Below are 132,390 nucleotides of genomic sequence, written 5' to 3' on the forward strand. Positions count from 1 at the left end.
TCCTATTATGTTAGAATTCCAAAAGGCTTGTTCATGTTCTTTGAAGCGATAACAAGCCAGGGGATACATGCATTACATGTCTACCCAAATTCAACTTCATTGTTCTAACAACTGGTTGGTTTGGATGGTGGCAGGTAAGTGGACCTGGAGATTGGAGCCTGGACTGCCTGATGGATTCGACACATTTGTACTATTTCTTTGATTAAATTTGCAACCTTAATATAAATAAAAATTATATTGCCAATCCTGTTACTCAAGTCAAAGTTTTGTCAATTTTATTTTCTTAAAATTTTCAATCCATTTATTATATGCAACTTTTTATTATTATCCAAATGATTGGATTAATTGTATGGTTCATTTATTGATGGGATTATTAAATCTACACACACACACACACACTTTTTATTTCCTTCAATTACCTTATCCCTGAACTTCCACTCCCACGTCTTTTACCCCTCTTTTCCTTTGTCTTCCCCATTTATCCGCCTCCCTCCTCCCCCCCCCTCCTCTCTCTCTCTCTCTCTCTCTCTCTCTCTCTCTCTCTCTCTCTGTTTTGACGCCCTCATCCTCTTTCATCTTCTTCCCCCTCTCTCTTCAGTCCTCTCTCTAACCTCACCCGAATTTCTCTTATTCTCCCTTAATATTTCATAATTTCTCTCAATTCTCCCCTTTCCCTCCTTTTCCCTATTTACTCTCTAGTTTCTTCATTTTTCCTAATTATTGACTTAGTTCTCCTCTCCCTAATCTAACCACATTCTAAACTACAACCCCTACTAACCTAAATATTCTGCCTAACTACCCCCTCCTCCCCCTTGACTACTCGTTTCTCTAGGTTTAGCTTCTTCAACCGTCTCCTCGACTATTGAGCTCCCGACTATCGATTAGCCCAAGACTTCCTAACTATTTAAACCCCCTACCTTGCCGTATCTCCAACTTGACTACTTACTCGATGGCTACTATACTATTGCTACCCACAAAACATAGCTGCGCGACTATTACCCATTGCACTACCTTCCACTCTTCGTAAACCAATTGTTGCTACCTACGGCTCCCTATTACCCGTTTGCAGTATCGCGTTCAATTATCACCTCGCCCTTTGATTGTTCTCGTCGCTTTGTGGCACCACCTCTCTTAACTTGCCTGCCTACTGGCTTCCATTCCATCCCCTTGACCTCCTTCCTTGTGCTATCTTTGTCACCACCACCTTTTCACAATGGTGACCATGGTTTCTCAATTGCACATACCTTAATTCTAGCCTTTGTTCATTTCCTTCATTTGCCATGTCAACATATAGGTTATTTTTCATTCACTCCCCCCCCCCCTCCGCCCCCCACCGCCCCCCCACCACCACCACACACACACACACATTTTTCATTTCACTCCCCCCCCCCCCCTCCCCTCCCCTCTGAGACTTAAATTCATTAAATTTCATCTCTCCTTTTTTTAGTTTCCTTTCTTTGTTCTAACTTTTTTACCCCTTTATTTTTAAGCCTGAATTTTTCTAATATTAATGCTTTTCTCCCTCTTGACTTGTATTTCTCTCCCCCTCGAATTTTATATCTACCTCCCTTATAATCCTTAACTCTATTTTTTCTTTTCTATAAAATTATACCTATTAATCTAGTATACGGCTCTCACTACGTGAACCCCATCCGTTGCTCTAAGAAGTCTACTAACCTACTACTCCATTACACTACTACATATACTATGATCACCCTTTATTACTTCTTATTATGATCACCCTTTATTACATACTGTGATCACCTTTTATTTCTTCTTACTATTTCTTTATAAACACTCCTAACCTCCCTAACCCTTCATTTAAAAACTCTAAATTAGTCCTTATTTGGCTATTTATTAATATCGCTTTTTTGACTATCTTCCCTCCCCTCATTGATGCTTCATTCTCCTAACCTTTCTAACCCTTCTAATTTGTAAGGGATGGGTCCCCAATGTACACCTAGGCACAGCTCCGAAACCCACAATACGTTTTTTTGCAACGTATTTTTTATGATACCCCTTGATAAATATATTTCTGATAAAAACGTGATTTTAAAATGCCCTCATGTTGAATGCACCTGATTGTCACATTTTACCTCGAAGATTCTATGTAGCACTTTATTGCCACCACTAACACTCTAGCGGTAGGCCTCGCTTTATAAGCACCTTGGGGGAGTTTGAAAAAACTCTAGGGATAGGCATCAGTTTATAAACAAAACATAGCACCTTGGGGGAGTTTGAAAAAACTCGTCTACTCTAATTATTTTCTAGAATATAAAGAGGACAAAACTATAGGAAAAACATGCAAATTCATGCTGAGCAAGGCAAACCACTATGTTTGTGTACAAGTAGAGTTCATGGCCTGATAATCATAGTATTGAATGTTGAAGATTTTGACACAATGGAAACTATGACTTGATTGAAGAGGTCAACATCAACCTTTGCAAGTAGTTTGAGATGTATGTTCTTGCAAAGAGTGGTTTGACGTTGCATTACATCTTGAGCATTGAGAGCAATAGACTAACATGGCAATTTCATGGTTTAGAAGAGGTACATCAACTATGCTTGAGTGACCTAAAAATTTGGATGCAAGCCATTCCCACCCTGACCAAAGACAATACCACACCTTAGAGAGCCATTTCATTTGAAGATCCTAGTATGAAGACTCACAATTGGCAAGCCAATTTATTTGATGATGAAAGTTATGCAATCAAACTTAATAGCCAGTTCAACAATTAGATGCCCACCATCGAAATCGAGCCAGGACATTTTGATATTCAATGCTCCGAGAAAACAAAGTGCACGTGCATGCATGCATGCTCTACTTTTTTACCTCCTTACGTAGTACATATGACCTCAGCAATAGCATATTCCAAGGTCATGCTAAGTATTGACACACAAGTTATTACATCCACGCTAGAAATGCCATGTTTCTCTTAATCTTTCGTATTTTCGAACAAACTTACCTAATCTTACTTGGAAAAAAGGAAACTATAATGTTCCCATGGATAGTCTTAAACTCTTTTTGAAAGATCCAAGTTCTGATGATTATGGCATACAACCCCTCTGACCACATAGCTTTTTTATAGCTCTGGTTCTATTAGCAAACCATTTCGTACCCCTTGGAATAGGCTCAGCATTTGCATAGAGAAACACTTGATTGATAACGGAGGAGGACACCCTAAGGTGATGCCTAAGATTCTTTCGTGTCCCAACCACAAACCCCTTTCACCTAATATCCTCATTGTAAATGAGGGCCAAAGTATTCAGAAGATGCAGTTGTGATGCTTGCATGTTGTTTGTGCCTCATAGAAATCCAGATGCTTCAATAACCTTTGTTTTATGTTCCCTGATCGTTTTCTACCTCTCAGATGTATTAGCCTTGCATTTCATTAAAGACCCCATCCAGATTCTGAACGAACTCAGATTCATTTTCTTCCAAAAACACTTGTACAAGAATGGCATTATTCTTGCAAAGCCATAAGACTATGGGTTATTTTATATCCAGAACTGAGTTGCGAAGTGAAAAAGGAGGCCAGAAAAACAATCATTGAACAGATAAGTCGCAGTTTGTTTTCAATGCTCTGAATGCAGCACCTAAAAAAGAAATTCACAATTGTCTTCTTATTATATTACACCAGAAGTTCTGAGCATTGCTATCAATCTGTTGCATTGTCCAAAGTCGTCCCTCAAGTCATTGACCATGCCTTCCGTTGTCAACAGAAGAGACACCCTTCTGATCACAAGAAACTACAGATCATTCCTGCTGTTGTAAGCTGGGATGAATACACTCTCAGCTTCCTGACCATTATCCCAAATGATCCAAAGCACTATCCAAAATTTCGATTAGCCTGCAATGCGTCCAAAGTCCCAACTTACCTCAAACAAATGTGAAACGAAGAAATTACAAAACAAATTAGTGTCAGAGAATCTATCACACTTCAATTGCAGCATATCGTTCTGCCATGCTGTCCCCTTTTTGTTTCTGAAACTGAACATAGCGCAATGTACTGGCAAAAAAAGCATCCACTACAGGATCTTGGGCAGCATTTTCACTTTGGATTTCTGTGACTATCAGCTCTATAAGACCCTGAATTACATTGCTTGTTATATGTTGGTTGCCATGTTCAAAATAGTACAAGTACCTGTACGAATAAACACCAAAAAAAAAATCCCGTGCTTTATAAAATATTCTTCGAGGACAACTACTTAAGGTGACTAAGCAGGGAGATTAAAAGTAGGACTCCTAGCAGCACTTACTTGTTCAAGATCTCCACAAACAGTGTTATCGGCCCACTACTTCCTTTTGTCACACTAGCCATTTGCTGTGCAGCATTAGCAATCCGTAAAGCTCGTTTCAGGCACAATAAAACCCTGCAAAAATAAAAAAGAGTCTTCAAGAACAAAAAACTAGACGGAAGGAATCAAGAGACTCTTCCTTGCAAATTTATACAAAACTTCTCTTTTGGTTTGTATTCAGAAAAATGTAAATAGGGATCTTGTATACCTAGGTGCTGGTCTCTCTCCCTCTGACACTAAGAACCATTCGAAATGAAATACTTACAGATTCAGAGAATGTGCACATGGTTGTAGGAGTCTTTAGGTAGCAACTAGTATCTCTATCATCCGGGAGATAGAGTAGATAACCATCTGCTATGGTATACTTTTCCTACTTCTGTTCTTGCTCAGTACCAACTATAGGTACTTCACCAACGATAGGTGCAAATACTTCATCTTAGAAAGTATACTACTTTCACCACCTTCTAGTACTCGTTTGTCAAAGTCAATCATCTGTATTCAAACTATAGGGTGATTATCATCAACAGAAATAACCTCCATAGGGTCCCTTTCATCAACTACTTTCCAAATTTCTGAGGAAAGGTGATACTGTTCACAATAAACCTTCAAGGATTGATGAACTCATTATGGAACTGAGTAAAACCCAGCTCATTCACCATAGACGTCTCATTCAATGCATCAGCTACCATATTATATTTTCCTTTAGATGAGTCAACTAGATATCAACTCCTGTCAGCCCACCTGGCCTTTCGACCTTCTAACTAATGTTGATTCCACAACCACTCGAAAGTTTCTTGGTCAAAGAAAATCTCAAACTTAGCATTGCGCAAGTTTTGCATCCATACTTGCAATGCAAGGACAACAGCATAGGTTTCTTTCTCATATGCTGAACAATTTTTCTAAGTTGAGTCTACTTTGGTTGTCCATCTTGGGTCGACAAGGATCCCATAGCTATTACTTGCATCAACTTCAAGTACAAATGACCTTCATGACTTTGAACAGCAACTCACGATAAGGTGCAAGCTTTGAATCAACAATGGGGTCAAGGGGATGAGAGGGAGCTGAGAGAATGACAGAAGGCTAAGAGAGGGGAAGCGGTGAGAAAAGGCTCAGTACGGTCCAAGAGAGGGTTAGGTGTTGAGAGAGGGCAAGGGGGCTGAGAGCTCAAAGAGGTGTGAGAGATAGCTGACAGGTGTGAAAGATGGATGACAGGTTTTGAGGCGCACAGAACACAGGCGGAAGGAGTCCTGCTGCCATTAGGAGAGCCTCAGTAAGGTCCTAGAGAGGGTTAGGTGTTGAGAGAGGGCAACGGGGCTGAGAGCTCAAAGATATGTGAGACAGGTGACAGGCGTGAAAGATGGATGACAGGTTCAAGGTGCACAGAACGCAGGCGGAAGGAGTCGTGGTGCCATGAGTGGGAATATTCTTTGCAGGGTACTTCAAATGATACCCTTCCACTCATTGTGCAGCTATTCAATCATCCGAGAGTTGCATAATTCTCTTCTTGCTGACTCTCGATCCCCTTGATTCTCTTGCTTAAGTATTCTATTACTGCTTTCCCTTGCCCCTTTTACGCACTCCTATCCTGCTATCTTCACCCCCTTCTCAAAACCTACCCCATCCCTTCATTCCATATTCCTAGAAACTTTCCCCCCAAGGAAAATATGCATGCAAATCATAACCTCCATTGTGCTTCCCTGCTTTAATAAAACTGTTTGGGCTATGTGAGAAGCTCAAACTAAATAATCATAATGAAATAAAATAGAAGAATACCGTTCCCCATCACAAATCCCCCCATCATCTTCCACCCAGAACAGATGGGAGCATGCATAAACAGCTCTGCACTGGTCGGGTTTCTTTAGAAGCTTTGCTGAGTACTGCATAGGCAAAAAACAAGAAAACCTGGTAAGTACCATTTCCAATTTGCATACACTAGTAACTACCAGCTACTAAGGATGCAACAGCGACTTACTCCTGTAGCTTTGTGTGTAAGTGTATCTCTGTTCTCAACTCCGAACACATGCATCCTTTGAAGGGTGCCGATAATCAGATGGATGGCTGTAACCTGAGCCTTGGAGTCCTGTGGGAGAATAGTACATCTTCCATAAATCTCTCTTCTCACTCTCACAAAAGATTAAGAATCAACAAGCATGAAAGTAGGTATCTCATATCTAATCAAAAGGTCCGATAAATCCCTAAAACAACTTCACGATGATGAATTCAATCTTCCTTTTGTCCAAAACTAGAAATAAATGAGGACTTCAACATCCATTAAAATCAAATTCAGGGTGTTGTCATCCTCAAGGAAGAAAAGGGAGACAGTCTTTCTCTAGATAAAGCATTGAGCAGCCCACACATTCCAACAAAATTAGCTGCTGCAAAATAGGAGCATTTGTGCCAAAAGCATACTCATACAAATACAGATTTTTCCACATCGTGTACATTTATTATGCTCCAATTACATGAAAACACCAGGAATTTTGATCTGCATGTTCAAACACTTCTTTTGTGGTACTTAGAACTGTGTTGAACCCCTTACAAATAGACCCAAAGTTCACAGTATACAATATGTACCCCGGTTCCTCCATTTCGTTTGGTTTCCAACTTCTTCACTTTTCGACAGCTCTGTTATCGTAAAACAGTCTCTCAGACCCATGAGCAAATTTTATCAAAATCGACTCTTGCTTAATTTCTAAATCGTGCAATAATTTTTACATTCTAGATCATCGATAGATGACTTAACGAGTTGTCCACGTTTTAAACTTGTGGTCTTGGAGACTTTAGTCTCAAACTTATATAGAAAATAATTTCTCCTTGCAGATGACCAGTTGTGGATTTATAATCCTCCTGTCTGCATAGCACTAATTAGGAGTTTCTGTAGAATCTACCAGACAAGTTTTCAGAGCTTTGCTCTCGTCAAGCTGCAAGATTTCTACTGATAGCTGACTTTACATGACTAGGATAACTCAGCACATCAACGCTGCAAAGAACCATGGAGTATTACGGTAGTAGCGAACATAACAAGTTATGTATATCCTCAACTCGAAGACACAAACTAGATGTTAGCAGTCAGCCTTAATATGGCCTTGGAGGCCAGTTATGATGAGTCAATCCTCACTTTGACTTCATAGTCGACACTTGTGATTACTTTGTGGCCTATATTGGCCACCACTTGTACTTTCTTATTATGCATTTGCAAGTACTCTCGTTTCCTCAGCTTGTTGTTTGCTCCCTTGCATTCCATCTCCATATCCAGAGCAGGATTGCTTGCTCCAACCTGCTTCCCCCTTTGCTCAGGTCCCCAGCCAACAGCTCGTCTTTGCATTTCAACAGCTCGTTTTTTTTGTGGTAGCAGCTTGTTTTTGTACTGCACTTGCAGATTCAGCTCCCGGGACAGCTTTGCACAGTCCCAGGATTGTTTCCAGGCCATTTTTGGTCAATTTTGCTGTGATTGCTGCTTCTATTTGCTGGAAAATGGCCTGGAAACAATCCTGGGACTGTGCAAAGCTTGCAAGGATTTCAATTTCACACCCACAGCTTGCAAGGATTTGGGGCATTGCTCCCATTATCTTGCATCGGACCTCGTGCTCTTGCAAGGATTTGGGGTGTTGCTCCCATTATCTTGCATTGGACCTCGTGCTTTGGGACATCAATTTTAGGTTGACTGGAGCAGATCTGCTGTGCATACATTGGTGCAGATTTGTGTAGCACTTAAGCAGGATGGCACTTTGCAGGGAGGTGTTTTCTTCAAGTTTTTGCAGGACATCTTATTGGCAGAACACCTTGTTTTTAGGATAGCATTTGGGGAGCCATTTTTAACTTAGTGTTTGAGCAGCCCTTTGTCGCATTTACAATTGCAGAGCATTGCTGTTATTTTGTTGAGTTGACATTTGCAGAGTTGCAGTCCACTCTTTTGAGCAACTAGCTCATGGCATTGTAGCCTTGAGGCTTTGATATTTGCAGGGCACTTTACTTTTCATTTGCAATGAAAAACTAGGAGTCATTTGGAATGCTTGCTGCTAAGACAAACATGATGGTACCAACTATCCCAGTTGGCTATACTTGGTGCGCCACTAGTTGGTGTCCAGGAACTTTTGGGGAATTGTATCTGGATCAGAGACTAGACCTGACTCTCCAGCAACGGCACCTACCACTACCACAGCCACTACAAGTGGTGCTACAACTACCATTGCCACTTCTGGTTCATCTAGCACTGCTCCTATAGTACCTGCCACATGCTTGCCACACCTAAACAGATTCGTTGGGATCAGAGAGATGCACATGCGCATGCATTGATTGCTATGAATAGAAAAAGGGGCGTTATACCTCACATTCGGTCTTGCACGACAGCCAAGGATGCGTGGGACATTTTGGTCAACCTCTATCAAATACGGAATGAGGCTAGGATTGCCTATTTGCCACACAGCTCACTGGTGTTAAGATGAATGAAGGGGACAGCATGGATGCCTACCTCACATAGATGACGATTATAGAGAGCAGGTCATCAGCGTTGATGAGATTGTCCCAAACACGTAGTAACTATGACACTTGATGGGCACCCTAACTCATAGCAAGGATTTGCTATGACATTGAGGCTAGTCGCCATGGGTAACCTCAACCACTATTCTTTCGATTAGCTTGTTTCCCTACTCTTGCAATAGGAGCAGAGTTGTGAAAGAAGAAACACGACTGCCTCTACTCATGTAGATCAGGCCTTTGCATAGGGGCACAGGAAAAAAAGGGGGGGGGGGGGGATTACAGTATGCCCCAACTTTCATCGGGTACCTAATCATCCTCTTCTCCTGCTGACTGGAAGAAGAAGCACTGTAATTATTGCAAGAAGCCCGTGACGCGTAAGCGCATTGCTTCGGAGAAGGAAAAACAGGTCTTTAAGTCACACACATGCTCTTGCTGTCCATGATCATCCTCATGAGGCAGCAAACTAGGCTCGGGATGAATGGGCATTTGTTGTGACCTACCCCGCAACAAAAGACTTGTCGAGCAGAAAAATCAAACAGAAATGCAAATGGGTAGGTGCATGCTTAAGGGGAAGTCATTGGCCAATAAATTCTAGATGGATGTTGTTATGTGTGCCAACTATGCGTTCAATTGAGCACCCACTTGAGCATTGAAGACCATGACCCCATATCAAGCATGGACAAGCCGCAAGCCTGTAATTTCTCACATGTGGATGTCTGGATCTCTTGCATATGCACATGTACCCTCTTAGCTGAGGCATAGCCTTGAAGATAAGGCCATCAAATGCATTTTCATTGGCTGCAGCTCACAGACCAAAGGATACAGGTTCAAAAACAACCATTAATGGAAGCCTCTAATGTATTTGATTCTATAACACCCTTCACACATTCAGGTGACACTTTGCTCGATATTACTCCAAATGCTTCTAGCTGTTCATACATAGCATCCTCATGTTGCCCATGTTCATCCTGATTTGCAGACACTTCATGATCATGCCATTGATCGAGCAGTTGATGAGGAGCAGGCTGTCATTAGACAGAAGAAAAGAGTTTCAATATGGCTCTTCGATACTCTACAAATAGTAGTCAAGCTAAGCCCTCGGCTGCCCATGCCAGAGGTGCGCAAAAACAAGTGCACGGCAATTTGCTTCACGTTGCTTTGATTGCTACTCTTGTAAGAGGAAGTTCTCTTCATAAGGATGCATTTGATAGCAGAGAATGGATGGATGGCATGAAAGATGAACTTGATTCCATTCATGTAAATGGCACATGGGAGTTGTGTGACTTGCCACCAAGCAAGTGTGCCATAGGCAATAAGTGGGGCTACAAATTGAAGCGGAAAGCTGATGGCAGTGTTGACTCCTACAAAGCTAGCCTTGTTCCAAAAGGTTCTGCCCAACAACATGGCATTGACTTCAAGGAGACATTCGCTCCCACTTCACGCATTACGACCATTTGTTGTGTTATTGCTCTTGCATATCACCAGCATTGGAAGGTCCATCAATTGGACATTACGACCGCTTTCCTTCACGGGATTTAAAGTCTGTTTCACTCAGCCTCCAGAAGTTGAAATTGCAGGTTCTAAAGCTAAGGTATGCCGGCTGACAAAGGCCCTCTATGGTTTGAAGCAGGCACCGCGGAAATGGTATGCCAAGATACATTCTTTTTTGCTATGCCCATAAAGGCCACTCTTTATGGGAGTGAATCAAAATTTCTGATTTTAATTCTTTATGTGGATGACATGCTTATCACTGCCTGGGCCAGACCCTCAGAAAACTGCAGATTTCAAGGCAGATTTGCAGAAATCATTTGCAATGTCTGGTATGGCCAATTACACTACTATTTGGGCATCCAATTTGCTAATGTTGAGGGTGGCGTAATGATGCGTCCATCCAAATATATTGGACAGCCCTTGGCATCCAATTTGCTAATGTTGAGTGGGCCATAATGATGAGTCAATCCAAATATATTGGACAGCTTTTGCAGCGCTTCCAATTCGAGGATTGTAAGATGGTTTGTACTCTATTGGAACCTGGCTTCCGTTTCTCCTAGGAAGATGGGTGTGCCCCATTTGATGCCACTCTTTACCAGCAGGCCATGGGATGCCTTATTTACCTATGTCGTACCCGGCCTGATTTGCGGTATGCCATTTCCCAGTTAAGCAGGTATATGCACAAGGCTGGCACACAGCATTGGCAGGCAATGAAGCGACTCTTCCATTACTTAAGGCCACACACCGTTTGAGGCTGTTCTATAATGATCAATATTCACTAGATTTGCATGCATTCACAGGCAATGAATGGGCAAGTTGTTATGACACCCATGCGTCACACAATGGCAATTGTTTCATGCTTGGCTCTTCATGCAACTGTTGGTTCAGCAAGAAGCATATATCTAGATCAGTCCAGGAACATGCCCAAACTCATTCTCTAAAAACACAACATAGTGCAGTTTCAATCTCATGATAGTCACTCATAAGGTTGAAAACCATGAGGAGGGACTAGCTACTATGACATCCCCACTGACGTCATCAGCGCTCAAGAGTGGGTTTAGACCATAGTATAAACATATGCTCTCACACATACACATTCACAAACCCACACATACTTGAGCATCCAAGCAACCTACAATTGCCACTTCTAGTTGTGAAACTACATACATGGAAACCTTCACAGCTACAGTAGAGTGCGTTTGGCTCCGTAAGTTACTCTCAAATCTTCACGTCAGCCATGACACTTTCTACATCATCGACACTAACAGCAAGAGTGCTTTATCCATTGCAAGTAATCCAATGTTTCACAAGGTACTTTTCCCAATCTCATTTTTGGTCACCACATAGCATTTCAAAAGATCTAACACTGTTGAATTTGCTACTCCACTTTGACCATCTATCTGGCAGTAGAAAGAAGAAAAAAAATTCAAGTTCGCCCCACGTTATCAACTAAAGCTCTTCAGAATAAGTTGGGTCATTTTGGGATCTCGACCATCGACAATAAACTTAGGCATACCATGCTGCTTAAAGATCTGGGCCATAAAAACTTTGGCCATATGATCAGCCTTTATAGTCTTTCGCAACGGAATAAAATGGGCATGTTTTTTAAATTTGTCTATGATTGTCCATATCCCATCATTCCATGTCTTTGAACGTGACAAATCAAAGATAAAGTCCATTGCGATACTTTCCCATGGTGCCTGAGGCACAGGAAGAGGCATTAGTAATACCTAGCCAATAAAAATACCTCTCTAAAGCCTGAGTGGAAGCTGCAATTCCTCTATGCCCAGCAAATGGAGGTGCATGACATTCCTCCAGAATCTTTTGCCTCATATCTCAGGTGATGCATTGACAATCATCCTTCATTAAATACCCCTCTTTCAAGGAATACTGACTTCAAGACTTCCTCTCCTACATTTGCTGCAATATTTCACCAAAATCTGCATCATTGACATATTGCTCCCTCATGTCTTCAAGATCCTCATGATAGGCAATAGTCACATTATTTACCTGGGGTCTTCGAGACAAAGCATCAGCAACTCTGTTATGTGCTTCCGGAGTATGGACAATCTGAAAATGATACATTGACAACATATTTGCCTATTTCATATGTTTCTCTGAGAGCTTAGTCTTTCTCAAGAAGTATTTCAGACTTTGGTGGTTAGTCTTTACAATAAAATCTGCACCCAAGAGATGGTGCTTCCATCTATCAATGGCATGAATCACAGCTAGCAATTTTTTTTCATAGATTCCAAGTGTCTTTCAGCATCCCGTTGTCTCTGGCATTCATAAGCCACTACATGACCATTCTGATGCAATATAGCCCCAATACACTCCCCACAAGCATCACAATCTACATCAAAATGCTGATACAGATCGTGGACTACCAGAATTGGCTCTGTAGCCAGCTTCTCTTTGACAGTGTTGAATGTTGTCTTTTGAGGAAAATCCCCCATCTGAAAGCTGCATTTTTCTTGGTTAAATCATGAAGTGGAACAGCAATATCAGCAAAGTGCCTAATAGATATTCTCTAATAAGAACAGAGATCCACGGACTTCATGCACAGTTTTCAGCTCTGACCATTCTTGGATGGCTTGGATCTTCGGAGGATCCATCTATATTGCATTCTTGGAAATTATGTGCCCCAAGTAGTGGATCTCTTCCAAGAAAAATTCACTTTTCTTGCTATCGCATAGAGCTAATGATTACGCATCTCTTGAGAAACAACAGCAAGGTATTCCCTCTGCTCTTCTTCAGACTTCGAAAAGACTATGATATCATCAAAGAAGGTACCTGTGAAGTGTCTATCTGGACGGACGATGCGATCCATCATCCTGTTAAAGGTAGCCGGGGCATTTGTTAACCCAAAAGGCATTACCAGATACTCATACAGCCCGAATGTAGTGCGAAACGCACAGTATTCTGACTTGATGATAACCACTTTTCAAATCTATTCTGCTGAAAACTGAAGCTCATTGAGCTGATCCAGCACATCATCTATGCGCCGAATCAAGAATCTATTCTTGATGGTCATCTTGTTTAGTGTGCAACAATCAACGCACATACGAAATGAACCATCTTTCTTCTATACAAAGAGTACAGGGAAACAAAACGAAGAGGAGCTGGGCTGAATTAAGCCTTTGAACAGCAAGTCCTATAATCTCCTCTTTGCGTAGCACTAACCCTGTAAGGTGATCTCTTGGGATGCCAAGCATCAGTTCTATACAATGGTCTTTTGGTCTCTCAGGGGGTAACTCCCCTAGCAATGCATCTGAGAAGCAATCTTTAAAATTTTCAAGAAACCGAAAGCTTTCTCTATTAGTATCATTCAAATCAGAATGCACTTCTAAATCTCTTTCGTGAATGAAAATCATGTACGCTGAAACTACAAACTTTATTGCATTGCCAACAGAAACATCAGATACAATTGGCGATGGTCTCCCCTCTACTCTTGGCAACGATATGTTGCGCTTTACTCCTATGTACAAACTCAAGCACTCTTTCAAGAAGAGACAACTTCACTGCTTTATGATGAAACCAAGGCATTCCCAAAACTACATCATGATGTTAAGAGGGGAAATGAAGAAATCCTCTTGATCTACGTAACTCTGTACATGGACACGGAGCTTCCCAATCAAGGAAGTAATAGGTACGTGGTCCCCATGGAACATCTGATCGGCATCTAGGGCATGCCCAACTCTTCGGTCTTTATTCACAACCATAGGGCTTCTTATAGGAAGTTATCAGTAGCCCCTGGATCAAATAGAATAAGTGATTGCTGGTCTCTTATCTTGCCCCATGAAAGCAACACCTCTTTTTCCTCTACATTTGACACTCTTTCCAAGACATCAGGATTTCCACCCACCACCTAGGCGGTACTTGCTTCGAGCCCAAAGCCTCTCAGGACACTTGGCAACCACATCCCCTCTTTGCCACACTTGAAGCATCTTCCCTCTTTTCGCATGACGGCAATCTGTTTAGAGGTAAGCTGCGGTTTCCCTTTATAGGCATTTTGCGCTTGGTTTCCCCTCCACTTTTGAGGCTGGAATTCCCTCCTTTGAGCCTTGGGAAACTCTTTTTGCTCAAACTGGGGCGTGGCTAATTTCTTGTTCTCTATTGTCTTGGCGTAGAGAGAAGCCACAGTAGTGGGATCCTGCATGTGCATCAAACTTGCCACACAGACTACACGAACTATGGCATGTATGCCTTTATGACGCTGGGTATTTGCCCCAGCCTGTATCTTTCGATTAAGACCAGCCCTATACTTCCTTATCTGGGTCTTCTTTAATGGGTGCAATCTGCAGACATGCATCCCAAAACTTTTGGTTATAGATTTCCAATGTGTCCCTATCATCCATACGTAAACTTTCCCAACTTTCCATTTTTTTGGAGCAGAACCCTCTGTGATATCTACACTCCACCATGCAATGACTGTCCCTATCAGCAGATGCAAGCTGACCACGCATAGTTTGAAAGACTCAAAAAAATTTTATGTACCAAATGCTGCATCAAATTGCCTTATAAACTGCATGGCCTTCTCTATATGACCATATTGACCCTTAAAAGTAATAAATCCAATATGCGAAAGAAAAATTTTAAAAAGGGAAAAGAAACTGTTAAAAAAGTATAAATTACGCATTTCTATACACACATTTCAAAATTTCCTTCTTCTATGCAGTAAACGATGATACTTCTCTACACTATCTACTTGAACTCGTGTAATTCGCATATCATTATGAACAATCTCCCTTGATTCAACTCCGGAAACGTTACATAGGTTTCGATGACCCAGAAGAAGAAGATGAAGATGAAGAGGTGGAACTGGAAGAAGAGGAGGAAGAACTTGGAGATCTGTGAGATGTCTGGCCTTCTTCTTCCTAGAATGTAACCTCTCTTTAGAGTCATATACCTAGATGAATCCATGAACATTCCCAAACTCATCCTTTAAAAACACAACATAGTGCAGTTTCAATCTCATGATAGTGACTCATAAGATTGAAAACCATAAATTCCATCACGCATAGCAGGGACTAGCTACTAAGACATCCCCACTAATGTCATTAGCGCCCAACAGTGGGTGTAGACCATGGTATAAAAATATGCTCTCACACATACAAATCCACACACCCACACATACTTGAGCATCCATTTATACAAAGTCTTCATACTAAGTTTCTATCGGCACTTCGGAGGTGAAGGACAAACTTAGGCACAACAAAGGCTAGCACTAAAGGAGGAGGCTAATCAAAAACTAGTCCAAAATTCTGCAACCCTTCAGTGTCCCCACCAAATGAAATGGCGTGTTTTGAAGAAGCCATCAATGCAAGCTTACCGTCTTTCTACTCAAGCTAAAAATCCCTCAAGAAGAGGTATACTGCAAAGTGGTAAATTTGCCCTAACTTGTGCCAAATGCTTGTTTTCTTTTCAAAGCATGTGATCACCCTGGCCTTGGATTGTCTCAAAGCTAATCATTGTGCTCTGCCTTTTTTCATTGTTCGACAAGATGCATATTTTGTGAGCTCCCCATTCAACAAGGATATGCACACTTCATCTTTTTAAAGAGATGTTGCTTATGTTCTATTTGTTTTTTGATAGCTCAAAACTGACAAATAAGGATTGTCTATGCATGCCAGGTCAGCACACCACATCAGCACTGCACATCAGTGTTGCCATGTCAGTAGTGTCACATTTCTGCCGGGTGTCTGCCATGTCAGTGTCTTGTAAATCAGTTGACTAGAGTGTCATAAGGTGGTCCAATTAAGCAAACCGGTTGTTAGATGTTATGTCAAAATAATGGCGTACGCGACTCTCGTCGAGCAATCGCAAGATCTTGCTTGGCCTTCCGTCAATTGGTAGTCATCTGATCAAGCGGTGCGTGCACGCGCGCGCGTGTAAAAAGTTGTAGGCTTATGCAATCACTGATGTCGAAAAGACTCACGCTCGAAAATTCATGTACGGACTTGGCCATCAAAATGGTTTGCTATACGCAATTTTCAATCACGAGACCCTAGTGGGTCTTACCGTCAACTCCTAGTTACTTGGCCAGGCTAGCATAGAAAAGCAGAGCCTATGCTCTCATGTGCTTTGTTCACATAGCCTAGCATTGAACATTCGCCAAGATGGCGTTATGCGACAAAACTTTATGCCTCCTTCACCCTTCATTTGTATTGCATGCAATTCTATCTAATTACAGGTGGCATCGAATATGTTGCAACGTGGCTCAAGATTTCTTTGCACTACATTTCTTTTCAATCTTCCTCTTTAAATCGTCACCACCACAAAAGGTGTTGAAGCTGGCTCTGATACCAATGAAACCTATAGGTACTTTATTATACCAGTGCAATCGTCAGGTACTTCAGCAATGAAATCCACATACAATCTCTCTCCCCCCCTCTCTCTCTGTTCTCTCTGCACAGCACTAGGGCACAGGACAATAGTCAGGCAGGACCCCTCCGAAAGGCTCTTCTTTCACAGAGGAAATCCAAGTACAAAGACTTCTACAGTTTGTGGTTGCTTACAAAACGCAAACAAAGGAGATCAGGTCTCCTATCATGGCAGGTGCCATGTGTCATAATTCTATTTACATGCCAAAGTAGTTGGTAGCTGTCGAGGCTTCTATAACTTGGGGTGACATGCTGATATAGAGTCCCCTTGTAGGGGGGCCTTGGCCTTCCTTCAAAAGAGGGCATTTTACCCCACTTGGTACATGCAGCAAATTAATAAAGAATACCACCATGGCACCCATTCAATGTTAGTGCTTGCATGTAAAATACTAATCCTAGTCACTAAGGGCGTCCACACTAAAGAAAAGTGCACACATTGGTTGGCCAAGGTCAACCCTCTTTATCATAATGAAGGGACTTTGACCGACAATCGAGGTTGGACTGTCTTGGTTGATTGAAGTCAACCGTCTTGGCCTAAGCCAAATCTCCCTGACCAAGGTCAAGCCTTCTTGACCGAGTCGAGTGTCTTTGACCGAAGTCAATACTTTGACCAATTAGAAAGACTCTTTATAACGAACGCTTTAAGTATGATCAAATTAAAGGTCAACTTTATACTTTGCTTGGAATATTTATAGCTTGGTGACAATATCCATCTTAGACGAATAAATGCAACCATGATATAGTTTCCAAGTATAGCTTAAATATATCCAAGATACTTCAGCCATACCATGGAGGGGGGTTTGTTAGCACTTAGGCTTGGTATAGCATTGTAGGCCAGTTAGGACCCATCAAGCCTTAGGTAAGACATCATTGGTCAACACTTGTGGTTGACTTTGGGACCTATATTGGCCACCACTTGTACTTTTCATTATCCATTTGCAAGTACTCTTGTTTCCTCAACTTGTTGTTTCTCCCTTGCGTTCCATCTCCATTCCATTGCTCCCCTCATCTAACAGACTGTACAATGTGTTGGGCTTCGTATGGTACTTGCAGATCCTCATGTCAGCCAAGACACTTCTACTATCATCTACAGACTACACTAACAACTAGAATGCTTCAGTAGTTGCGCATAATCTAATGTCTCATGCGCGTACGACGTACATTGAGATACACTATCATTATGTTTGAGAACGACTGTCCACTGGAGACAGTCAGTTGTCCTACATTCCCACGAAGGATCAATTAGCAAATCTCTTCACAAAGGCTCTACCACAACCCAAGTTCAAAGCTTTTCGTTATGCCTTACACTTGGCACTATTTATTACTTGATGTTGATCTCTGTACTATCATAGGTTGCTATATCCATCTTGGACGAATATGTGCAACCATGATATAGCTTCCAGGTATACAATACTTCAACCATACCATGGGGGGTTTGTCAGCACTTAGTCCTAGTATGTCCTTGGAGGCAGTTAGGATTTTGCAAGTACTCGTGTTCCTTCAGCTTGTTGTCAGCCTCCTTGCATTCCATTCCACTCCACCGCTCCCCACACCCAACACTAGAGATCTTCTTGAGGACTAGATTTTTTTTTTTTCCAAAAAAGAGACTTCTATTAAGTAAGAAAGAAACCCGCTAGAGCAAGCTCTGTGCGGAAATACACCATGCTAAGCATGCAATAAAAAACACCTAAGAGGAATGAGGTAGAAACAAACCAAGGCTGAGGCTCAAAATGCCATCTCAACCCTGTAGAAGTCTCAGCAAAGAAGGGAGAGTCTCTCCAATCTCTGAGAAAAGTAACTCTCCTGGAGGAGGCTGCTCGAGATGATCCCTGCATGGTCACCCAAATGGCCATCATAGTGTGTATCGTATCTGTCCAAGTACTGGCCAAGATCTGAGAAGGGTGAACCTGAGAACCCTCCAAAGCCTCAGTGCATTTGGCTCTCCAAATGTGCGATGCTGCAATGCTAGCTAGGATCTCCCATGGAGAGTCGACCGAGGAGTGAGCAGCCCTGAAAAGAGTGGCCGGAACATCCTCTAGAGAGCACGACTCCACAAGGTGTCGTCGGATGTGAAGAGCCCAAGAGGAATCAAGTCTCTCAAAAAATACTTGGGGCCCTGAAAGAGTAAGCCAAGCCACTAATCCCCAGGTCATATAGAAAGGTAGGCGAACAAAAGTGCTGAAAAGTCTTGCAATCCCCTTCCATATGATTCTCGCATGTCTGCAATCCCAAAGGCAGTGCTGTATTGTCTCCAAAGCAGAAAGGCAGAGAGGGCAAGAAGGATCAGCTCCGAACTTGGACCTCCAATGGTTTACTACTATCCCACCATGAATAGAAAGCCAAAAGAAGAGAGTGATTTTTCTATTCTAGTGGGATTTCCAGAGTCTCTGCCAAAAAAATTTCTGCAAGTCAGCAAGAATCTGAAAGTTCTCCCAATGATGAGCTCTGGTGGGCCTCCAACCCCTACAGCTGAGCTGGAATTTCCTGGCATTACTGACCGTGTAACGAAAGAAGGGGATGCCCTTCTCTTGGAGCCCTTCATCTATCCATTCCCATTCCCCAGGGTCCCACTGAAAAAACTTAATTGAGGACCAGATTTGATGGAACATATACCTAGAATCCAAGAACATTCCCAAGCTCAATCTCTAAAAACACAACACAGTGCAGTTTCAATCTCATGAATCATGATAGTCACTCATAAGGTTGAAAAGAAAACCATAAACTCCATCACGCATACCAGGGACGACATAGTCCATGGAGAGCAAGAATTTTTGACTTCCTCATAGAGGGGCCCAAATAATAAGCAGAGGCATGTCTATGTGAAGGCAGAATTTATGACCTGGCCAGTCAACTTTGCATGAGAGATTAGAAGTCCCTATAGGATATCTCAATGTCAATAAATGAGATTCGGTCTCTACCAGAAAGCTCACTGCAGTTGACTGCGGAGCCCTCACTAGATCATCCATTTTCATAGCTGTCACTTGGCCAGGTGCCCCAGCTGCTAAAATAGGAAACAGTTATTTTAATTATCAATGCTAACAATTATAGCATGTAATTGTCCTTTATTAAATCAAAGTCCAGTTACAAATCAATACTTGGATAGGAGAATTTTCAAATACTGTGGATGTATGGCATTTAAACATATGATTGCCAAGAGCACAACGCCAAAACATGAAAGACACAGATAAGGATGCAATGCAGTGTTGCAAGCTTTGAACTTACTGAAATCTCTTCCTCATACAGTACAAAGGCTTGCGTAAAGAACTCATATGCAACTGGCTCCAGATCACAATCATTAGCAGCCTGCATCATATTGGACACGTAAAATACTGCAATTTAAGACAATGAATATAAAAAATTCCCATCTCGTTTCACCTCAGCTTTTCCCACTTCTAATTGATAAATGTATAGATACTGTGGACAAGCAAGAGAAAAGCCAAACACTGATTATATGCTATTTTTACAATCCAAGGTGAAACATCCACGATCCAAACCACACATTGAAAATACTTTGCCAACATTGGTTACCTCCGCACACTGCAAATATAGACGTAAAGCCAGTTCTGGCGCTGGCACAGAGGACAGTGCTTCCACAGTCTGCAATAACGTTTTGAACACACAAATGTCCATACTCAGAAGACAGGTTGGAAAAAGGTTATAATATAGTTAAAACAGGAAAAAAGGTATTAATACCAAGCCTGGATTTAGTCTCGAAAGTATAAGAATACATTTTAGTAGCATGATCCTACTATTCCTTGCTAGAGTAACATGAAAGCATTAAGAAGGCCTCCATCCTCAACTGAACAGCAATGTCTGTTGCAGTAGAGGCCAAATTCTTAAGCCATTAAATGGAACCTTCAATGTGTTCCCTCACTCAGCAACCTTCAAAACTCAGACAGCGTATTGTACCATTGGCTAGCTTGATTGAGGAAAATGTTATGCAAAATCATACACAATAAAGCAAACACTCCAACCATCCATGAATGGAGACTATCCACCTGACTTATTTGAGATTGCAGGATAGACATGTGTCAAAAACTCAACAAATGGAAACTAACCAACTGACGTATTTGAGATTGCAGGACAGACGTGTGTCTAGAAAAAGAGGCATGATCACCTGGCAGAGATCGGGAAACATAAGTACAAACAGTACACTAGTGAACCAAACAGAAGGCCACTGGAAAATGAGCCATTTGTGGAGGCACAGATTGCGAGCATGCCATCTGCCATCGAGGAGACGTCCAGATAGGAGACGTCCAGATGGGTCGACGTAGCCAAACGGGAACTTGCAAGGGTAACCATTTCGGCTACCCTCCTGGAGCAGCAGCAAAGAGCCAGCAAGGCTCTCTACCGATGGCAAATGCGCAGACCTTTGTGACCACTACCCTAGGGGCGACTGAGCATAGGATTGAGAGAGCATGGTAGGTTGGGAGGGACCCCAATCGAGAGCAGCACCTTATCATATGGTTCCATGACGCCCAGGCACGACTTTCGGCTTTACGTCGTAGGTCAGCCTTACGAGACCAGCCAGCGATCTCCATGGACGAGGACCTCACTCCACTACAGGTTGAGGAGAGGCGTTTTCTGTTGCAGCAGCGGGATCAAGCCCACAAGGAGGGAAAGTGGGCAGTAGTACAAGATGGATGACTCCTTACAGGTCCCCGTCGGGGCGTAATGTTTTAATTTGTCAAACAATCATGAAACAATAGTTGATGCGCCACATGCTCAAAGAGCTTAAATCCAAGAGGTGCCACAAAGCAAGATAGAATTTTCAAGACCAACTGACCTTAGAATCCATGTAAAGGCGATGGTCCCATTTAAGCCTACATATGTTGGACATCTCAAAGAATTCCACTTAAGCCTACATATGTTGGACATCTCAAAGAATTCCACTTGAATGGACCAAATAATCTGCCAACCCAAACTCTAAAAATGCACATAGAAATCACAAGTGAGATAATATATATTGCATTGTAGAGCTTTTGTGGGACCAGGTGGCACTAGGGTGGATAAAGAACGTCGTGCAGGGCTATTGGAAAGTAAGGTGCAGCTCGCCTAATGTTTTACTTCTTATTTGATAAAAAGTCAAATTAATTACTATAAACTTGACCTGCAAAGTAGGATTTTCCTTGCAGGAATTAGACTAACATATAATTTAGATAAGGCATGGTCTAGTGATCACTTATGTCCTCTTGCAGATCACATTAGCTTCCCAATTGGAAAAATAATACACGTAGATCCATAGTAGCATGCAAACCCAACACTAATGGTATTGTTAATGCAACACTAACACTGCTATTGACAAGAAAATCAACATATCAAGTAAAGGACAGCAGGGTGATAGTCATAGTGATGCATCTACCCCATCAAGAGCTCCAATTGGAATACCTTGCACATGACTAGGATACTTTTACTTACTATACCCATCCTTGAAGGGACCCCATAGATCGTGGTGAGCGTATTGAGATGATTCCCATGTAGTGGGAGACTATGTTTTGAGCGAGTAGCTTCTCAAAAAGTCAACTTCCCAAGATCAAAAGATATGACTCCATTGCCAAACTAGAGTATATTAATTCCACCCAAAGATAGCGTCTTCTCATTGCCCAAGGTAGATCTATCAAAAGTTACGTTTCCTTGCTAGATTAGAGTGATACTAATAGTAGCATGAATTAATTGGCTCCTTTTTTACTCCCCATTCAAGTTTAGAGCTTATAAGGCACAAAGTGTCAGTGACAACTACGACTAAGCAAGGTGGAGTGAATGCATGATGCCTCTCGTTGCTTGCATCATTCTATTAAACATTTAGTTTTGGGACAATGCAAATAAAGCTCACATGCTTTTAGAACGCAAGGTGTTTGTTTGTATGTGGCATAGTACCGCTCACTTATTAGAATATTTCTTGTCTATTCTACAAAATAAGAAGCCACTCTTACCTTTAGATTCTTACGGCTAGAAACTATTGGCAACAATGTACACATACATAAGCATAAAGGGACTGACACCTATGGTTACATGCTTATTGTGATACATGCAAATCAATAATCCATTGTGTACAAATATACTTGCCATCACACCATATAGCATTGAACATAGTACACTACACCAAGAAAAAATCAATTGAATAGGCAATCTAAATTGTTGAAAGCTCCCAACTTATGCATAACATTCTATATAGCGACCTTTTGCATGCATCCTCTAGCATACTCCCATTCTTCCATTGTGATATGCATCCCCTCGTCTCTCTCTGCTCTCTGTGCCTAAAAGCATATCTTCCATAATCTCATAGGTTCGTACCATCCAATTCAAGAGGATCTGGCGAGCTCATTGTCACAATAGTCTCAACACAGATTGCCAAATGATGTGCGATGAATTTAGTATCACAATCTCTAAGCACGATATGTATAGCTACATGTATGTATAGCCACGTGAAGGGAAATTTGTATATGTATACATACTTGTATCTATTTAGAGGCGCCCTCTCACAGCTTTCATACACTATCAAAATAAATGAAATCACACAGATATTTCAATTTTCATGAAACTATTCATATTCATCGTTTCTTCACTCATAAATAGGCAGACCAAGTGCTCTACAGTTGTCACATTTTTGTAAAGAAGAAACACTTCAGCCTTCATCATCTAAAAATGTTATCTATTATTCAAATACTACAACCAACGGCTCTACCACAAGTACTCTATCAAGCTTCCGCCCAGGGCTCTAGAGTACAAACCTGATGTAAAAACTGGAAAACCTTCTGCGAAGAGACTGCACCTTCCTCTGCTTCACTCTCTCCTTGTAGTAATCTGACAAGCTGCACACCATGAATTCAACTATTCAAATGCATTCTATCTCAGAGACAGGAGAAGCACCTAGGTGAGCAAATAATTCATCAACATAACTCTAGCAAGATTTTGAAATACCTTCAGAGCAGAAAAAATGAGAGGAGGCAAGGTGTAGCCAAGCCTCTTTGGTCCACCTTCCAAGAAGTGCTTCCTTGCGGAGGTAAGGATCTGAAAAACAGAATTGATTTTTGAATTCAAAATGCAATAATACAGGACAGAAAGAAACTTGGACGAGAGACTATGTAACCCTTGGTGCAACCGTAAGTATCCCTTTCCCTATCTTCAGCACAATTGTTTGACATATTGATTTTGAGGTTTGCCCTTTCGAATTTTGACATCTGAGCAATATCAACCACCTTTGAGCTTGTTGTCGTCTGTGTTGCGGCTGCATGCAAGCTCCTTAGGCCTTGCTTCTTCCCATAATGCTTCCACATCTCACATTCTACACTTCCTATTTTCACCAATCCTTGTTTTTCATAGGACTCCTTTACCCTAACGAATCATCCCTCCAAGGAAATATAAACCATGTAAAATATACCACACCCATTCGCCTGTATATCTTTTGTCTACAGTTACATCAAATAATCTCAATTGATCCAGGAACATACTCTCCTTTTTTTTTTTTAAAGCATGATTCCTCATGATAGTCAACCACAACATTGAAAACTATTAAAACTCCATGGATGTACAAATTAGCTGGCCATGCATTATACCTCAAAGGATCCCTGCTTTGTTAAGCTTTTGTAATAGGATGTGCTAATGTTAATGCTGTATAACGGGTATCTGGCCATATCTATTGGTGACCTCATCAGCTGCTCCCTTTAGCTGAGGATCTATAGGTAAAAATTATGTCCATTCCAAATACATTCTTTACTCATCAATATATAAAGAGTTCTTCTTCAGCTTTCTCATAACGAAGAAAAATGTATACAGATCTCAATGCAAGGCCTTGACAAAGTTTTGCCTGTGAACAGCTTTCGAAATCTTTCAGCTTAAGTTAGCACAACATTATGGGATTCAGCGCTACAAGTTTCTTCACAAGATACAATGTCCAGATGGTTTAAAGATAAACTGTAGATACACCATGTAACCCCAAACGCTTATGCTTCTATAATTTACTCATATTAGTCAATCTTTCAAAAATCTTTGAAATTTTCCATCTCAACAACATTCATTAGCGTTGCCAACTTTACCTTAAACATCTCATCGTTGTCATTGTTCACTAACATATGTACAAGCCGAGCTACCAAATTTTGTTCCTCCTTAAAGTCTTCCTCATCAAGCTGTCACAATAGCAACAATAAGTGAGACTAGACCCTTCTTCCTCAAAAGCATTTTTTGAAGGGCACAGCCAATCTGTCCTAATCACATGGATATGACGACAAACACAGGAATGCAGGAACCCGAATGGGAGCATGATACCTTGGAAACACACAAAAAACCAAGTTTTAGTTTTAAAAAAGAAAGGGGGGAACCATTGTAGACTCTCAAGTAATGACTGAGGACGGTAGTGCGTAAAGTAGGACTCTATCGTTTTTTATTTTATTCCATTTTATGTTCTTTGAAGAAAAGAACAGGCAAAGTGGGGGAGGGGAGAGGAGGGGAGATCCTAGGTCACCTCTTTGGACTCACTTGTTCTAGACTGTAGTATTGACTATATATACAAGTCCACCTTGATCTATTCGCATGGTTTGCGAGAGAGAGAGAGAGAGAGAGATCTCTGAATATACAAAGCCCAAACAGGCTGAAAACTGAAGCTCCTCCACACCAATATCTGGAAACCACCCTCTCCCTCCACTGGATTCCAGTAGCCTTCCTTGCACAACTTCTGAGACCGGAGGTGAACAAAAAAATGTGCCACACTGCACACTGCTTGATCAATCTGGCACTCTTCAACTGCCACGTGGATGCACTTCTGCACGTGGCTGCTGCCACATCATTTGTCACCTTGTATTGGACAGCAAACGTCTGTCCCGACATGCAGCCCCATCCAATTATCAAAATGGGAGGCTGCTAACATGCTCCTCACTTCTCTATGGGGGCCTTACAGATGTGCAACTGAGCTATGGTAAAAGATTACAGTGGGTCAAGCGTTCATCTTCAACAATTACAGCTGGCCTATGGCCACTTGTGTAAGGAGATACATGCAAAACTGCTCTTATCATGCATAGAGCTGTGTGCAAGGAAAACCTGGATGAAAAGAGCAGAAACCAATAGACACGAGTGGACATGAGAACAAACAAAAGTTAAGTGCTAAAGACAAGTACTTCTAATTACTCTGTCATGCAAATAGAGCTGACAGCTCCTCTCTCTCTCTCTCTCTCTCTCTCTCTCTCTCCCCCCTAAATTGGAGGGTAATGCAAAATAGGGTATTGTGTTGCCTCAGTAAGAGGTCTTGCTGGCAAAAGAAAACGTTCAACTGAAAACTAAACTTCAAGAACTTGAAGAGAGGCTCCAGGAGGTCTACACAAACACACTAACCCAGAAGCAGTTGCTAACCCACAACTGATTTCCACAGTTGATAAGCTGATTAGTACACAGATGGCGGACATGTAAAAAACAAGTAGCAGGAGAAGTTAAAAGCACATTGGGTTCATGTGTGCAAAAAGAAATCAAAGACCCAAGAGACAAGGGAATGCATTAACAATCAGGATAGGGGGCTTACTGAGGGGTGGTATAAGAATGAGGAGACATTTGATGAGACCTACACACGGATTCACATAGCAACACCGGGCGTCAACTAATATGAAGATCAAACTAAATGGCACTCACGTCCATATACTCAGACAATCCAATATCCTGAAGGGTACAAAAGTGTGGATAGCAAAGAAGCTCACTCGAGCCCAATAGAGCAACAAGTTAGCAAAGGTGAAGGCAGCCTGCATGGACGGCAAATGGGCAGTTTATCATAAAGGCAACGTCATCTTTGAAAGACTGGAATATAGCAAGTTGTGGGCAGGTAGCTAGGCTGATGCAATTGGGAGAGTCACCACCGTTTGCATGTTGTGAAATGAGATCTCCAGACACAAGCATGAAAACAGAACTTCCGACCTCAACAACTAACTATACAAGAAGAGAACAGGTTATGCCTAAGACTTTCTGTCAAGTAATGGGAGAAAATATAGCGTTAAATAAAGCATGTGAACCCCTTCACCTCTTTAATTATCGAAAAGCCTTACCTCATCCAGTGGAGGAGCACCTTCACTATCCTTGATAATCTCTTTGAGAAGCTCAAAGAGTGCTTCCACCTGTAAAGGTTTAGACCTTTCAGTGATATGAGAAATTCCTAATCAAAGGTCCTACCGCACACAAACAACCAAAATGCCAATCCCACCTTGTCTGCTGTTGTAATCAAAGTACTGTTTTTCATTATACTTTGGATAATGACTACTGCCATGACTTTATTTGTTCCATAGTCAAGATGCTCCATAACCTTGGGATAGTTTGTAATTGTCAATACAGTCACTACGTTACTATATTTCTCCAGAGGAGCGCTTAAGAGAGCGACAATCTGTTTGGTTGCTTTACTGTCCTTCACCTTACCAATTCCCTCAAGCTTCTTAACACATGCACCCTGCAACAGGACACAACCAGAATTATGTGAATAAGAAAATGCAACCTTCCAGACCACAATTGATGTTTAAAACAAAGTGTCAGATTACATGTTTTCCAGTACAATCCCTTACCAGCACTTGATCCACATAATCTAGTCTATCCACATGAACTCGTAATGTAAAAGTAAGCAAAGACACATGCAGACCAACAGCACCAACCAATGGCATATCAGGCTGAGCCTCTATCACCTGCCACACAATTGAAACCGATATTAACAAGAGAAGCATAAGTTTCACAAGGTCTAAATAATCCATTATATGAAACAAATTGGCTACTAGAACCTAAATACAAGCAGATTAACATTTTGTCTCTATTGTATATATGGAGGAACAAATACAAGCCCAAACTTTGTACATCATTGCTGGAAAGCTTGCCAGAGAATTGCATTCAAAACAAGATGATATTAATTTTGTCTCATTTAGATTGCTATACTAAATTACAATACCCTCTGCTGCTGGAGTCTATCTTCGCACTCTGAGTTGGCGATTATCATGCAGGTTAGAGCATTTCAGATTTTTATACCGATATAAATCCACAATTTGCAGATTTCCATCTTGATTCTTAATGTTGTGCATATCCATGGCTTCATAGGAAAATGTGCATGTGTGATGCTCTAGTCTAGATAGTATCACCTCATAAGGGTGAGTCCGCATTATGCTTTAGAGGACCGACATTTATTTGTGTTGCATTTTATGTTATATGATCAAAAGGTTTTAATGCCAAGGTCATCGGTGAGGGTGAATGGCACGGAATAGATAGATCTGAGGCCAAAGGCCTTGGTGCACATAATTGTGAAATGTGCCTAGGGGCAAATCGATTAAATGTATCCCAAGAAGGGGTAAAATGGTGCATCAAAGATAGGCCTTGTAAATGCAACATGTGGCTCCTAGATCTTTCTAGTTAGTGGAGTTCGCTGCAAGTGATGAATTTTTCCAAACACTGTGTGCTTGATTGAAATTTGGGACAGACTATCACCAAAGGTCGTGAATATGGGGATTTCTTTGTGTTTCATTTATATTGTAGCATTCGAGCTATCAGGCAGCAGTTAGTAAACAAATGAAGGATTTGAAGCAATTGATTATCCTAGTGGTGAGTCTAGCGATGTGGTGACGAGTTTTGCATGTTGTGGTTTGTATACCTTTTCACACCATTTCACCCTTGCTTGGCAAGGTCCTATGACCTGTTTTCAATTAGCAAATGTAAACGAAAGAGAGTAGTGACGTAGCAATCTAATCAACGATGAAATTTGCAGTAGATTGGCAGGCTTGATTGTGGTGGCATAGTGTGTTGCATTCAAAACAGAATTTCAAGCAATTTCATCCTTTCCCGGTAAAGTCCTATGAGCTGTTCTGAATCAGAACGTGTAAACAATGGAGAGTAGTTACATAACGATCTGATCAACAATGAAATTTGCAGCGAATTGGCAGGTTTGATTGCAGTGGCACAGAGAAAACGATTGCTTGGAATAGCAAAAAATTCAAGATTTGGGGTTTCCATCAGTCATGGCGGAATCCTGTTTTTCCATTAGTGAATAGACGTTCTAGGACAAAAAACCAGTTTTGAGGTGATTTTGGGAGGTTTTCACCATTTTGGGATGCCATGACGTGCAAATAAAGCAATATGGAAGCTGCGCACAAGAGGAATCAGACCAAGTAGCTATCTATTCCCTCTTGAATTCACTGTTTGAGTTTTGGAATTTTTTTAGTTCTCAACTCACAATCGTTGGGTGTTTGCAGTCATTTTGGGTTGCAGATATTTTCCTTGTATAGGGAAAGTTTTTGTATGAATTTACAGCTTTCTAGTTTGGCATTTTGGATAGTGTGCATTTGTAGTTCCCAAGTTGTAGTCTTTGGGTGTTTGCGATTATTTTGGGTTGCAGGTATTGTTGGGATAGAATAGGAGACCTCCCCAATTCTGAGCCCCCATATGAGGAGTGCATCGGGGGGTGGATCATAGAGTAATAATAGGCATGGGGCTGCCACATAAGCAGTACATGAGCTGTCATGTGGGCAGCAGAGAGAATGTGGAAGTACCTGGCAGAGGAGATCCACCATGGAGGCCACATCTAGATCCAGATGCTGTCCACACACGGACAGGACAGAAATGCACAGGAAAAAAGCAGTTCGGCGAAGATTTTTGGACCCTATGGGCAGGTTTGACGCAAAGGATACTGCCTAGGCCAATGGATTGAAGCCATGTGGCCAGGCAGGGCCCCATAGTAAGCTTCATATTAAGCCTTGGTCTTGGTTCTGTTGAGGATGTGAACAACAGTGTTCACGGCTTCACCGTAGTAGACTTTCCAAAGACTTCTCCATCGCAACATGGTCAAACCTGTCTCTGTGATGGTCTGTGCTTTTGTTCAGCAACGCCATTCTGCTAAGATGTGCAAGCTGTAGTAAGTTGCCGCTTCGTGCAAAATCCATTGAACTCGATAGAAGTTGGCCAGGCAATATACGCAGGTCATTCGACTGAAATCACCCACAAATAAAAGAGAATAATATGAACCTGCGAATGAATTTGTTGACATTGGGCCGTAGATGTCGGAGTGAACCAACTCTAGCCGCTTCTTGGCCTGTGATGAGGCCTGTAGTGGAAACTTGTCCATGTGTTGCTTGCCCTCCATGCAAGCCTACAAACACGATCATTGCCCTCCAAAAAAGCCCTACAAACAAGATCATTGCATGCAACCGGTGGAAGTCCATCCACCATCTTGGACCTCTACATCTCGACCACAATGCCATAATTGATGTGACCGACCCGCTCATGCCATAATTTCGATCTACCGTGGTCCCGATGCACCAACAAAGCGTTAAGCCCATATAGCCCATGCTCCTCCACTTGGATGTGACATTGACTTTACCGTTGTCGAATAGGACCGATGTCCATTTGGCTGATAGACAAAAGATTCTTGCACAAAGTCGGTACATAGAGTAGACCGAAAATCAGCTCCTCCTCTCCTACAGTCGTGATGAATGTGATACTACCAACACCCTTCATAGGGCATGTCCGGTTATACCTCACAATTACCTTGGAGTCAGGATGTGTACCCTCCATGATCTTGAACCAATCTTTCCTCTTAGACATGTGCTTCCAAGCTTTATTGTCCACATACCAACCTTCCTTGCCTTCGCTCATTATGTAGGCTAAGCAGTACTCAATAATGATAAAGAGTGCGCCAGTAGTGCCGATTCAATCTTTGACTCCTCCTTGGCCTTGGACTCCTTCCGCTAGAGGTCTGCCTTCTTCTTGCGGCATTTTTTAGTTGAGTGACCAAGCTTCTCGCACTAGAAGCATTTCATCTTCTACTTTTTCTCTGCATCCTCAGTCTTGTTGTTCTCTTGTCATGACAGGACTTGCCGTTTCTCGGGTTGTCCCTCGCCACAAGTGCTTTCTCGTCCGATTGAGTAGTTTCTCCCGAGCCTCCTCTCACAGCAATAAAGGGCCAAGCTCTTCGAACATGAGAGGCTTGGTCCTCTGTCCCACATTGACTGTCGTCACGAAGCTCTTGAAACTCGTGAAATGTCAACAATACCAGACGACTTGAGTCTACCTTCTGACAAACTGCGGCGAGCTAGTCCCTCACCACCTTGACTTTTGTCAGATGGTCATGAACATTGACTCCCTCACTCATATCTAGATTGTACAACTGATGCTGGAGAGTGATGATCTGAGACGTGTATATGTTTCATACAGATCCTTCGATATGACGCACGCCTCTACAAACGTCTCCGCCATCTGAATATGGAAAATTACTATGCATGCCATCGTCCCTATCAACATGGCTAGGTCCTAGGCATCCTTCTCTTTCCACGCCGCGAGATCTTTTGCATCTACTCAAAATTCTTTTCTTCTTGTCCAGTACATCCTCCGGCCTTTCGTCAATACCCATCACGAGCTTTCAAGTTTCCGAGCCACAAGATGGCTCCGGATCTTCACCTTCCATGTGGGATAGTTTGCCCCACTAGCTTCCCAGACTCGCCAAAGTTGGGGATAAATGAGGAAGAAAGATGAGAAGAGGAGGACTCACAAGGAAGGACGAGCAATGATTGAAGAGGCGATAAATGGTTTTCTCTCTTCCATCTGTAGGCTATCCCATGGGCTATCCATAGATGCCACTTATACCTTGGTATGAGCCTTGTAGGCCTAGTTATAGTCAGTTAGGACTATTGGTACTGTTAGTTTATGTACCATCTAGGTCAGTTCAGACACTTAGTCCAGTTGGGCAATTAGCCCTAGGGTTTTGTTATGTTGGCTCTCCCTTGAGCCTCCACACTTCAGTTTTGCAGCAATCTATTATAGCATCTCGTTTTAATCCATTGTGCTTTCATTTTTGAGCTTGCATTGCTTCCAACACCCAACAGTGGTATCAGAGCAGGTTAGAAATCCATTCCCTCAACCATTAATAGCTTTCCCAAGCTGTTTGGCAGCCTCTGGAGCCCTCATTCTTGCTTGTCTTGCTGGTTTTCACACTCCCACGAGTGTTTGAGGCCTTTCCAAGCACTTCTATCATGAAAAACCTCATTTTGTCGAGAGAACACTGTTACTGGTGCTACACCTACAGCCTCTGCTTCTTCAGCTGATTGGTCTTCAGATGATGGTTCTAATGCTACTGCTAGGACACATGCACCTCTTGCTCCAGGTGCTTTGCCTCCTTCATAGGAGCAAATTCAGTGGGATGGTCGTGATGGCAAAGCACATGCCTTGATTGCTCTTTCAGTGAAACGAGTTATTATCCCTCATATTCGGTCTTGCAAGACAGCTAAGCAAGCATGGGATCAGCTTGCATCTTTGTACCAGGTGCGGAATGAGGCGAGGGTTGCCTATCTCCATGGGCAGTTGAAAGATTTAAAGCTTGATGAGGGTGATAACATGGATGCTTATCTCACTAATGTAAAGGATTTGAAAGAGCAGTTGGCCAACATTGATGAGATTATGCCTACTTCTCAGCTGGTTTCTAATACCCTTGATGGGCTGCCTGATTCATATCCAGGCTTTGCTACTACATTGAGGTTGGTTGCAGGGGGTGATGCCAATCATTTCTCCTTTGACCAACTTGTTGCTCTTCTTCTTCAACAGAAGCGAAGTCGTGTGAATCGCAATGCTACTTTGACTAGTGATCAAGCATTTGCTGCCCATCACAAACAAAAAGGTAAAGGCGAGGTTTCAGCTGGAAAGCCCTCTCATTCCCATGCTGATCATTCACATGGTGCCTCTTCTTCAGGGGATAACAAAAAGAAGAAGAGATGTAATTATTGCAGGAAACCTAGGCATGATATTTCTGAATGCAAGAAGCACATAGCATCTGAAAATAAAAAGAAAGAGTCTGGTCTTGCAGTATCTGGTTCTTCTAGTGTAGAAGATCGACATGAGTCCGCTAATTTCGCACAAGACCACCATTGGGCTTTCTTGGTTACATGTCAGTATAATCCTGATGTTCATGATGCTTGTATGGCAGATTCAGATGTTCGTGATGCCTGGTTCTTTGATAGTGGTGCTAGCAAGCACATCACTTCCTGCAGGAAGTTATTCAGCTCATTGGAGTTTACAACTAAGGAGGGCAGTGTCACATGTGCCAATAATGCATCATATACCGTGAAAGGTATTGGGCGAGTTGCTCTTACTTCTGTCTCTGGTGGTATTGTCACTCTAGAGCATGTGCTTATGTTCCACGTATTCGTAAGAACCTCATTTCTATTTCAACCATTGCTACATGTGGCTTTCAGGTTATTTTTTATGGTGTGAGGTGTGCAGTGTATGATGTTACACATGCCTTTACCCTGGTTTTGACTGGCACATTGTCTAGCGGTCTTTACAGACTTGATGCTTATGACAGATGTTCAAATGATGGTGCTGCACTTGCCGATGCACATGCCTTTGCTATTGATTCTACCATGGCAGATACTCATTTGTGGCATGAGAGGTTTGGACACCTCAATTTTCGAGCCATGGTTAAGTTATAGAAGGAAGATATAGTTGTGAATCTTCACAAAATGCATATGCCTACCAAACATGTTTGTGAACCATGCTTGCTTGGAAAGATGCACTGTGTTGCGTTTCCCAAGGATGGGAGAGTTGGTGCTTCATGCAAGCTTTATTTGGTTCATAGTGATGTTTGTGGACCCATGCGGGTTGCAGCTCTTGGGGGGTTCTACTATTTTGTTACTTTTATTGATGATTTCACCAGGTACACTTGGATTTTCGCATTGAAATCCAAATCTGATGTTTCTTCATGCTTCAAACACGTTATTGCCTTGGCTGAGAATGAGAGTAGGCTGCACATTGCTCACATTAATATAGACAAGGGGGTGAATACATGTCGAAGAAGTTTGCTGTTTTTTTGGCTTCCCGTGGCATCAATCATCGATGCACGGTGCCTTATACTCCTCAACACAATCTCGTAGCTGAGCAGAAGAATAGATCGGTGATGGAAATGGCCAGATGCATGTTGAAAGACAAACATTTGCCTAATAAGTTGTGGTTGGATGCCGTCATGTGTACAAATTACATCTTGAATAGATGTCATACAAAATGAAGAAGGATTACACTGGAGTTCAACGACATGGACAGTGACCTGACTGTTCACTGGCAGTTTGATATAGTAGTATATTGCCGAACGATGCTTCTATCTATAGCTTAGTCTTACATAGGTCTCTATACAGATTGGTTTACACAGTGTGCAAAAGGATTGCAACAGTCTGCTACTCCTTGGAAATTGAGCTATTCTTAATTAGGGCTTAAGACAGTGCATTTACTCTTGATTCGAGTCATTAAAGATGCCTGTAAAGAGGTCTACGGGTCAAGCTAGTAAGCAGACTATGGGTATCCTTGATTCCATCTCAGAGAAGAAAGCAATTGATGATCAGACTGTAGTTTCTGAACCCAATGATCCTCATGTTGGCAATGTTCAAGGGGATTTGGCAGCAACTCCTCAAGTACAAACATCCCTTAACCAAGAGCAGATCATAAAGAGTTGTATGGACCCAATGCTACAGATATTCAAGGAGCTAACTAATGAGATTAAGACCAATAATCAGAGGATTGACCAAAGGATGCAGAACATGTCTGCCACTTTTAATAAAAGGTTGGACCAGTTCAAGAGAAGCCAAATTTATGATGGGAAGAGACCTGTGGATCCCCAATTTGATGGAGACTCAGGTTCACATGATGATGATGATCATCCTATACATGTAACTGAGCCGGTTGGTTTTATGGCTTCCGCCCGAAGGACCTATCACTCTAGTGGAGTTACAGCTCATATGGATAAGGATTCAGCACATGGTAAGACTCCTAATAATAACAATTCAGCAGCTGAAGAGTTGTGTCAAAATTTCCATGAATATAAGTTGCTACCAGCAGACCTTAGGGCAGCAATGACATTCCAGCAATATATACAAACAGTTAAATCTATTGAACCAAAAGGACCTGTTCATCAAGACAAAGATATGAAAGACAAGATTATACTTCCTAAGTTCAAAGGTGATTCTACCTCTCCTGAGGAATTGGAGAAATGGCTCAGCAAGATGGATGACTACTTCCTTCTATATCCAAAGGGTGATCAAGGTAAAATCAGATTTGTTGTTCTTCATCTGGAAGATTATGCCCACTCTTGGTGGAGGCATCTACAGCAAGAAGGGTTAACTTTTAATGCTTGGGATGAATTCAAGGCTGAAATGCTTAAAACTTTTATATCTCCTTTTACTAGGGATCAATATATTTGTAAATGGTATGATCTTACTCAGCAAGGATCAGTGAAAATTTATATCAAACAGTTTTGGAAATTGGCTCTGTTTGTTCATGGTATTGATGAAAGAGTTAGAATGCTCAAGTTCATACATGGTCTGCACCCTAGTATTGCTTCAGATGTTGCAGCTCAAAAGCCCAATTCTCTTAAAGAGGCCATGCAGTTGGCAGAGCTTTATGAACCCAAATACAATGGGAAGGAGAAGACTTTGGGTATTGGTCACTTTGGAACTAAACTTATGGTCAAAGAGGTTTCCAATGATGAAAGCAAACTTCCTGCACCTGCTACAACTTCTTCTATTTCTAGGTTCCCCACAGTGTATGGCAGTGGCATGGGATAACCTAAGGCTTACAAGGCTACAGATGTAAAGTCATCCTTTAAACCCACTCCAAAGGATGATCTGAGTGATAAAAGAAACAAGTTGGTTAAGTAGTTATCTCAAGCAATTATTGATGACAGGAAGAAGAAGAATTTGTGCTACCTTTGTGGTGAGAAGTGGACCCCTGAACATAGGAATGTGTGCAAAGCAAAAACAAGAGCAAAGTTGAGCTTCATTCTAGAGATTGATGAGGATTTATCTCCTAATACTTCTGCAGCAGAATCTGAATTTCATGAATATCAGGACTGTGTGAATGAAGGCCTTGATGATGATGAGGATCATAGCTCCAAAAAGGGGACCACCTTTCCCTTTGATCCAGGTGGGTTATCCATGTTTGACACCATGCTTATGGATGATAGTTTACCAAGGTGCTCAAATAGATCTAGACAATGGAACATTGAAGTTGTTGAAGGTTATGAGGATGAGATCAGAAATTATGATGGAAATGATGATGTCGATGATGATGCAGTGTATTGGGATACACAATCAGTTGTGTACAACATATCTCCTCATGTTTTTATGGGCTGCAAGGGCTCTCAAACCCTTAGGTTAAAAGGAACAATCAATAACAGACTAGTCTACATTTTGGTTGACAGTGGGAGCACTCATAACTTCATTATGCAAAGACACTTCAAACAGTGAGGTTATGCCCATCCACTTTGGATCATGGGATCAAAGTTGAGGTGGCTAATGGTCAGCATTCCCACAGTAAGCAATATTGTCAGGCTTCTCAAGTGTAACTTTCTCAAGACTATACTTTTCATGGAGCTCTATTTGTCTTGAAAATGGGACCTATTGACATTGTCCTTGGTTGTGAATGGTTGAGAACCTTGGGAGAATTCTCTATGGACCTTAACAGACTGTATATGAAGTTTATGCATGAAGGTAAGCACATCACTTTGATGGGTCTCCAATCTCCTAAATTGTCCTTAATTTTTGCAAGAAGAATGGCCAGAGACCTCAAAAGTGTTTGTGGAGTCTATGCTACTCAATTGACCAAGTCTCAAGAGGGTAATGGGTTATTGGTGGAGGATAAAGACATGCAGTCCCTATTACAGCAATACTCTGATGTATTTGCTGATCTTCCCAACCATCTCCCTCCCATGAGAGATGTGGATCATGCAATTGTGTTGGAGCCAAGATCTAAGCCAATCAACAAAGCTCCATATAGACTTTCTAGAGCTGAAAGGGAAGAGCTAGCTAGGCAAATAAAGGAACTCCTTGACGAGGAATTTATTACACACAGTCAGTCACCCTTTGCCTCTCCTGTGTTATTGGTTAAGAAGAAGGATGGCTCATTTAGAATGTGTATTGATTACAGGGATTTGAACAAAATGACAGTTAAGAATAGGTTTCCTATCCCTAGAATTGATGATCTACCGGATGAGCTTAGAGGGGCAAATTACTTCACAAAGATTGACTTAAGGTCAGACTATCATCAAATAAGGATGAAGGAGGGAGATGAACATAAAACTGCCTTCAAGACACAACGTGGGCTTTATCAATTCAAAGTGATGGCATTTGGTCTAACCAATGCACCTGCAACTTTCCAGGCCCGAATGAACAAGGTATTGCAGCCTTTCCTCTATAAATTTGTGTCGGTATTCTTTGATGATATATTGATCTACAGCAAAACAAAAGAAGAGCATTTATTGCATGTCCAGCAAGTATTGGAAGTATTGAGGACACACCAGTTGTATACCAGATCAAGTAAATGCACTTTCATGGCTGAAGAAGTGGAATATTTGGGCCATATTGTCAGCAGTAGTGGCATTAAGGTGGATCCCAGCAAGGTAAAGTGTGTAAAGGATTGGCCTATACCTCAGAATATCACCCAGTTGAGAGGGTTCCTTGGTCTAGCATCATTTTATAGAAGGTTTGTAAGGCATTTTGCCAAATTGGCAGCTCCTCTCACTGATCTTCTAAAAAAGAATGCTTTCCAATGGTCTGATAGTGCCAATAAGAGCTTTGAAGCATTAAAGGAGGCATTAACTTCAGCGCCTATCTTGGTATGTCCTGATTTCTCTCAACCTTTTATAATTGAGGCTGATGCTAGTGGAAGGGGCATTGGAGCTGTCCTAAAGCAGAGTCATGGAGTTATTGCCTTTGAAAGTCAGAAATTGGATGACAAGGAGTCAAGTTTCCACATTTATGACCAAGAGATGTTGGCAATACTTCATGCAATCAAAAAGTGGCACCACTACATTTATGGCAGCCATTTCAAGGTTAAGACTAATCATAAGACTCTCAAATATTTTCTATCTCAGTCTTCTCTATCACCCAAGCAAAGGAGATGGCTATCCATTGTGCAAAACTATGACTTTGACATAGATTACAAGATGGGCAAAGAAAATATTGTGGCAGATTCTTTTTCCAAGATATGGGCTTGTACTTTATCATCTATTACTGAGGTTTATAAAGATTGGATCCATGGCATTCAAGAAGAGTATCTCAATGATCCTCAAGCAGCTGCTATGTTCCAAAACTTGCAAGATCCTAACTGTCAGCAATATCCCAATTTCAAGTTGCACAATGGGCTCTTGTGCTATGATAGGATACTTCTTACTGAAAATTCCTCCTATAAGCTGCTAATCTTGCAGGAATTTCACTCATCTCCTATGGCTGGGCATATAGGCCTCAACAAGACGTATGATAGGGAAAAACAGAGTTTTTTCTGGAAGGGGCTTTGAAAGGATGTTCTTGCTTATGTTCAAAGCTGTAAGCCCTGTCAACAAAACAGGGAGTTGAATTTGAGGCCAGCTGGTCTACTACAACCTCTACCTATACCTCAAGGTAAATGGACACATATCAGCATTGACTTTATTACAGGTCTACCAATGACCTCTATGGGTTGGAACAGCATCTTTGTGGTTGTTGATAGACTTATTAAAGCTGCCCACTTCATTCCTACTAAGACCCAATTTACAGCTTCCAAGGTGGCTAAGCAATTCATGGAGAATGTGTTTAAATTACATGGACTTCCTCAAGAGATTGTGAGTGATCGTGATGCTACGTTCATGGGGCATTTCTGGCAAGAGTTAAGTTCTATGGGAACACTTCTTACCCCAAGTACAGCAGATCACCCTCAAACTGATGGGCAAACAGAGAGGGTTAACCGCTGGTTGGAAGAGTATCTAAGGCATTTTTGCTTTGAGACCCAAGCATCGTGCGATCAATGGTTGCATCTAGCTGAATTTTGTTATAATACCACCAAGCATACTTCAATTGGTATGAGCCCTTTTGAAGCCATGTTTGGCTGTAAAGCTCATGTCCCATCAACCATTATTGATCAAGCATTGACAAGCCAGCAAGCCAAGGATGATTTGGCTCACATGACTGCTCTATTACAGCAATGTAAAGATAATATGGTGAGGGCCCAAGCAAGGATGAAGGATTATGCTGATGAGCATAGGAGAGATCTTCATTTTGAAGAAGGGAATTATGTATTTCTCAGATTACATAAGTTTAGGCATGCTTCTTTGAAAGGTAATACCAATGTTAAACTTGCTCATAGGTATTATGGACCTTACAAGGTTTTGAGGAAAGTTGGGGAAGTGGCTTATGAGTGAGTTCCCACAATCCTCTAGAATACACAAAGTATTCCATGTATCACTGCTCAAGAAGTATTTAAGACCTAAGGAGCAAGTTATGGAAGAGCTACCTCCTATGGATGAAGAGGGCCAAATTGAGTATATACCTGAGAAGATCCTTGGATTTAGAGATCATGTGAGGAACAAGTCCTACAGGGAATATCTTATCAAATGGAGAGGTCTACCTGATGAGGAGTCTTCTTGGCAGCCATCTACGATTGTGGAGCAGTACCCTCAATTGCTTAGCTGAATTCTATGACCAAAATTGAGTCTTTATGAGAAGATTTGATTTTCTCTTGCTATATAGCATATATGGACATGCTGCAGCCAGCATTCACTATCCTTTCTCAGATCAGCATGTCTCTCACTGGATTATATGATCAGATCTGTTATATTGGACAGCATTGCTCTTCCACCCAATTGCTTGATTTCTTGGGAGTATTATATGATCCATTTACAGATCAGCATGCCTACAGGGAGGTATTTGACTGAGAAACTTCATTGTTCAGCTAATATGACCAGAATTGAGCTGTTCAGGTTTACAAGGAGCATTGTATGTCCAAGTTACAGCCTTTTCAAATTTGAGGACAAATTTCTATTTGAGGAGGGAGGATTGTAACAAAGGGTCACTTTTTACTTAGGCTAAAAGTTAGTAGAAAGGCCTTTATTGGCTTGTAAGTGTTTTCTTCTTTTTTTTAGGGGATACCATAAGTTGCCACGTGGCATCCTAGGAGGTAATCCCATAAGCAATACTGCTTTGTACTACCCTGGGCCATACCTATATAAGGGCTCTAGTTGTACTGGGCAATACATTCATGACTTGTACTTCATTACTGAAATAGAATATACAGCAAGAGTTCAATACTCAGCTGAATTCTAAAAAGGATTGACTTCCTCCTGTCCTTGTGCAGCCCCTCACAAGTCTCTGCTGAAGATCCAGCCCATGATCTTCCTCTCCTACCCTTTTTCCTAAACATAAGGTACTACACTACTTAACTCTCCTGCAAATTCTACTAAACTTAGTAGTGAAAGAGCATGCTAGTTTTGTTACTTATGCTTTGGTTGCTACCACATGCAATGAAGAGCCCTTATGTCATCAAGATGCCTTTCAGAATGATTGTTGGATGAAGGCCATGCAAGCTGAATTGGATTCTATCCATCAGAATGACACTTGGGAGTTGTGTGATTTGCCTCATGGCAAGAATAACATTGGAACTATGTGGGTTTACAAGATCAAACGGAAAGTTGATGGTTCAGTGGACCGTTACAAAGCCCGTCTTGTTGCTTAAGGAATATACTCAGCAGCATGGCATTGACTTTGAGGAGACTTTTGCTCCCACTTCCAGGATCACTACCATTCGCATTGTTATTGCGTTTGCTGCCCATTTTCATTGGCAGATACATCAGCTTGATATTAAGACAGCTTTCCTTCATGGGCATTTGCAGGAAGAGGTCTATGTTTCCCAACCTCCTGGCTTTGAGGTTGAAGGTTCTAAAAGTAAGGTATGCCGCTTGAAAAAGGCCCTCTATGGATTGAAGCAAGCACCTTGGGCTTGGTATTCGAGAATTCATTCTCATTTGCTGACACTTGGCTTTCACAACAGCCCTACAGAGGCTACCCTTTACATCCGCAAGCGTGGGACAGACTTGCTGATTTTAGTCCTTTATGTGGATGACATGCTTGTGACTGGGACACATGCTCAGCAAATTGCAGATTTTAAAATTGATTTGCAGCAGACATTTGCTATGTCTGATCTTAGTGAGGGGGGCATTTTGATATCACAATCCAAGTACATTGGACAGCTTTTGCAGCGTTTTCAGTTTGAGGATTACAAACCAGTATCCACACCATTAGAGACTGGTTTTCATTTCTCTTTTGAGGATGGCAACGGTACATATGATGTCACTCTCTATCAACAGGCAGTTGGTTGTTTGATTTACCTAGGCCATACGAGACCTGATCTACAACATGCTGTCTCACAGTTGAGCAGATATATGCACAGCCCATCTATGCACCATTGGCATGCCATGAAGCGTGTTTTCAGATATCTTAAAGGCACTAAGCATTTAGGCCTTCTTTATGGGGCTGATCCTTCACTTGTCATGCATGGATTCACTGATAGTGATTGGGCTGGTGGTTATGACACTCGTGTGTCACATAGTGGCAACTGTTTTATGCTTGGTAATTCATGTGTTTCTTGGTTTAGCAAGAAGCAGAGTACAGATGCTACTTCTAGCTATGAAGCTGAGTACAGAGCGGCTCAGTGGAGTGTGTTTGGCTTCGGAAACTACTTGCAGTGCATGTCAGACTGCTCCTACCGTCATCTTCATTGATAGTCAGAGTGCTTTGGCTGTTGCACGAAATCCAGTTTTCCATGCTCGCACAAAGCACATTGAGGTTCACTATCATTATGTCAGAGAGCAATTATCAGCAAGTGATATTGAGTTGTCTAATGTTCCCACTGAAGACAACTTAGCAAATCTTTATACGAAGGCTCTACCTCGCCCTAAGTTTGAGGCTTTTCGGCAAGCTTTAAACTTAGTACCTTTTGTAACTTGATCTGTTGTACTCTCTACAGTCATAGGTTGCTATATCCCTACGGGACGAACATGTGCAACCATGACACTAGATATTTAGGTGTCCTGAGCCATGTCCAGGATACTTCAGCCCATACCATGGAGGGGGGTTTGTAGGCTATCCATAGATGCCACTTATACCTTGGTATGAGCCTTGTAGGCCTAGTTATAGTCAATTAGAACTATTGGTATAGTTAGTTTATGTACCATCTAGGTCAGTTTGGACACTTAGTCCAATTAGGGCAATTAGCCCTAGGGTTTTGTTATGTTGGCTCTCCCTTGAGCCTCCACACTTCAGTTCTGCAGCAATCCATAACAGCATCTCGTTTTTCTCCATTTTGCTTCCATTTTTGAGCTTTCATTGCTTCCAACACCCAACACCATCTTTGCTCTAATAGCACACAGCAAACTGTTAAATGGACTTGCAATAGAAAACTTGACCACACAACAAACCTGAGTGTCAGTCGGAGTCACCTTCTCACTAAGGAACTCCCTTCTAGAGCTGGAAATCTTGCTATGATACCATGTTGGAAATAAGACGATAGAATCTCTCACATCGGAGTCGCCTTCTCACTGAGGAACTCCCTTCTAGAGCTGGAAATCTTGCTATGATACCATGTTGGAAATAAGACGATAGAATCTCTCACACCTCTCTTCAACCTTCAGCTCAAAGTACACTTACAAATACCTCTAGAGACACTCGCAGATAGAGATCTATGTAGACAGCGACAGAGAGAGAAACTGAGAGTATATTCATCCACTAACTGTGGGAAAACCTGGGCTCAAGGTGAGCACAAAACACCTTACAAACTGAGGTACAACTCTCCGGGCAAAACTCTCCTCACAACTCCTTGGATGCGTTGTCCTTTGTAGACTTCAGTGGGTTGGAGTAAGTGAGAAATGGGGGGAGATATTAGCTCCTTTTATAGCCCAAGAGCTGGGGCATATGAACCGACCAGAAGGGGCCAACTCAGCCCCTTCAACCAACCTGGGCAGCATATCCATAGGGCGCCCTGCAGTCGGCTAGCCAGGGCTAGATCTGGGCCTATATAAGGCCCTGATGTAGGGCCCTTGCTGCCCTACAGCCAGCCTTCTTCCAGGCCCACTTGGAGGCCCTATGTGCAGGCCCCCTTTGCTGCTGTGGTGCCTACCCTGCCCCCCTATTATCTACTGCCCCTTTGTTCCCTCCAGTTGGGTGGGGCCATTGATTTCTAACACTGCCCACCTGGGCTGAGTTTCCAGACAGCAAGGTGGAAGAGAGCCTTTGGACGAAGAGTCTACATAAGCTCAGAGGAGCACGCAGGCTAAGAGATCTAGAGGTGCCACACATATAGTAGGAGAACCTTTCTAGTATTGTATCTTGCCCAGTTTGTGGACGAACAGAAATATATAATAGTTGCTTCTATATTGTCTTTGAGCACAATCTATTTGCTAGTCTGCACACACGTGAATGGTTGTGAGGCTTACACATGGTTATGAAGCTTGATTCCATAGTGAAAACACTTCCGTGTGTAATTCTTGAGCTAATCTAAGAGTCGTCCACTACAAGATACCCTCTAGTGGGATTTTAAATTTCTAACAGGTATTTCCCGAACGCCTAGTATAGGGAAAGTTGTTGTGAATTTACAGCTTTATAGTTTGGCACTTTGGATAGTGTGTATTAAAGGGGTGAATATACCATAGTAAACTCTTTTAATCCAAAACTCGGGACTCTATGCACAGAGGAAAAGCAATAGCAAGGGAGATTAAAAGAGAAGCCTCAAGGGTGATCTCGTAGAATCGGAAGTTTGACCAACCGACCTCCTATGGCACATACATTGTGATTGGTAGGATTGCGATTGTAGATGATGCCTTACAACAAATTATCAACCAACAACAACATGCTAATCTAGGACAGCTAGAGTTACGAAGGATGGTTCGATCGCCATATACGAGACCATCCAGAGAGAAAAAAGGAAAAGCTCCGATGGAGCCAGAGTCAAAGTGTGCATACGGTCGAGCGTGTAAAGGTTAAAGTCTCTAACATTGCAAATTATAGACCTAAGAAGTACTCTGGTCAAATGGTAGACCATAGCTCTGATATCATTGAGGGCTGGCTACAAATGAGCAATGACATCAAGAAAATCCCTAAGACCACCAACATGTTTACTGAGGCAACAGATGCGTGGTGGATAAAGCAACAGAGGGATGAAATACCATCCACTACTTGGAAAGGCTTTAGAAAGCATTTCCTGCAGGCTGCCACCTCACGAAGCGTCGCGCGCTTGGGATAAGTACAAGCATCTTCATCAGAAGGTTTATCAATGACTGAATACATTGGGAAGTTAAGGAAATAGTCATGAAGCTACCTAATAGCATCCATTACCTGGAAAGGCTTTAGAAAGCATTTCTTGCCACCTCACGCAGCGTCGTGCGCTTGGGATAAGTACAAGTATCTTCGTCAGAAGGTTTATCAATGACTGAATACATTGGGAAGTTGAAGGAAATAGTCCATGAAGCTACATAAACCTCTTTCTCAATCGGTGCAAGTAAAAAGATTCTCTTTGGAACACCGTTGGAGTGAAGAGGAAAGTAACTCCCATGGTAGCTAAAACTGGAACTACCCCTAAAAAGTCCACTTTGGGAACAATATTTCAGCAATTATGGATGCTTTGGACTGGCTGGACAGCAAAAGGGCAGCAAAGGATCACCTTCCCAATCAAATCGCTTTAGTCTCTGGGAACTCTGGGAATATTTCTTGAGCACCTCCAGGCATAGCACACAGCCAAAAGCACAAATTGCAGAAAACAAGGTCACCTGGCATGAAATCGGAGCACTAGGGCACCTCCTGGAAGCCAGCAATTGAATCGCAATCACAACAAGAATACTTTGGGACAAATCACAATCATCTGGGGAAGAAGCCTGGCATTGGGATCGCTTTGAATTACAGGAAGAAGCTATGAAAACACAGTCGCCTTCAAGAAAGACAGCTGGGAGAATAGGGGTAGAAGCATCACACTGCACTAGGACCCCAAAAAAGGGGTGGACCCCCCGAAGGTCTTTATTGCAATAGAAATAGACTTTTGTACAACTGGCTCTCACAAGAGCTTGGCTGAGTACAACTCTTAATGATTCTAGAGCTCAGGGGCTCTTCTTTTATAGTCTCATCAAATGCATAGCCCTTCTCTCCTCACCTTTTCTTTTTGTTTCGGGGTTAAAGACGATTTTGACCAAGCCTGGGCTACCGTCACCATTTGGGACTTCTCCTAAGAAAATAAAGGAATAATTCTTAAACAAGAATTGATTTTGGCCAAAGAAAGTTAAAGTGGTTAACCAAGAATAAGTATTAATGTTTTACTTTTGCGTTGCACTAGTAAAAGAGAACTATGGGGACACCCACAAGGAACTAGAAATAGTCCAAGAACTAGAATGCATGCATTAGACTAACCTTTAATGGGTTAAAGTGTTGGATTTTGGATGTGTAGGTCCAAGAAGGGTGCAAAAAGGGCTCAAAAGCCAAGGGAAACCGCCAAAAAGCAGGATCTAAGAGACAAAAAGCACCAGGAGGAGATGCGGCCACATATGGAGGGCCCCACAGGGCTAAAAGCCAACAAAATAGCCAAAAATCCAACATTCTGGCCCAAAAAGCATGCAAATCAGCTTTTAGAAGCTCTAGAAAGCTAAAAGTGTAAAAGCCCAGCTTTTTGGGAAAGGAAGTCTAAAATTACGCAAAATAAAGCCAGCCCCAGCTTTTTACAAAGGTCTTCTTTCAGGTTGGGGCCATGCCTTCAACCTCATCAATGAAAGGATTGTCCATGTAATAAGGAACGTCAGATGGCTAGGAGATTCCTAGAGCCAATCTGGATGCAAATCCAGGTAGCAAGATCTTCTCAGTGGTAAGTACCTCTGTTATTGTGTGTATTTGTTGCTAAGCTAGGGAATAGTAAGCCCGCAGTAACAAGGTATACAATCTTGAATGATACAAAGGTAGTGAAGATGAAAGGACAAGTTGCTCCAGTCGAGAGCATGACGTCATGGGAGGTCAATTGGCATTATCCTTTAGAGGATTGACATTTAATTGTGTTGCGCTTTATGTTATATGGTCAAAAGGTTGTAATGCCAAGGTTGATAATGATGATGAATGGCACCCAAGACCTTGGGGCAAGTAGATTAAATGTATCCCAAAAGGGGCAAAATGATGCACCAAAGATAGTGGGACGCGTCACGCCAGGCTGGGTTGGATCTGGTTGGGAGATGTGCCAACAGGTTTTCAGGAGCCTTGGGGTCATGTCAATGTACACCACCCACATTGGCAGATGCCTGAAATTAGCTGCCTCCCGTAAATCCCTCACAAGAGACACCGACTGGAGCAAGAGCTGCCGCACAAGGTACTCACTGAATTAGCTTTGTCCAGCCTATAGCCATGAAGGATATCCTACATCTTCTAGCTGGTTGTACATGGTTTTTATTCAGCAACTAAACAATCCCCAATTTATGGGGCAATCTAACAGCTCACAGGCCAGCCAAAAGGCCAGCCATCTCAGCCAAACAAGTGGCCAGAAAGACCAGCTGGTCTGGCCGACCAGTTGGCCGACCAGCTGGCAGGCCCACCGACCAGCTGGCCGACCAGCTAGGTCTGGCCTATAAAAGACATCTGCCCCCACACTCCTTCTGACAGGACAGGACCTGCAGCTGCTCTTCATCTCCGCCATCTTTTGCTGCAGGCCCGCCTGCTCCATCTACCTCTCCTCTTCAGATCTGCCTTCTCTGCTGCCTTCTCTCTGCCTCTCCTTCCTGCCTCCTGACTGCTCCATCTTCTCCTCCAGATCTGCCCTAACTTCTGCTCCTCTGCTCCAGATCTGCTCCTCTGCTTCAGCTCTGTCCCATCCTGCTCCAAATCTGCTCCTGTGCTTCAGCTCTGTCCCATCCTGCTCCAGATCTGCTCCTCTCCTTCTGCTCCAGATCTGCCCCATCCTGCTCTAGATCTGCCCCTCTGCTCCTTCTGCTCCAGATCTGCCCCTCCTGCTGCAGATCTGCTCCTTTTCTTCATCATGTTGCTATTCCAAATAGCCTGAAGGTTCCTTCCTCAGAGCATGCTGGTTTTCAGCCATTTCCTAGGGCAGCTCTAGCCCTTCATCTTCTTCGTCATCATCGAGCTACACGGAGGACTGCGCTTCGCTCCCTCTGCTGCTATCTTTTCTACTGTTTCTCTACATAGAATCATCTTTCTGATTCACCTCAGCCACGGTCCTTGAGACACGACAGCTTTGAGGTTCTTGTATTCAATTTTTTCATATTACCGACAGGCACTATGTTTTCTGAGTTCTGTTCTTCAGTTGTGTCTGAGTATTGTCTACTTTTTGATCGCTCCACTGCAAACCCTATCGTTTCTCTATATGGTATCAGAGCCATGGTGATCTAAAGACCCCAGATTTCTGGTGATCTAAAGATCCTGCTTCTTCAAGGAGGCCATAGGTACAAGGAGCATCACTCCTATGAACATATCAGTTTCCTCTTCATTCCGCTGCGCACTACGGGAGAGAACTCCATCTTCTACTCCCATCCCTCCCTCCTTTTTCGGTTTCAGGCTTGACACTCCCCATTCCTTCGAACGAGGAGGTCATGATCCTTCACCTCTACCAGATCTCCATCGGCATCGACTTCCAGGATCTACAAGTTCTCCCTACGCGGGACCCTTTCTGTTCAGATGTGTCTTGATGACTGTTCTTCTACATTCATGGAGGCGGGGACAGACTCCTCTCTCCCAAGGTTCAAGATCGGGTACACACTGGATCACTGTTCAGCTACGACCTCTTCCTTTGGTGAAATCCTACCATCTCTGGATTATCAGTGCTGCTTCGCCAAATTTGTTCTTTACCTTTGCTCTTTCCTCCACCTTTCGGCGGTGAGAGGGGGTGGCTTATTCTCTCAGGCTTCACAACGTTTTTATTTCTATATGGTATCCTACTTGTAACTCCAACACTTGAGGAAGTGAACAATTCCCTTGCAAGGGCACTCCTCTTGTGATCTTCTCTTGGGCATTTCACAGGGATAGCCAGCACCACCATCGACATCCTTACACGAAGCTCCAAGCACACAATGTTTGCCCCTCCAAATTGGCAATTGAGAGGGGGTATTCAGCAACTAAACAATCCCCAATTTATGGGGCAATCTAACAGCTCACAGGCCAGCCAAAAGGCCAGCCATCTCAGCCAAACAAGTGGCCAGAAAGACCAGTTGGTCTGGCCGACCAGTTGGCCGACCAGCTACCAGCTGGCCGACCAGCTAGGTCTGGCCTATAAAAGGCATCTGCCCCCACACTCCTTCTAACAGGACAGGACCTGCAGCTGCTCTTCATCTCCGCCATCTTTTGCTGCAGGCCCGCCTGCTCCATCTACCTCTCCTCTTCAGATCTGCCTTCTCTGCTGCCTTCTCTATGCCTCTCCTTCCTGCCTCCTGACTGCTCCATCTTCTCCTCCAAATCTGCCCTAACTTCTGCTCCTCTGCTTCAGCTCTGTCCCATCCTGCTCCAAATCTGCTCCTCTGCTTCAGCTCTGTCCCATCCTGCTCCAGATCTGCTCCTCTGCTCCTTCTGCTCCAGATCTGCCCCTCTGCTCCAGATCTGCCCCTCCTGCTGCAGATCTGCTCCTTTTCTTCATCATGTTGCTATTCCAGATAGCCTGAAGGTTCCTTCCTCAGAGCATGCTGGTTTTCAGCCATTTCCTAGGGCAGCTCTAGCCCTTCATCTTCTTCGTCATCATCGAGCTACACGGAGGACTGCGCTTCGCTCCCTCTGCTGCTATCTTTTCTACTGTTTCTCTACACAGAATCATCTTTCTGATTCACCTCAGCCACGGTCCTTGAGACACGACAGCTTGAGGTTCTTGTATTCAGTTTTTTCATATTACCGACAGGCACTATGTTTTCTGAGTTCTGTTCTTCAGTTGTGTCTCAGTATTGTCTACTTTTTGATCGCTCCACTGCAAACCCTATCGTTTCTCTATAGTTTTTTCTACATTGGACCCTGAAAGCATATGACGACGGATCACTATTGCACAACATGTGATAAGGAGACAATTACCGAGTATTTATGGAGCTATCCTTCCACCAGAGGAGTTGACAATGCCTGCTAAACATTGTTGTACGAGTATGGCACTTCCAATAAGTGTTTGCATGGGGGATGGTAGCCTGGCCAGCAAACATCTTCTCCACAAAGATGATATCCCCCACCAAGCTGCTAGACAAGGAGACCGTTATGTTCTTGTCAGCCCTAAGACTGCCCTCTACAAGGGCCACCCAGCCCATATTGCTGGGCCATCCATGCAGCCCCATCCAGCCCAGATGGCTGGGCTTGCCTGCATGCTGCCCACACAGTCATAGATCTGCCCACTCTTCTGTCACATCTGCTCATGTGGCACCTATGCATTGTGCACATGCCAGCTCTCATAAGCCCACATCTGTACAAGGTGTCCTGCCTCTCTGCTATGAATGCACTTCATTCATCAAATAAAAGCAAACATCTAGGCAAGGGCAACAAGAAATACCTTGACTACAGCATCACTTAACTTTGAGAAGGCTTCCACCTGTAAGAATTCAGCAAGAACCTGCCCCAGAAAATATCGAAGAGTCAAAAACTGTACCGTCAAAGCATGTTTAATGTTTTAGTTAGACGTCCATAAGTCCCACAATTACCTGAGGCGTAGATGCAGCATAGTTTGAAAGCCTCTCCATCAGTTGTGACATGACTGTTTTCACATCTACTGTTGGCTGCACATAAACAAATAATGTGTATCAGTTACTGAACACAAGTAGGCATTATAAATCTATAAAAGAGATGTGCAAGTGATACTACGATTGCACTACACCTGCAGCTGAGAGCAAGCACCAAGAAGGGTTTCCAACGTCTGTAAATGATAATCGTCAGGAAAGACTTGAATGATGCAATCCATGAGATAGTACTGTGCAAGTTCATCCTTGCAGTTGACTACCTGATATTGAAAGTATCATGTAAGTCTTTATACATGCCATTTTTTGTGAGCTGTCACTCTCTTTTGTTAAAACTTGCCAAAACTAGCACTTTCTACAAGTAAAGCAAAAAATATTCCATCTCAACTGCCATGAAACTCCCACAAAAGTAAAGAACATTCAGCAGCCATTGAAATGGAAAGAATTGGCAAACCAAGCACATTGTCAGTCAATAGGGTTTTACCTGTTCCAGAATACGAGGAAGGACAACATCTCTGTACATCTCAAGGTCGACACCTTCTAGCTGGCTTAAAACATGTAAGTTTTTGCCAACCTGAAATCAAATCCCACACTTTAAAATTGTAGTCCCGTACAGCTATAATTCTAGCTAGATACGTAGTAGAACTGCATGGGATACGAATTTGCAAAAGTACATGGTTGCTTTGATCTGAAATAATGTACCCCATCTAAAGTTCCAGTAACAACAAGCCTCACCAGATCCATGTCCTAGAAGAGAAAAAAATTTAATCTTCTCACCAAATCACGAAGCTCGCTCCTCTCCTTCTCCCGCTTTTCTTTCTCCCGAGCAGGCCCCTGCAGACCAGAAAACTTGCAAAATGGGAGCTTGCCACTGACAGGGTCACCACATTTACAACACTGCCTGCATGAGCACAACTAATGTTTAGAAGAGCTCCCCACGGTATTCTCTCCCCTTCCTAGAGCACAAGCAGGCAGATTGAGACCCATGCTAAGGACCCTGCCACTAGTGTCCCTCGCTTCATCAAACAGCATAATAAACTGGCCTCAAGGACAAAAATACACCGCTTGACATTTCACAGCTGACCTGGTGTTGCATCCGCACCCACAGTTTGTTCATTTCAGTGAAATTTTGAAGCACAAACTCCACGGCATCCATAACAGTACCACCTTCCCTGTTGACATTACATGTTAACCTAAGACAAGAGGTCCAGCAGAAAATCTAATGTGTGTTCTTCAGAGCACCAGCATTGCAATAATCAATGGCCAAAGCATTGAGTAAACAGAGAAGCCTGCCTGACACTGAAGTCAACAATTCCAGCATTAAAGAGAACAAGTACACATAAAGAGCCAAATAAAGCTCACTCAGAATTCACCTCAAGGAAGCAGAATAGGAACAGATCAACCATATGCATGCCATGGGCAGAGCAAAGTAACAACGCCATCAAATTTTGGTACTTCTGTGAGAATACTCTCCACATAATCGCAGCCTTTTCAATACAGAACGAAAGAGGGGTGCAGAAATATAGATATTGAAAAAAAAATTGAAATCGGAGAGATGGAACAAGGTGAGGCATTCAGCAACAAAATGTTACCCTTTGTACCGTGTTTGAGTAAACCACTACATATACATATATACATACATATGTATTTATGTATGTATGCACATATACATGTATATCTGTGGGTGTGTGTTAAAAATCAGTATTATAGACGTGGAAGCATATGCTGAAGAATCTTCTCTAAACACATATACGTTCACAAGCTTACACAAGGGCTTGCACACAATATACAAGCAAAACTCTATATTGACTGCCAAAAGCAGGCTTGAAACCATTTGTACAGGAGGCTGATTGGCTGCTCCTAGGCACTCTCCAAGTCCTGGTCAGTGATGGAGAAGCGAGGGACAACGCCCTGAAATAGCCTTCAGAGTGGGGAGAGGGAGGGGATGATGGATCTAGTGGCAGCCTGCTCACCCACTCCATCAGCCTGCCTTCCAAGTCCAGCCGATTTAGCCTGAGCTGGCTGGTTGGTCAGGCCACTCAGCTTGAGCCCCAACGTTGGCCAAAGTCACACCTGTAGCGGGAGATAGACTATCCTCACTCTCTCCCGCTCAATACTAACTGCAACTGCAAGATAATGCACTCAATACACAAAGTGATGCTGTGGATGTGAGTGAGAGAATCAGAGGGAGAGAATGTAGTAGACCTCCGAAGAGGAAAATAGATACAACTGAATAATGAATGCCCAAAGGGCTGAATACAATTGTATGAAGGAGCTGAAACCGTCACTGCAAAATTAGAAGACTAAACTACCTAGAGGAGGTGAATCCTCACTAGATCCCTAAAGAGGCTGAGGCTACCCTGCTGGTCTGGTGCAGGGAGGCCTTGTTGCTGCTATTTTGAGGCTATGATGCCCAACTATGGGATGAAGAATGAGGGCCAAAGGCTGGCCTTTTATAGCTGTTAGGTCAGCCTGGCCGACTTGGCCAACGCTGACCGTTGACCTTGGTCGACTAGTCAACGTCGACTGTTGACTAGGTCGATCAAAAAAGTCACCGTTGACCAAAAAGTCAACGTCTTGCCTTTTGACCAAAAGTCAGCTCTGTGGTTTTTGACTTGCGATGATGTGGCATTGACTTTCTATTGATTGTGTCTGATTGTTGATTGCGCATGACTGCCTGCATAGCTGCACAGATGCCTGCGTGGCTGTTGACCTAGCTACTTGCACCGGCACTAGCTAGCATGGCCACGGGCTTGTGGATGCCCGTGACATCCCCTTCTGTTGAAACTCGAACTAGGGTATGAAAGGGGCTTCTATCATGCTAACGGGGGTGACTGTCCGTGGTATACCTGGATGATAAATCCTAATCTGAATGCTTGGTTCATGAATCCGGAAATGGTTGTTAAACTCATTAATCTACATGTACTGAATGCCTAGATCTGGTGCTAGCTTCTGGTAAGGATATGTGTTGTGGGTTGATGCTCCAGGATGATGATCCATGTTGGTTTCCTCGATACATATAGGTGATAGGGACGGAGGAAGACTGGGTTTGAGAGAGGCATCCTGGCCTCCTGTAATAGTGTATCCTGCTGTACGACTGTGTCTTGATGGCGCCAGTCTCAAACCCCTTGAATGACTGACATCAAAGGTCGAGTTGAAACACCCTTACTCCAATAGATGAACTTGGACCCATGGCCTAGGATTTTGACATCCAAGCCTTGGTGCTGATAATCTGGTCGAACTTCGAAGTGGTGCCACCATCGTGCTCCCAAAATGACACCCGCTCCCTGAGTAGGTGCGACCCTGAGTGGCCGACTGTGTACCCACCCTGAGATCTTCAGAGTGGCTAAAGCTACCTGCATGTTGCTCTCTATGGAAATGCACCATTCAAGGTCATTGGTTTCATTGGTGTAAGAGGCAACTGAGCCTTCTAAGCTGCTTTGGTGAAGATGATGTCCTCAAGAACTGACTGAGTCTGCCAGGATAAGGACCCTTTGACCACCGACCTGTTCATAAAATTGAAACATATTGGGAAACTGATGAGGCTCCCCCTTCTGCTGAGCTTCAAGCTCCTGGATGACTACTGAGGTTATCCTTGTACTCTGATGTTCATCAAGCTCCTCAATGAGTGTCATGCACATCCGTTAAAAAAAAACGCACTACTGAGGTTGTTGAAGCTATTGCTGAACCACTTGATGTGGCTCCTGCTGTTAGAAGCTTCTGGTAATGCGGGCAATCTTTCTTATTATGACCCAACACATGACAATGGAAGCATTAGTTCTCCTTGTGTGGCTGTATCCAAGTAAACGCCATAGCGATTGCTATCCTTTGCCATCCAACTCTTCTTCTGCTGCCCATTCCCACCATCACCTGGAGTGGAATCCTGGAACTTCTTACTATTGACCTACTTGGATCCTTGACCCTTGTGCATGAGCTCAAAATCTGAGCAAGCTCGTATGCACGCTTATAATCCCGTGGCCTGAAACTTCTGACATACCACTGGATGTCTATACGCAGCCCAATGGAGAAATTTGCTCAGCTTCTGACTGTCCTCCAACTGCAACTCTATAAACACCTGAGTGAACTTATTGGTATTCACCGTCTTGGTGTCTCCCTGGCGTAGCTCATAGAACTGACTCTGGAGCCTGTTCAAAGGCAACAAACAATAGACTGAAGCAAGAACGAAGTATTGCTCAAAAGAATAAGAGTAAAATAAAAAGGACAGCCTATATGGCCCCAAGCCAACCATATGGTTGACCAAAGAAGTCAGCTCATAGAGTTGACCTGACCCACAAGGCTCATACCAGGGCCAAGTGCTAACAAACCCCCCTCCATGGTATCGCTGAAGTATCTTGGAAATATCTCAAGAAAACCTAGAAACTACATAATGGTTGCACATATTCGTCCCAAAGGGAAACAGCAACCTATGATATGTACGAAGTGATCCCTCACGTAACAAAAGGAGCCAAGTGTAAAGCATCTCGAAATGCCTCAAATTGGTGAAAAGATCTGCCAAGTTGTCCTCGGTGGGAACAAACAGTTGCTCTCAAACATAGTGATAGCAGACCTCAATATGCTTTGTGCGCGCATGAAACACTAGGTTTCTAGCAACCGCCAAAGCACTCTAGCTGTCGTTGTAGATCATAGTAGAGTCGGGCTGAATGATATCAAGATCTGCAAGTAACTTGCGAAGCCAAACGCACTCTTGTGTAGTTGTGAAAGCTGCTCTGTACTCAGCCTCACAACTGGATGTGGCAACTGTAGCTGCTTCTTTCTGAACCAAGAGATGCATGAAGCTCCAAGCATAATACCGTTGCCGTTGTGTGACACCCTAGTGTCGTAACATCCTACACAGACGCTGTCCGTGAATGCATGTGAAACCATAGGGTAAACCCAAATGCTGTGTGGCCTTCAAGTATCAAAAGACCCACTTCACTAGTTGCCAATGCTGCGTACTAGGCTTGTGCATGTACTTCCTGAGCTGGTAAATGGCATACTGAAGATCAGGCCGGGTATGACAAAGGTATAGGAGGCAACCAACAGCTTGCTGATAAAGGGATGCATCAAATGGCGGACTTCCATCCTCGGAGGACCCCCCTCAACATATGCAAACTGTATTCCCAAATAATAGTGCAACCAGCCGATATCTGTCATTGCAAAAGACTGCTGTAAATCAGCCTAGAAATCTGCAATTTGTTCCATATCTGACCCAGTGATAAGCATGTCATCCAAATATAAGATCAGAATAAAAAATTCTGATGCACTCTTTCGGACATAAAGAGTGGCCTCGGTTGGGCTGTACAGGCTGTCAAAAATGCATGTATCTTCGCATACCATGCCCGGGGTGCCTGCTTCAAGCCATAGAGGGCTTTTCTGAGCCGGCAGACCATATTTTCAGAACCTAATTGTTCAAAACCAGGTGGCTGAGTGACATAGACCTCTTCGTGAACATCACCATGAAGGATGGCAGTCTTGATGTCCAGCGGATGAACATCCCAATGCCGATGAGATGCCATGGCAATAACACACCTGATAGTAGTAATGCGTGACATGGGAGCAAAGGTCTCCTCAAAGTCAATGACGTGCTCCTATGCACCTCCCTTTGCAAACAAGCCGGCTTCGAGGCAGTCAACACTGCCATCAACTTTCCTTTTCACCTTGTAGACCCACTTTGTGCCTATGGCACGCTTGCCTGCTGGCAAGTCACACAACTCCCAAGTGTTGTTTGCATGAATGGATTCAAGCTCAGCCTTCATGGCATCCATCCATTCCTTGTTGTCAAAGGCATCCTTGTGACATAAAGGTTCCTCATTGCAAGCAGTAGCAACCAAAGCTACAGCCAAATAGTTGCCATGCATCTATTTATGTCCACCTCTAGTGCGGGCTGGCAAAGACTCAACTTGTTTGCTCTCCCTAACTGTGTCCAAAAGCCATCTCGGGTCTGATTTTTTATGTTTAATGACAGCACTCTCATGTGCAACTGCTTGCTCAATAGTATGATCATCAACTAAAGGCATATCAGGCTGAGTAGGAGCTATTGGTGGAGGATGTGCATTGGTAGAAGTGTCACGGGGGCGTGAAATTCTAAGTACTTTAATGTACTACGAGACCGTGACAACTTTGGTTTTAAAAGTCTAAGCATGGGCTTAATAATGTGTAATTAAACGCGGCATGGTGCTTAGCACATAAGCGTAATTAATCCCTAGGCCCAAAGGCATTCCAAGGAATTAAAAGAGTGGTTGTTGGGAAATGATGATGTGGCATTTTTAATGGGCCCCCTAGAGGGCCATGTACCTTCAGTGGCCCCCCTAGAGTTCTAGGTGGCTCTAGTGCCTTCTACATGCTCCTTTGCCATTCCAGGACCTTCCTGGGCCTTTTAAACTTCACATGTGTGGTTTTCTCTCTCATCTTCTCCCTTTGTTGAGCTTTTGGACTGGTTTTTCAGCCTCCTTCAGCTGAATTCCGTTTTTCTTCATAACTCCTCACCTGTTTGGATTCCTCGACTTCCGTTTGGCCCGATGGCTTCCCCTCTGCCTCCCCTTCGTAGTGATATGCTTTTCCCTCCGTGCGTTTGGCAGAACGGCCAGAGCTGAGCACTTCTTTTGCTGGTCGAATTTGCAAAAGTGGCTTTTTCTGGACCTTTTTGCTTCTACAACCTCTTGGGCCTCTCCTCTTGCAAAGCTACAGCTTTCTGTTGAATTTCGAATGGTCCCACGCGCTGGTTGACTGGTTTTTCTCAGTTTTGGAGGACTTTCCGACGATGAAACTTCTCCAAAACTTTCTCAATGCATTCCTCTCTGAAGCACGCTTCTTTTGAGCCCAAGAACTCCCATTTCTTCGCGACAGAAGTGCTTCTTTTCGCATTTTTCAGTGAAATTCTTGCTGGTTGGCTCTTGTAAATGCTCTTTCTTTATGCCTTTGCACTCCTCTTTGGCTGAGAATGCAATTGGGCATTGGCTACTATGTCCTCTTGGCGATTGAGGACTTGGTTCGAGTTTTCAAGGCTTGGTAAGTTGTGATTTTGCTGCTGCAATTTCTTTTTGCCATAAGCTATTGGTTGGCCTCCTGTGCCGCCTCTTTCTTGGCTCACAGGTGCCCAAGCAGTGCTATATGAGTCATTCTTTGGTTGGGTACTTTGCTGATTTTATTTTGGAGCTTTGAAAAGCTTTGTGAATGCCATCTGGAAACCACTCAAAGAGAGTTCAGCTGGGGTGCAGTGTGATTGCATCTGGACAGCCAATGGAATTGCACTCGGAAAAGAGAATGCCTTTGGGTTGAGTCTATGGGTTAAGTGCACTTATGTGATGGTGTTCTATGCTTGAAAGCCTTGCGAAGGCTTAGTGAATTGGGGCTGCGTGCTCAGAGTTGCAGGGAAGGTCTCCCAGATGCAACTTGTAATCATTTCACTGTGAAATATAAAGAAATACCGAAAGGGGCGCCACGGTGTTTGGGGCCAATCGGGTGCACTTGTCTATGTTTGTTGAGTAGAGGCATTCTAGCCTCCATCCCTTTTTCAGTGGTTTTGTTTGTGAACAAATGGGTAAATGCCAAATGGTGATCATGCAATGGTTAATGGTTGTGATATATGCTTTGTGAGCTGTAAATAAGTGCTGAAGTGATTAAAGTTTTAGTTCCACTGCCCTCTGAGTGATTAGAGGTCGGTTTCATTGGTTCCATTGCCGGGATACCCCACACTCTTTCTCAAGAGGTGGACCTCGGTAGTTTGGTGGAAGGATATCTTTGCTGCACTTTTTGACAGCTGAATATTACAACCATAACATGGTGAGTACCCATGAGCAAGAGAGCTCCACAACTCCTCAAAGGAGAAGGCAGGAAAGCCTTAATGATCCAGCTAGTGTACAGCTGCAAGGAGCACAACAAATGCCTTTTGAGCAGGCCACACATGAAGCTACAACTGAGCTCAACGGTGATACTAGTTCTAGCAGTGAGTCAGATGATGCTACTATGTTGAATGCACAGCTTGCAAGTGTAGTGACTGCTTTGACTCAGCTAGCTCAAAATTTGGCTCAGATTGTGCAAACAAATGCCAAGAAGAAGAAGAAATCAACAAAGCACAAGCACGGAAAGAGTGAGTACACACATGCATCAGCTTCTCATGGCGGACCGCACACTCATGCATCAGTTTCCCATGAGGGACAGCCATCAAAAATGACTCAGAAAGTGACTTCCAAGAGAGAGGGATCACCCAAAAGAGCACTTGAGAAAGAGGTACAAAAAGTACAGCCAGTGCAACAGTATGAGCAGCCAGCACAAGGCCTTGGTTTGGGTACTTCTACTCCTCAAAATAATAATGTGCAGTCCATAAATGTGGCTCAACCACCTCAGCCATATTTGAGGCAGCAACCTAAATATTTTGGTACAGATTCTATCTTTGATGCTATGTTGATTCCACCGCCAATTGGGCATAGAAAGCAAGCCACGTATGACAATGTGGGAATGCAGCCAGGCATGCAAGCCACAGCATATGCTCCCATGCCTAATGTTCAGTCAAGCATGGCTCTCCCTAGTGAAGGGAATGCTGCAAATATACAGCCATCTTTGGGACAGCCAATATCAAATGTATATAAAGAATTTAAGGATGGTGATTCTAATGTCAAGTTTGATACATATAATGGAGTACAGGACAGGTACAAAGCCCTCACATTCCTTCAACAGTTTGATGCTGCATTTCTTGGGGGCTTGGATGAGGAAGGTCGCCACATTTTTGAAAGGCAATGCACTTAAGTGGTACACCAACCTTATGCTTCATGGAGATGCACCTGCTACTTGGCTAGAATTTAAGCAAGTGTTCTCTTCTACTTGGCTTACTCCAACTTTTGAAGTTGAAGTGCTTTCACACTGGCATGACTTGTCATACAAACTTTGCAAGAATCTTGATGATTACACCAAGAGGTTTTGGGATGTTTTGCTACCATTGAGCTCTTACAGGCATGTTTCTTTGAAAGAGCAAATAGAGAGGTACTGTTGTGGATTGCCTGGTGAGCTATGTGATTATTGCATCAAAACCAGGGTGGGTTCTATGACTCAATTAATTGAGAATGCAAGGACAGCATATGCATGGATGCAAGAGAAGAATTTGGGCTTTATGGACAGCAAGAAAGAAGACAACAAACGGGCTGCCAAACACCAGGATAAGGACATCAAATCTGAATTATGGCAAACGACCGTTTCAAAAGGGAGGAAAAGCCCAATTCAAAGCTGGTCAAAGGTGTGGACAGCCTAATAAACAGCCCCGTACCAAGTTGTCTGATGAAGAGAAAAAGTCACTCATGGAGCAAAACAAATGTTTTATATGCAAAGGAGAGGGACACCGCTCTTATGATTGCCCATTCAAGAAAAGAGACAGGTCAGATGATGATAAGAATGGTGATAAACAGGCTGATCGGAAGGGCAAAAGGCCTAAACCTTCCGCAGGACTTCTTCCAGATGTGATTGGGAGTTTGCCACATGCACATGATGATGAAGAAACGAAAAAGAATGAGATGTACAAAGCATGGGGAAAAATCAGAAATCAGAATTGTTTGTTTTTCTTTGATTCTGGGGCAAAGGCGAATTTCATAACTCTTGATATGGTAGGAAGGCTTGGCATCAAGCCTGAGGAAATGGGGCCATCCGGCATGTTGTGATATGGCCAACCCTGAACTCAACACACCTGTCACTCCTATCATTGGCAAGTTGAGGATGCATATCCAAGGATATCAGGATGCAGAGGACTTCTACATTATGCCTTTGCCAGAGTGTGATGCTTTGCTTGGGATGCCTTGGATGTACAGGGTGGGGGCTGATGTGCAGATGAGAAACAAGAAGATTTCTTTAACTCATAGAGGCAAAAATCATCTACTTGATGTAAAGTTGAAAGGGGAGTCCATCCCTATAGTTTCAACTTCTTGTATTTCCAATGTAATAAAGCGTCATATTTCAGCGTACTTGATTTTTGTCAAAGAGGACAGCCAACCAGTTCACGAAGGCTCTACTCTTTCTGCTTTAGATAGAGAAAGGGCTGCTTTTATTTTAGATTTTTAGGATTGTTTCTCAGATCCACTTCCTCTAGAATTACCTCCCAAGAGGCCCGAGGATCATCAAATTGATATAATTCCACGAAGCTCACCGCCTAATATACCTCCCTATCGTCTCAGTAAGGCACAACAGGAAGAGATAATGTCACAAGTGAAGGAACTCTTGGAAAATGAATTAATACAGCCAAGTAATTCTCCTTACTGTTCCCTATGTTGCTTGTGCAAAAGAAGGATGGCAGTTGGAGAATGTGTATTGATTATAGGGCTTTGAATAAAGTCACAATTAAGAACCGTTTTCCAATTCCACGCATTGATGATATATTGGATCGGTTGGAAGGTTCCTCAATGTTCAGTCGTATTGACCTTAAAAGTGGATACCATCAGATAAGGATACGGCCTGAAGATGTCTACAAGACTGCCTTCCGCACTTCATTTGGCTTATATGAGTTCCTTGTGATGCCTTTTGGTTTGACTAATGCACCTGCCACTTTCAATAGAATGATGGATAGAATTTTTAGAGCACACAGAAAGTTTGTGGGCACTTTCTTCGATGACATCATTGTGTTCTCTAAAAATGAGCAGGAGCACAGGAAACACCTCACTATTGTGTTTCAAGAGTTGAAAAGACACAAGCTATTAATTAACACCAAGAAAAGTGAGTTCTTTATGCATGAGATTCATTTTCTCGGTCATATAGTGTCAAAGGATGGATCCTGCAAAAGTTGAGGCCATAAGGAGTCGGCCAATTTTGAAAAATCTGCATGAAGTCATAAGCCTTCTTGGGTTGTGTTCATACTATCGGAGGTTTATAAAGTACTTTGTAGAAATTGCTTCTCCCTTGCATGCTTTACAAAAGAAAGCTGTATCGTTTCAGTGGGGACCAAAGGAAAATGCAGCGTTTGAAGAGCTGAAGCAAAAGTTGTGTTCTGAACCCGTTATTATCTTGCCAGATCTTGCAAAACCCTTTGCTGTAACTTGTGATGCATGTGGGAACAGCATAGGAGGCACTTTGATGCAGGATGGCAGAGTGGTTGCATATGAGAGTAGAGTTCTCAAAGATGCTGAATTGTACTTGCAGACATACGAGAAGGAAATGTTAGCAGTAATACATGCTTTGAACACATGGAAACATTACCTTCTTGGAGCTGATTTTTATGTGCAGACAAATCATCAGTCACTTAGATATTTTCTCACGCAGAGAAAATTATCTGAAAAGCACATGAGATGGGCTAACTTTCTCTCAATGTTTCATTTTCAAATTGTACATGTGCCGGGTAACAAAAATGTCGTGGCTGATGCACTTTCCAGGAAACCACAGCCTGAAGCAGTCTCCAAGAAACCCAGTGTTTCAGCAGTGAGCATTGCTTACAACAATGTGTTAGATGTGATGAAATATCAATATGTTAATGATGCTGATTTTTCAACTATTTATGATCAGCTTTCTGATGGTCAAAGGCATGATCACTATATGTTGAAAGAGGGTTTCATTTTGATGCATGGACAACTCTGTGTCACAGATCAGATGCGACAGAAAGTTATAATGGAAAGTCATGCTCCTCCATATGCAGGGCATAGGGGAATCACAGCAACAATTACAGCAGTGGAGCAATACTTTTATTGGCCATCTTTGAGGAAAGATGTGGAAGAATATGTGAGAACATGCATGGTTTGTCAGAAAGTAAAGTTTGACAGGCAGAAGGCACCTGGGTTGTTACACCCTTTGCCAATTCCGGATAGACCATGGCAAAGCATAGCTATGGATTTTGTGTTTGATCTTCCACGTACTCCTACTGGACATGATGGATTGTGGACAATAATTTGCAGGTTTAGCAAACAAGCCCACTTTGTGCCAGTAAGAAAGAAAATTACAGCAGATCAAATGGCCAAATTGTTTCTGCAGCATGTCTTCAAGTATCATGGGATGCCTGAATCCATAATCAGTGATAGAGATCCGAGGATGACCAGCCTCTTTTGGAGAAGGCTGTTTGAAAATATGGACACTATGCTGAATTTTTTGTCATCTTTTCACCCTCAGTCTGATGGACAATCGGAGCAAGAAAACTCTACCATCTTGGATAGGTTTAAATGCTATGTCTCAGACCACAAAAGCAAATGGGAGCATTATTTGCCTTTAATGGAATATGCTTACAATAATACGGTACACACATCCACAGGTAAAGCACCTTTTCAAATAGTGGAAGGTGCTAGGAAGATACCTCCCATTTTGCATACAAAAGAGAAACTCTTCGAAGCTGATCGTTTTGTGGAAAGCCTTGAAGAGGCTTACAAGAAGATCAAATATGCCTTGCAAAGAAGTCAAGACAAGCTGGAAAAGAGCAGCAGGTAAGCAACGCAAGGAATTGGTATTCACAGAAGGTGATTGGGTTTTGCTGCATTTTCAGAAGGCAAGGCTGAAAAATAAGAAAGGCAAGGAAAGGTTGTACACAAAGCTGAACATGCGTTACTATGGTCCTTTCCACGTTTCTGGAAAGATAAATGAGGTAGCTTACAGGCTGAAGCTGCCTCCGCATTGGAAGATACATAATGCCTTTCATGTGAGCTTATTAAAGCAATATCATGGAGATATTCCCGAGGATTTACCTGATGAAGTGCAGCCTGAAGTGGAAGAACAGGATGAACTTCCGGTCCCTGAGCAGATTCTGGCACACAGAGATAGAAAGCTCAAGGGTAAAGTTATCCGTCGCTGCTTGGTAAAATTTCAAAATTACCCATCACTTGATGCGAAATAGATGGAGGAAGGTGAACTGGCAAATTCACCTAGGATATTGCAGCTTTACCTTGATGCTTTCCAATTAGAGCCGACTGCGGTCCAGGGTCCTACAGGTAGTTCAGCAGAGCGAGCGTCTGGAGCATTACCTGGTGTTCGAGAGAGGGGTAGCACCTCCACTCCCTCAGTACAGACGGGCTCACCGTGATTTCATGACGTCACTTGATGACACTGTATGTTTCATCTGAGATACTGAGCTGACAGTGTTTCTGCTATGAAACTTCATGATATTGATGCATCTTGACTATTGATCGCCGAGGATCGCATAGATTTTAAACAGTATATATGGATGGATGCATGCCTCTCCTAGCCATATTTTCACTGTCTCTATATACTATAGCTGCGGCTTTCTTGTATGCTCTTTTATGCTATATTTCATGCTCGCTCTTGTGTTTTGGGGCAGCAAACTCTGGTTTGTTGTTTCAAGAGAGGGATATGTCACGGGGGCGTGAAATTCTAAGTACTTTAATGTACTACAAGACCGTGACAACTTTGGTTTTAAAAGTCTAAGCATGGGCTTAATAATGTGTAATTAAACGCGGCATGGTGCCTAGCACATAGGCGTAATTAATCCCTAGGCCCAAAGGCATTCCAAGGAATTAAAAGAGTGGTTGTTGCGAAATGATGATGTGGTATTTTTCATGGGCCCCCCTAGAGGTGCATGTACCTTCAATGGCCCCCCTAGAGTTCCAGGTGGCTCTAGTGCCTTCTACATGCTCCTTTGCCATTCCTGGACCTTCCTGGCCCTTTTAAACTTCACATGTGTGGTTTTCTCTCTCATCTTCTCCCTTTGTTGAGATTTTGGACTAATTTTTCAGCCTCCTTTAGCTGAATTCCGTTTTTCTTCATAACTCCTCACCCGTTTGGATTCCTCGACTTCCGTTTGGCCCGATGGCTTCCCCTCTGCCTCCCCTTCGTAGTGATATGCTTTTCCCTCCGTGCGTTTGGTAGAACGGGCAGAGCTGAGCACTTCTTTTGCTGGTCGAATTTGCAAAAGTGGCTTTTTCTGGACCTTTTTGCTTCTACAGCCTCTTGGGCCTCTCCTCTTGCAAAGCTATAGCTTTCTGTTGAATTTCGAGTGGTCCCATGCACTGGTTGACTGGTTTTTCTCAGTTTTGGAGGACTTTCCGGCGATGAAACTTCTCCAAAACTTTCTCAATGCATTCCTTTCTGAAGCAGGCTTCTTTTGAGCCCAAGAACTCCCATTTCTTCGCGACAGAAGTGCTTCTTTTCGCATTTTCAGTGAAATTCTTGCTGATCGGCTCTTGTAAATGCTCTTTCTTCATGCCTTTGCACTCCTCTTTGGCTGAGAATGCAATTGGGCATTGGCTACTATGTCCTCTTGGCGATTGAGGACTTGGTTCGAGTTTTCAGGGCTTGTTGGCCTCGTGCGCCACCTCTTTCTTGGCTCATAGGTGCCCAGGGAATGCTACATGAGTCATTCTTTGGTTGGGTACTTTGCTGATTTTATTTTGAAGCTTTGAAAAGCTTTGTGAATGCCATCTGGAAACCACTCAAAGAGAGTGCAGCTGGGGTGCAGTGTGATTGCATCTGGACAGCCAATGGAATTGCACTCGGAAAAGAGAATGCCTTTGGGTTGAGTCTATGGGTTAAGTGCACTTACGTGATGGTGTTCTATGCTTGAAAGCCTTGCGAAGGCTTAGTGAATTGGGGCTGCACGCTCAGAGTTGCAGGGAAGGTCTCCCAGATGCAACTTGTAATCATTTCACTGTGAAATATAAAGAAATATCGAAAGGGGCGCCACGGTGTAAAACAATATGTGTCCGATCAAAGGATCCCCCTACCAAAGATGGCTGTCCTGCAAAAATATCAGCCCAAAACAAGGGGCAAATGTCTGCAAATGTATCTAATGATCAATCGAGGTGTAAATGTCCCAGATGGATTCACTGCAATGGACAACAAATCTGGCAAAAGCCCCAAGTTGACCTACAACTTACAAACGTGACTCAATGTGCTGCAATTCCAGTGTTCCTGCGTGCAATGTGTTAATGACCCAAACAAACTCAGGAAACTTCTTCCCGTCGATTCAAGCTCACAATCACAAGCGATGGCATCATAATTTTCCTCCCAGCCTATCTCATGGATTCCATGCACACAAGATACGTAATTTCTTATTCTTCATGCCTATCAACAAGCCCACAATTCCCTAGATGGTTCCCCCCTGCCACATGTCATCATTTTAGACCTTTAGCTTGGTACATGGGGCACAATTATTTGCCCCCTGGCATTCTTACATATTTAGGTGCACCTAGGCCTGAGCACTCAGAACCACCTAGTCGATGCGAATACACCCTCACCTAGGACCTTGGCAGTTACTTCCCTTAACCATTTAATTTACGCACATGAAATATTACAGAAGTCGGTCCTCTAAGGGAAAATGCCCACCGATCTTTCCGAGGTCATGCTATCTCGGCTAGAGCATAACATTCCTTCCCTCTTCAAGCATCAGCGTCCTCGATGATGAAATCTGGAAACACTCTCCGTAACTGGTATATGGATTCCCAGGTAGCTTCTGATAGAGGTAGACCATGCCATGCAACCAACACCGTGGGTATCTTCCGATTGCGCACTTGCATTGTTCCTCGCTCCAGGATTCCGATTGGTTTGCGTCTTGCATTATCCTCTATCTCCTGAAACAAAACAACACCTTCGATTAGTGAGTCACCTGTATGTAAAAATTTCTTTAAACGAGAAACATGAAACACTGGGTGCACCTTACAACCCTGTGGCAATTCTAATTCATAGGCTACCTTGCCTATTCTTTTTAGAATTAACCATGGCCCACAATATCGAGGTGATAACTTAGCACACTCTCTGCAGTCAAAGACTTAGAGTGCGAAGGAACTCTAAGAAAAACTTTTTCTCCTTCCTTAAATTCTGTAGCGGATCGGTTTTCATCCGCATACGCCTTAGCTCTATCCATAGCTTGGCGAATGTTAGCTCTCGCAAGTGCTAGCATCTCCCGCATCTGAACCACAAAGTTCGCGGCATAGGCACTTTCTGAGGTATTCCAACTATAGTTCGATTCGCTGGCCTATAACCATAGTTCAGCTCAAACGGACTGAATCCCGTAGAGGAATGTTTTCTATCATTGTAGGCAAACTCTAACAATGGCAACCACTTGTCCCATGTATGTTGCCTCAATGACACATATGCTCTCAGCATATCCTCTAAAATTTGGTTGATTCTTTCTGTCTGACCATCCGTTTCTGGATGATCCCCACTACTCATTCCCAACTCAGTCCTTAGTGTCTCAAATACCGCAGTCCAAAAATGACCGGTAAATTTGACATCTCTCTCTGATACTATGGATTTGGGTAATCCATGCAGATGAAATATATGTCTAATAAACAAATCCGCCACTTGCGGGGCACTAACAGATTCTCTAGTTGGAATGAAGTGAGCCATCTTAGTAAGACGATCAACCACCACAAGGATAGAATCATATCCACCTTGTGTCGTAGGCAAACCTACAATAAAGTCCATGCAAATGCTCTCCCACTTACTTAGTGGTATCTCCAAGGGTTGTAAAAGTCCGGGTGGCTTCACCCGCTCTGCCTTACTCACCTGACACGAAAAACAACGTGTCACATATTCATGAATATGCTTTTTCATCTTTGGCCAAAAGAAATCTCGCTTCACGAGATCATATGTCTTCTCGACTCCTGGATGTCTCGCACATGGGCTATTATGGCATTGTTGAATGACTCTCTGCCTGAGATCATTCTGATTAGGTACTACTACCTTGCCATTTCTTTTTAGCATACCATCCCTTATGGCATATCTTGCATAAGTTTGGCCTTTTCTGGATGCCAGGTCATCCTTTTCCCCGGGTTTTAACATATGAGCCTTAGGCCATAGGCTCTGGACAAACTCGTCCACGTTTTGAGTTTCTCTAATCTCGGCCATTAAAGCACTCTCTAACACCGTGAAACTCATGTTATGCATAATGCATGACAACGCATCACCAACTTTATTATCCTTTCCTCTTCGATACCGAATCGTCAATTTAAACTCCTGCATGAGTTCTGCCCACCTAGCTTGGCGGCCTCTCAAGTCAGGTTGTTTACAGAAATGTTTCAGAGTATCATGATCAACATCCATATAAAACTCTGATCCATACAAATAATGTCTCCATGTTTTCAAAGCATGGACAACAGCATACAACTCTAATTCATGAGTTGGCCAATTTCGTTGAGAGGGGAAAAGCTTCTTGCTTTCAAAGGCTACTGGCCTTCCCTCTTGGAGAAGAACTGCTCCTACCGCAATGCCACTTGCATCGGTTTCAAGGAAAAACGGTTTCTAGGGATCAACTATTTTTAACACCGGTCCTATGACCACAGCTTGTTTTATGGTGTTAACTTTCATGTTGATTCTGTCCCCATATAAAAGGTACTTTATATGAGGTCAGATCAGTCAATGGCGATACTATTTCGGAATATCCTTTGATATGTCTTCGATAAAATTGGACAAATCCCAAGAATGATCGCAAAGCGGTCAAACTCTGAGGGATTGGCCAAGTCAGTATCGCAGCCACTTTCTTTGGATCCATCTCCACCCCCTCAGGAGTAATTATGAATCCTAAATATTCAAGTCTTACCATACACAGTATAGTTTTCTTTTTATTTACATAAAGACTGGCTTTCCTCAAAGTACTGAACACTATTCTTAAGTGTTCGTGATGCTCAGTAATACTTTTACTGAATACCAGAATATCGTCAATAAAATGTACTACAAACTTTCCGATATACAGACGTAGTAAATCGTTCATAAGCATGACAAATGTAGCTGGAGCATTGGTAAGTCCAAAGGGCATTACCAAAAACTCATAATGTCCAAACCTGCTTCTAAAAGCGGTTTTATGCACATCCTCGGCTCTAATACGGATTTGATGGTAGCCACACTTAAGATCTATCTTACTGAAAATTACGGCCCCATGTAATGCATCTAGCAAATCATCGATCCGAGCCATCAGATACCTGTGCTTAATAGTGATATTATTCAATGCTCTGTAGTCTATACAGAGACGAAAAGTATCATCTTTCTTCTTCTTTAATATCACTGGCGAAGCAAAAGGTGAAAAACTGGGTTGAATCTGCCCCAGCTTGAGGTATTCTTCCAGTTGTCTTCGCATCTCAGCTTCTTCTGTAAAGCTTAATCTATAGGGAGGTCTGTTTACAGGTTCTACCCCCGGGATAAGCTCAATTTTATGCTGAACATTCCGCTCTGGAGGTTACCCATAAGGTAACTCATCCCTAAAACAATCAGAGTACTTCTCCGATATCTCTTTTGCCAACTCGGCCATTTTCCCATCTTGGGTAGCCTCAGTGCTAGCCGATGCATCATCAATCGACTCTACCGATGCTATACACAGACACGGAAACTCTTTCGGAGTCTTCCGAATTTCCATGGCTAAAATCAATGGTCCTCGAGGTAAATCCTTTTCACCTTGCAAAACATATTCTACCCCGTTCATCTTGAGCTGGTAAATATGCTTTTTCCAATCAATGGCTGGATTTTTTCAAAAATGCCAAGCCATGCCTAGGGCTATATCTCCGTGAGCAAGCCTGGTCAACTGAAAGTCCAGCTTCTCAACATAGTCCTGAATTCGAAGTTCCAACTGGATAAGCCTCTGGTCCCATACTTCAGTTGAACTTCCGTCCGCCATCCTGACCGTATAAGCATAGTTAGACAGACTAGTTTTCAACTTGAGCCTCTTAATAAGCTTCGAGTTAATTACATTGTGCCTTGACACTGAGTCAAACAATACAATCACATCATGATTGGCTACTTGTCCTTTCATTTTAATCAACTCGGGCTCATCGAAAACCGTATACACCGTTGCTGCAGGCTTTGAAATGATGTTATCGGGTGCACCGCTTACTAACTTCGTAACAGACACACTTAACAACACAAGTACTAACCTCTGAGAAGGTCCCGCCAATTGCATCTGCATATGTTCCGCATTGGGACTCTCCTGCATTTCCGCGTCGCATTCAGATATCATCATATTGGCCGTGCAACGGTCTTCGTTTAGTGGACAATCTTTCCACTGATGTTGCTGAAGGCAGCCGAAGCACAATTCTTCTTTTCTAGCTTTTTCTTTTTGCTCAGGGGTCAACGAGGACTTTGACCAAGCCCAAGCTGCCATTGGAGTTACTTTTCTTTTCACCCCAACGGTGGTACTTGTCTTTGCTTGTCCCTCAACCAGCTTCACCTGCTTGGTTTGGCCACTTGGCTACGAGACACTTGTCTTTGAAGTCCATTTCCTTTGAAATTCCCCTTTTCTCGGGTACTCATGCTGAGTCCCTGCCTGCACAAACCCACTAGGTCTGCCTCTGGCGTCCTCATAGTTCAGGGCTACTGCAATAGATTCATCTAATGTAGTCACATATTTAGCCCGAACTTCCATTTTATTTTTGTCGTTCAGTCCATAAACATAGTCTTTCAACTGAACCGACATAGGGAGAGGGTCTGTTATTTTCATAACACATTCCCTGAACTTGTCAGTGTACTCTGCCACCGACAAATTCCTCTAGCGAAGGCCTCTGTAAGCATCCCAAGCTCGAGACTCTTCGTCAGGTGGAAGAAAGTGTTTCTTTTTTGTTGTTTTATCCACCACCTATCCGCTGCCTCAATAAACAGGTGAGTGGTCTCGCGGATCTTCTTTAGATCAGATCTGATTTCACAAACGGCAAAGGCTTCTTCCCACTTGTGTAACCAAACCTCGATCACATCAGAACTGCGCTCGGTCATCCGACCAACGTACTTTTCCGGTCTATAATTGGCAATATTAGGTACCTTGACCTTCGCACGTTCCGACGAGTGTATACTGGGCTCTGGCTCTGCTGGAGCTTTGCCCTTTTCATTTCTAGATGTTCTAGCCGACAAGGCTTGCACCATCTCTCTAATTTCATTTTGACCAACGTTCACTTGAAGCTGCTGGTTCATGATCTGTTGTAAGGCATCTTCTAGTACAGAAGATCAGATCTGATTTCACAAATGGCAAAGGCTTCTTCCCACTTGTGTAACCAAACCTCGATCATATCAGAACTGCGCTCGGTCATCCGACCAACGTACTTTTTCGGTCTATTATTAGGTACCTTGACCTTCGCACGTTCCGACGAGTGTATATTGGGCTCTGGCTCTGCTGGAGCTTTGCCCTTTTCATTTCTAGATGGTCTAGCCGACAAGGCTTGCACCATCTCTCTAATTTCATTTTGACCAGCGTTCACTTGAAGCTGTTAGTTCATGATCTGTGGTAAGGCATCTTCTAGTACAAAAATCCTACCCACCAGAGTAGGTGTTGTGTGGTGGGACACTTGTTGCGTAGATCGTGCTCTAGATTCACCAAGATTTACCCTGGAATCTTGTCCCTCTACCTCCATTCTTTCAAAAAGGAAAATAGAATTTATTTTTTTTTTTTTCTTCTTTCCGCACGCCAAAACTCCAAAAGTATATCACACTTCAAATTCCCCTTTGCTGTACAGGAATAATTAGACTGCAACTGAAAACTGAAAATTTGTATAGAAGGGCCAAAAAAAAAAAAAGCCCCCTGGAAGCTCCGCGAAGTCTTGAGAGGATACTCCTATCCCTGGTATTCAGATCTTCAATAAAATAGTCGAACCACTGCCAAACTGCGTGATTTGCACGATGTATTAGTCTTGGCCAGACAAAGTTCAAAAGCTAGGCGACCTGGTCTTGACGTGACTGCGCACGTAACCGTACCCATGCTCAGACGATCACCTCGCTCACGGGCTATTTGCGTGACCACATCCCAGATGCGCAACTCTCCCACGCATCTTCGGCACTGCTCATCAATCTACCTAACTATTACACAGCTTGCACACCCACAACACCAAGGAGTTCTGAAAACACCACGTGGTACATCTGTAACGACGTCCGCTTATCGGTCGGACTTCCCATCATGTGCCTCCCGATTACAGCCTTGTAAAAAGCTCCCTTGATTCTGCGAATTAAGCCAAGGATGGTAGCACAATCCCGACCAACTTCGTTGAGCCCACAAACAGTATATGGATTCTACCCAGAAGCCAGGTCCTCCCGCCAAGAAATCCCACGCCTGCGATGACGTCCGTGACTATCAAGCTGCGCCATCACCTCCGTACTGTCCGTCGTCACACATCCCAAACATTCTGCGCTCTTATACCAATTGTTAACGACCCAAACAAACTCAGGAAACTTCTTCCCGTCGATTCAAGCTCACAATCACAGGCGATGGCATCATAATTTTCCTCCCAGCCTATCTCATGGATTCCATGCACACAAGATGCCTATCCACAAGCCCACAATTCCCTAGATGGTTCCCCCCTGCCACTGATCCTCATTTTAGACCTTTAGCTTACCCCTCTCTTGGGGCACAATTAAAACATTTGCCCCTTGGCATTCTTACACATTTAGGTGCACCTAGGCCTGAGCACTCAGAACCACCTAGTCGATGCCAATACACCCTCACCTAGGACCTTGGCAATTACTTCCCTTAACCATTTAATTTATGCACATGAAATATTACAGAAGTCGGTCCTCTTAAGGGAAAATGCCCACCGATCTTTCCGAGGTCATGCTATCTCGGCTAGAGCATAACACAATGTCTACCAAATGCCCAAAATTGGCTGTACCAAGACAATGTCACTGCAAATTTCAACAAAATTGACAAAACTCCCAATTTCTGGAAGAGCAAAACTGTCAAATTTGGGGCAAATCACCAAAAGCCCCAAATTTTGCTGAAATAAAGCAAATGTGACAAAATAACCTGCAAATCTAAGAATATCCCACAATCTGCCAACAATAGATCCAAAATCCCCATGTCAGAGTGGAAATGAAGTCAAAATAGGGCAAATACTGCAAAAGCCCCAAAATGTGACCAAAAGGAGCAAATGTCAGTGCAAAATCTGCAAATGTGACACAAAAGCCCCAATTTCTAGAGCAAAATCACCTCAATGTCACTGTAATGTGTGCAAATGTGACATAAAAGAGGGTGAAAAGCTTGAAACCCAACTGTACCAAGAAAATCTGAGTCAAGAAGAAGAGAATCCCAGCTAAATGGTGCTAGAGCAGGTTGGAGCACTTGGAGGAAGGCCAGAATGACTGAAAAGAGTCCAGATCTGAGCAAAAAAACTCCAAGAATGTAGTAGACCTCCGAAGAGGGAAATAGATACAACCTAATTATTAAAGGGCTGAATCCTCACTAGATGCCTAAAGAGACTGATGCTACCCTGTTGGTCTGCTGCGAGGAGGCTTTGCTGCTGCTAGTCTGAGGCTATGATGCCTAACTGTGGGATGAAGAATGAGTGCCAAAGGCGGCCCTTTTATAGCTGTTAGGTCAGCCTGGCCAACTTGGCCAACGCTGACCGTTGACCTTGGCCGGCTGATCAACGCTGACCGTTGACTAGATCGGTCAAAAAAGTCATCGTTGCCTTTTAACCAAAAAGTCAGCTCTGTGTTCGTTTTCAAACAACCAAAGAGCATACCCCAAACATATTCCCTTGCATACCCTGCATACCAGGCTGAAAACCCACTGGATAGCTTCGAGACATTCCAAGATAATCCACGGCTTGCCCAGCCATTGCCTCGAACACTGAACCACCACCAAAATATCATGGATGCATTAAGGGTTGGGGGCAAGCTTGCTGTCCCTGATTTGCATTCTGAGAATTATTCCCTTCAGCGTGCAAATCAACTCCAGGACCATAAATAGATTGCTGCAATGGAGCACCCTGTACATTTGGCATTATTGAAGGCTGTCCATTGAAGGGACCATAGGGCTGATTATGAGCCCACGTTTCCCCTGGATGTGAATGCCCTTTTTCTTTTTAGACTTAGAAGGGGTTTGCATAAACTCAGTAAACCTTGGGTCCTGCGTAAGATGAGGTGGGTCCTGCGTAAGATGAGGAAGTGCTCCCACTGCCATCTCTGCTGTGCTTTGAACAATGCATCAATGATCAGACTCCTCTACACCTTCAGCATCTTTAGACCCTCCAGGGTGTGTTTCACTCACATCAAGAGCATTGACAGCTCATTCATAGGCTGTCCCCCTTGGTCATCCTAAGAGGACTCCTCTTCCATATCCCAATCTTCATCTGTGAAAAGCATACTCACTGAGTGTTGATCCTTGCTGTAAATCAACTACAGCTGGCAATACTAACACCAGAGACAACCATAGGCTCACCTCCTTAAAGAAGATGGCGAGGTCCCGGCAACGAAACCATGAAAAGGCCTCAAGGCCAACGAGAGGGCAGTAAAAGACAATTAACCAGCCAATGCTATCACATTAATAATTCAGCAATTAATCAACCAGTGGAATCGGAGCTAGAATGCTCCTGCTCAAGACCTAATAGTATGCCTTGGCAAGACCAAGGTTATGATCTTTAACACCTCATGGGCAGAACTCCAATTCTATCATGATCATTTCTTGAGAGTATCAAAGAATGGAGTGATTACTAGGCCCCAATCTCTAGAGGACAAACGGGTCCCAAACATTGCCATTGGACAGATGTGGGTCTCATCCCATCAGGTGAGGATCAAGACAGGGACAGCCAACGGCACACCTAGAGCTCTAGTAGTAGGCTATGCACATTGGCAAAGGTGGAGGCACAAGAGCACTTCCTCTATACTTGCCCTGCCTACTATTAGATTCGAGGACGGTGCCACTGCCTCTTTCAGGAGGGACAAGGGTTTGGGCCACTTTTCCAATTGATGAACACGTCTGTGTTGGCCATATTTGATGGAGATGCGGAAGATCAGACGGCAGAAAAGTACCACAGGAGACAAATCGAGCACAACAACATGTCACAGCCTTCTATGCCTTTGAGTCAGCCCCAAGACACATTGGGGTAGAGGAGGAGGAGATAAGGAGGAGATAGCCGACATGAGGGCAGCACAGATCAACGGAAAGAGGCAGCGCAGAACGGTGGAGCCAGCGACACAAAGACCACTGACCAAAGCACGCACAATAGAGGTCCAGCCCATCACTACTCTACTCAGAGGAGACCGTCCAAGTCGAGGTGTCATCCTTGATATGGCCCATCGGATACGGAGACCACGCCCCTCGCCACAACGAGAGACAGCCCACCAGACGCATACAAGACATTTTCATGTCTCATCGAACAGCCACCATTGTCAGAAATCCTGGAGTTGAAGTAATGCTACGCCAGACACTCAAGTAATACAGATATTTCTTGATCTCTGCTATTTCAGTCTCTTTTCTGTTCCTTAGCACTTTTCTAAATATAGTAAATCTAAGATTTCTTACAACCATGGCACTCGGGTATGTATTTGGATCACTAGTTTTGCATGTCTGAGTTTTGAGAACCTTATACGCCCCAAGTCAGTAAGAGCTTCGATGTAGGTCTTGAGAGTACCTGCCCCATCCATGGCACCATCATTGTTGCATCTCTACATCAGGCCACGTCACGCCGCCCAAAAGGTACTACCCTTAGCAAGGAGTCTAAGACACAAAGCAGCAAATCTCAGATATGTTCCAGAGACAACATGACTCCGAGTGATACTCCCATCTCATGTCAACGAGGAGCTCTGGCTACTCATGACTGACACCTCACACATGAAGATTTCTCATGACGTTCTCAGTTTTTGGTCTCATAGGCACTTTGGCATTCTAGAGATGTGAAGAAACCCTTCTTTCTTACTGTCTTTCATTGTGTGTACATACATACCATACTCTCATAAGCCATTTTGGTATTTTGAAGACATTATTGAACCTTACGTTCTTCCCCCTCCCCACGTCCCCAGGGGCAAGTTTTCACTAAGCCTAAGTCAATGGTAAAGATGGCTGCCATTGATAAACACATGAGTATAAACTTTGTGAAATACCATCAACAATAGATGATTCAAAGAGCAAAAACATGTGATAAACTCACCCTTCAAAATCTGAACCTGCATCTGGAAGTTTATCTCTGCTAATCTGAGACAAATAACTTCTTAAGAAAAGCCCACGAATGGGATGCTGTATACCACGACACATTTCTACCAGATCCTTCAGCACATCCTTTGCAGGCGCCTCCTTGGACTTTATGTAAACAGAGCCCACCGTACAAAGTAAATACCTGCACAAAAAGGGCCTACAGTTACGTAAGGACAACAGTGAAACTTTCTAAGCACACTTTGTTTAAAAAAGGGGGAGGCAGGCAGGCAGGGAGGGAGGAGGGGTGGGGGGTTGGTTGCGCACAGAGCAGACTGCATTCTGGGCTGGCCAAGCCAGATAACATAACAAATTCATTGATGGAACAGCATGGGTATTGTTTGGAAGTCCTGGTCTATCCGTATATTTGCAGAGTCCAAGCATGCCAACAATATGACCAAAAGAAATTCAAATTACTATTATTCTCTTTTTCTTTTTCTTGGGGGGATATATTGATAAGCAATGTTGCATAAGACACTCTTATAGTCTTGGGGCTTTAAAACTCTCAAATGGAAGTCTAATGTAAATATGAACAAATATCATAATCATGGAACGTTTATACCGGAACAAAAGTTTACACTTTCAGCTTCAATATGCCTCTTCTCTTCATCACATGGAACTAGCAAATCTTTAAGGCCAGAAACTCACAGTCTAGGCAATATGTTGCCTGCATGTTGGACAAGTTCATACATATATGCATTGGTGCATCCTCTCTTGGTTTCTTCCCTGAAGAAGACCTCCAGCATACGTAATTCATCAAAAGTTTTCATATCTTTCCATCGTCAAGGAACTGGCAAATATACAACCTAACGTTATGCACAAAATCATGGCTTTGCGAGTAACAAATGGAAAGGATACAAAGCTCATAATATTTCTGGGGAGAAAGCTTTGACGTCCTTAGTTCCGAAAGCATCTGAGCTGAAAACTTGAGGGCATCTCGCAAATTGTTATTGTCCTGCATTGCAACTCAAAAACCACAATAATTGGAACCTGCATTTGATTGAAAGGCTAGAAAAGTAAGACAAGAAAACACGAAGCTGGTAAATTCTTGTATATAACATAGGCTAAGTGTCAGTATCCTCTTCACATTCTTCCTACGATGATATCAAAAGCAGGTGATACTAAATGTTTCCCCCTCAGCACTACAAAAAAATCTCTCCAACTCAAATGCAAAAGGGGTCCTAAAAGCTCCAACATATAAATACATTGTAATCTTCTTTGCTCCTTCTCTCTTGAGAGACCTGTCACGATCTGTGACGTATTCCTTTCTCTATTTCTAGACTTATGGATGGTTTGATGAATGGACACTTGTGGAAGGGTATGCCCTTTCGACGGGACACTTCCTAAGAGGCACAACCCTTGCCCTTTCGACGGGACACTTCCTATGAGGCACAACCCTTCACAAGAGACATTCTATTGAAGAGACATTTCTATTGTAATGTACCCTCTCATCAAGGGTCACACCCTTCACAAGGGGTACACACCTCTTCATGCACATACTGTTTGGAGTACACACCTTTTCACGTGTGACTCTTCACTCTCTATATAAGAGAAGCCCAATTGTATGGATGACACCACATCTACACTACAGACATTCAAGCAATACAATTATTCCTTGTTCTCTGCTATCTCAGTCTCCTTATTGTTCCTTAGCACATTTCTAAATATAGTAAATCTAGGATTTCTTACAGTGGTATCAGAGCAAAATTCGCTCCTGCCTGTAGGAAATGCCCCCCCACCTTCTAGCGCCGATCTGATACATCTTTTCCGCTAGAAGGATATCCGTGCACATTGTGCATGGAAGAGATGGAGAGGATCAGCATAAAAATTTTAAGCGCCAACCCTGCCTAAAGTCATCTATGGCCTCTCCATCTCCCACACATCACAAGTTGATGTGAATGGACACGACAAAAATCGTGTCTTTTCAGGTGCTTGGGCTGTCCCAAAACCAAGGGACGCACCTTTTCCACCATCGGACACACCTTTTGATGAAGAGTCTCGACTCCTCACCCAAGGGACACACCCCATCGTGTACAAAAGGACACACCTATTCATGTAGGGACACCCCTTTTAAAAACAGGGACACACCCCTTCATGAAAAGGTGCACCTATTCCAAGGGTCGCACCCCTTCGAATAGGCACACCTTTTAGGCACCAAGCACTTATAAAGGGGACCTAAAGGGGTTTTTTTTTCCAGCCCCAAACTTTAGGTCTACCCTAGATTACCCAAGGGTCACCCACCCTTTAATTTTTGGGCAACCACCCCATGTAGGCAGCCCAAACGAACCAAAAAACAAAAGGGATGTACCTTTTCAACGCCTACAGATTTTTTGTCAATCAGGTTACGCTGCCAGCCCCTGCATGCGCAATCACACTGCCAGCCCCTGCTCGCTGCCAGCCCCTGCATGCGCGATCACGCTGCCAGCCCTGCTCGCTGCCAGCCCCTGCCTCGCCATTCATGCTGCCAGCCCTGCTCGCTGCCAGCCCCTGCCTCGCCATTTTCGCTGCCAGCCCTGCATCGCTATTTCGCTGTCAGCCCCCTCGCTATATGCAGCCCTAGCCTTGCCCATTTGCGGCCCTGGTTACCTGTCATTCCCTGCCAGCCTGCAGCGTTAAATCAGCGACAGTTTTCGCCATTGACAGCCTGCAGCCCCCCCCTTGTTTCGCCATCTTTTCCTGCCAAATCAGCAACAGTTGCAGCCTCCTTTTGCGATGAAGACAACCTGTTAACAGCCTGGACCAGACAAGCCTCGATCCGCTCCTCGCAAACCACTGCAACATGGATCTCCGGACAGCGATTTGCAGGCCTCTTCTACGCAACACTTTGGCAGATTAAATCATTGCCAGGTGGAGTCTTTCCAATCTGCTTTTAAGGATTCTCTTGCCATTAACAAATTACAGCAAATGAAAGAATCTCCCTTAAAGCATGGAAACCCCTGGTAATTCACCCGGCATTTCAAGGACACCTCAGGCATCATCTACCACACAATATCGTGTTCAGATTGCACAACCAGCCCATTTCGGAGCCTTTGCATCTTGGGTCTTCTGTGTCACGTGCCCTCCTAGTGATTTGGACCACATCCTATATCTTCTGCGTGAGGCACCTCAGTTACATTACTTCCTCAGCACAGTATAGGTTGTGTTCCACGAGACACGAAGATACCCAGAACCCGATATTCCTCAAGAGTTTGCTGTCCATCTTTGGCGAGAATTTTACCCCTCACCTTTGGCATCTCCAAGGTACTCTCCACCTCCTTCAGCTCCCAGATATCCTCCTCTACAGGTTGTACTTTCTCCAAGTTAGTATTTACACTCTGAAGGCACTCCTTCTCCTGGATATTCTCCATTTCCGACAACAACTCCCTATCCCTTCTCAGATCCGTGGACTCTGCAACCTACTCCTGTCCTCTCCCGAGCAGTAACACCACTTTCGGCATCACCAGTGTTACCTCAGACAGGACCTCCTTTACCAGACTTCCACGGGTGGTTCCATCCTGCCTCGCCTGCCCCCTCCAACATGAGCAACCTCAGGGAGCAGCCCGAATCTTCTTCTAGGAATGGTACAAACTAGAGCGCAAGTTCGCGCTTTTCTCACAGGGATCTCCGATATGTCGCAACGCTCGCGTGAAGCCTCTCCAGAGATCAAAGACTCAAGTCCAAAAAAGACCCCTGAAGTCAACGTACAAGGCGATTCACTACTGCAACTTCAAATATCCCAGCTTCAGGACAGCATCTCCGACTTGGTCCAGAAAGTTCAACAACTTCAGGATTCTCGAAGTACCACACATACAGAGGATGACGTGACGCAACCAGACGACTATGCGGATTCATTCCCACCAGAGGTAGAAAGCACTGAACTACGTGCCCTCTACCGTTTACTTCAAGCTTCCAAAACTAAAAGACTTGACATCAAACTTCCGGAATCCTACACTGGTCAACGCAATCGCCGAACAGTTGACCAATAGCTCGCAAAAATGCGCATGTATTTTGATACTGTTGACCTCACTGAAGGCAAAAAGATCGCCTTGGCAGCCTCCCTCCTCAAGGATACAGCTTTTCTATGGTGGCAAAGACGCTTAAAGGACGGCAAAAGTGTGTTAACATGGGAACGTTTTGAACACGTGCTCCGTAAGCAATTCATACCTGCCAATGCGGACTTCCAAGCACGTTCAAAACTCCGACAGTTGGAGCAAACGGGTTCCCTGTCTTCCTACATCTCTCAGTTCACCACATTGGTGCTGGAGATTAATGGTTTAACTGAGGATGATCGCCTTCATGCTTTCATCTCAGGCCTAAATCCCTCGTTACGCATTGATGTCCTTAAAGCAAACAGCACCACCACAGATGGCGCTATTGCTTACGCAAAGCGCATTACAGATTTCCAAAACACAGGGAAGCAGAGTGCTATTTGCACACAGAACTCTCCTATGGCCAAAGGTGCTCGCCCTCAAGATAACACCAGGTTTCGAAAAAACTTCGGTAATCAAGGTGCTCGCCCTCAAGATCCCCAGAAGCCTCAGAAATCATTTGCTGGATTCCAACAGAAGCACTCCTCCAAGGATCGCGCTTCTTCTTCTTCACAAAGTCATTACCGACATCCCCAACATAAAGGTGCGGCCACTGACAAGAAGAACAACTCCAGCACAAAAGGACTTTGTACCATCTGTACAGGCAACCATAGATGGTTTGATTGTCCCAAGCGATCAAAGCAAAATTCCAATATGGAACCTAGCACTTCCCAAAAAGAAGATGCTACCCCAGCACAAGACAAGAAAGGCAAAGCTGTTCGAATGGCGAATACCATCCACCTGAGCCTTGCCAGCAACCCCGAACCTTCCCTGGCCACTCAAGTACTTTGTGTTCAAGGATCGATTCGTAGAACAACCGTCACTATCCTCATCGACAGTGGCTGTTCTCATAATTTCCTAGCTAGTTCTATGGTCGACAAACTTCGGTTGACCACCAGTCCTAGTCTCATGGACTATCAGATTGAACTCGCAAATGGAACTCCTTTCTTGTGCAACAGCAGGATCAAAAACTTGTCTTTTCGCATCCAACATTATACGGACAAGTTGAACTTCGACATCATGCCTCTTTCTCGGTACGATGTCATACTTGGACAACAATGGCTCTACGACTATGATTCATCAATCAATTTTCGCAGCCATACTATCCAGTTTGTCCACCAGGGAAAACTTATTGAGCTAACTGGTTCTAGGGACTCAGCTTCAACCCCAGTTGCCTCTGCCCTACAAGTAAAGAAGTGGGTTCGTAAACGTCAAGTAAAGACTTCACTTCTGTTGGTTACGGCAGTCGAGGAGACACCAACAAAGGATCCTCCTGAATACCTCAACCAACCTTTTTTCCAGCCCTACCTGGACCTTTTTCCACAGGAATTGCCAAAGCAGTTACCACCTCGACGACCAGTGGATCACCCAATCGAACTTATTCCCGACAGTAATCCACCGTCGAAACCTCCTTATCGAGTTTCTTACACTCAAAATGAAGAAATCCAAAGACAGGTCACCGAACTACTCGACAAAGGTCACATTCGGCCCAGTCGCAGCCCTTTCGGATCTCCTGTACTACTTGTGGAAAAAAAGAATAAGTCAATGCGCCTCTGCATCGACTACCGAGCCCTCAACAAGCTCACTATAAAAAACAAGTATCCATTGCCTCGCATCGATGACCTCTTCGATCAACTTCTACATGCAACACAATTCTCAAAGATTGATCTTCGTTCAGGTTATCATCAAATAGGTATACGAGAAGGCGATGAATACAAGACAGCTTTTCGAACAAAGTATGGACACTATGAATGTTTGGTCATGCCCTTTGGGTTAAACAATGCCCCAGCCACATTCATGACACTAATGAACGACATCTTCAGGCCTTTCCTCGATAAGTTCGTCATCATTTACCTCGATGACATCCTCGTTTTCAGCAGATCCCTACATGAGCACAAACAACATCTTCACCAAGTTTTTGAAGTTCTCCGCGCAAATTCTCTCTACATCAACATTGAGAAGAGAGGTAACACTCAGATTATGGTAATTGTTGATCGTTTGTCCAAAATGGCACACTTTGTTGCTTGCAAAAGCAGTGCACAGGCTCCGGACATAGCCAAACTTTTCATACAACATATCTTCCGACACCATGGATTGCCCAAGAATATCATATCCGACAGAGATCCTAAGTTTACCAGTCACTTTTGGATTTCACTGTTCGAATCTTTGGGTACAACTCTCCTGTTCAGTTCAGCCTACCACCCAGAATCAGATGGCCAGACTGAAAGAGTCAACCAAGTTCTGGAAGAAATGCTTCGACATTATATTCAGTCACGCCTCGCAGCCTGGGAAGAGTATCTACCACTCCTTGAGTTTGCTTATAATAACATTTTCCATAGTGCCATCAGCGTGACTCCATTCCAAGCAGCTTATGGACACACTCCGATTGTACCAACGAATTTTATACTTCAACATCGAGTGGCCCTAGCTGATCAACTGGTTCAAGAAATGCAAGACATTCTACTTTAAGTCAAGGATCATATCAGGTGTTGGCAAAACGAGGGATGTAGAGCTATGAGGAGGCGGGATAAACCTGAGCAAGAAGTGTTAGTAATAATCGCTAACCCACCTGTGAGCCTCTATATGAGAATGACATCACGGTAGTGAATTTGTAGGTAGGGAAAGGTAGGCTGATCTGCATCAGAACAGTTTTCGATAGATCAACTTACAACCTTAAAAAAGGATCACCTTAGATAAAGCAGTAGCATATGCAAAAGATAAAAATAAGTGTAGCAACCGAAATGGGATATGTTGAAACCGAAATGGGATATGTTGAAACAGGATGTTACAAAAGACAATCCTTACCAGTGAGGTTCTCCATCTTGACCCTATATCCTATGCATTGTGCGATTGTTGCTCTAAAACTTCCACTATTGTCCCAAAAGCAATATTTGAAGTCAAATAATTTCACTTTTTTGTTTGGAAATTGATTGCAAATTTTGCCAAGCTGACAGAGAAAAATTACACAGGTATCAAAGCCTAAGTTATTCCATGTTTATGTTTGTCTGCTTGACAGCTATAAATGAGTTCCTAGGAGTGACTAAAGCTCGACATAGAATCGGTATGTAGGCCAATTAGAGAGCCCATGCCGACGGGTATCAGCCTCCATCCCAATAGCCAAGGGCAATCAAGAACACACCCCACAGTCAAATCCCTCAAAACTTGGACAAAAAACCCTTAGCTTAACTAGCAACATGTCAAGCCACATCCCAAAAGCCCAATTGGACGAGACGTAAGCCTTGTCATAAAGCGCAGCACTTGCATGCAGATCACGAAAAGAATGCATCAAGTAAGAAGAAGAAAGAGAACTCTTCATCGTCCACAAGATGAAAAGTCCAACACAATCTTCCAAGAAAGAGTCGCCCATCTCCGTCACCAAAGAGAAATTCTTCATAATGTAATCCACTCCAAGAAGAATAAAATATTGCCATCTAGCTCATCCCCTTTTCTACTCTAAATCTTCCATCTTTGAGGCCTTCTTCAAAAGATCAAAGAAGCTTTGCAAAAAGTGACATCTAGATCATCTCTATTTTCTTCTTCTAAATCTTGTCTTTTATGCCTTCCTCACAAGATCAGTGAAGCTATGGCAAAACAAAAGAGAGCTCTTCTGTGGAGTTGAATTCGTACAAGAGACAAGATGGACACCAGGTATTACTGATAAGGTTGAGAGACTTAACTTTGTATTTAAGGATGATGCTTATGCTGACGATGATGCTTATGCTGACAAAGGCTAGACTACCATTTGCAGCCCTTCATCTAAAAGATCAAGCTCCTCAATGCTGAAATTTACAAAACTGATTAAGCCAGCCTCATTAAAGCCCTCTAGGTAGGGACGACAAGGCATTGGCACCAAAAGAATTACGGGAACTAATAAAGAAACCTTTCATCAAATAGTTTGAGCTCTGATTCTACTCCTTCGAAAAGGAGAGACTTAATTGAGTAAATCTACTCATAGAAATAACTACTGTTCAGACTGATTGCAGGTTTCCAAATGATGGGGGGAAATATAGTGATAGATATAGGTTACCCCTGCTGATGGGCCCTTTGGCAACCATTTTTGCACATCACAAAACCTCTAGACTTTGCAGCTGAAGCAGGTCCAAAGTTGTGACTCTCAAAAATTGTTCCAGTGAAACTAAAACTCAGCTTACACAAGTTTTTATCTAGACCCCAATCTGGCAACCTGCTTCTCTGATTTTCCTGAAATCTTTCCTCCTTTATGCAACATTACAAAAGCTATTCTCAATAGGAATGGAAACTGCTTCATGTCACCCAAAGCTGGCACCTTTCAGTTTATTCCTTGAAAGACACGTGATGGCAGAGATGCTCCTTATGGGATGCTGCCCCAAATGAGGAAATCAGTTCTAGTATACGTGGTTTGTGAGCGGAAAACACTGGACCGCCTTCTCATTACCTGCAAGATGGTGAAGGCACTGGAAAAAGTAGTGACCTGACAGGACCGTAAATTAGATGATCTCCAGGGCTCTAAACCCTGCACACTCCCCAATCCCTCCCATGGAAGGCTCTCTGCAAATCCAGCATTACGCTTCCCCAAACTGCACACCAGTGATACGTCGACGTCCGCTTGTTATTGTTTTGTTCTCAAGCTGCTAATAGCATAAAAGTGAAGAACCTCCCCTGAGACCTACGTTTGTCCGAACAAAATAATAGCTCAGGTCACCAAAGACATCCGAAACAACTTGACTGTCTGCCAATCTCCCACGACAAACACCGTCACTGCATCCCAAAAAACATTATTCCTCCGGAGTGCTAACATCTTTGGAGAGCTGATAGTTTAACGTCAGAGGCAACACCCGCAGCAAACAGCTACTATCACATATAATGGCTTCGCTCAGTTTGAATCTCATGTTTGCCAACTGTTCACGTTCCAAATAGCTGCGTTTCTATGTTCTTCATAAACCAAAAGCCATCCTGGAATAGAATGCCTATTCTAGGCTTTTCTCCCCTGCTTTCTATGCTGTCTTTTGCAGCAAATGCCCTGATGCAACCCTAAATCAGCATCCTATAGACACGACATCCTAAAAGGCTGACTTTTATGCAGTTAGATTCCGAACGAGAAGCCATTACTTCTATATCTACTGCAGTTTGCTGCTGCTTAAATGACCAAAAGGCACTTTGCGGATAGAAGTGATGAGCCGCTTTCACTTACGGCAAACCGTTGGAATCCGGGACGAGATTCAGTTTCTTTGTAAAGTCCTTCAATAGCCATACAAGGTTTAGTGATATGGAAGGCGGAGAAAGTTTTCAATTGAGCTTTAAAATCGCTAAGGACAGCGAGAATTATGGAGCAGAACAGTAATATAGATCGACTGTTGAGAATCCCTAACACTTGTAGTTCATGCAGAAACGTTCACCACCCTCTTAAAATTCGCAAGGCGGACATATGCATAAGGTGCGCATACCAGAGCGCGGTGCATGAAAAAAGCATGATGCTGCACGAGAGCCAAAGCATCGGCAAGCCACTTCTCCTGCTCCTCGGCAGTTGTGACTCCGTCGACGACGGGGCTTTGCATGATGAAGAGAGAACTTGAGAGAAGAGGTGGGAGAAGATCAACTGGTCTGGTAGTGTGTTGAAAGAGCGATCGATGGAGATCCAGATCCAAAGCGAAAAAGCGCTCTGCTCTTATATGTCAGCCGGCATTAGATGTGCCATTAGGTGCTACTGCTATGCCTGCCCATGTGAACGCTTGCATTTGACTTTGGTCTATGTTCAATGCCACGCTGTTAAAAACTGTGGACGCTATTGGCACTTTCAATTTCAATATAATGCAAAAAAAAAAAGAAAAAATAAAGACTTTCCAACTGCACTCTTCCATTTAGGTGCACATTCTCAAGCTTGTGTGCACTCAATCGACTAGGTACATATCCACTACACATTCTAAGAGACTATCCAAATCATAAAGCAACGTGGTGCACTTGTGTGATGAGGTGTCAATTTAAAGCCCTTGGCAAAGAGGGGGGAGAAAAAGATAGGAGAAGTCCTTAGGCTAGGGTAGGCGGTGCAATGGAATAAGGAGAGGGGTGAGTGCACAAGAGTGTGGGAGAGGCTACGTACTACTAAAACTAGATTGAAAATTTGCGAGCATTTAGGGTTAGATTCTAACTTCTTTTAGAGTCCTCTAGAAACTTATATGTTATCGAATCATGGTCGACGACGACTAATTCATTCATTTGTCTATAAATGCTATTGCAATTCACATTCATTCCAAGTATGGGGACAAATTGTCATTTCTAGAAGCCCAAGTGAAGTGTGAGTCGGATGGAATGAGTGTGTCCCGCATTGCAAAGAATGGGCAAAGTGTTGAATGAAGATGAATGGGATATAGAAAGACAACGTAATGTACTCAGGAGGTGAATGATAGATATATTTGTTTGTATTACAATAGCCTTCAATAATGGCAGTACAACCAACTCTTCAATCGAATTCTACGCACCAACTACTTGCATTAGCAATAAGAACAACCCTATCTACCTCTCATCCACTCCCTTGTATACAATCCCCTCTAGCAGAAGCTAGCGAGGACAATCGCCCACATTAACATTCATCTGCACCTACCTGTATAAGAAGGGTAGGTGCCATAAAGGTGAGTGCCGATATAGATGACCCTCCGCCACTTAGCTTAGCGCTCTCCAATGATATGTGAAGCAATGTTGACTTTGGTGAACGGAACATCCCTCGCTTTGTCCAACCCACCATGTATCTTTGCTTCGTGTTCGCATTACATCTTGGCACCAGGGTTTCTCCACACTCACAGAGCATGTCGTACATCTATGATGGTTTGAACTCCAAGTCTAGTGCATCTTTGATATTGTCCTTGTGATCTTCAAATAGACAATGGCATCGTGCTCGCTCTATGGCCTTCGTATCTTTTCAATTTTGTCCACCAAGATTAGTGATACCAACTCCCTCATCTACACTCCGTGATGTCTGAACTGGTGGGCTACTTGTTGTCAGGTCTCATTTGCCTTTGCAATGTTCAAAGTGGTGGGTTCCTTGTTGTCACATCCTCAAGGCAATGGGCATAGGTAGTTGGCCAAATCCTTCAGGTTAGACTTAGCGAGATTGACGACCGAGATCCATTCATGCTATGTCAGCTCCTTGATTCCTCATTGCTCCAAAAGTAGCTCTTGTACTTGCTCTGTCACCTTCATTGGCTATGCCCCATGCTAGTGGATGTGTTTTGGATGGGGGTGGCCTTAACCATAGAAGTCATTGGGGTCATTGCGAATGGATGCCCCTGCCATGCCTGATTCAATGTCATCTCTCTTCAAGGCTTTAATACGATGGGCTCCTTTGGCTTCGTTAGGAGTTGGAGCAATTCTTAAAACTCTACTTGTAGTTTGTCTCTTTTTCAATGAATCCCCTCAAAGATTGACCATGCCTTTGATGAGAACTTTGCCTTAACTTTTATGAACTTTGCTTTTGACACAAGAATCTTGTTCGAGGTTGGGTCCACCTAGCTTTTGAAGTCTAGGCACAGGCTTTCATGTTGACATTTTCTTTTTTGACTCATCCAAGTGCATCCTTGCTAAATCTGCCCTATCTTTCTTGCTCATTGGTGTGCTTAATCCTCTAAAGTTCTTCTTTTTGCGCTTTTTACTTTGCACTTTGCTTCTTTGGCCTAGCAAACTATTTGGGCTCTTTCCCTGATAGACCTTGCCCCTTCTGACTACCATTTGCCCTATTTGATTTGAAGGGCTATGCATGTTGCTCTGAACCATTTGTTCTCCTCTTTTGCTTGGACCATCTGGAACTTTGCCATGCTAGGAAGGTTGAGTTTCTTCTTCATGTAGCGATGAATGTTGGATGACATGCCCATATTCATAATTGTATCTTTGGACGTTGTCTTTGGTTAAATACGCGACATCAATTCAAGGTAGGTTGGCCTAAGGGTTAGCATATGGTCTCCATTAGCCAACTTGGAAGTATTTGGATGGGGAGCCGCCTGCTTCGACATGCTCTTCTCAATCACTGAGTCCTTTCCTTTATCACCATTTGATCTTTTGACTGTGTATTAAGAGGTTGCCACAATGGTTGTGACTACAGTTGTTTACATTTGGCTTCCATCTATTGGGGTGGGCTGCATCCTCCAAAGCCTTGTTGATTTGTCAAAAAGCTTGTCCAACAAGTTCAACTTTTTGGTTGTTGGTGGCTGGATGAGTAGCTCTTCATACTTTCATGGCAAAAGGCACAGGTGTGCCCCCACCTTGCATGCCTATAGATTTATGGTAGTCAACTTTTCCACCTGATCTTAAATCTATTAAGCTAGGAGATTCACCCAATTGACCTGTGCTCCTATCATTGCGTTTAGAGCTATTTGGACCAATATTTTGGGCAAAACACTGTCCAAAGTTTTTGAAAGGAATAGAAGTAATTATTTGCTTTAGATTCCTTAAATTGCTCATGAGTAGCTCTGGCCCTATAGCTAGGCATCCTCTTGGAAAAGGTCATCACATCCTGATTCAAGGTCAAGGTGACTTTGGAATCATTTGATCGTGACTTACTTTTCCCTTTGTCTTTATTTGTAGGTGTCGATCACGTGTAGGTCGACTGCTTTGTTAAAGATGAGGCTCCATGGGAGCTCATGGAAGTCTTGTAGGATGGTGACATGCAACCAATTCATCATTGCCAATGTCTAATTTTTATTTTGTAGGAGGCCGATTTGGCTTGTCTAGATTTGGTTTTTTCATGGTGTTTGGTGCATCTATCTTCTTTGCACCCTTTTCCTTCTATGTGTTGCTCACCATTCATATGTTATCTTTAGATTTTTGGGAGATTTTTGTGGCAAAGGGTTTGGGCACAATGGAGGCTATAGCTTCTAAGCTCCAAGTGTGCATGAATGAGAAAAATGAGCCTAAATTTTGCACCAAGGCTTATGTACCGAGGACGCTCGTTAACTACTAGCTCATTACCTCCTTTACTCCCATGTTTTTCACCATGATATTCCTCCTCATCGTGGAATCATTGCCAATCCAAATCCTACACAACTTTGGGAATTTGTGATTTGGGACTTCCTTGAATCATGATTTTGCTTAATTGCCAGTTAATTGTGATGTTACTCCTACTTCGATACATAATAGTCCCTTGGAATTTGCACCCATCTCCTAGTGGCTCATCATGGCTACCCTAGAAATTTCTATCCCATCGAATTGTACTTGTGGCCATAACAACATGATCTTCATTCTAGCAATTCTTTCCCTTTTAGGTTTAGTGAAGGTCCCATCATCAAAGCCCTTCTTGATTTGATATGCTCTGACCCATACACATTGGATGTCTTACTTAATTGCTCCCAATTGTGCACTGTGTATGGGTCGGTATGCTCCGACCCATACATAGTGGAGGTTTTACTTAATTGCTCCCAATTGTGCACTTACATTAGTATGCGCATGCCTTCTTTGAATGCTCTTTTCTTGACTTGGCAGCTATATCACATCTTTCTCCTTTGTTGGATTATGATTTGCAACAACTAGGCTTCCCTCCACCATGATTTGTCAATCTTGGACAATTCTTCCTATCATTTTTGAAGGGCTTTTTCCTAGTTGAACAATGATCCTTAAACTCTACACAAGGAATTCCATTAGTACCACTACCTAGACCGAATGCCAAATAGAATGGCTTGTGCTTTGTCTTGACCTCGAATGCCATTCAACAGGTGCATAGTACCATGTTGAGCTTGTGGCATGAATCATTTTGGTGCTTATTCACCATTTTGTGGAGAACCATTTTGAGCGCTTTATTGTTTGCTTTGGCTTGACCCTTTGCCCTTGGATAGTATGTTGTTTATTTCTTGTACTACATTTGAAATTCCTTCAAATTGACGAAGTGAATTCTTTGATCTGACTTGATTATAATGGGACATCCAAATTTGTAGATTATATTTCATATAAGAATCTTTCCATGCTTCAAGTAGTGTTGTCTTGCAAGGCTTTTTCTTTGGCCCATTTCATGACATGATTGATCGCCACCATGATGTGCTTGTTTCCCCCAAATGCGTTGGGATTTTGAGTGGACTAATGAAATATTGTCCCCATTTCTAGAAGGGTTCCCATGGATAGGTTGGGCACAATGGGTATTGATCTTGGGAAGTCAGCCTCCCTACTCTTTGGCATGTGTCACATCTCTTGAAGTGCCCTGTCACATGTGCATATATGGTACTCCATCACAGTCTTGCACTCGAAATTTTTACTCATTGCTGTTGGTGGAAAATGACCACATGCTGCTCCTTGACGTGCTTGGTCCATGACAATCACTCTTTTGTGTAGAAATATGGATTGTCAAAGGATTGTCGTCCCCCCTTTTCATATACAAAATCAGCATGTACTTCCAAGATTTGTGTGCAATCCCTTGCCATACATATGTGGTTGCATCTTTGCGAAAGATTGCCTTGTAGAGGTATTGCATGATCTCTTTGCACTTGTCTTCATACATTGATGTAGTGAACTAACTATCTGGCATCCAGAAGACCATCATCCATAATTTTTTACCTTTGGTGCAAGACAAGTAATCGGCACCATAGTGAGACAAACTAGGTTTGTGGATGATGTTGAAGTTGAATTCGTGCAATAATAACATCCATCTAATCAACCTTGGCTTCAAGATTAGTTTATTGATCAGGTAGAGAAATTCTCAGTGGCCTACATAGAAGATGAATGGGTTGCCATAAGATAGTGCTGAAATTTTCAAACACTATACACCATCCCTAGGGCATCCCTTTTGGTGATCAAATAGTTCATCTCTACCGTCGAGAACATTTGGCTCATGTAATGGATAGATAAACCCATGTTTCCATCTTATTGAGGCAAATAATAAGGCACTCAAAATGATTCTCCACAAAATGGTGAATAAGCACCAAAATTATTGGGGCCGCAAGCTCCCCATGGTACTATGGGCCTGTTGAATGGCATTCAAGGTCAAGACAAAGCACAATCCATTCTTGGCATTCAGTCTAGAAGTAGTGGTACTAGTGGAATTCCTTGTGTATAATTCAAGGGTCATTGTTTAGCATACAAATGGCCAAGAAGAAGTGGGGAAGAAGCCCTTTCAAAAATGATAGGAATAATTGTCAAAGAGTGACAAATCACGACTGAGGGAAGACTAGTTGCAAACCATAATCCAATAGAGGAGATAGACATGACATGGCTACCAATCAAGAAAAGAGCATTCAAAGAGACAAACTAGGTTTGTGGATGATGTTGAAGCTGAATTCATGCAATAATAGCATCTATCTAATCAACCTTGGCTTCATGATTGGTTTATTGATTAGGTAGAGAAATGCTCAATGGCCTACATAGAAGATGAATGGGTTGCCGTAAGATTGTGCTGAAATTTTCAAACACTATACACCATCCCTAGGGCATCCCTTTTGGTGATCAAATAGTTCATCTCTACCATAGAGAATATTTGGCTCATGTAATGGATAGATAAACCCATGTTTCCATCTTGTCGAGGCAAATAATAAGGCACTCAAAATGATGCTCTACAAAATGGTGAATAAGCACCAAAATTATTGGAGCCGCAAGCTCCCCATGGTACTATGGGCCTATTGAATGGCATTCAAGGTCAAGACGAAGCACAATCCGTTCTTAGCACTAGAAGCACTGGTAATAGTGGAATTCCTTGTGTACAATTCAAGGGTGATTGTTCAGCATACAAATGGCCAAGAAGAAGCGGGGAAGAAGGCCTTTCAAAAATTATAGGAAGAATTGTCCAAGATTGACAAATCACGACTGAGGGAAGACTAGTTGCAAACCGTAATCCAATAGAGGAGATAGACATAACATGGCTACCAATCAAGAAAAGAGCATTCAAAGAGACAAACTAGGTTTGTGGATGATGTTGAAGTTGAATTCATGCAATAATAGCATCAATCTAATCAACCTTGGCTTCATAATTGGTTTATTGGATCAGGTAGAGAAATGCTCGGTGGCCTACATAGAAGATGAATGAGTTGCCATAAGATAGTGTTGAAATTTTCAAACACTATACACCATCCCTAGGGCATCCCTTTTGGTGATCAAATAGTTCATCTCTATCGAAGACAACATTTGGCTCATGTAATGGATAGATAAACCCATGTTTCCATCTTATCGAGACAAATAATAAGGCACTCAAAATGATTCTCCACAAAATGGTGAATAAGCACCAAAATGATTAGGGCTGCAAGCTCCCCATGGTACTATGGGTGTATTGAATGGCATTCAAGGTCAAGACGAAGCACAATCCATTTTATTTGGCATTCAGTCTAGAAGTAGTGGTACTAGTGGAATTCCTTGTGTACAATTAAAGGAGGGTCATTTTTAAGCATACAAATGGCCAAGAAGAAGCGAAATTATAGGAAGAATTGTCCAAGATTGACAAATCACAACTGAGGGAAGACTAGTTGCAAACCGTAATCCAATAGAGAAGATAGACATGACATGGCTACCAATCAAGAAAAGAGCATTCAAAGAAGGCATGCTCCTCTTGGCGCTACCTTCTCTTTGGAGTTGTCACACCATGACTTCTCTTTCCACATTCCTTAACTAGTGACCTCATGCTTGGTGATTGCCCCAACTTTATGGATGTAGGGTTAACCTCTTTATGCTCTACATGTATCGCTCATGTATCGTTGAGTTACCCATAGTTCCTTTTACGTCTATCAACGGTTGCAACCTTGGTCAAGGCTGAGGGTTTGTTGGTTTCCTTGGATCCATGCCCAAGTTAACTCTGTTGGTTTCGTTGATGTTGGATGCATCTTTTTGGCATCCATAGTCAACTTATTAATTTTCTTTTCAAGTGTTGCATGCCAATCAGGTAAAAAGTAATACACATCTTTTTTTAAATTCTGATATCTTTCTTTTGTATCTGATCAAGTACGCATCTTTATTTTCTATCCATACAAATTTCACCCTTGGTAGTTTGGATTGCATGACATCATATGGATTGAAATACTCTTTATTGACAAATGATCATTGTCCTTTGTTTAATAGGTTTGAGTTGGCATTATGTTGGATGGTAATTAGATTAAGGGATTTTCTTTGAAATACTCTTTGACCTTTATTGTTGATTACTCTTGGGCTTGAGTTTCTTGTCATCTATGTGCTATTGTGGACACTTTGTGGTTCATCCCTACAAATGGTATAGCTTTGTGATAGGGTTTGCGGTCACTTACTAGCATTTATTTGAGTATGATGAGCTTGCCTTGTACCTCACTTTCTTGCCCTACTATAAAGTAAGCTTGTTCTTTTGACCTTGCTTCAACTACAATCATTGTCAAAGGTAGGTTACCCAGTGTTGCCAAGCATTTTGTATCTTGGAAACCATCCTTGGATTGTTCCAAATCCTAAGTTGGACCTTCCTTCAACTATAATTGTTGTCTAACTTAGGCTATGTAGTGTTGCCAAGCATTTTGCATCTTAGAAAACCATCCTTGAATTGTTCCAAATCCTACGTTGGACCTCTTTTCATGTTTGTTCTCCTTGAATGAATGAGACCAAAGTTGGTCTTCTAGAAGCTATATGAAATAGTGATTTTGATTCTTCTAAAATTGTGTATTTCTTTAGGGGATCCTCTTTGCACGGGCAAGATTTAATTGCTCATCCCATGTCTAGTGTTGATGTCAAAGACAGATTAGATGTAGGTACTTTTTGTGTCACTTTCATGTAGTTGTGTTGTAATCAAAGCATACTCAAGGGTTTGGTTTGTAGAGACATTCCTTAATGTCTTTTGCTTGCTTTTTAAATGTCCATTTGGCATATCTCATTGGTAGTACTATGTTTGAACGTACTATTGGTAGATGATACTATCTACTATTTGAATGTACCATTGGTAAATGGTCCTATCTACTATTTAGTGCCTTTTTGAATGTCTTTTGCTTGCTTTTTGAATGTCCATTTGGCATATCTCATTGGTAGTACTATGTTTGAACGTACTATTGGTAGATGATACTATCGACTGTTTGAATGTAGTATTGGTAAATGGTCCTATCTACTATTTAGTGCATCTAGTGTAGGTGCTGACCTATGTGTCTTGGATTTTGAGCTAACTCCATTCATGCCACCTTTATTTGGGAAACCTCTCATGTACTACGCATAGGCTCTCAGAGTACAAGAAAAAGAAACTTAGTGTCACCTCAACAAAGATAAAGGAGCCTCGTCATTTGTCTATTCAGAAATCCCACGTGATAGATCGCCACTCAACAACCATGCATAAGTCCACTACCGTCTATACCTAATTATCCTCTAGTGCATGCATGCGCCAATCAAGGCTAACCATCCAACGTAGTGCCCACGGGTGCCCACATGTAGTCCCCAATCAAATATCACTAATGTAAAAGCACTCTTACACCTTAGGATAGTAGAGCCCACCCATGAGGTGAAACTAGACTAGCAAATATTTTCAGTGTTTATGGCATTCAAATCTTTAGTCAAGATACATTTCCACTTCTTCAACATTCAACTTGGATCAATGGGAAATCACCTGCATTGCAAAGGCCGTTGATGAAATCGTAGATCTTTCCCAATACTCTTTTGGCAAATCAAACCTATGGAGCAAAGTGATAGGATGTGGCAAATGTGGAATAGGGAAGATTAATGATTTCATTGAAGGCCAATGCCAGAGTGCTATTGCAACTAGACAACTATCAGTTCTCTAATGTTGGGTTGATATTGCTTTGTGTATGGCTACTATAATCACCAGATTTAAAATGGAGGAGGCAAGATAAATTGGAACAAAATAAACCTAAAAACATATATTTTCACTTGAACTATTACAATTCATAAATCAAAAGGCATGTTATTGTAGATTTCTTCATAGGCGTGTGGAGTAATGGTGAACATTAGACATTTCCTATCATTGGCAGCATGGATATCTTGATACCCCACACAAGATGTGAAAGGGTCACCATTGTAGGCTTGTTTTGTAGGACTTTGTAAGTATAGCCCTCACATTTGTGCATAATACAATCGCTTAACTAAAACCCCTTAGTGGTTTCATTGCCCCATTCATCAACATGATCCAGAAGTGCTTCTTGTTTTTCTGTAGTGTGCTTTATACCATCGAAATCAGGACCTTTTGCATTGCTAGCCTCAACACTCACTACAAAATTATCTCCATCATGTAAAGTATCACTTAGCACATCATGATGACCTTTGTAGTTCACTTAATCATAGGCATCTTCATCCTCAATGCCATCATCATAGGGCACCACAATGTGATAATTCCACATGTTCTTTGTTAACACATCTTTTTTTAAGACCATGCATGCATGCATCACAAACGAATGACAATGGTCTAGTTGCAAGCCTATGGGATCCTCTGGGTTGCGACCATAAACACAACGTTGTGGATGGATTGTGGTATAGAACAACAATTCCACTGACTGGTCTTGTTCACATCTCCAACCTTCATGTCCCAGAACACACAGGCTACTTCCCTTTTCTTTGGTGGGTGGCAAGCTTCATCTCCATGAGAGAAGGTTGCATTTAGGAAAGACATCACATGTGCTGCACACTTCAAAGTGGCACCATTTACCATCAGCTATTCATGTGTCAATGCTTGCTTTACGAAAGCACTAGCACCATCATGTTCTCCATTTCCATCCCCAGACCCAAAGAAGTTCTATGTCATTTCCATACCTATCATTGTGGTATACTTTGCAACAAAGTAGGAGGGTCTACAAGCCTTGAACTAGGAAGTAGCTCCATTTGACCAAACCCAATGCCACATTGGCATATAACCCTATTTCTTCAACCACTTCTCATACAAAGTGAAAGTGATGCACAAAAAGCATGTCATGGACTCTGTCATCTGAAATGAAGAACTATTTTGAGGACTTCATCCCCCTTGTGATGATAAATAATGTGCACAAATATTATCACTTCTAAATAATGCGAATGCATGGATTGGATTTTATTTTGCCCTTAAAGGAGTATTTTCCAGCAAAGTCTAGCATGGAGATCACCACATGATCAAGGAAACTCAAAATGCACTCCTTAAACTACAAAGCTTGCCAACGACACACATAATTGTGGCTCTTTAGAAGAACTCGAAAGTCCCTACATTGCATCTCCTTGCACCTAACATCTTTTCTTTTTTTTGTTTTCCTTCTTGTCAAGTCGTTGCCACGTTTTTGAATACTACGCTTCCCTTAAGATGCTCTCTCCAGTGGGCATCATGGCAATTTCTTCACATGATTTACATTCACCAATTAGACACTTCCAATGGTGGAAAATTGCCTCTTTTTGTCTTGGGCATAATATTAACTCCCAAAGCGCAATGACAAGTGGTCAATTGATGTGCATCCACTGCTTCTCTTACCACCTCCACAAACAATCCATGCACATGGACACTGAAGATACATGGAGGCCAAAATTGTGAGAGTGAATTTGGTCGAACGAATCTTTTAAAAAGGACATCTACACATGGTATATGAAGCAACACATATACATGTCCTTCAATTTGTGGACAAAGTATGGCTTCAATGACTTGGAAGATCTTAGCTAGGTTTTGTAGTCTAGATGTTGTGCTTTGAATCGAGAGAACAAATCAACCTGGAAAAAGCTAGCAAACACTTGCATTCAAAGACAAACGTCAACATACTTATTACAATGAATTGTATTACTCCTTGTTGTAAGTCTATAACACTATACAAAGGTGCAAACACTAATTAAAAGTCTTAGTAGAGGAGTTGTAAGAGCTAGCTATAAGTGATACTATACAAAGGTGTAAGTGCTAATTATTAGTCATAGTATAGGTTTAGCTACTCACGACACAACTGATTTCAGTGCCCTTGTTACCAGCACTCATGTAAATAATATTGTTGCTAACATGTTCTAAATACTTCTTAACGAAGTGAAAGTGCTAGTTTGCACCCATAATGGAGTTGCAGGTTCTACTTCACTAACATTGAGACTTCTAATGCTAATTCACACTAAGAATGATCTTGTTTATGCTACTTAGACCTCTACGTGAAGAAACTAGAAGTCAACAATAAATGAAGCACTATTGCTAGTGCTAGTTATCACTGTCACTATTGCTAATTATCACATTGTTTGAAGTCACAAGTGCTCTTCAGCACTTAAAATAGATACGAAAGTGCTAGCTGGCACTCACAACAGAGTTTAAAGTGCACTTATAGTAGCGCTTTCTATTTAATAGTTAAAATAGACTTGTAACTAGTTGATACAGCCCTCAATTGAGTTTCTAGTGCTAGTTATCACTCACATTGGAGCTTCTAGTGCTAGTTGTCACTCACATTGGAGCTTCTAGTGCTACTTATGAATGAAAGTCATAGTTGGCACTCACGTTGGAGCTTCTAGTGCTAGTTGGTACTCACAAACAGAGTTTCAAGTACTAGTTAGCACTCACAATGGTGCTTCAATAGCAATTAGAGTAGCAATGAAATTGAGTTGGCACTCACAATAGAGTTTGAAATGTGATTTAGCACTCATAGTGGTGCTTCATGTACAACTTAGCAATAGAAATAGACTTATAACTAGTTATTAGCACCCTCACTCAAGCTTTTAGTACTAGTTCTCACTCTCATTGGAGCCTTAATATTACTTAGCACTCATAATGGAAATGAAAGTGGTAGTTAGCACTCACTGTAGAGTTTGAAATGCTATCTATCACTCGTAGTATTGCTTCAAGTGCTACATGTAGTAAAAATAGACCTTATAAAACTAGCTATAGTCAAGCTTTTGGTCCTAATCATCACTTAAATTGAAGCTTGTAGTGCTACTTAGCGCTCAAGATATGAATGACAGTGCTAGTGTGCAATCACAAAAGCAGTCCATGCCCAAAAATTCTCAACTAGTTCCTATTCAGAGTCAATCCCTATATTTATATGCGATTTCCAATCATCGTAGGTCCTGAAACCCGAACTGTAAAGAGGATATTTGCTCAAAATTTCATGATCCAACGAATGGTGAAAGGAAAATTAGTGAGCAAATTTTAGAGTATTTAGAGATATTGGCAGATTGTTCAATGGACAAAGTGCACCTCAATTAATTTTGCACTCAAATGCCTTCATTGTAAAGCCCTTATTGGCTAAATTTTTGGAATGTGCACTCTCTTGAGCCTCGTAAAGCCTCTTGGCTATTCCCGACATCATTTGTCACATAGGCCTTGTAACAACATGGAATATTGTAGTTTTATCTTTGGTGACAGTTCAAATTGCAACTAATTCAGACAATGTTTTTTATAAGCACTTTGAGTACATTTCCTGCATCATGTCTACTACTAACAACCTCAATTTTGAGGCATCTGCTAAGTTAGATGTTGGACAAATGACAAAACACAACCATTGAGTCATCTTCTATGGGAATGAATGCACAATCAGGGATAAATCCAAAGAATATCAACTAGTGGAAAAATAAGTCAAGGAAGGACACTTATTCAAAATACTAGATTCAATATCAGATTTGCATGCCATGTGAACTTAATAACGAGCGATTCCACATTCCACAATATGGAATAAGAGATATAAACATGTCATTTTTAAAAGCTTTATGCAATTGAGAAACTAAAATATGACAGTTGGCATTTTAAAACTTTAGTTTCTTGGAAAAGTCTGCAGAGCATGTTACTTCAACAAACAAAAGAGAACAAACTTTGATAAAAGCACCTCTCGAGCAAAAGGTATACTTGATTTGACACATAAATATATGGTATTATGCACAGACCCATAGCATCAATGGTTTAATTTACTACTTGACTTTCATTGACAACTACAAGAGATATTGTTAAGTCTATTTCTTGAAGAAAAAATATAAAGCCTTTCATATTTCAAAAATTCAAAGCCATGATAGAGAAACAAATAGGCAAAAAGATCAAAGTCATGAGATCAGACAAAAGAGATGAATACACGTCTTTAGTATTCATGATTTTTACAAAAGTAATGGCATTTGAAGACAGCTCAATGTGCAAATAGTTCTTAACAGAATAAAATAGCTAAAAAAAAGAATAAGACTTTAGCAGATAGTACTAATGCAATGCTCAATAAGAAGCATCTTCTATATCAATATTGGATAGAAGCAATTGCTACTATAAACCACTTGCTTAATCAGCTTTCGACTGAACCAATTCAAGGTGTAACACCTTATGAGACATTCACTAGATACAAGCCACATTAGACATCTCTGCATATTTGGTTACATAGCATATGCCTATAGATGATCATCACAAAAAGTTGGATGCTGAGTCACGTAAATGTATCATGGTTGATTACAAAGAGCAAAGCATACAAATTATATAATCCCATCAACCATATTTGGTTACATAGCATATGCCTATAGATGATCATCACAAAAAGTTGAATGCTAAGTCACGCAAATGTATCATGGTTGGTTACAAAGAGCAAAGCATACAAATTATATGATCCCATCAACCGGAAAGTCATTATCTCCAAAGATGTATTACTTCATAAATCAAAATGAAAAACATTAAATTCTTAAGAGATAACCATGTTAATTACTTAGTCACCTAAAAAAAAGATAGATAAAGAAGAGCAAGAATTACCAAAGAATGCACCAACAAAGCAACAACTCACACAATCTACCAAGAAAGCAAACCATAAGCCAGATTGACATATGCTTAGAAAGACAAAGCAATTGAGATTGAAACCACTAATTATGCTCTTATGACTATCACTATGGCTACAGAAGAGCCAATGTACTTTAAAGATACAATTAACAAGTCAGAATGACAAACTCCTATGAATGAAAAAATGAAAGCTTTATATAAAAACAACACTTAAAATTTATTTGACCTTCCATCAAAATGGATTTATAAAATTCAAATGAAAGCATTGAAAGATACAAAGCCAAACTAGTTACAAAAGAATTTGCACAACAATATAGTCAGTGACAATTCAAGAGATCATGAGACTAAGAGATTAACACAAAGATATGTATTTTTCTTTGATCAAGGTGCTATATCATGGTTGTCAAACAAGAAGCCAAGTGTTTCTTTATTTTCAATTAAAGCAAAATATAAGACACTTACAATAGGTCAATTAACTCAAGCATTAGCCAAAAAGCCAATATATCACTCCAAGACAAAGCATATTAATGCCATAAAACACTTTATCAAAGAAAGAGTATCACTTGGTAACATCATATTACAACGTTATGACAACAAAGAGAATGTTACAAGTATCTTCATCAAACCACTTAAGAAAAAGCTTTTTAAGAAACACTGACAAGCTCTTGGTTAACTCAAAGAAATGACATTTTCATTAAAGAAGGTATAATGAAATGTGATATTCAATCCTTCTTCCATTCCCCATAATCATTATCTTGAAGAAAGGCCTACTTCATGATATTGATCTTGAGGAAAGATGTCGAGGATTCATCTCAACATCATGTACTATCATATGTACATAGCACTAATTAAAAGAGTACTAAAAGGCACAAAAGAGATTTATATATATTCATTCTCTTTTACTAAATCTAGTGTACGATTAGTCATTTGTGATGTGCTCTCTAGTTGTGCCCTCTTTCCTCATCTCTACTCTTCTCCTCTCCTCTCTCCATATTTGTTTATCCCCCTCTTTTTAAAAAAACGATTACAAGTATGAAATCAACTTGGATAACTTTACATGGAAATAATGACCAAACAGTAGAAGGAGGCTTGGGCTTAACAATGGAGACAAGGAGCTTGTATTTCAAAAGGTTAAGATTTTGGTATACCCCAACAAAAATTGGACACAACTCCTCTTAAGCTCCTTATGCGGCTGATCTTGCACAAAGCTATCTGGACAAAGTCAAAAGGAAGTTATGAGAGATGCCAAATAGTTGAGGTAGCCATTTTTCTCCAAGTAATAAGGCTTTATTTTTATCCAAAAAACCTCTTCCAACACGCATACATGCTTGAGAATGATAATCCACGCATTCCACCTAGGATGCGAGATCTCCATGGAGCCAAAGTTCTCTCTAATCTTGCAACTCATAAAGGACAACAGGCAACATCAAACCTTAACGAGACTCCTAAAGGTCAATACTGTTGAAAAGGTCACCTCCCCATCTATAAGCCCCCATATGAGAAGAGCATGGGAGGATGAACCTAGGGTTTGAGTTTCTATCACATGGGCATCTGATTGGATGCCATGTGGGTAAGCATCAAAGAGATGGAGGGTACCTGGAGCTAGGATGGATCTGCAACAGCAAAAGGCGAAGCAGTAGCCAACACAAGGAACCCGAAATAAATAGCGATCACATGACGCGGTACAAGCGGATCAAGACAGCAAGATGTACGGGACAGTACGGTGCAGGACATGTGGTTGGGAAGGACCTGGTGGAGACAAGATGTGCACGGGCAAATGTGGAGTAGCAAATGTGACTGTCAGTGGGCAGAAGGCATGCCTTATATAGGCTGGACCCCTGCCTTGAATGGAGGGTCAAAGGCCCTAGAAGTTTGGGCCATAAAAGCCCCGGTGAGCCCTTATAGGACTGGACCAACCACAGACTGATCGGCCAATGTTACGCTCTAGCCGAGGTAGCATGACCTCAGAAGAATCAGTCGACATTTCCCTTAAACGATCTATTTTTATGATATATTTGTTTGCGCTTCATGTAAATGATTGGGAGGGAATTAATGTCAAGGTCCTAAGTGAGGGTTGATAGCACCAGACTAGGTAGATCTAAGGCTAAGGGCCTAATGCAAAGATTGTGCCTAGGGACAAAGGATTTAATGCATCCCAAGAGGGGTGAAATGTTGCATTAGGAAGGCCCTATATGGATGACATGTGGCATCTAGATCTATCTAGGGAGATGGGGCTTGTTGAGGCTAGTGAGAGAAGAGAAAGATTTTCACGTATGCTTTTGAATGGGAATTCTCTGTCTACTAGTTCGCTTCAACAGGATTTGACTGGGAGGATATTCATGGTGCTGCTCCCGTGATCTGCAGTAGGAATAGATAGTTGTGGTATGTGTAATAGCCAGTCTGCTGCAGGCTGGTCAGTTTTTTCAGCAAGGCCCTAGGCCTATAAAAGGAGAGGCTCTTGCCTCATTTCAGCATCCAACAGTGCAGCTTCCAACAGAGCAGAAAGGAGCAGCAGAGCACAACCCTTGGGGCCTACATCCAGAAGCTGAAGGAGTACCAGTGTTGCTGCAGACTTAGCTCAGTGTGAGGCTGAGACCTTGGCTGTCTTCCAGGGCAGCAAGGAGCTGAGGTCAAAGGACGAAAAGTCTACAGAAGCTCCAGGTGGAGCACGCGGACTCGAGTCTAGAGATAGCCAGCTGATAGGAGGAGGACCTTGTGGTAAGATTAGAGGACCACACCATTGGTGGGACTCTAGATCTCTCTCTCTTGTATTGTGTCCATAGTTTTGGACGGAAATATATATTTTGGTGGTTTCTCTATCTGGCCAGTTCATTGTCTATTGATGAGTCTGCACATCTATTGAATGCACATAAGTAAAGAAGTTTGTGATTCCACACCCCACACCACACACTGTGTGAGCTCCTGGGCATTACTATAAGTCTTCCGCTGTGCGTACCCTCTGTTGGGTATTTTCTAACAAGTACTCTGTGGCATTTCCTCTTGCTCATCCTAGTGAACCAGAAGCTGGATGAGTGTCAGGTTTCGTTGTGATGGAACTTTCTCTCTTTTAATATAAGACTTTTCCGCCCAAAAGCAAAAAAATCTCTCCAAAGATTTCCTAATTTCTGCCAAAAGAAGCCATAGCTGTCCAGTCCACCCACGTGGGCCATTCATCCTACCCTATCAAAAATTGCAACATGATTGCAAAAGGAACCAAGAGTACAAGTTCTTTTACCTAACAACAACAAATGATCCAACTTCTCTTTGCAATCCTCTGAGAAGGCGGCAACATTCAACACAGAAAAATCAATATTTTGTATAACACATTCAACACAGAAATAGGTATCCAGTCTGCTACCATTCTTTGGGATATGAGGGATCAGATTGAGTATTTCCTGCTACTCCCGCACGACAGAAGGCTCTAACCATATCTATATAAACACTCTTGAGGCAAATCCCAAAACCGAATGTAAATTTCAATTGTCAACCCATCCAGACCCGAAGAACTGCCCAATACTACAGAAGTGAGTTCATGAATGGCTGCTACTAATAAGAAGCACAAAGAAAGACCACTTGTCAATGTGGCACAGACCCACCATCGAAGCTCAAATTCGTGGCTTGCAAGCACAATGGAAATGCTGTCGTCTTCATGAGAGACTGCCAAAGTTAATACATGAAGAAATGTTTGTCTGCATATCTTAGAACTGCTGCCGGTGTTTATATGCAGAGACAAAAATGGTCCTTATGGAAGTAATCTAACAGAACACATTTCGCTCACACAAGCGTTCACACTTCAGGTGGTTCCATCTCATGCATACATGATTCTAGGGGTTTTGCATGACTGCATGCAGTTGTTTCTCCTGCTCAGATGAGATGATGCTTCTCGAGCTCGAGGGTAATTTTTGCAGGGTAGAGAATCACACAACTCACAATTCTCCAGCTTTGTAATTGGCACGAGACGCATCTCGGAAACATTCAAGGGGCTAGAGCTGTTGTCATTGAGATCCAGGTAACGAGAAGGCCAATGTCCAGCTACTTACCGTTAATTGCTCACAGCTTGGATTTGCAATTGTCGCAAGGGCTTGTACCAACCCGGCAGTTGGTGCTATTTACCATCAATTGGACACAGCTTGGATTTGCAATTGTCGCAAGGGCTTGTACCAAGCCGGCAGTTGGTGCTTTTAAAATTCTCGCCGAAGTGTTCAAGCAGCATTTCTCGTCTGCAACGGACCTGACGGTCACAAACACAAAAACGCATTGATGAAATAAGAAGACAAATCTACTCAAGCATCTTCTGTACATCATGCACATGCCGAAATGTGTGCAAAAAACTCTTACCATTATGGTTACCCTAAATTTAGCAAAGGTTACTTTGAGGAAAGAAAGGCCACACGATCACTCCATTCGTAAGGAAGAGAAAGATGCAGGTGAAGAAAGCAGAGTGAGACCGACCTTCTCGGCGCAGTATGCCTGCATTTTGCGCGCCTGTTCCATCCCCCACTTGAAACGATTGCCCCTGACTCCTTGCGCAGTCCGGAGCATGCACACAATCCGACTGAAATCCTTTTTCGTATAAAGGATCATGCAAACGGATGATAGATCATCTCGTCCAGCTCTGCCTGATTCTTGATAGTAGCTTTCGACTGCCTTTGACATGGAATTGTGGATGACAAACCGCTGCAAACATATTTCAGGTTCAAGAACGCATAATTTCCGTGAAATGAGACGGGCCGAGACATCATGGATGACTCAAAATGACGATTCTCCTCTCTACTCGTCCGTACAGCAGAAAGCTTGCATGTGGATGACTTACGACATCAGCTTTGTCGATGCCCATCCCGAAGGCAATCGTTGCACACACCACTCGCGCATCTCCGTTCTGCCAATTCCGCTGCACAGTCATTCTCTCACGACCAGACAAGCCGGCATGATAGTACATCGTTGGAATCCGGAACTTGTCGTTCAGATAGTTGCACACGTCCATACACTCGTTTTTTGATAGGCAATACACTATCCCGCACTGACCGTTGAAGCGACCTTGTATAATCTGACCCAGCTGCTTAAACGGATCCTGCTCCTTGATAACGACTTCGTACGTGAGGTTGGGTCGATCGAAGCTAGCTTCCAGCACAAGAGCGCGAGGTATACGTAGGATCTTCATGACTTCCTGCAAATTTTTCGACAGACGAGTCATTTGAAGCTATTCTGATCAAATTAATCAGATGCCAGATAAGATTTTACCTGCCGAACTGGTTGAGTGGCGGTGGCTGTGAGAGCCATGAGGGGGACGCCTGGAAATTGCTGTTTCAAAGCTCCAAGAGCTTTGTAGTCTGGTCTGAAGTCGTGCCCCCATTGACTGCCAGAAGATCAAGAATGCAAAGAATTCGTAAAAAATCCGTCGATTCTGCTAGCACCTCGCTCACTTTGCGGTTCTATCAACTACAGATTTGGGAGTAAAGTCCCTCTTCCCGCACTAATACGATCGGATCTATTCGCCATTACCTAACGCAATGAGCTTCATCTATGACAAATCGAGCCAACTGTCCCTGCACAAGTGAGCAGTTTTCTGTAATCAATAGCTTGGTTTCCCAGCAGATGCTCTAGCTAAAAGAAGAGGAAGAGCCGCTCACGTACTCTTTGCTGCAGCTCCTGTAGCATGGCTTGAAAAGATGGGCTTCCTGCAATTTTCTCAGGCGTGACGTAGAGCAGTTTGCACGATGGCCTCGCCTTCCTGGTGGATATGACAAAATAGAACGGGTGAATTCTGATCACGCAGCTGGTCCTGCACAAGATCAAAGCAGAGACAATGGGGAAGCAGCTTGCTTGCCTGAGCTCGCGAAGCACCGCCATGGCTTGCGATGAGTTCTGCTGAGAGCTCAGGAACGTCGCGGGAATGCCGAACTTTTCCACAAGCGCAACCACCTGATCTTGTATGAGAGAAAGCAGCGGAGACACCACCACGGTCACCCCTCGAGACAGCACTGCGGGCAGCTGGGGAATCAACCCAGCGATTAGCAGCTTCCATAGTCGATCTTCGACCTACAAAATTGCGATGATGGATTCAATCTCTGGCTCCCGTACCTGGTAGCACAGACTCTTGCCGCCTCCGGTAGGCATCAAGATGAAGCAATCTTTGCCCGCCATGGTCGCTTCGCAGGCCCTGCGTTGAAGAGGACGAAATGTGCCATGCCCAAACACTGCCAAATTGGCCAGATCGTAATCGTCCAAGTCCTTTAGCTGCTCGAATGTGGGAGCTCTGCTTTCCGCGATTGAACTAGGCCGCTGAGTTTCGCGAGCTTTTTGGAAGAAGGAGGCGAGGGAGCCGTCTTTCTTCCGATCGTTCACCTGCGGAATATATCTGAGCTGCAGAACTTCCACAAAACCGAACGGCGAACGCAATTCTTCAAAAATTCTCACCTGTCCATTCACAGAAGGATGTGATCCCTTACTCGCAGAGCCCTTTCCCTTCTCCCCTGCTGCATCCAGTTTGTCTGCGGTGCCCCGAGTTGAGAACGGGATGGCAGGTTTCTCGATGATGAGAACGTCATCGCTGTCGCTGGAATCCACCTCTGGAGCTGAAGGAATCGGTGCTTGATTTCGCACTGTGGCGTTCTCTGGGCTATCTGCATAGATAACCTCATCATCATCGCGATAATCTTCGTCGGAACTGTCTCCTGCAGCAGTGCCCTCGTTCTCCTCGTCTTCGTCGCCGACGGAAGCGCTGTCTGGCTTATCATTGCGCGCATTAGCTTCCCAGCATTCGAAATCCCAATCTTCTCCCGTGTTCTTATCACGCAGGGGAGCTTCGAAAACTGGCGTATCCCAATCTTCTTCTCCCTGAGTAGCATCTGCAAGCCTGGCCAAGAAGTCATCACCGCAGTGTTCTACAGTGAGGAAATCCTTCCCATCCTCCCCTGCCACAAAACCAGCCGAGCGAGCTTCATCAGGCTAATCGAGGGGAAATAATAGGGAAGCATAAAAATGAGTGTGGTAGCAAGCTCACCGTAGAGATGTGCCAGCTGCTGGAGGCACGCTCGGGCGACCTCAGGATCAAATCCGAATTCAGAGGCGAGGCTAAGGAGTCTGGCTTTCTCAAGATGAGGATCAAAGCCCATGTCTACCTAATAACTTGTTTCAGGCTCGCCTAATAGATTACTGAGCTTCATCGAAATCTCCTCTCATCGTTTGGTTTCCCAAGCACAGAATTACTTCTTCCCTCTGAGTCACCTCCTCTCTTCTCTATCTCAACGGGTCTCTCAATCTCTCTGTCTTCTTCTTCTTCTGCCCTCCCTTCTTTGCTTTTGAACGGAGTGAGTGAGTGAATGGCTTTTCCCGCCCTCCTTTTGCGGACTGCATTAAATTTGAGATGCATAAGGCCTGCCGTTTATATTAGGGACTGGTCGGACCAGTAAATGAAGTTTGTCAGATCTATTATTTTTATTGTAATTGTTTGTCTAGAGTGGATCCATGTATAGTAGTTGGTTGATTAATTAATTGAGTGAAATAATTTTGTTTCATGAAATGGAATAGTTTTTTGTTGTTGTTCAAATTATTGATGTTGATGTTGAAATTTCCTATAATTATTGTTGTTGTGTCATTGATTATTGAATAATGGAGGTTGTTTTTATAACATGTTGCAATCCCTACTCCGTGGTACTTTTTCAAGCATGTGAAGCCTGGCAAAGTTATTGGTGTTGTTGTTTTGTTATGTAATTCTTGAAGGGAGAGGATTGCAGCACTTAGTAGACTTTTGTCGTTCACTATGTTTATGTAATGTGAGGTTAAGGCTCTTATATTTAGTGATTGCAATGTCATGAGTTATTGGTCTTTCATAGATAAGTTTTTTTGAATAGCATTCCATTGTTTTTGTGTTTTTAATCTTTCCATATCTTTTAAGACGTTGTTGTCTACTTTGATGTGTTTGTGTTGTAATGGCTTGATGATGTAAAGGTTCTCGGGGTTTCTTATACGTGATAGTGATGTGTATGTTAATCCGTGTGACTTTATGTTTGATGGATCAAATGCAAGTTGATCCATTGTCAGGTCCTTGAGAATGGTGGATCGTTCTAGCTGTTGCTGGGAAATTGTGTACGTGTAATTGAATTGAGGTTGTTCTTGCCAATTTGGAATTCTCTTGTGATTTGGAGTAATGTTGTCCATTGTTTTGGAATTTGAGCATTGTAAAGAATCGAGTTGTTGATTCGTGTTTGTCTTCCTATGGATTGATTGTTGAATAAGATCCAAACAACTTATTGTTCATTTGTTATGTTTAAAGTTTTGAAAATACCGTCTGCGCCGTTTACTAGACCATCAAGGATGCCTAGATTTCTTGAGCATATTTCATTAGTTGGAGTTTTTGTTGTAGCCCTCTTGTGTTTGTTGGATTTGAACATATTGTTATTGTCTTGCTGCATGTCTTGTGGTGTTTGTCTATTGCTTTAAGAATATGTGCACTTCTTTGAGTAAGTGGAATACCTCATCATTATGAGCGTCTTTGGATGCATTGGTGTAGAATAAGTGTGGTACACTTTCTTTTCAAGGTGCTTGTCTATGATATTTTTCGTTAATGTATGCTATGTCGTTTTCTGTATGTTCCCCTATTCGTATCCTATTTAGTATTTCAATGTATTTGGAATTGTCTTGACGCATTGGTTTTGTTAATTCATATTGCAAGACATTGTCTTTCCAAAAAGAAGTTTGCATAGTTGATTGGTTGACAAATAGCCACGAATCCTCAGTGGGTGGCACAAGTCGCCACAAAGTAGAATATCAACACCTCCAAAGGATTCGTTGTGGTTGTGCTTGATTTCACAAGGCCGCATATCAGTTGTGCAACTAGTGTGGAATGGCCTATCAGAGATACTTCATCAAACACAACTAGTTGAAGATCTTTGTAGAGTATCGAAAGTTCTTGTAATTTTTCACTAGAAAGACTTGTGTAGTGCGATGCCATTAGAGGGAGATGTAATGCTGCATGTATTGAGATTCTACCAATGTTGAAAGGAGCTTTTCTAGTATATGCTAGGAGTAGAACCTTTGGTGAGTCTATGTTATGTGTTTCTTTGTGGGAGTAATTTTGTAACAATGCTTGTACTATTGTTAGAAGTGTGAATGTTTTCCCTATTCCAGGATTTCCTGTCGAAAATAGGTGAAATGATTGTGATTCAAAAGTCCTTTTTTTAAGCATTATGTCTTCTACAATTAAACGTTGGGTTGTGTTTAAGCTTTTGAAGTTATTGTAGTAATCATTATTTGGTGTCATTATATGTTTCTTGAAAGTGAAATGAGGATGTTGTTTGCTTTTTGGTTGATTGGGCATGTCTATTGCAATGTCATATTTCTCAATGTTATTGTTTGCGCCAATATTTGATGTGCTTGTATTTGTATAATTACTTGTTGAATTTTCCATTATTTTGGGAATTAATTTCTTAGGAAATGATAGTTCTTCACAGAATTTGTCCTTGAACATACTTAGTGGAGAAAAACCTTCTGAGGGTGCAACTTCAATAGTTTCACCTTCGAAATCGACCACTTGTTGACTTGTATATATTCCATGCACAAGTGTATCAGTTAGAAAGTCTTCTTCCTCAAGTTGTTGGACTTCGTCTTCATTTTTTTCATCTAATATGTGTTTTGCTTGTACGATTTGAACATGTTTCTCCCAAAGATGATTGATATGAACGTTGTTTTCTTGGTACAACGGAGTTGACAAGAGTTCTTTTAGTGCAAGCATTGTATAAGTTGGGCGTATGATTCCACTTACATAATTATGTTTAAAAGATAGCTTCCTTTATATGGCCACTGCAACAGTAGCATGGTCATCCAAGAACCTTGGCAACACTTGTTGTGCTCTATCAACATCGGCAAAAATGTTGACAATGCTTCCATGAAGTCCATATTGCCCTTCATATGATAATTCTCGTATTTGAGCAAAAGGTATTCTAATTGATACCAATCTTGCTTCTATATCAGTAAGGTCCATTGTAAATGTTGTTTTTTTATTCATTCTCATGTTCTTTAAAGATAATAGAGGAATTTTGTTGGTTTTCACATCCTTATAGCAAAGTGTACATAATAGTTTTTCCTTTGATTGTGTCATTGTTATGTCAATTCCATTGGTTTGGAGAAATATACTCATTTCAGGTTTTATTTTCTTCATCTTGCCTCGAAATTTCAAAGAACCACAACATTTGCATGGGAAGCTTGGAGTGTCTAATAATTTTTTAAAGTATTGTTGTTCATACAAAACTTGATTTCTTTTTCTCTTCTCTCCTTTCTTTTGTTTATGTGTGTTTGCAATATGGAGATTGTAGCAGATGCAATAGGTTGCAAAATAATTGCACGTAATTTGTACACTTTGTTTAATATTGCTTATGGAGTGTGTACTATGTTCAAAGAATGTTTATTGAATAGAGTGCAAATCTCTCTAGCGGGAAATTTTGGATTTTGTAGTACAAGTTCTTTTAGAAGCAAGTCATCATTAGAAGACCAAACATTATATGCACGCGTTTCATTCAAATGAATCAATGGAGTAATTGTGCAAGGATAGGTTGACTCATTTAGAAGCATTGTGTTTGCATTTTTTCTATTGTTTTTGCCAATGTTCATTTTTCTAGAAAGCTTTAATCCATTGTAAATGAATATTGAAAAGGACTTTCAAACATTGTATAAAAACGTTGAAGAATGTCCACTACCAATTCACATGATGATGCAAAATTGAGTAATACCTTTTCTATACTTTCATTTGTGAATTTCATGTTTTTTTGAATTGAAGCAAACATCATCCATGGTGATTTTGATGCTTCCACCTTCAACATTATGTTGTCTAACATTGTTTGAAGAAGTTGCTCATATGTAAAATTAGGAAAGAAATGTAATACACACATGAGAATATTTGTATTAAATGGATTAGAAAGAATGAATGTTGGATTCATTGCAAAGTGTTTGTCTTCTAGCAATTTTGTCAAATCCATTTTGTGAATTCTAAATTTACTACAAGTGTAAGAATACACAAATTCAAGGGGAAAATATATGAAAGATAGGAAAGTGGAAGTAATATTTCAATAGAAAGCAAATTACATCAAGCATTTGGTTCAAATGCAATTACAAATTCAGAGCTATTGATGGTAAAGCTCCCACTAGGCTTGGTAGTCTTGAGTTTGCTTCTTGCCATCATCAAATTTTGCTCATACAATTGGATGAATGGCAAAGACAAGGCTAGGACAATGTCCACATATTGGCCTCTTATGTGAACAGAAACTTGTCTTCCTCCACGCTGTATGATATCTCTAGTGAGGGAAGACACTTGTTCAATGTTTTGGGGACTTTTGCAAGAATAGCAAAATGGTCGAAGTGGATCTCTACTAACATGCAAAATGCAAAATGCCAAACACCTGCAAAAGCAAAAACTTGTGAGCTTTAATTTTGAATATGTTGATTGTGTTTGTAAAAGCAAGCTATTCACATTTGTTCCATATCCTAAATGTGAAATTTGGCTCGTAAAATGTCTTCAAATCATCTCTTGTTGAATCATCAGCTACTTCAACCAAAATAGTAAAGTCGAAAGCACAAGTGGTTCCCTTTGCCTTCAAGAAAAATACATTCTTTAGAACGTACATAACCACGCCGTCTTCATTGAATTCTTGGATGAGTTGAGTAAGAGTTGGTTTCCTTTCATTTTCAAAGGACAATTGCAATATACATACACAATGTAAAACAAAGTAAAGTAAGAGAATGTTGACACCATAAACAAATAAGAAAGTGAAAAGAGATGTGGTCTAACTCACCGCAGCTCTATCCTTGTCTCGAGGTCCATCTGCTAACAATAATTTGATCACCCATACCCTCCTTGCTTGCAACTTTAATTATAACAATAGCAACTGTGCCCATAACATTTGAGATAGAATAGTTGTCGAAGTTGATCATGTCAGAGGCCCATGGAATATAAGTGCATAATGGATGATTGGGCAACAAGCGAAGATTGCCATCAAAGGGTTCACCCCTAATGATGCATGTAGTAGCATCAAGTAGTAAGGAGAACTTTAATGTACCACCTTCACTTATTCCCCTTGGTACCACAGTTGCCCCTTCTATTCTATAAAATTCACCAACTTGCAAGATATTTACAAATTGATGAATGTAGGCATTTGGGACAAGTAATGTCACTGTATGGCTACAATATTTGTCTGTAAGATCTCCTTTTAAATAAGTGGGGTACTTTGGATTATGGACTTTGTAGGTCCCATATTTGCATAAAAGCTTTCCTTCAAAAACGAATCTATGGGGAGCACAATCAAATAATTGAGTGATGCTTAAAGAAATCAAGGAATTGCCTCCACCCACAAATTTTTCATTTGAAGGGATGATCGCTTTTGTAAGCGATGGATTGAGAGGAGAGGGGACAAAAGTAGTAGCCTCATTGCATGCTTTGTAAGAATTTACTTCATCAAGCTCTTCTTTGCATATGAGTTGTTTGCTAGCTGAAAATACAAGTATGCATAAAATGAGTTTCTAAAGATGCAACAAATTTACTTCAATGGACATTCAAATTAGCAAATAATAACTATTTAGTTGTTCTTTTTTGTAAAGTTTATCAAGAAGAATACCATTGTAATTATTAAGATACTCATTGTAGTACATCGAAATTTTCCAATAAATTTCAAACTACAAGGGGAAACAAAGTTCACGATACCACAACAAATAGACCAAATGTTTTACATAAATTACTTTCATGATCAACATATGACAACATTTGCAAAAGGAAATAAGAAATTCATCAAATGTGACTCAATCAGAGTCGATGTTTATAACATTCTTAAAAGTTATTTTAGGTTCTGCTGCCTTCTCCTCCAATTTCCTCTCATATTTTACTTTAGATTTCTGTTGGACATGAGTGGTGATTGTGGAACTAAAACTAACATACTCCGGATAGTCACGTACTAGTTTTTTCACTGTTAAGAAAGAAAAGAAGAACTTATCAAGACACAATATAAATTAATATGGTAAGAAAAAAAAACACAATGTTTACCTTGAGCATATGCTTCTTCAGCAACTTCCTGAAATGAATGCTTCAAAGAGTGTCGTGGACTCTTCTTGATGGGAGAATGCTTGAGCAAACTTTCCTTAGGAGGCTTGCTAGCGTAAGCGTAAAGTAAAGGCATTGACTTTGGAGAAGGTGGTGATGCACTCTTATCCATGTAAGAGCATTCCGAAGCTATAGGACGACCTATGCCAAAATAAGCAAAAAATAATTTGTACAAGGTTGTGCTTATACACATTGTAAAAGAACAATGTATTAAATTATTGTGAATAGATACTAAATTTATGAACGAATGCACAAATAGCAAGATCAGGAGACAAGAATAAAATTACGTGCAAGAAAAACATGAATATCGCAGAGAAGGCATGCGGGGGGCTCCTATGCGACTCAACTTTTGGGGGGTTAACGATTCAAGTTGCAAGCAACAAGGGTTAGGGGCGACTTGGAAGCGAGTCAACTTTTCCTAACTTATGGCAAAGGCAGTGACAAAGAGGCAAGCCAAGATTATTATGCGCCTTGGTTTTTTGATACGTGAGTGCACAAGCAGTGCGATGGGACAAGGCAATGGAACCAATATGAACTACGGGAGGGCAGTAGCAGAATGAATTATGGAAGGATGGGTAAATGAAGTGCAAGCCATAGAAAATGCCACGTGCAGAGAAAGTTGTTTCGTAGGTCCCACAAACAGGAAGAACAAAGCAACTGAGGGAAACGATTTCGTTAAAATGGAAGTTGAAAGAAAACAATACAGCTTTCGTTCTTTGACTTGGGCTTAATGTATGAGTAGGAAAGTGACAAAGATGGACGATGGAAGCAAGTACATCTTTTGTTCCTACAACTAAGAGAATGCGTTGAGTTGCTGAGAATGAGCACTAAAATGTACACATAGACCCAAGAGAATGCCTTCAATGTGTTCCTGATGGCCCAGAACAGAGCACAAAACAATAGCTATCCCTTTGCTTTCATTCGCTCCAATTGGGCTCATCATATACAACAAAAGTGTACAAAAGCAAAATACTGTGACTGCTATCACCAGTAATACTATCTATAACAGATTTGCCGTTTCCAGTATCGCCCTCGCTTCGATCGGAAAGCTTATCAGAAGTGGGATTAATAGGCGACTCCAAAACCTGAGGGCATGCCTTAGCAAGTCCTGCACAATATGTAAAACTTTGTGAGAAATAAAGAAGAAGAATGAAGAAAGGAAGGAAGGACGATCAAAAGAAAGAAAGACGAAAATGATAGGCACCCTTTGCAAATGCCCTGCTATCCGTGTCCATAAAGTGGGTGGACGCTTCTACTCCTGCCATTCGCGTTATTTAAGATCATGTGCAAGTTGGAAGACTCCGAGACTTAGCCTCTCCAATTTATACAATAGAGGTAAGGTCCAAGATCATGGATGACGACAAATAATAATCATCACAACATATCGTAGAGATATTTGACGCAGATTGCCAGTGGTGCAAGTCATTGAGCAACTAAAACCTTATTCAATCACAATTACTTGACACTAATTCGGTGCAGGGCTTGACGACAGAAATCAGCCGTAACAAACAAAGCCAGCAAAAGAGAATTAGTCACTAACGAAGATACTGAAATGAATGACAAAATCTACCTGATGAAGTATACTTACATCATATCATCGAAAATATTCCATAATCAGCCATAACAAAAACAGGTAGATGTAGAGAATTAGCCACAATGAATGATAAAATCCACCCACAGAAGTCTAGATGGATCAAATCGGCGCATATATCCCATAATAATAATCATCAAAAAGCAATTAATCATTAAGAGCAGAAGCATTAGACATTAAGCGTAGATTAATTGATAGAAGACGAGGTCTGTTGGAAACCTTGCTACACACTTCGTACTCGTGAACAAACCCTTCGGATCAAATCGTTGGTTTCTCACCCTCAATTGATCATAATTTTGGCCGAACAATGATTGATGCCAGTTGGGATCGTTGTAGTCAGTGAGTGGATAAAAGATTAAGAATTCCCTTTGCACTACTTGCACTGGCTACCCTGCTCCATCCTAATGTTGCATGTCAGATACTACAGCTGTAAAGTGAATTCTGGGAGGAATACTCAGAATGCCGATGGAAGAAGCAGATGAAGACGAAACGAAGTGATCGAGCAGAAATACCGCAACGACCCTTGTACTGGCTTTGTGGTATTGCAGTTGTAGTCTGGAGGTGAATACTCAAAATGTAGCGAAGCAAACCGACATCCACGAATGGAGCTCATGGAGGAGACAATACCCACTGAGCATGCAAACTGGACGAACAACGCTAACCCATGCATCATGAAAAGAGCGGTTGCCACGTTGAACTGCAGTTGTAGCAGCACTGATGACCACCACATGGAATTGACAGCTCCTGCAACGTCCAATCAAAAAATAACAACTAAAATAATTTAAAAAAATGTTCAATTTCTACTTTGCAAAAATGGAATCATCCCTAAGGCTACCGCCCAGGGCAGGCCAAAAATAAAATCATTCTTATTATTCATGCTCTTTTTAAGTGTTAATTTGTGGTTGGTGCACTTGTAGAGTATTTATGACTTTTGGGCCATTGGCATTTACTCCTCTTTGCACAGTCTTAATCTCCTTCTTCCTCAGACCTACAATTTTATGCATTTCACTAAGTCAAAGCCACTACACAACAGTTGGGAGTACCTTGTACATATGCAGTGACTTGATAGAGACTTAAAAGTTTTTGACTCTCATGTGCATTGATTGTATATACACAGACATAGAGCAGAAAGGGAGACCGCTGCCACATCATCTAAAAGCCACATCAATCCCTCTTTTTTACCCCTCTCTACACCTTTCTACATTCTAAGCTTCTCTATAAAAAAATAAAAATCCCAAGGCCCATATCATTTTCTTCTCTAAGCCTCACCAAAAGCAAAGAAGAGGAAAAGCGGAATTTCAAAGTTCGAGATCGAGTGAAGTGAAAGAGCGGAATTAAAAGGTGAGTCCATGAATTAAAGAAAGCAAGATGACTTCGAAGACAAATCCAATGCCTTGAACAAATATCAGGAAAGTGCGCATCGCCATTTTCTCTCTGATATAAAGCGTTTTGCTTTATTATTTCTAGAAAATACACGTCTTTAAAATGACAACTCCAGAAAGGGATGATATGATTAGGGGGACCGAGAAAAGGGCTAGAAAGGGAAAAGCAATAGTTGGAGAGGAAATACATGAGGAGGTACAAACTGAAACTTAAGAGGATAATGTGGAAATGGAGGATATAGACTACGGTGATTATGGAATTCCATATACGGAATTCACTAAACTTGAAACTCGAATGCAAAATATAGAAACATAACTAGGAGTTATCAGTGATACACTAAAAAACCCTAGCTAAAGCTATAACTAAGCTAGCCGATTCTCAATCGGTAGCTATTATTGAAAAATCACGATTCATCCTGATCAAGTTGAGAGGTCCACCTCTCGACTTAGACAAATCTCGAACATCCTTAAGGACTTAAAACCACCAATTTTCAATGGGGAAGAAAAGGAGCATAATAAAGATGCGATTAATACGTTCTTGCAAAAGTGGCAAGACTTCCATCGACTCAGGAATACTCCTCCTAAAAATCAAGTCGTGGAAGCAAGTCTTTCCCTTGGAAATAAAGCCTATAAATGGTGGACCGAGCCTCAGGGAAAGTGATAGAATTCCTAGGTATTGGATTGAGTTTGAACAAGCCCTCCTAAAAGAGTTTTTATCGGAAAGTGAATTAGAAAGAGTGTGGCTTGGGACAATTGTACTATGGGTAAAAACATTCTAGTCCAGTACAGTCCAGTACATAGAGAATTATAAGGAGGCAGTCCTTAAGCTGAAGGGAATTAATGAATTCCAAAAGATAAGGGCTTTCGTGAGAGGTCTGAAAGACACTTATAAGGTTGAGGTGAAAAGAAATTCCCCTAAAGCCTTTGAGAAAGCCATTATGTATGCCCAAATATACGATGATACGATGGGGAAATTCAGAGTTGGAACTTCAGAGCAAACAAGTTTTGTTTCAAAGTTTAATTAATTTCCCAATTTGAAAAGGAAGGAGTACTTCAAGAAGGAGTTTCCTTAGGCACCACTTAAGAAACCTCAAACACAAAATTATCCTCTCTTGAAGAAAGAGGATTATGAAAGGGCCAACAAGAAAATATTTGCTTCAAATGTTTGGGTAAAGACCATGTTGCTTGGAATTGCCCTAAAAATAAACAAGCAGGAGCTAAAGCCCCAAATAGACCTCCACAAAAACAAGTTTTATTTCAAAGTTCAATAAATTTCCCAATTTGAAAAGGAAGGGGCACTTTAAGAAGGAGGTTCCTCAGGCACCACCTAAGAAACCTCAAACACAAAATTATTCTCTCTTGAAGAAAGAGGATTATGAAAGGGCCAGGCAAGAAAATATTTGCTTCAAATGTTTGGGTAAAGACCATGCTTCTTGGAACTGCCCTAAAATTAAACAAGCGAAAGCTAAAGCCCCAAATAGATCTCCACAAAAACAAGTACATGCGATGCAATTGTTGCCGCTTAATGGTACTAAAAAGTATGCTAAGGTAGAGGTCTATCATGAGGATAGCACCCACGTGTGATGTCTATCATCGCGGCAATGTGGCAACCCACCTTTGGTCCTCAGGATTTAATGAGGATGCATGGAAAATTTAAGGGGCAAAGAGTAAGAGTGATGGTCGATGGTAGTGCAACACATAATTTCTTGAACTAGTTAAGAAATTAAAATTGCCTGAGAGTCCTAGTGCCCATAAAGATGGAGAGAGGGAGAGATATAATTACAAATCCTAGGGAGAGAGAGAGAGATACAGAGAGATTTAGGAGTCGAGAGAGAGAGAGAGAAAGTAAAGAGAGTTTTATATATTTACATGTTTTATATTATACTTTTAAAAAATTATAAAAGAGTGAATTTATGGTTTGTTTTGAAGGTGAGATAATATTTTTATATATATTCATCTTTTAAATTGAAAAATGTTAACTTTTCTTTAAATACTTGTTCTTCATTTATCTCACATGCAGGTTTAGCCTCTACATCAAAACCCCTTCTTTTGCATATTTAAGCCTCTTAAACCCGAGCACATTAAAATGAACACAGAAAAAGAAATTATTTATTGCTTTTCTTCGCTTCGACGGTTGGTTTAGCATAGTTTAGCATAGATTAGATTGCCTTAGAGGAGAGACAATTCTCCAAGTTGCCAATCGAAGCCATGCTCAAATTTTTCTAACTAGTTCCTAATCATTGTCAGTCCCTTCGCTCACATGCGGTTTAACACTCATAACATGCTATTAAATAAGACCTTTTACCATTTACTAAGAAGTTTATCAGTGGGCAGATTGCATGAGCAGATATCAATGGACAGATTACATATATCAGTGGACAGATTACATGTCATGGGACATATTGGAGCTTGATGATTATTGGTTATTTTTATTGCATTTGTATAAATATTTAAGCTCTTTTATTGTCATAAAAAACCTTGTAAAGCCTTCTATGCTATTTTTTACATTTATTGTCATATGAAGCGCCTTGTAATAAACCCGACCATCCTGACCATTCACTATTTAACGAGTATCAGTGGGATGCATAAGTGGATATCAGTGGAACAGTTTTTAGTGGGTAGATTGCATCAATTGGGTATCAGTGCACAGATATCAATGGATGGACAGATTACATGTGGTCTCTTTGGCAAAGGGCAGTGATAAAAAAATTTGGGATACCATGATACATGGCATAGAGGTGGATATTCAAGGTTATTAGGATGCCTTGGATTTCCAAATCATGCATCTCGACTGAACAAATGTAGTGCTTGGTCGAGAATGGCTGTAGAGTCTTGGGCATAGCTTATAGAGGAGTTATCTTAATAACTCCATTATGTTTGAAAAAGAGGGTAGAATCTTCCAGTTTCAACGAGAACATGATGTGTCTAACTCTCCTCTTATTTGTTCGATGGAATTGGAACGACTATTCCAGATTCAACGAGAACATGATGTGCCTAACTCTCCTCTTATTTGTTCAATGGAATTGGAATGACTATTACACCAAGAAGAATGCAAGGTATATCTCTTTGAACTTACTTTTATGAGTGATTTTATGTCTTCTACATCAGAAAGAAGTAATGATGTTTTTGATAATGTTAAAAAATATACATCTTCTTTCAATGATTTAATGTCTGAATTTAAAGATGTTTTTCCGTCTGATTTACCTGATGGTTTACCTCTTGAGAGAGAAGTAGATCATAAAATAGATTTAATTTCTGGATCTACCCTTGTTTGTACACCCCCATATAGGCTTAGTCAAACGAAGGAACGTGAGGTCAAAAGATAGTTAATGGAATATCTTAGGAAGGGCCAAATCCAACCAAGTAGCTCAGCTTGGTCTGCACCAATTTTACTGGTAAAGAAAAAGGATGGTACTATGCATTTATGCATAGATTACCGAGCACTAAATAAAATCACCATAAAAGATAAGTATCTTATGCCTCGCATTGATGAGCGCTTTGATCAATTTCAAGGGGCAAAATATTTTACTAAAATTGATTTAAGATCATGATATTACTAAGTACGAATTAGGGAAGAGGATGTCCCTAAGACATCATTTTGTACTAGGTATGGGCATTATCAATTTAAAGTAACGGTATTTGGATTAACAAACGCTCCAACAACTTTCATAACACTTATGAATAGTGTCTTAAGGCCATATCTAGGAAAATTTGCTGTAGTATTTTTAGATGATATCCTTATTTATAGTAAAACGAGGAAAAAGCATTTGGAACATGTGCAAAAAGTGTTCCAGTTGCTTAGAGATAATTCACTCTTTGCTAAAGAATCCAAATGTGAATTCTTTGTAAAAGAAGTGAAATACTTGGGACATATAATATCCCAAGAAGGGGTTCGCATGGACCCTGACAAAATAAGGGCCATTTTAGAATGGCCACATCCTACAAATATAGAAGAATTACAGATATTCTTAGGTTTGTCAAGATTCTATAAGAGATTCATCCAAGATTATGCTAGGATTACTGTTCCGGTGACGGACCAGCTGAAGGGGAAGGGAAGCACCTTCATATGGGATGAACCTCAAAAGAGAAGTTTTGAAAAATTAAAAGTAGCTATAGCGACGGCAGCTCTTGTCTTAAAAGTAGTGGATCCCAATGAACCATTCATGGTTGAGACAGTGCCAATGATTTTGTTGTTGTTGGGACGGTACTTATACAAAAAGGTCGACTAGTGGCTTTTGAAAGCAAAAAGTTAGATCGTGCCTAACGGAATTACTCGGCCTATGAGAAGGAACTATATGCTATAGTCTATGCTTTAAAAAAGTGAAGGCACTACTTAAATGGTGCAAAATTTGAGATCATCTTTGATCAAGAGAGCATTAAGTGGATTTGTAATCAGCTAGAGCTTAAAGGTAGAAAAGCTAGATGGGTTGAGTTGATGCAAGAGTTTGATATACAATTGACATATAGGAAAAGGAAGTTCAATGTGATAGCAGACTCTCTTAGTCGAATGCCAATTGTTAATGAATTGAGTTTTAGTCAATTTTAGAATGATTTCCTAGAGTCCTTAAAGGGAAAATGTGAGTTTGATCCTCACTTCTCTGATATATGGAAAGCAATTAAAAATAGGGATCCAACTAATCGAGAGGCTTTCATTGACGAGTCGCATGGTAATAGCGACACACCATAGGTTGGTGATAAAGGACTCAAGTGGAAAAAATATACTATTGAAGATGGTTATATGCTTTACAAGGATAGAGTATGTGTCCTAGATAATAATGACATTAGGTGCCAAATTCTTTTTGAATGTCATGATAATCCGAGTGTTGGACACCCGAGAATTCAAAAGACATATGTGCTTCTAAAAAGCCAATTCTTTTGGCCTGGAATAGGTAAGGACATCCAAGATTATGTATTGAAGTGCAAAAAATGCCAGGTCAATAAGGCTGAATGCCTTAAGATAGGAGGTCTCCTACACCCATTCGAGATTCCATCGGGCAAATGGGAAAGCATCTCCATGGATTTCATTGTGGGATTACCTAGGACACAGAGGCGGCACAACTCAGTGTGGCTAATTGTGGATCGATTGACCAAGATGGCTTATTTTATTCCTATTAGTGAAGATGTTAAAACTCCAGAATTAGCTAGGCTATTTGTAGAGCATATCTATAGACTGTATGGGCTACCAGCCGGTATTGTTAGTGATTGGGATAGCAAATTTAACAACAATTTTTGGAGGGTTGTGTTTAAGAGGTTATAAACTTTATTGAATATGAGCACCGTGGATCATTCACATAGTGATGGTCAAACTGAAAGAGTCAATCAGATCATTGAGGATATGCTTCGAGCATATGTAAGTAAACGGCAAACTAATTGGGAACAGTATCTGCCCATATTAGAATTTGCATATAACAGTGCCAAACATTCAACTAATAGGTTTTAGTCCATTCATGATGATGTATGGATTTCAACCAAGAGCCCCAATGACAGTGGGACTCAAAAAGGAGAAGGTTCAGGTAGCCAAAGACTTTCTTGAAGATATGAATCAAATGCTTAAGTTAGCTAAAGATAGCATAAGAAGAGCTCATGATAGAGCACGAAGTTATGCAAACCCCCACTGTAGAAAGTTGGAGTTTGAAGTAAATGAGAAAGTCTACCTTAAGGTACCTGAATCTTCACAATCTCTAAAGATAGGTAAATGTTCGAAGTTGTTCCCTAGGAATTGTGGACCATTCACAATACTTAAGAGGATTGGAGAACTTGCTTACAAATTAACCTTACCTGAGGGATGTAGAGTACATCCAATTTCTCATGTCAGTAGGCTAAAAAGAAAATTAGGAGATTATGATAATCTCATTGGAAATGAAATCCTAGTTGAACTCATTGAACTTGCATCTTTACCACACGAACCAGAAAGAATTTTAGATAAACAAGAAAAAAGAACACAATATACTATATGGCAAGAGTGTTTGGTTAAGTGGAAAGATAGATCTGAAGAGAGTTCAACATGGGAAAGGGTAAGCAGTCTCCAGAGGAGGTTTCCCAATTTTGTTTTCGAGGACGTAAACCATTCTTAAGGGGAAGGGAATGTTACATCAACCATAATCCCAAAATAATCTGGTGTGGTTATGGTGAAGTGAGAAACCAGAGGGTTTGACAATGCAACGATGGACACATGAATTAATGCCTAGGCAAAATAGACCTAGCATTATAGAAGGATGCCAAAAGGAGTCAAAAGAGTAAGGTCCTTTGAAAGGACACTTGGCATAAAAGGGGTCCACATGGCATGCACTGGGTTCAGGGGAGATTCTAGAGAGAGGCTCCATAAAAGGAAGAAAGGGGAGGGAACTCTGGGGGGGAGCTCACGGATGGATGCAAGAAGGAGTACTCTGGAATTGTGGCTGGGTGGAGAATCTGAGTTTAGCCCCCTTTAAGGTGATGTAACACAATCCCAATTCCAATTCACTGATTGGTCCTTTCCACACAAAGGGGGCATCCACCTCAGCCTCATTTGTGTTATCTATGGGGATTGTGCAAGGGCATCTAATGTTAGTTATCATTTCAAGAATTTGGTTATGATGGATATTGTATAGGCAGGGTTGCTTTTTAGGTTAGATGATGATCTTTCAATGTTGATGGTGGTGTGGCTCTTCTATGACCCTCACCACCATCTTGTTTGCATTTTCTTTTGTTCACGGTTTGCTTTTTGCTCACACTCCTTTTTGTCTACATGAGCTTTCAAAGGAGCTATGTGACATCTTTGCTCATGTTTACAATCTCTCAAAGGCTCACACTTTCTTTTTTGCAAGAGCTTTCGAAGGCGCTATCTAAGATGTCTACAATGTCTCTTCACAACAACAACATTTCTATACCGTTTGTTTGTAGCACTTGTGATACCTTGTATCCACGGACAATTAATTCTTATCTCAAGTTCGACACCGATGGGTTTTTTATGCGTGTTTTTCCTTCTATTGGATATCTCTCAAAGGAGCAGTGTTTCTTGAAATATTCGTTTGTATCACTTGTAATACTCTCTATTGGCAAAAGCTTATCATTGTCTGAGGCTAGACAATGGTATCTCTTCAGCAACATTCTTTAGATTGTTTTGTATACAATAGTTGTGGCTGCTTGCAAGTTCTTTCGGATTGCTATGTCTCCCAGGTGACACTTGATGCATTAATGCATGCTGTCTTAAGTTAAAAAGTTCCTTGCATGTGGGTTTATGTTTTCAATAGTCAGTCGGGATCTTCTAATGGCTCTACTACTTCCTTGCATTAGATCTTTGGTGCTATGCTTTTGCTTCTCGTTCTTTCCAAGTAACGCTTCTCTATGACTTAAGACTGCCATTTCTTTCTAGTCAATATCCATTCGAATACTCTCAAATGTTCTATTCTTATTGCTCTTGTGCTATTGTTTCATCGTGCATATCTATAAGTTACTCCAATGGTGTTATAGTTCATTGTGGATGCCTACTGGGCTTAGTTTGGAAGAAATCCTTCGGTTTGCTAGTTACTGTGGTGGTCTTAATTTGTTGAAAATATCTATCGTAGCTTGGTTTAGAAGAAAATGATAGATGCGCACATGATGCTGGGGGCGGATGAGTTTGGGAGGAGCAAAACATTCATTTCTCAATCTCTTTGGTTGTAGTTTGGCAACCTATTGTATTTGTTGTTCTTTGGAAGTTGGTGATCTTATTGGTTGTGTGAGATAATCGATCGTTCGCTCTTGTTGTTGGGAATTTTCTTATAATTCTATTCTACTAGTGGTGGTATCTGAGGTCCAAGCATGCTTATTTGGTCTCTTTATTATTGTTGATAGCTAGGACTCGATGACTTCTATATGACATTCCATAGACTCCTTGCGTACTTGCCATGTTATTTAGAATTTTGTGATCTTATTGGCTGTGTGAGATACCCGACCCTCTCAGTATGAGGTGCTTGTTGGGCATTTTCTTATAGTTATAGGTTTCTAGTGGCAATATTTGAGGTCGAAGCATGCTTATTTGGTCTCTTTGTTATTGCTAATAGGTACGACTCAATATCTTCTATATGACATTCCATAGACTCCTTGCATGTGTTCATGTTAATTGGTTGCACATATCTATCACAGCTTGGTTTAGAAGAAGATGATAGATGCACACATGATCCTGGGGGTGGAGGTTTGGGAGGGGCAAAACATTCATTTCTCAATCTCTTTGGTTGTAGTTTGGCAACCTATTGTATTTGTTGTTCTTTGGAAGTTGGTGATCTTATTGGCTATATGAGATGCTCAATCCTCTCGGTCTGAGGTTCACTGATGTTGTTGGGTGTTTTCTTATAGTTCTATTCCACTAGTGGTGGTATCTAAGGTCTGAATGCACTTATTTGGTCTCTTCGTTATTGTTGATAGTAGGTATGTCTCAATAGCTTCTCTATGACATTCCAAAGACTCCTTGCATGCATTCATGTTAGTGGCGTTGTTCAAACATTGAGAAGTCTTTCTCTAGCTTTGTGCTGTGATCTCTATACATTGTGCTTTCAGTCGTGACTTTTTCGATGGTGCTACTTACTGAGTGAAGAAAATATCATGAATTTCATAGATTTTGTTTTGTCTATCTTCCTTTGATGATGCTCACCTTCGAGGATGTTCATCTCTGGTCTGCCTTTTATTCAATATCACTAACTCAAGTGCTTCTTGACCTTTTGCAAGTACCATTGAAGTAGTCATTCCTTCACGATGGTTAGTCTTCGCACCAAATTTTTGCTTCTTACTTCGACGGGTTAATTCCCTACTACAAGACTAGGTAGAAATGGCAATCGTAAATGGCACACAATTTCCAATTTTGCCATTTCTTATGTATGAAATGGCAACAACTTCTCAAATTGCCATATTTTTTGAAAAAATGACAGCTAGAAATGGCAACTAGTTCTTGAACTGTCATTTCTTTGGAAGAAATGGCAACAAAAAATGGCAACCTTTTATTGTCTGCCATTTCTTAGCAATAATTGGCAGCACCAAATGGTAGCCAATTCTTGCCTGTCCTTTCTTACGAAGAAATGGCAACAAATTCTTGATTGCCATTTCTTATGAGGAAATGACAACAAATTCTTGACTGCCATTTCTTATGAAGAAATGGTAGCGAATTCTTGATTGCCATTTCTTGGTAAGAAATGGCAACCATTTCTTGACTGCCACTTCATTCAAAGAAATGGCAAGCACTTCTTTGCCATTTTCTAAGAAGAAATGGCAGCATAAAATGGCAACTATCTCTTGACTGCCATTTCTTACAAAGAAATGGAAACCATTTTTTAATTGCCATTCTTACCAAGAAATGGTAGCACAAAATGCATACGTGGAGTAAAATTACACAATGGTTGACCGTTCAATTGCTACAACGTATCTTATTGTTGCCAAAGATTAAGTACTACAATTCACAACATTGATATTACTGTCACTATTTATGTATTGTCTAAGTGTGAAAGATTAATCAAAAGTCTTAAGTGCATCAGTACTCATAGTACATAGTGTGAAGAAGTCATCTAAAATTCTAAGGAATAACTTTTACCTTTTATAACACATGCATTTTACTTGATAACAAATATTATTCAATGGTTGACTGAGAAATAGATAATACAATTTTTACATAGCACAATAAAATATTAAATTATAAAGACATTACATGAAGAGATTTCCAAGAAACATTCAAGCCTATGGTTTGACCCAATGTTTGAATCTCATAAATTTCTTTAAATATACAAGCATCCTTAATGATTGCATCATCAACACTCCCGATAGGTATGATACTTTGTATAGGCCTTAATGAAAGTAATAGAATTGTTCTTGCAAAAGTTTTATGTGGATCAGGTATCTTTTTCATGGCCGAGAATGTGTATTTTCACAATTCTTATCATGCAACATGGATGAGTGTTAATATGCATCAGTGTGCTTCTAGCATATGTGTGTGGGTTTGATGGATATGATACTTTATACAAGTTTTAATACCATTAATACCTTTATCCTTGCAAATTTTTGAGTTGATAGGATATCATTTGCATGGTTGGGCAGGCATATTTTCACAATTCTTAAACATGCATCATGCATGAGTGCTTCTAGCATATCTATGTGTCTCTGATAGGCATGATAATTTACATAGCTTCAATAAGAAATAAACCCTTCTGCTTTCAAAGTTTGATGGGGATCAGGTGTCAATTTCATGGTTGGGCATGTGTATTTTCAAATTTCTTACCATGCATTGTGCATGAGTGCTAAAAATTATACTACAAATCAAGCAATGCGTAAAAAGCAACAATGTCAAGCAACAAAGTAATCAAAACAAACAAGAGAAATGAAAATACACAAACAAGACAGCAAGATACCAAGAAAGCAACGAAGTCAAGCAAGCAAGCAAATAATTGGAAAATTTTGGTAGCATCTCCCTTGGGCCGTAGAAAAATCTCATATTTGCCTTTTGTGCAACCACAAAGACATAAGAAACGTGTAAACACACAATGTAGATTCCAAAGATTATTCTAATGCAGATGAAAGGGTTGGGAAGCTTACTTAGAAGAAGAAATTTGAAGACAAACCACTCAAACTATCATCCACTTCTTTAGTTCCCAAAATAGAAACCTTCTTCTTCAAGCTTCGAGTGGAGGGGAGTGGGCCAACAGTGGTGTAGGGATGGCAGGGGAGGGTAGGGAGATGGTGGAAAGGTCATGAGAAAGAGGCAAAAAGTTGGCAAGAACTCAAACAAGAGAGATGTGGCAAAAAAAGAGGCATTTGGGTTTGCTTTTTGAATTACCAGCACCTAGACCGACAAAAACAAAGTTTTCCTTTGTTTTTGCATTTCCTAAAACTTTTAGTACTTCTCTCACTTCTAGTTTCTTACTAGGTTTAATAAACGATGACTTGTATTGGATTACAAAATCTTGTAGCCTGGGAGGCCCTGTTTTAGGGTGCATGTTGACTTTTTTTATCATATCTCCTTTTTAACCACACCTTGCACCCTTTAAAACATACTTCTAGCCATGCATATGGTATTAGATGTGCATGATATTTTTCAAAAGCCTCATACCAGGTGATTTCAAGTCCTATGCAAAGAATCATGCCCATTCAATGTCATTTTCATGGATTGGATTGGATATTTCCTAGTTTCGCACTATGCATCATGCATGGTCATTGAAAAACATGCATATGTCAACTTCTAGCCATGCAAATGACATTTGATAAGCATCATACTTTGTGCAAGCAATAAAATGGGTGAGTTCAAGGCTTGTGCAAAGTATCATGGCCATTTGGTGTAATTTTCATGGCATGGAATGGATATTTCCTAGTTTTTCACCATGCACCATGCATCAGTATTCAAAAACATGCATTGGTGTGCTTGTAGCAATGAAACTGGTATTTGATGGACAAAATACTTTGATCAAGTCTTAAACTTGATAATTTTAATGTCTGGCAAAGTGTCATAGCCACCTGATGTCATTTGCATGGCTTGGAATGGATATTTCCTTGTTTTTCACCATGCATCATGCATGAGTGTTGAAAAACATGCATTGATGTGCTTCTAGCAGCCATGCAAATGGTATTTTATGGACATGAAACTTTGTAAAAGCCTTAAACTAGGTGATTTCATGGCATGTGCAAAGTATCATGACCATCTCATGTCATTTTCATGGCTTGGAATGGATATTTCCTAGTTTTTCACCATGCATCATGCATGAGCATTGAAAAACATGCATTGGTGTGCTTCTAACCATAAAAACGGTATTTTTTTAGAATGATACTTTGCACAAGCCTTAAACAAGGCAATTCCAATGCCTATGCAAAGTATCATGCCCATCTAATGTTAATGCAATTGCATGGCTTGGAATGGATATTTCCTAGTTGTTCACCATGCATCATGCATGAGCATTGAAATACATGCATCGGTGTGCTTCTAGCCATGAAAATGGTATTCAAAAGACATGATACTTTCTACTAGCCTTAAAATGGTGTATTTTAAGTCCTATTCAAAGTATCATGGCTATCAGATGTGTGGTTTGCATGGCTTGGATCAGATATTTCCTAGTTTTCCACCATGCATTATGCATGCCCATTCAAAAATATGCATTTGTCAACTTCTAGCCATGAAAATGACATCCAAGGGTAATGACACTTTGCACAAGCCTTAAACTAGCAAGTTCAAGCCTTTGCAAAGTATCATGTCCATTGGATGTTATTTGCTTGTCTTGGCATGGATATTTCTCATGCAAGAGCATTGAGAAACATGCATGGGAGTGTATTACACAAGGAACTTCTAGCAGTTCACTATATAGGGAAAACCTCACAAACTAGGAAAAAGGAGGAAATTTCCTAGATATAACTAGGCATTTTGGTATGTACATCTAGGAAAACTCCTTCCCTAGATAAAATGCATACCTCTATCTAGGAAAAGAGGTGGTCATCTAGGAAATTAGATGAGTGTGTTACATTTCTATTTAGGAAATCAATACCTCTATCTAGGAAAAAAATAAAATGCATACCTCTATCTAGGAAAAGAGGTTGTCATCTAGAAAATTAGATGAGTGTGTTACATTTCTATATAGGAAATCGATACCTCTATTTAGGAAAAAGAGGTTTTCACCTAGGAAATAAGATGTGTGTGTTGCATTCCTATATAGGAAATCTCATTCTCTAGCTAAGATATATACCTCTATTTAGGAAAAGGGGTGGTCACCTAGGAAATTAGAAGAGTGTGTTACATTATTCCTATATATATATATAAGGAAATTTTCTTTTATGTAAGAGATTAATTAGACGACATGGCACATAAAAAAGCAAATGTGAATTGGATTCTATATATATTAGTCTTTATCTAGGAAATTAGCATCCAAGAATGTATCTTCTGCTATGCATGGTATAATATGTCATTAATATTATAGTTGTTGTAGTCTACTAAAGGAAATGAGTTGTTTATCTATGAAATAAGCAAAAACATTCTATTCTAAATGTTGAAAAGCTTTTTTAATTTTAAAAATGATCATAAAATGTTTTTGACCCAAAATATTTTACAATATACGTAAGAATCTTATATTAATTAAATAATCGAATAATTATCTTGATTCTATCTTTAAAATGCTATTTTATTTATGATATACATCCAATAAACATTTAAAGAATTTAAAATCAAATTAATCTAAATCTAAGGACAATACTCGAATTGCCAAATGTATAATGATAAAAATAAAATGTAATGTGTAATGATAAAAATACAATGTGCAATATAATTTGATATTTAAATGAAAATATCAATTAAGAATACAATGCAATTAATATTCAAACCCAAAACCCAAAACCCTGAACGCTGAGCCCTAAACCCTGAACCTTGAACCCTAAACCCTGAACCCTAAACCCAAAACCCTAAACCCTAAACTCCAAACCCTAAACTAAACCCTAGTCCTAAACCCTAACCCCTAAACCCTAGACCTTAACTCTAAACCCTAAGCCCTACACCCTAAAACCTAAATAAAAAACCCAAAACCCTAAACCATAAACCCTAGCCCTAAACCTAAATTCTAAAAACTAAACCCTAAACATTAAACGCTCATGCAGTTAGATCCTTTGCATGTAAACCCTAAACCCTAAACGCTAAACCCTAAATCCTAAAAACTAAACCCTAAAATCTAAACCCTAAACCCTCATGCAACTAATCCTTTGCAAGGGCATTAAAACATAGCATCCACATGCGAATATGAGCATTCTTGTTCCCTAGTGGCACATTCGTATTCAATGCACCTAAGACTTTGCAAAGACATTAAAAACAATTAGTTTAAGTCTTGTACAGAATGTAGGGCCAATCTGATGGTGGGACATATGGATTGATGTCCTTGTCTAATGTGTATTTTTCCTTCACATATGTATTCAAATTAGGACATTCTTTAAAAAAAAAAGACCCTTGCAAAGTTTGGAGCTAATCCGACGGTGGGATATACGGATGCGGATGTCTATTGTGCATTTTTCCTTCACATACATAGTATCCACATGTAAATACACTTTGCAAGGACATTAAAACAAGTTGTCTTAAGACCCTTGCAAAGTTTGGTTCTGATGCGACGGCGTGGTATACAGATGTCGGTGTCCGTTGCATTTTGTTTCCTTCAAATACATAGCATCCACATGCAAATATGAGCATTCTTGTTCCTTGTGGCACATCCGGCATCCGATGCACCTTACACTTTGCAAGGACATTAAAAAAAGAAAATTTAAAGACCATTGCAAAGTTTGGAGCTGATCCAACGGTGGGATATACAGAAGCGGATGTCCATTGTGCATTTTTCCTTCACATACATAGCATCCACATGCAAATATGGGCATTCTAATTCTCCGGTGTCACATCCAACATCCAATGCACATTCACACTTTGCAAAGACATTAAAACAACTTGTTTTAAGACCCTTGCAAAGTTTGGTGTTGATCTGACGGTGTGATATACGAATCTCGGTGTCCATTGAGCTTGTTTCCTTCATATACATAGCATCCACATGCGAATATGAGCATTCTTATTCCTCGGTGACACACTCGGCATCCGATGCACCTTACACTTTGCAAGGACATTAAAACAACTTATTTTAAGACCCTTACAAAGTTAGTGCTGATCCAATAGCGGAATATACGGATGTCAGTGTTCATTGCACATTTTTCCTTCATATCGCGTAGCATCCAGGCGCAAATATGTGCATTCTTGCTCCCCGGTGTCACATACGACATCCGATCCACCTCCTGATACTTTGGAAGGACATTAAAAATAATTTCTCTAAGACCCTTGCAAAATTTAGTGCTGATCCAACGGTGGGATATACAGATGCGGATGTCCATTGTGTATTTTTCCTTCACATACATAGCATCCACATGCAAATACGGGCATTCTTGTTCCTGGTGTCACATCCAACATCCAATGCTCCTTAAACTTTGTAAGGACATTAAAACAAAATTTTTTAATTCCCTTGCAAAATTTGGCGTTGATCTGACGGTGTAGTATATGGATGTCGGTGTCTGTTGCGCTTGTTTCCTTCATATACATAGCATCCACATGCGAATATGAGCATTCTTGTTCCCCAGTTGCACATCTGGCATCCGATGCACCTTACACTTTGCAAGGACATCACAACAACTTGTTTTAAGACCATTGCAAAGTATGGTGCTGATCCGACGGTGGGATATACGAATGTCAGTGTCCGTTGCATATTTTTCCTTCATATCGCGGAGCATCCACGTACAAATTTATGCATTCTTGCTCCCAGTGGCACAAACAGTTTCCAATCCACCTGATACTATGAAAGGACATTAAATTCAAATTTTCTAAGACCCTTGCAGAGTTTGGTGTTGATCCAAAGGTGGGATATACGGATGCGGATGTCCATTGTGCATTTTTCCTTCACATACATAGTATCCACATGCAAATATGGGCATTCTTGTTCCTCGGTGTCACCTGTGGCATCCAATGCACCTTACACTTTGCAAGGACATTAAAAAGACTTATTTTAAGACCATTGAAAAGTTTGGTGCTGATCCGACGGTGTGGTATACGGATGTCGGTGTTTGTTGCGCATGTTTCCTTCATTTACATAGCATCCACATGCATATATGAGCATTCTTCTTCCCCGGTATCACATCCAGCATCCAATGCACCTTACACTTTGCAAGGACATTAAAACAAATTGTTTTAAGACCCTTGCAAAGTTTGGTGCTGATCCAACGGTGGGATATATGGATGTTGGTGTCCGTTGCACATTGTTCTATCATATCGCATAGCATCCACGTGCGAATATGTGCGTTCTTGCTCCCCGGTGGCACATACGACATCCAATCTACCTAAAACTTTGGAAGGAAATTAAAACCAATTTTATAAGACCCTTGCAAATTTTGATGCTGATTTGACGGTGGGATATACGGATGCGGATGTCCATTGCACATTCGTCCTTCAACATGCAAATATGGGCATACTTGCTCCCCGGTGTCACATCCAGCATCCGATGCACCTTAAACTTTGCAAGGACATTAAAACAACTTGTTTTAAGAACCTTGAAAAGTTTGGGTCTGATCCGACGTTGGGATATATGGATGTTGGTGTCCATTGCGCATTTTTCCTTCATATCGCATAGCATCCACGTGCAAATATGTGCATTGTTGTTCCCCGGTGGCAGAATACGGCATCCAATCCACCTGAAACTTTGCAAGGAAATTAAAACCAATTGTTTTAAGACCCTTGCAAAGTTTGGTGCTGATCCGACGGTGGGATATATAGATGCAGATGTCCGTTGTGCATTTTTCCTTCACATACATAGCATCCACATGTAAATATGGGCATTCTTGTTCCTTGGTGTCACATCTGGCATCCGATGCACCTTACACCTTGCAAGGACATTAAAACCAATGGTTTTAAGACCCTTGCAAAGTTTGGTGCTAATCCGACGGCGGGATATACGGATGTGGATGTTCGTTTTGCACATTTTTCCTTCACTTACATAGCATCCACATGCAAATATTGATGCGGATGTCCCAACCTTTTCTACTATTGACTGCTAGCATAGGAGCAAAGATTTCATTTTTGTTTCTTGCTAATTTGCCTAAATACATGGGCATGCCTCCTATGATTCTTTCTTTAGGCTAGTCTCTAACCTATTACCGCTAGTTTGTAATAGATGTCTATTGATAAGCTTACTAACAAGTACATTCAGCCATTTTTCTTTACATTGAATATCCCGTCTCCATCTTTTCTGCTATTGAACCCTAGCATATATGTCTAGTTACCTTAAAATGAGACCTTTTTTGGATTGACTTAGATGCATTGGAGGCATAGGTTTCATCTAAGTTGATCATATATGTCCCAAGATTAGGCCACTATTTACATGTGTGTCTTATTATGTGAACAAAAAATATGTAACAATCATCAAGAATGATACCTGCAATAATCCTCCAATCATCTTATTGGTAATAAACTTTGCATAGGTCTTGAGTAGTTTCCATATCCCTACAAAGTTCTGATTTTATTGATGGTTCTTTTCACATTCAAGAGTACATCCTTGGAGATGATGTATATGCACTTACAACATGCTTCATCAATCTGTATGATACCCCTAGCATAGGCTTGCAATGCAAGTTCAACTTCTATTTATCCTCCATCTGCAATTGTTGTGGAGCATGCGTTTGGTCAATTGAAAGTCCAATGGCAATACCTCAATAAGAAGTTCCTAAACCCAAAGTCCAAGCTGATGCAACGAGTAAATTGGCATGTTGCATTTTGCACAATATGCTACTAGCAGCAGTTGGGGATGTGCCATAAGATGAAGATTGCTTTGACGGACCACATCATGATGAGGATGTATGCCATAGATTAGTTGAACTTGTTGCTTGTTCTCACAAGGTTGCATTAGCTTGGGCAAGCACACAACAAGTTGCTCTTGCTCGGTATGTTGTGGCACTACATCGAAACTTGTAATGCCACTTCCAGATACTGTCATGTTTTGGGAATGCAAAGGGGATCATTATTATATATGTGCTTGTGCAATGGAGGGGAGACTTTATATGTATGCATTGTGTAGTGGGTTTTCAAATGCAATTTGTACTCCATGAAGGAGAACTTTACTTTAGTTTATAGTGGCTTATGAAGTGTATAAGCACACATATTAATCCAATCAACCCTTATGAACACGATAATAAGCTAACAAATAAATGCAAGCTAATAAGCTAATTTGAAGCTAATTTTACTTGATTGCAGAGTTGGGGGGGGGTTGAGTTTGTGGGGGAAATAGACTTTGGGAATAAAAAATCAAAATCCCGCCCTTTTTGTCTGACGTTTTGGGATACATGAACTTATCAAGTGATTCCACATTTTGGTGGGCCTATGCAACGAAAATATGCGTGTATGGATTTGGGAAGCTGGGATACATGAACTTAGTAAATTATCCCACATTTTGGTGTGTGGAAGGCATACCATCACACTTACATGATCAAAGGGACTCTGCAAGGGTCTATTTTGGTGTGTGGAAGGCATACCATCACACACACATTTTGTTGGGTGTATGGAAGGGACTTATCAAATGAACCCATACATGAACTTATCAAATGATCCCACATTTTGGTGGGTTTGCACACAAGCGACTAACATGAACTTATTTTGGAAATCCCTTTGGCATTCCCATGGGGTTTCATAGCGCTCAATCGTATGCACCTCCATCCATGGTATCTGACCAGTAAAAGGCAAAGCTTTCTAGATTGTTGATGTGCCTTGGTTTCCTTGTATTTTTGTATATAGTTTTCTTTTAGATCTACTTAAATTAGAGAAAACGAAGCCCTTCATTTGATTTAGCAGACCTCAATATCCAATGGTCGTGGTGTTTTTCTGTCAACTTCTTCCGCTATGTAAAGGAGGAAAGGTGAACCCGGTGAATTTTATTGTGAGCACATTACTTCAATGTGTGCTTGCATTAATGTACCTATAGTTGCTCTCAAGACATGGATGGAGATAATTGATGGTGAGCAATGTTCCGAACTCATTGACCGGCCATTAGATGAGGGTCATGGATGACTTCACATGGTATGTGTATGAAGGTTTTAAAAATCTGTCTATATATTTCGGTGCTCTGGAGCCTGAATAAGTTGGTATCCAGGACCAAAACTAGAATTGCGGCAAGCAGCCTTTCCGTCGTGGAGGACATTACTGGTAACTCGAAATTGAACTTGAATCCTAACTTTTAATCAACTTTTTAAAGGAAAAAGGCGAATGAGTAAAAATGTGGACATGAGACACGACGCAGGGTCTGTTAGGACTCGATCCTCCCTGCAACTGTCAGGGGTGGTGATTTTTTATTGACTTGGCCATATT

At 41.6% G+C, this 132,390-nt stretch overlaps 3 protein-coding genes across 4 annotated transcripts; all 3 read right to left on the reverse strand.

Moving 5' to 3' along the window:
* Positions 1-3,442: 3,442 nt before the first annotated feature.
* On the reverse strand, positions 3,443-83,662 carry LOC147892339 (vacuolar protein sorting-associated protein 35B-like). The gene is made up of 22 exons (XM_087387942.1): positions 83,373-83,662; positions 74,741-74,837; positions 74,531-74,654; positions 73,842-74,027; positions 50,186-50,273; positions 49,879-49,935; positions 49,586-49,675; positions 49,242-49,364; positions 49,069-49,143; positions 48,921-48,980; positions 27,182-27,298; positions 26,830-27,069; positions 26,675-26,743; positions 24,689-24,778; positions 23,574-23,663; positions 23,384-23,464; positions 20,181-20,249; positions 19,875-19,955; positions 6,272-6,379; positions 6,073-6,176; positions 4,261-4,374; positions 3,443-4,145 (listed from the first exon to the last, which is right to left on the reverse strand). The coding sequence occupies exons 1-22, from the start codon at positions 83,481-83,483 to the stop codon at positions 3,935-3,937; spliced, it is 2,385 nt and encodes a 794-aa protein (XP_087244068.1). The 5' UTR covers positions 83,484-83,662; the 3' UTR covers positions 3,443-3,934.
* A 17,339-nt stretch (positions 83,663-101,001) lies between these two features.
* On the reverse strand, positions 101,002-104,764 carry RECQI1 (RECQ helicase l1). 2 transcript variants are annotated; one of them, XM_087388358.1, is made up of 10 exons: positions 104,496-104,764; positions 103,910-104,406; positions 103,574-103,837; positions 103,320-103,483; positions 103,127-103,223; positions 102,995-103,038; positions 102,734-102,848; positions 102,306-102,659; positions 101,945-102,169; positions 101,002-101,723 (listed from the first exon to the last, which is right to left on the reverse strand). In XM_087388358.1, the coding sequence occupies exons 1-10, from the start codon at positions 104,605-104,607 to the stop codon at positions 101,598-101,600; spliced, it is 1,998 nt and encodes a 665-aa protein (XP_087244484.1). In that variant the 5' UTR covers positions 104,608-104,764; the 3' UTR covers positions 101,002-101,597. The 2 variants fall into 2 exon arrangements, with proteins under 2 accessions (XP_087244484.1, XP_087244483.1); XM_087388357.1 differs by having other exon boundaries at positions 103,127-103,483.
* A 5,514-nt stretch (positions 104,765-110,278) lies between these two features.
* LOC147892341 (uncharacterized) lies at positions 110,279-112,068 on the reverse strand. The gene is made up of 4 exons (XM_087388603.1): positions 111,781-112,068; positions 111,574-111,684; positions 110,520-110,717; positions 110,279-110,442 (listed from the first exon to the last, which is right to left on the reverse strand). Exons 1-4 carry the CDS (start codon positions 111,839-111,841, stop codon positions 110,279-110,281), a joined length of 534 nt encoding a protein of 177 aa, XP_087244729.1. The 5' UTR covers positions 111,842-112,068.
* Between the last annotated feature and the right edge of the window lie 20,322 nt (positions 112,069-132,390).

Source organism: Dipteris shenzhenensis, chromosome 17 (genome assembly GCF_047967505.1).
Source record: "Dipteris shenzhenensis isolate YYH24624 ecotype China chromosome 17, Dip_SZ_1.0, whole genome shotgun sequence".
NCBI classification, from domain to species: Eukaryota; Viridiplantae; Streptophyta; class Polypodiopsida; order Gleicheniales; family Dipteridaceae; genus Dipteris; species Dipteris shenzhenensis.

Coding starts and splice junctions, on each gene's coding strand:
- LOC147892339 (XM_087387942.1), bottom strand. CDS start 83,483: ATGCAAAGCCCCGTCGTCGACGGAGTCACAACTGCCGAGGAGCAGGAG. Junction 27,070..27,181: donor ATTATGTGGATCAAGTGCTG/GTAAGGGATTGT, acceptor GTCCTGTTGCAG/GGTGCATGTGTTAAGAAGCT. Junction 23,465..23,573: donor TCATTTTTTCTGCTCTGAAG/GTATTTCAAAAT, acceptor CATGGTGTGCAG/CTTGTCAGATTACTACAAGG.
- RECQI1 (XM_087388357.1), bottom strand. CDS start 104,607: ATGGGCTTTGATCCTCATCTTGAGAAAGCCAGACTCCTTAGCCTCGCC. Junction 103,484..103,573: donor GCAAGAGTCTGTGCTACCAG/GTACGGGAGCCA, acceptor TTGATTCCCCAG/CTGCCCGCAGTGCTGTCTCG. Junction 101,724..101,944: donor AGGCATACTGCGCCGAGAAG/GTCGGTCTCACT, acceptor TGTGACCGTCAG/GTCCGTTGCAGACGAGAAAT.
- LOC147892341 (XM_087388603.1), bottom strand. CDS start 111,841: ATGGCAGGAGTAGAAGCGTCCACCCACTTTATGGACACGGATAGCAGG. Junction 111,685..111,780: donor TAGCAGGGCATTTGCAAAGG/GTGCCTATCATT, acceptor CATATTGTGCAG/GACTTGCTAAGGCATGCCCT. Junction 110,718..111,573: donor CGGCAAATCTGTTATAGATA/GTATTACTGGTG, acceptor ATTTTGGCATAG/GTCGTCCTATAGCTTCGGAA.